Source organism: Diplotaxodon limnothrissa, linkage group LG7, assembly GCF_057381915.1.
Source record: "Diplotaxodon limnothrissa isolate DT_005_m linkage group LG7, D_limnothrissa_male_GT1.1, whole genome shotgun sequence".
Taxonomy (NCBI): domain Eukaryota; kingdom Metazoa; phylum Chordata; class Actinopteri; order Cichliformes; family Cichlidae; genus Diplotaxodon; species Diplotaxodon limnothrissa.
In genome coordinates this window covers 6677094-6821272 of record NC_140602.1, presented here as the reverse complement: position 1 = coordinate 6821272, position 144179 = coordinate 6677094, and the positions used below count along the sequence as shown (strand labels likewise).

Here is a 144179-nt window from a genome sequence, read left to right as displayed (position 1 = left end):
CTGGGGTCAACAGCGGAGGGACGTGGAGGACTTTTGCCGCAGCTGTGATGCATGTTCCTCACACAAAGGGCCACAGGACCAGTCCCGGGCTCAGCTTCAGCAGCAACCAGCAGGAGCCCCAATGGAGCGAGTAGCTGTGGACGTCATGGGCCCATTTCCTCGCACAGACAGAGGAAACCGCTATGTTCTTGTGACAATGGACTATTTTACCAAGTGGCCGGAAGCATACGCCATCCCAGATCAGGAGGCTGAGACTGTCGCTGATGTATTAGTGGAGGGGATGTTCAGCCGCTTTGGAACAGCAGAGACCCTCCACAGTGACCAGGGGCGTAACTTTGAGTCCAAGGTATTTGCTGCCATGTGTGGACGCCTTGGGATTAAGAAGACCCGCACCACCCCACTTCACCCCCAAAGCGATGGGCTGGTGGAAAGGTTTAACAGGACGCTGGCCCAGCAGCTAGCCATCCTTACCTCAGAACACCAACGGGACTGGGATTACCATCTTCCCCTTACCCTCATGGCCTACAGGTCGGCAGTACAGGACTCCACCCAATGTACGCCTGCCCCGCTCATGTTAGGGAGAGAGCTGAGAACTCCTGCAGAGTTGGCTTTTGGGAAGCCCCCGGACGCGCCAGAGGCACCACCGGGCCGGGACTACGCAAGGAAGCTGCAGGACCGGCTGGATTCTGCACATTCTTACGCCCGAGAGCAGCTGGCGAAGGCAGGCCTGCGCCAAAAGAGGAATTACGACATCACCACTAAGGGGAGGCACTTCCATGCTGGGGAGCTGGTGTGGGTCTACAGCCCAAAGAGGAAGAAGGGACGGTGTCCTAAACTGGATAGCAGCTGGGTGGGGCCTTGCAGCGTCCTAGAGCGAGTAGGGGAGGTTGTTTACAGGGTGCAGTTGCCTCCTAGGGGGAGGATAGTAGCGCTGCACAGAGACCGGATGGCCCCCTACAGAGGGCAGTCCCTCCCCTCCTTTCCAGAGGGACGTGTACAGAGTGTCCGTGACCCTGCTCAGAGGGACCCCCGACCGGGGCTGCGTTCCCCTCCCTCGGACTCTCCACCCCAAAGCCCCGAAGCTCCGCTTCCACCTCAGGGGCTCAGGAGGTCAAGGAGGGAACGTAGGCTACCACCCCGCCTCAGAGACTGTGTCGTTCCCTCAGGGACGAGGAACTTATTGCTGGGGGGGCAGTGTAACGATGGTTAAGTGTTATTGTACAGTGACATGTTGGTGATCTCTGCACACTGTTGTTGTTCCTTTAAGATTCATGTTTGGTTGTGGTACAGGAAGGGGAGGGGGGACCTGGTTGTTTTTGTGTGTGTGTGAGCCAGGCTGGAGAGAGGAGCTGTACGAGGGCGCTCTCCCCGGAGTTAGCAACCCGCTTGCTTATGTGCCGAATAAACGGACAAACTGAGACCCAACCGTCTGGTTCTTGTGAATGCTACAGTATTGTTTGCGGGCAAATACCACAGCCTTGGAAAAAAAGCTTGCATGTGAATTTTCAGTCAAACCTTTGGTCAAATACACCTAAAACAATGTCTAGAATGTGAAATGTTGGTATAATGGTGCTACTTGAAGCCTGAAAACGATCGCCCATAAAAAAAACGAGCAAACAGCAGTAGCAGACGTCCTGACTGGATTCTACGTTAGCATAGATCCCTCCAGAGTTTTGTGCACACGGTTTAGGTAAAAATGAAAAAGGTTGAGGTTTTACATTTAGTTCAGTATTACCTGTTGCCTGTGTCCTTGTCTTTTGGGAAAATACTTTACACAAGTAATGGCTCAAAGAGGATTCCTTTTTTTTTTTTTACTGTGCTGCAATTGTTTACTGGATTATTTGTGCCATTAATTAGTGTCAACTAATTTTTATTCGATCTCCGCACAGGATATGCTTGTGAAGATGGAATATGGGGGAGAGCAGAAGTGCATTGAAGTTCCACAAAGGGATGAATGAAGGACATGCATATTGTATTGAAGAAATAAGTGATGAGAATGCTGTTATTTGCATTTACCATGTCAGACCTTTTGATAAACAAAATTCTAATGAAAGTGAGAACATGTATACTGTTACATCTTTCAGAAAATGTTTTGAAATTGTGGTGCACAGTTCAGAATAAATGTTTTTCAAAAACCATTGCATCTTTTTAGTAAATGTTTATTTCCAAAAGAAATTTCTAGAAGTTCAGAACAGTAAAATTCCCGCTTTTTAGAATGAATTAGAAGATAACTCTTACGTAGTTCAACTAAAATACTCTTTGAGAGTTAATATATAAACTCTTAACACCAAGTGTTAAATTACCAACTCCAGACAGATTTGGTGTTTAACACTAAATCAGAGTTAACGTACCAACTCTCCAAAAAGAGTTAAATTAACACCCTCTGGTGTGGACCCATATAGACACTTTAATAGTGTTGAAATCAAATCCGACAGTGTTAATTTGGACATGCTGGATTTGCTGTGTATATTTGTGAATTCTTACTAAACCACATTTAAGACTCACATTGATGAAACTATTTGATTTTTAACAACAGAAACATAACATCTGTAAAAATGAATCACTTAACCCCCTGTGTCATTATAAAATGTAGAAGCTGCAATGCTTGCCTATTTGAAATGAAAGTTAATGTGTCCTTTTAACCACACCCCCACAAATGTGGCATCACTGGAAAGCCCAGGACATCCTCTTGGCAGTACATAAGGAATCAGATAAATTGCATAAGCAGTGTTTGATGTATAGTCCTACCACAGAGGAATAAAAATGAACTGCTGGGTCTCAGGAGGGTAAAGATATGTGCTTGCCCTTGGACCACATAAACACAGTAAACGATTTTAAAACTTACATCTGAGTCTCCTGAAATATTCTTTCTGCGCTGAGGGAATCTAACTTAAAAGAAACAAATTTCTCTATCATATATCAAATTCTATTTTCAAAGACTATAGCTACACTTACTGGAATACCGCATAATTAAAATTGTATAACCTGACACAAGGATGGCAGTCTGAAATAATGACTAAAATGAAATGCTGTATTTACAAACTCCTTATCAATCCACCAGCGTTAAATTCAATGCTTTCGTATTGGATTTTACACAATATATATCCTAATAACGATGCCATTAGGTTAAATGTTTAAAATTCTATGATGCATATGTGAATATGCAGGTGTAGCAGACCTTAACAATATGTGTGGTTGCAAATAAAATTATGGTCAAATAGCGGGACAGAAAATGTAAATAAAAATAAACATGCCACCAAAGATGAATCGTAGCTTGAACCACCTTTTCATGGGCCCCCCTAGAGAGATGTATGATGCAGCTGTTAAAAACTGAAGGAGAGTAGTAGTGTGTGGTTTTTTTTTATCCCTTTTCCTTCATTCCTCTTTTTTAATAGATTGCACCTGTATATTCTTTGAGCAAGTGTCCGGTTCGCCAAAGCATCTGTCATGTGTAGCACATCTCTATTAAATAGCTGCTGGACAATAAGAAGAATGTTGTACTAAGAAAGATGCTGGTACGTGCACATAATTAAACATGAGACCCATTGCCTTTAACAACAACCCAAATGCCCCTGTTCTTTACCAACAGAGGTGGGAGTGAGGTGAAATAATTGCCAACACGTGTAATATTAGAAAGCTGACTCTTCTCCAGACACTTATATCATGTTAGCATGTGTAGGGTGGTAATCACCCCACAGCAGAAATAGCAACTCATTACAAGAGTCATATGAGGGCACAAGGTCTCTGGAAACACACCCATTTGCTGTGCCCCCATAATCCTTAGCTCACCGTTGATGTTGGCAAGAAAGTATAACTCTGGCCTTAAATCATGCCCTCTACCCCTCAAAGTCTTTAATTAAGTCCTGATCATCCTGTCCTCCATCCCCAGTATAAGTGTGTTTAATTTCCTGCTGTCATATCACCTACCCTTTTGGATATATTATTAATCAAGCCTCTCCACTCCAGTGTGTTTCTAGGGGCTGGAAGTTTGCTGCTACAGGATGACTGCTGATTTCAGTCCAATCGGCTCAACCATTAAGGACAACTTAAACCCATAATTCCTCTAGATATTACTCTCAGGTTCAAATGTCAACATTTAGATAAGCGCCTGAGTGATTCGATGCCCCCTGTGGATGAGGGATGAACCCTTAAATGCCTATTGTCGTGCATCTGTGGTTTCATTAGTGGTGGTTTTAAAGTATTCCCAGTGCAGTGCAATACGAGAGAAAAAGATTGGCCAGCATGAGCATATCTTTAGTTCAGGTACCCAAAGCCCAAAAGGCATCTACAGTCCTCCCACTATTAGGTGGCTGTAACTCACGTGGTATAGCAGCGCATCTGATAATAAGAAGGTTGGTGGTTCGATCCCCATCTGCTCTAGTCTGCGTCCTAAATATCCTTGAGGTCAGGTACTAAATCCAAGTTGCTCTCCGATGCATCCATCGGAAGGTTAGATAGAAAGTACATAGACAAGAATACATGCGTGAATCAGGCAAGTTGTGTAAATCACTTTGAGTACTCAGGTAGAGTAGAAATAAGTACCAGTCCATTTGACATAACTGTTTAGATGATGAGTCAAGAGAAAACTAGAACAACCTGTTCTCTGAGGTCTTTTTCTTACATAAATTGCTGTGAGTGAATCCCAATGATTTTTTTCTTCTTTCTATTTTATTTCAACAACACTGCAAAAGTATCTTGTCTGGTCAGAGAACCAATCGAGTGTGGCAGCTGGCTACCCACTACAGTGACAAGCACAGAATGAAAAACACTCTAGACCATGACACATAGAGTTAGGTGCCACACGTCAACAAGTTGTCTTATCACTGCTCTGTGGACCATGAGCGCTTGAGTGAAATGGCCATAGATGCTCTCTACTGTGAGATGAGTGAAGGAGACTGTGTTGCTTCTGATCTAGCTGAGTGGCTGAATACTGAGGAACCGGGGCCAATGTAGAAATTCTGAGGTCAACATGCCCACCCAATTTTACAGTTGAGGTAAGTTCCCCGCCATAGATGCTGGTGACCAATGCAATGCCCCAAATAGGACATCATTTGAGTGGCACTCAAACCCACAGAATGTGGCGGAATGTGAGCAATGGAGTGGGGGTTTTTTCTTGCTTTGTTCTGCCCCACATAGCATTTTTTTTCTGTTATGAACAAGGCATTTTTTTCAGTCATCAAAGCAACATGACTTGACACAAGAATTCTACTGTAATGTCTCACGATGGCAGGTTCATTGATTTAAAAAAGGATAGAAAAAGGTGTGAATTTACAAACCCCAAAAGTATAAAATCTAGAAAGACATGAGACAGAACCTGGAATGGAAAACAAAGACATACAGTAACATTTATTTTTCTGCAATGTGTATGCTAGAATTACAAAGTTATTTTACAATGCCTTTTTAAAAAATGTTCTTGAAAATACCTTTATGATAAACCTTGCCAGTCCAGCTGTATTAAAAGACACTAGAGTGTATCATTTAGTGCCTAAGAACCTGACAGACGCTAATTTAGCGGTAGAAATTTGTGCCAAAAAATGGGAGTTTCTGACAATATATTTAATGAAAATTTTGACTGCACACAGAAAGGAATAAGTATTAAGGCTTCAGCCTTCTTTTTAATGTTATTATGCCTAATATTATTATTCTGGACTCAGAAGGTGCTTCCTGAGTGGAATTGAATTGCACTCTTATTATAATGAAATTATTGTCTAATATTAAAACATGTTGCTAGTATGACTCTTGGATTGAATTCGGCTGATTCATAATGAATTTCTTTAGTTAAAATGTAAGACCTCACTTTTTTCAGTATGTGGATATTATTTAGAATTGCAAATGTGATTCTTGCTCAAGTCTGCAAAACATGCATAAATTATTGGACTCTTGAACACACCTGCACATATTAATAGATTTCATTTTGCTCTTATTGACTCGAATTAAAGTGGAATTCTTGAGGATTTTTTATTTAAATAGATTTTTTTCCACATTCAATCACCAAATGAGGGTATCTACTGACACATTGGTAAATCCATATATTTACAGTACTACTGATTGTATGCCTGTTGCTATCAGCAACAGGAAACAGTCACAAAAATGAAATGAACCACACTGAGCTCTCGATCCAACACTGTGGTCACACCCTTCAGTTTGAAATCACAGATGAACAACTGCAACAATTTCTGTGGTATAACCAGACACAGGAATTCATTCATTCATTCATTCTTTTTTTTTTCTTTTTTTTTAAATATAGTTTAAGAGAAATGTAACATTATTTGTCTACAGTCCCAGCATCAAGTACTGACAGATCAAAGTGTTATGTAATCTAATGTTTTTTAGGCTTATTTGCCCACTATATTTATTGGCACTGATGGGCATGCTTCAGAAAATCAAAAATCAATAAAAATATTCTCGTGAAACGTCTGAATGTTATCTGTGCCTACTTTGGTGTAAATGTGAAAACATAAAATGTGCTCTTATTTAAAATATGCTCACAACATCCAGTATTGTGGAAAATAAAGTATGTGAAAAATTTAGTCTATGTACTTTGCTTAAGGTACTGTACGTCCATTTTTAACGGTTCATGCATATCGTTCAGAAGTTGTGTTCATAAACAGCATAAACTTTAACTTTAACCCACTCTAGAAAAGGTAGAAGAATTTCTACTGTCGCCAAGGAAGAAAGACAAGGAAGAAGCCCATGATCTCTTCCCACAGTGGGCACAACATCGTTTTCCAACTGAGAACAATGGATGCAGACTTACAGGTGCAAGCCTGGTATCGTTACTCAATGAAGCCAACAGAACCACGTCATCGGTGAAAAGCAGAGACAAGATCCCGGGAACAACGAACTCTCTAGCCTCCACCGTCCACCCTTATCCACTGGCTGCACCTTGAATTCTGTCTATAAATATTATGAGCAGGATCCATGACAAAGGGCAGCCCTGTCTGCCCAGTCTGACTTATTACTGGTAATGTGAACAAAGCTCTCACTTAAACAACTAAAGCTAAACACACACTAATAACACACAATTTACCTCATGCTATGCTCAGGACATGCTAGCATGTGACAGGAGGACCAAACAGTTGCTACTTTGCTGTCGAGCAAGGGTAACATTTTTCAAGTTTGTACAGCCAAAAGTTGGAAGTCACATCAGCAGATGGAATTTTCTTCACTCCCATGAGTGTCATTCCTGCTCAGAATGGGGTTTACAGCATAGCAGCCTCAGCTCTCCATTTTTGTGTGTATCCTGCAACATCTCCATGCTCTGATACCTTCAAGTCTTGGAAGATTCCCATCCAGATGATGAAGGCAATGAAGACTCTACTAGTCTTCTTCAAATTAACTCATAGAGTTCCCCTACCTCCCTTGAAATTGTATATTTTTATTTTATTCTAGGACCTGTGGAAAGCATCAACTGAATAAATCCATTTATTAAATCTGCATTTGGTGCAATTAGGCAATTTTGACACAAAATATTTGTATTTTTCAAAATCACTAATCAATGCAGAAAAATGACGGATGTCATTAGGAACTAAATGACTGACAAAGTCACAAAAAACTGGAATGATTAAAAGAAAACCTGTGAGATATGACACAAAAACATGCCTGTGGAATCTGCGTAGACCCCACTCAATAGAATGAGGGAGGTTTAAAATAGAAGCTATAGCAGTTTACCTTTTCAAGTTGTAGGCTAACTGTAAAAAGCTTTAGGTTGTTCTGTGGGTGTGGAATATCAGAATTACTTCTTACCAACTTGCCATCTTGTGTAAGGAAAATGGAAATGTTTCACCGCTTCAGGTCAGTGGTGGGGACTGTTCACACCCAGCCTCCGCTCAGTCAGCATTACTCTCCACACCTGACAGCTTGCAGGATCTGTGCCCTGAAAGTCCTGGCACATGCCTCACAAGTGCCCTTGTGGTTGACAGCAAAAGGAAAGGCCAGATAGAAATCACAGTGTATGGTGCCAGGCTTGCTTGCTCTATGGTTTACACAGTTTTGTAGTTCCAGCGTATTACCACGCACCCAGGGGTCAGTGTTTCCTTTGTTCTCGCTCTGGTCCCCAACCCCATGCCGCCCACTGAGGCTGCAGCTCTGTTAGTGGAAGCCAGTGTGACATCAACTGGTATTTTTTGCCCACCCCGAGGCGCTCCCAGGTCGCCCCGCAATCCTTCACATTCCTGCAGCTTTGACACTTTCTTATATAAAGGCAATACATCAAGGGGAAGAGAGTTTTTGTCCAATGAAAAGTTGGAAAGAGTGCAAACTGAAATAAACGACGGCGTGCGCCGTTAAGTGGATAGTGCTGATTTTTATGATTTTACATCAGTCATGTTTAATAGAGTCTAAAGCTTAATGTGCTAAACCCAACTTTGCTCTTTTTTCCAGTACATCTATATCAATGGAATATCTATAAGGGCAGTAGTTGTATATACATTTTATCTTTTACTGCAAAGTAAAAAAAGCAGATCTTGTATATCGACACCGTAGTATTCAAGTCTTAAAAGAAAGAAAATTTTGCCCCATTCATGAGATCGGGATTCCAGAAATGAACCAAAAACGAAATTGCTCAAAACTTGGAAATGCTTAACAGTGATTGAGCTGGCTGAAATGGGCTTTCACGGCACATTTGGTAATTTGCACACCTACCTGCTCTTCAGAGCAGTACAATTACAGAGTGTCTCGGGGGTCGTCAGTACCCCGGCTGCACCCAAGCTGCTTCCCTCTCCCAGTGTCCTGCTCGGCCACCGAGGTGCTAGCGTGAAATGGCTGTTAATTCCTTCTGCTATCTGTCCCACACAGAGCCTGTTTTAAGCCTTCATATGAATCTTCTGCCTGCTGAAAAATATAAGGAATAAGGAAATCAGAAAGTGAAAAAAAACACAGCATGCAACTAGAAATGAAAACATCAAGCAAGTATGAAATGCAAAATAGCATGACCCTTACATTTCCCCCCCATCAATGAGATTTAATGAGTATTTCACCTTCTGGCATTAACCATGGAGAAACAAATAGAATGAAAAATGACAATTCAGAAATAACTGAAAAAAGACAAGTAAGACTAAGAGAGAGCGTGTCAGTAATGCTGAGTGTTTGGCTTCTCTTACTTTGCATTTCACTGCAAGATTTCATCAGGTTCCTAGAGCTATGTCTTGTCAAGTTGTCAAGACTATATAGTGCGGGTATGTGTAGATTCTGTTATGAACATAGTTCAGTAAGAGCCACCTTGATCATAGGAAATCTGTCTTGAAACTTGTGACACTGAACATAACTTTGATGTTGCCAATATCAGAAGACGTTTCCACATTTTTTTTATATAACCAACCATTCCTGTGTGGCTTGCTGAAAAAGCTGTTTTAATCTGTCATTGCTGAATGACTAGTCCTCTGTAGTGGGAAGCCCAAGTGTGACATGTTGGCTCAAAACAACAGCATGCATATCAACACAGTGATATGATGGACATGGGCACCTGTCATAACATATTAGTCCACCTTTTAAAACTTTTCACTAGTCTCTCTGGTATTTTAGGTGCACATACTTTCCTTTCTGTAAAACTATGTGGTATTACACATTTTGTTCATCATTTTCTCACAACAAATATCTGATCGGCAAATAAATGTTTACTTTGCATACTGTATTTACAGGCTGCACACAAAAAAATGAACCTGTGGAAGAAATTCTGTATTTTTGAGCGTTTGCTTGTTATTCTGTTTTGGATTTCATTAGTATCTGTTGTTGTTAACTTCTTCCTTCCCTCTATTATTCTGATCAGCTATTACTTTCTGAGCATCAATCTAATTGTTAATATTGTCACAAGCTGCTCAGCTGGAAGTGAATGAAAACACCGTATCAAAATGAGCAAAGTAAAAATAGCCATTCCCTAGATGATGTTCCATAAAAGATGATTAGCAAGTTGATTGTATGAATAATTTATCCCAACGATGTGCACTATTTAAATGAAGTCAGTAATGGGGGAGAGTTAACTATGCTTCTTCTTCTTCTTTTATCTTCTGATGCTGCCACAACCACAAGGTCATAGGTCAAAATGCTTAAGCATCAATGGTTCCTTTTGGATTAGCTTGCAAAGTATGTTCAGCAGTGAATAAAAAATGAAAGAAATTGTTGAGAAAATGACAAAGGTGAAATAAAATTATATTCTTATAACTGTAATGGGTATCCATTTTCACACATTCTGCTCTCATTCAAATGCATTGCAGAATCAGCTTTGAACTGGACAATGATCACTATACCATGGGTAGGAATGTAAGAGCCTCTCTCCCATCACAGGCTCTGCTTTGAAAACTGCGTAGCAGCATAATTCAGCTACAGTGACTTGGACCCATTTGCTGTAGTCTGATAAAACTGCAGATTTTTATCCTTATGTAGAGCGTTATTTTTTTTCTATCACAGCTGATATTTTTTCCAAATGCTTCTTCGAGTTATGACAGGACTCTGTGGAGGATGACAAGAGACTTTGAATGATATGTCTGTCGCACTGATGACAACAGCAGATGAGGCCCACCATAACAGCCGTAGGGAAAATGATAATGCTTTGTTTCCCTCTACTGGTTACTGGTGCAACCACCATCTGGACTAGACAACAGGGTAAAATATTTGCATTTGTGCGCATGTGTATATTTAGCACCCTCCATGAGTGTGGATTTGTAGAGAAAGGTAAAGAAATGCTCGAATAGATGAAGAATAAAACAGAGGTTGAAAGTAGCTGGCAATGTTGAAAGAGGGACAGTGATAGCATCAAAGACTAAGAAATAAATGTAAATGTACTATCTAGCAGTTCATCTCTGCAGGTGACGGATGGTAGACACTTGCCTTAAATAGAGTTGTTAGCAGCGGAGCGTAAAGGCTCAGCGCAACGGATCAATTGTGACAGAAATCATCTGCTGTTAGGTCACATTATCCAGCAGCAGGTACGTGAAAAGAAAAAAACACAAGCGTACATTTCAGTCTTCTTGCTTCTTTTCCTTCGCACAATCCACTGTCAGCTTGTTTTCTCAAGGTAACACTGCAGTGAGGCTTTGAAAGCTTGCTATGAAGCCCCTGCAAAGCTGTCAAGTTCCATGGGATCGTTTTGATGTTAATTGATAGCTTGATAGAGACAGACTAAAAAAAGAGAATTCAGCTTCTTGCTGAGTATAGTAAGATGTAATTCCCCATCCCCTATTGTTTCCCTTGAAATTTCAGCTCATCCTGAGGAGAATGTCAGCATCTCAGCATGCACTGAGGTGAGATTTCACATAATTTTCAGATCTCAGTTGTTCTCTTGTTTGACTTGTTGCCAATGAGAGCATATAGGTCTCAGGGAAAAGGTGGTCTGCACTGTACAGGTTGCCCTTGAATGAGGTGTTTATGGGTGACCCCTTTTCTCTCTATTTTTTTCTTCACATCTCAGGAAACAGCGCATACATTCCCAACATAAACACACAGCCATGGTAATACAAACACACACACACAAAACCCACAGAACGTGATGTGCTGTTGCTGTAGTGGTGGTGTGAGGCCAAGGTCATGCAGTATCACTCGTTTATTCCCATAATCCCCTGTGTTGGATGGGTAAGAGGCTTGCTAATGGCTAGCACTCTCCGAAAGGGAAGTACTGCCTTAACATACACTCTAGAGACTCTCACAGCCCACAGCCCACCACCCTGTGTAAAGAGCACAGCACATGGTCTATACAATCCATCAACATGGCTAATTAGGCCCCAGTAAAATCCCTGAGAGAAGCATTATGACACGATGCAGAGGGGTGTGTAATAGCACCATTGTAGCAATCAAGACTCCAGTGAAAATATCTGGTTTGTTAAAATGTGTGATGAAATAGTATGGGTAACACTTGATCCCACAGAACTGCTAAAATAATGTAAATTTCAGTGGTTGGGGGAACTTTAAAGAGCGCCGCAGTCGTTTTGAAGTCAGCAGCATTCAGCTTGAGAAAGCTCACCAGTGGAGATGAACTGAATTTCACAAAGAAAGATGTATCAATAGGGAAAACGTTTTATTTTAACCACTGTTTTTGTCAACTTATAGCCACACATGCATTTCACAATAACACTCTCTGCATTTTGTGAGGAAAGTTTCATTTTATGGGAAAAGCAACAAGTTCTTCAAGTTGTATCACAAAACAACACATTTAACTGTCCACACTCTCAAAGACAACACAAAAGCATATTGTTTTCTGACATTGATCATCAAGATTAAGATATTAAACACATGTTATAAGCAGAGATGGGCACGCGTTACTGTAATCTGATTACTTTTTTCAAGTAATGAGTAAAGTAAGGGATTACTATTACAAAATCGGTAATTAGATTACCGTTACTTTTCCGTAGGAACGCTGCGTTACTGCATTACTAAAACCGTGATTTTTTTTGCGAGAATATCTTATGACAGTGACATAAGCGAGTGCGACGTTCCTGACAACAGCTGTGTGCAGATCAACAATGGATCATATATCAAGTGCGGGAGAGAGTATGAGCGTGCAGCGTTTAAAGCGTGGAAGTACTGACCTTACTTTGAGTTTGATTCCATAAGTGACAAAAACATTAGCGTCCGTTGTGCGTGGGAAGAAAACTTCTTTTTACACAAAAAAACCCTAAACAAGCTCGTGAGCAACGACGTAATGGGAAATTCACAGAGAAACTCGCGGATTCTTCCACTGACCGCTGCGGCACACCTGCACCAGGGTAAACCTCCGCCTAACCCACTCCTGCTTTACAGGTGAAAATAGAGCAACAGGACTGCTGAGTCTTTGATTTTATTTATTTTCTGCTGTGTTTTACTTGCATCTATTTGAAAGAGTGAGTGTAAACACAAAAAATATTTTATTTTATGTGCTGGAATGTGTAGAAAATAGGTTTAAATGTGAAACTAATTTATTCAAGTCAGAGAATGTTGCATGTAATTTAATTTTTGCTTGATGCATAAAGTTAAAAGATTAAAACTGATAAAACAATTTTTAAAAAAGAGACTTTTCCATTTGATTACATTTTGTATGATGGATTATGCAGAAAAAATAGAACTGGGCTGAAAGATCTATCGCTTTATCACCTATTCAGGTTGTAAATCGTGTTTTTAAAAAGTAACTAAGTAACTAAGTAATTAATTACTTTTGAAAATAAGTAATCAGTAAAGTAACGGGATTACTTTTGGGGGGAAGTAATCAGTAATTAGTTACTGATTACTTTTTTCAAGTAACTTGACCAACACTGGTTATAAGTGATACTTCGCAGGGGTGAAATGAAGTTCAAGTGAAAATTTCAAAAAAGAAATTTCTTCATGATAATATGGTTCACTGTAGTTATTTGTAGTAACAAACCACCAAAGATTCTGAGTTCCAGTTGTACCAGTAACTGAAATTCTTGCATTGTATTTACATAATAACACTATTTGTGTCTGTGCCTTGCATCCATACAGTCCATGGATTCACTTTGCTGACCAATCTAACAAGACTTAGTGCATAACTTTCTACTCCACCTTCTTGTTCAAACATGGCTCCCTCCGGATCCAAAATTATAAAGTAAGCCTTACCTGAAATGTTGAACTTGAGGCTTCAATTTGGGCAGTCCACCAGATCATTAATTCAAACCAACCATCGAAGGATGACATTAGATGTCAAAATGTTGCCCATTTTGGTTCCTGTTTAGCTCAGTGGGATGAGCAGGTGACCATATGCTGCAAGGCTGAAAATGGCTGACCTGCAGCCCTTTGCTGCATGTCTTCCCCTTTCTCTCTCTCTCTCTGCATTGTTTGTGCAATAAAAAAACATTTCAATGGCACACACTTGTCTACTTACAGAAAGACTGCCATTTTTAATTAAGATTGCCTGTTCTCTTGCAAAATTAGGACTTGAAAAAAAGCTTCGACCAAACAAACGATTATATCATTAAACAGTGGAAGGTTTAAATACAGCTAAGCCTCAAGCAATGTCCACACAGGGAACAATTCCATGGTTGTTCATTGCTTTGAAGCTTTGGTTACTTGCACACATTCCAGGGGCTAGTTGAATAGATAACCCTCTAACCGTCTAGATAAGACTATCAAATTTCAATCAACAGTATCCTGGACTCTCACTGGTAGCTGCTTAAATCAGTTGCCCTGAAGTTGAGAAAAGTTTATCTGAGCTCACGCCCACTTAGCATCACCGGACGTTCTTACACCAGTCGTCGCTCAAAGTTGCAGAATGCTACTGTCGTTGTATATGCCACATCACTGCAAAACACTTCCTGCATGGATGCAACTTAATTTTAAGCCATATATATATTTAAAAAAAAACAAACTTCCTAAACAAACACAAAATAAATAAATTCATATAAAATATATTAAGGATACCACATTAGTAAATCTCTGTGAAGTGCATGCTTTTTCTCCTGTCTGAGCATTACTATTACAGAAATTCTGCTTTTGTTATCTATACTAACTTATGCAATTTTACAGTGTTCTCCTAAAGAGCTTGTAATTTTAAAAACAACTGTCTCAGCAAAAAAAAAAAAAAGTCAGCGTCATTGAGGCAACGTGATTAACAGTTACTCATATCTTAGTTATTAACACTCTCGTCACTGTGTGCTTGTGGCACCTCATGTCCCAGATTTTGCTGCATTTTTGATAAAAGACATGAGCTTCATCAGCGAATGGATGTCCTTAAATTGAGGTGAGAGCGGAATTCGGGACTCTTAAATGGAATTGTCTCTCTGTTCCCTATTTCGATCCTTCAGATCAACAATCCTTCCACTAGGTAGGAGAGAGCAGGCAGGCAGCCGAGAAAATAGTTCAGATTAAAGCTAGGTAATGGCACATTTCTAGGCCCTTTGTGTGAGCTGTGCATGCAATTTAAGGCGCTGCCATACAGGAAGACTTAATATTTCATTGCGCACTAGGAGATGGGAATTGAGAGAAGAAAAAAAACGTATATGTCTCATTTTGCAATCTGATTCGTCTCAGCAAATCAGCCAGAGTCAATGTCATTCCATAATGAACTCTCCTCCAGTATTCCAAGCATTCTGCTGCCATGCAGCTGCCTGTATTTTTTTTTCAACCACTGAATGTGAAATGTGTTTTGAGCTGCAGCAAGGGGTAAGGGTCTCTACCTCGTTCTCTCTCCTTCTCTCTCTCTCTCTCTGCCTCTTGTCAGGTTATAGGTACCATTTTCCCTCTTTTCCTATCCTCTATTCCTTCTCTTCATCTGCCACCACCCAGAAAACCTGTTACTCCTCCCCCACACCACACCCTCTTCACCCGCACATCCGCCTCCACCCTGTGCAGGGTTAGAGCTGGAGATGAGGGAGGCAGTGGGAGGTTTTGATTGACTAAGATGCTGAGATGTAATCTTGTGCAAGCTGAAATGTGAAGTGTGCACTTCTGGTTGGGTGTGTGTGAGCAAGAGGGAAGGGGCTGGGCCGATGTGTGATCCTCGGTTTATTGCATCGCAAGCTCATTTGTTTGTATTTTATACCTCATTTTGGCTCAGACGAGCCGGCTCCACATTCTGACTGCGGGTGACCCAGTTTCACAGCACTATGCGACTCTCTCTCTCTAATAATATAACATACCTCTTTTAATACATTACTTTTGGTAAATACGCTGAACTGTGTGGATGTGATTTAATGCAATATACCTACAAACTAGTTTTACTGAGAGGAAAATACAAACTCTAGCTATTTCACTCTGATAGTTTCTCCTCTGTCCCCTCAGGCACAGCTATGCAGTACGTTAGCATGTTAGTGCAGTGCGTGACACCGCTCTGACAGCACTCTAAACATCAGAAGGGCTAAAGCTCATCTTGGCCGTCAGGGACATAAACATGGGGTACTTAAAATTAGAGATGGCTTGTTTATGGGTAAAGAGAGGCATATAAGGAAGATAAACTATGAGTAACATGACATAAACATAAACTTGTCCTATTTCAAAGCTAGGTACGCTCTTTTTTTAGACCTGCTACATGGTGTCAGCCGGAGTTAGCTAAAATTCCCTATCTGACTTTGTAGAAAACTGAGGCTATATGTAAAAGAGACCAGCGTGATTTATGCAAGTCAAGTAACAAGATGCTTCTCTAGTGTAAAAGGCAACTTTGTTGAGACAGAGACTTATGCACTGTGCAGAACTACACAATTCACTGTTGGGCTTTACAGTGTTTCTCTTCTGCAGCATTGTTCAGTGCCTCCTAGGAGGTCCTGAAGCTTCCCCTTCTTCCAAGGGGAACAGAACTAGTGTGCATGTGCTGTTCAAGTCCAGGTGCAGGGAGAGCAGGTGGACTAGGGCGGGACTGCCAGGGGACCACAATGGGCTCAGAGGCTTAGAAGGTCACAGTGGGAAGGGTGGCGCAGCTCAATCATCCCTCTACCCTAAGGGCGCCTTAGGGCTACACAGCTGTGAAAAGAGAGGAAATTCAGCCTATATACTGTACGTACAGCACACCACAATAAGTGTGCAGGGCACACCAATCCACAAGACACATATACCGCATACGTACAGCCATATAAAAAGAGAGCTCACACATATTTATAAACCAAGCAAAAATCCACACTGGACTCCCGTTTCTTCACATCCCTTGCTTTGTTCATTCCTCTCTTCATTCACAGATCATACATGGCCTTTGTACTCCCTCCCCCTTACCCTGTTTCGTTTCTCCCCCACTCCAAGTTCTTGCAGCAGTAGTGGGTAGTAGGTAGCCTGTGCCATCCATTATTCCCAGGCAGGAGTGCATTAAAGATTCATCTCTGCAGCTCAACCTCAAAGGAAAGACTATGACCCCTGGTATAGCTGCTGAATTATGGAGACCGCCAATAAAGTTGTTTGCCTTTGATCTCATTCTCAGCTTTCACTTTCCCAGGTGAACACATGGACACACACACCAAAGTGCTGTTATATACCCTATATTCCCTTTTTCCTCACTCTTGCCACTTCTTACACGTTTATTCTTCCCTCTTACAAACAAATTCCTCTAAATGATGTTTCATCTCTGTATTTCTTCTTGTCTGCCATTTTCATTTATAGTCAAATAAATATATGAAACCAAAGGAAGAGAAAGCACTGGATAATAATAAAAAAGACAACCCAAAAGAAAACTTCTAAGATGTTGATGAAGCAGTGATGTTACAGTACCTGTCTGCATACTCAAGGACTGTCTGGTACTGTACATTTCACCTCTGTCATTAGCCTCTCTCAGAGAAATGTTGCTTGCAGCACCCAGTGGCAATGGTAGAAACACATCTGCTCACACGTGCGTACTGTTTATATTTAATCGATGTTGAGTGAAGGGTCCTGTTCAAAATGGCTGTCATTTGTCAGGCATTAATAATTCAGTCACATAAGCACAAACACAGAGTGATGAATTTGGAGGAAAGCACACATTTCCACAACAGACTGTGCAAAATGCCCCTCACCCGAAGGGGAGTTTTCACACCCAAGTTTCTGTTTACTTCTTCTTTGGACAACTACTCTTGTTCACAGCACTTCAAATATGACAGAGTCAAGAACAGCTGACACTGAAGCAACTGCAGAGAGCCATGGATACAAAATGGTTATATCAACAACTTCATAAACACGGAAAGAGCCCTGAACTCATCAGCCATGACTGTGGTCAGAGGTCATTTTATTATGCGCTATTATTAAAAGGTGGCTGCACTGTTGAGCATATTGGTGCATTAGCTTTCCTGTGAATAGTTTAATCCGACTGTTGACTGTTTCTTTAATAAGAAATATTGGATGACAGGTGAAGGTGGGATGCTCGTGTGAGTGAGAAAGGGCGTCCCAGTGTCCCATCCTGGACTCAATAAATCTGAACTGAAGTTGGCATTAGTTGCAAGGAGAACACAAGGAAGATCAGAAACGGGGAAGAGTGTAGATACATTATTCCTACACTCATGTCTGTGCTTATGCACACTCTAGATTCCTTGTTGATCAATGAGGTGTGGCCATCCTTTAGTGCCATATTATAACACGGAGTGATAAAATGCTTTTCTCAGAGGTACAAGAAAAAAAAAATATAGGCATAATTTAAATTTTCCAAATCTTACACAGTAAAAAAAAGTATTTTACTGTGTATTTTACAGTTTTGTACTGGTCTTCTAGAATATCATTAAATTTACATAAATAGACTGTGATTTTACATTTAAAATGTAAATTAACGTAAAATCACTGTAAATGTAATAAAACATAATTTTCTTGTTTTTTAAATGTATTTGTCTGTACATATGCATATTTTGATTGTTAAAATACATTCATAAATGTATCATAATTTCACAAATATGTGTCCGTTATTTGAAAGATTGCACTGTTAAATTCAAATGTAATGCTATGGAAAAATATATAAAATGATTCTTATAAACTTTTTTACATCAAATAATTATTGTTATTATTGTTATTTAGGGCGGTCGTGGCTCAAGAGTTGGCAGTTCGCCTTGTAATCACAAAGTTGCCGGTTCAAGCCCCGGCTCGGACACTCGGTCGTTGTGTCCTTGGGCAAGACACTTCACCTACCACCTACTGGTGATGGCCAGAGGGGAATTATAAAGTGGAATTGTAAAGCGCTTTGATTGTGTTAAAAAGCGCTATATGAATGCAATCCATTATTATTTAAACCAACTGTTAACTGTATATTTCTGTACATTTAAGTATTATTATTCATATTGCTGCATTCATGGACCTTGTTTATAGGTAATTTCATTGTTTAATCACATTAAAATATTCCTAATGTAATGTTCTCATGTAAAATTAGGGCAACAAACTGTATTGTCATTACTGAAAATAACCGTATTTTCATGTGCAAGTTATTTTCTGTTATTTTATGCTATTATTTTGGCGCCCCAGCTGCCGGAATGTTACTTTTTTGTTACTTTTTTTTAGGATTTTTTTTTTTACGCTGTATATTAAGGTCTTAGTGGGTGATGACAGTGTATCAAACAACATTACATTTAAAAGCATTCGAAACACAGACACACACACACAGTGGATAACTGTCTGTGGAGTTTGTCGCCAGCCTTCTGAAAGGGGCACATTGAGGTGTTGCACCAGTGATTTGGAAGTGAAAGACTACATTCCTGACTTTAGAAGTGTTCTGAGTGGCAGCATCAATGGGCAGGTGTGTGTTTGACGACACTTGGTGCAGACAGAAGGCATTAGGCTTGCATGAAGGGAGCAACAAAGAGGGAGTAACACAGAAGGAATGTAGACAGGGACAAAGAAAGAACCCAAAGATATAGGAGAGGTGGAGGAAGATCTCAGAATGGGCGTCTATTGTCTTGTGTAGTCTGGAAGTGTAGTGGATGATGGGGTAGGTGCAGTTTTCTCTGTGGTGGGGTCGGGTGGGCTGTCCCGGGCTCTGTGGGGCCAGGCGGCGCTGCTGAACTGGGCCCTGGTCCAGATGGGCCTGGGCCCCCTTTCCCTGGCGTTGCCTACGGGGGTGCCTACTGGGGTCAGCTGGCGAGCTGGCCCCAGGGAGGGGTCATCTCAGGTCCTCCAAGGTATGGAGGCCTATCTCCCCCCACCACTTCCCCTACCAGTGGCAGATGCCCTCAGACATCAGTGCGTTGGTGGTTCCTTGGTGTCCGGGGATGGGCATCCAGGTACACACCGGCTCACTCATTGGTGGCTGCTTGTCGGGGCCTGGAGCCTGGGGCTTGCTCGGGCCACTTCGGGGGTGGGGTGCCCTCAGCCTCTCGGCCTGGGGCTCGGTCACTCTGGCACAGCTGGCTGCCGGCCGAGCTCACAGGCACGCCACTGCAAACCCCCCTGGCTTCTGCTCCGCGGCTGCTGAGTGACCCCTCATCTGGGGCTCTCGTCAGCTCTTTCTGGGACAGTGGCGCGGCTGCCCCTCTGTTGGTCTTCCTTGGTCTCTTGTGTTCTGAGGGCCTCTGGATGTCCGGAGTTTTGATCTCCTCCATACCTGCTTCATGCCCTGGAGGACGGGGCTGTGGCCCCCCACACCCTCTAGCAGATCATTACATGAAGGAACCTTTTAAAAACAAGCGCGTTCATGCTCACAGGTGTACACACGGGTGCTCACACACACAAACTACACCCTTTTTGGCTCCTACCTGAAAGCACACTGTGCGCTGTCGGACTTACGTGCTGCACAATAATGTTTAATATTTAGTATTTACAGTTATATTCCCATAGATCATCGTGATGTTGTTTATTATATTGTTCTCTTTTTCTTCTGCTTGTTTTCTCTTTTTTCTTTCTCAACAGGTGATCCAGGTGATTGATATATGTATTTTTTGTCTGCTTATTTTGTTGTTTTTTGTTTTTTGCCCCTTATCCCCGTCCCTCTTCTCCACTGTTTGTCTTTCCCTCTTTCTTTCTCCCCTTTCTTTTCCCCAGTCAAGTCTGTCCCATATTTAGCAAGTGAAAATAACGTCCAAAGACATGCAGCTTGTAGGGATAGGTTAATTGGATAATCCAAATTGCCACTAGGTGTGAATGTGAGTGTGAATGGTTGTCTGTCCCTATGTGTTAGCCCTGCGACAGACTGGCGACCTGTCCAGGGTGTACCCCGCCTTTCGCCCTATGACAGCTGGGATAGGCTCCAGCGGCCCCCGCGACCCTGAAAAGGATAAGCGGAAGCGAATGGATGGATGGATGGAAAATAAAATAAAATGAACAATAAAAGGTGAATCAAATAGACCAATACTGCAAGGCTGGGATGGTCCATTTGGTAAAGTAAATCTGTTGGGCATCTTTCTTCGCCTTTAGACAATAATTCTGATGGCAAAAGAGCCAAACGGGACAGGCAAAAAAAAAAAGAAAAAAAAAAAAAGAAAGAAAGAAAGAACCCAGAGGAAGTAATGCAAAGCAAAGTAATGTTGTTTCCGGGGAAAAAAAATAATAAAAAGATTAATGTTCCTAAAAGAAAGGTGACTTTCCAATGTCAATGAAATCCACCAGTTTTTGTTCTCTCTTTTTCGCATCATTGTTGATTTTTTTTTTTTTTTTTTTGGAAGGTCACGGATCTTGTTATAAAAAGAACACACAGATCTAACTTTTACAGTTGTACAATAGGCAACAGCATGAAGTCTGATATAGTCTGGCATAGAAGTGAATTATTTGCTTCATTTACTCCAAAGACTACCACAAAGGTAATGTGTTAAAATCACTCATCCTAAACTAACGCATATTACCTATAACAATGCAAACAAAAATGCATTTTTCTAGAACATATATGCAAGACCTAAAATACCATACTGATGAACGTTTTTGATGTCACATGTAAGTTATATTTCATTTGCAGCTAACTGTGCACCACCTTTATCTGAGCATTATACTATATCAACCATCCAAAGCACATCACGAATATAGTGCTGAAGGCATAGTGATTGAAAGCTGTGTGAAATAAAAAGGGAGTGTGACACCGCTTGAGCAGTCCCACATGACCCATTCACAATCGTCCACATTAGAAGACAATGGAAGTCTCAGAGAGAATACAATGTGATTCATCACACAGTCTTCAGTACCACAATGAGAAAGAGATGAAAGGTAATAAATCATTCTTGACTTATGTGACCCTTTTACATAATTCTATCCCTTCTAAGTTTGGCATTGCACAAAACTACTGCAAACCTAACATTACCTGTGGCAGAAGCCTCAGTTTAAGATAACTAACTCACACACAGTGCACATGAAACACACAACTAATTGCACATGCAATCCATGATAACATTATTGAAGGATCGATAACAGATGCATGGTGTGTTTTCATCATCTTACATCTGAGAATTTTTACGTGCTGTGAAAATATCATGCAGGAATCTTTTTTGCTTTCAGCTCTAGCAGGGTTATAACCATGGCTGATAATAGTCTGTTAAAAACTGTTGTTTGAATCAGCAGTTTACCTAGTGTAATTGGGATCACACCGAAGCAAAGGTAAATAGAGCTCGAAAGCTAGCCGAGCTGTGTTTAATGTTTCATATAAATGTACCCTTGGAATAGTTTACAAGATATCTGCACATGTCTTGATGGATTAAGATTTTACAATACGCTTTGCTTGCGTGCGTGAATGGAATCAAGGGAGCCGAAGCAGCAATGTCACTGTCAAGGTTACTTATTATTTTATAGAAGGCCATTCTTCCTACCCTCCCCCACTTCTGTTACCACCATGCACTACATACACTCTTTTTTTGTGTGTGACGCAAATGAATATGTTCACGCGTGTGCTCACACATACAGGTGTTATTATATATATATTAATGTCCATGTGCATGTGCACAGTGGGCTTGCATCTGTGTGAGCGCATGTGTGCTTGTGTTGTCAAGGCCTCCAGGAGATGCTCCTCCAGGGTGTCATTTTATCTCGCACCTGTTCCATCTCCTTCATAGTTCATTCTTTATACAGCCTCCTAATCTGCTGAGATGCTACTAAGCACACATATCGTATTGATTTCTGCAGGGTAAAGCTCTCTGATTGGTGCCTTTGATAGAACCATCACCATGGAAATTAGATAAGACAAGTGTTGCAGTATCGTCAGCTGAGCCGAACTCAGCCAGTCATCAACAGCCTGCTCTGTCTGTTTAATGACTATTGCAATGAATGCGGACACAGGCTTTGCAGAGAAAGAAGCCAGATCCCTGTCATTACATTGCCACTGCTAAAAGTCTCTGTTTTGTTAATATTCATATATATATAGGGTTTTGTTTGTTTGTTTTTTGTTTTAAATAGTAACATTATAAAGTATTTTTCTTCTTCTAGGGAATTAACAAGAAACAAACAAAATATCATGTCACTGCCTAACTGCACTCATTAATTTATGGAACCACATACCTGTGCTTATATGAGTTATTGTTCTTTCACTATTACATTGCATAGTATTCATAATGTATACTTCATAACTACAGCCCTCTCCTATTTTTCATTTTCTTAAACCAGATAACTTTGCACCATCACAAAGAAATAAGAACACAACATTATGGCACTGGCATTGCATTCAATAGAAATTAAACTAAGAGGTTGGTTGCAGAAAAAAAAGAAAATCCATGCAATATGCAAAAAAAGATGCTAGATTTAAATTATAAACACTCAAATAAAAAAACTGTTAAAATACAAAACAGCCATCTGCATATTAACACAATATATTGAACTGAGTTTAATGAGCTGTATCCAGCAGTGAATCAGCTGAGTGGAAATCAACTAGGGCATTCTTTGTCAGTAATTTTTTTTAAATTCCGGTGGCAGAGACATATGAAACTGAGCCTAAAAACAGACATGCTTTAATCACGAAGAACAGAAAAGATGAAAATGAAATTGAAGCAGGGATTCTTTAGTTTGTTTTGCTTTTCTTTTACTATAATTTATGTTAAATTGTGTTTCCTAAATGCAATCTGCAAACGTATAGAAAGACTGTATGCAAGCAAATATGGCCCTCACACAAAAGTCAGCAGCGCCATAAGAATGCTCCTCCCTTCAATGTTTCTGACACCAGAGCCTCAGCAGGACCTTCAAATAAATGAAACTGAACCAAATTACATCACTGAGTGAGCACTCATTTAAGCACAGAGGGAAACGCAGAAAGAAAAATGCTATGTGGTCTCTGGCTGTAAAGCGACAGAGAATGGCAGTTTGTCTGACAATGGAGAATGGCATTAAATACAGGACCACTCTGACAAAGTACAAATCAAATCAAATCACTTTTTATTGTCACATCACATGTGCAGGCACACTGGCACAGCACATGCGAGTGAAATTCTTGTGTGCGAGCCCCACAAGCAACAGAGATGTGCAAACACAACAACACAAACGAGCAAAATACAAGAATGGCCAACCTGAAACTAATAAATATATGTACAATATATAATAGTGTATGCATTTCTGGATGTGTATACTAAATATTTTCCTACGTGTGTGTGTGTGTGTGTGTGTGTGTGTGTGTGTGTGTGTGTGTGTGTGTGTGTGTGTGTGTGTGTGTGTGTGTATACACATTTTTACAAATTAAATAGTAAAAAAATAAAATAAAATAATAATAATAATAATAAAATATATAAAATATACAGAGTTGAATATGTGCAAAACAAGTGGCATTTATATACAGTGTGGAGTGCATAATGTTGAAGTTCCAGTAGTGAAGCTGAGGTGTCTATGACGTGTTCAGCAGTCTGATGGCCTGATGGAAAAAGCTGTCTCTCAGTCTGCTGGTACGGGACCGGATGCTGCAGAACCTCCTTCCTGATGGAAGCAGTCTGAACAGTTTATGGCTGGGGTGACTGGAGTCCTTGATGATCCTCCCCGCTTTCCTCAGGCACCGCTTCCTGTAGATGTCTTGGAGGGACGGAAGCTCACCTCCAATTATCCGTTCAGAGCACCGCACTACTCGCTGGAGAGCTTTGCAGTTGTAGGCGGTGCTGTTGCCATACCAGGTGGTGATGCATCCAGTGAGGATGCTCTCAATGGCACAGCGATAGAAGGTCCTGAGGATGCGGGGGCTCATGCCGAATCTTTTCAGTCTCCTGAGAAAGAAGAGGCGCTGCTGGGCCTTCTTCACTGTTTTGTTTGTGTGTACTGACCACGTAAGATCCTCAGCCAGGTGTACGCCAAGGAACCGGAAGCTGCTCACTCTCTCCACAGCAGCGCCGTTGATGGTGATGGGGGTGTGTACTTCTCTGCACCTCCGGAAGTCCACTATCAACTCCTTTGTCTTTGCGACGTTGAGGGTGAGATGGTTGTCTTGACACCAGTGGGTCAGGGCGCTGACCTCCTCCCTGTAAGCCGTCTCATCACCGTTGGTGATAAGACCCACCACTGTAGTGTCGTCCGCAAACTTCACAATGATGTTGGAGCTGTTAGTGGCTGTGCAGTCGTAGGTGTAGAGTGAGTACAGGAGAGGGCTCAGTACACACCCCTGTGGAGCACCAGTGTTCAGTGTGATGGGGGATGAGGTGATGCTGCCCAGTCTGACCACCTGGCGTCTGTCAGACAGGAAGCTAAGGATCCAGCTGCAGAGGGAGCTGCTCAGTCCTAGATCCTGCAGTTTCCTGTCCAGCTTCGAGGGAACGATGGTATTGAATGCTGAGCTGTAATCTACAAACAGCATTCTCACATACGTGTCTCTCTTCTCCAGGTGTGACAGGGCAGTGTGTAGTGTCAGGGCTATGGCATCATCAGTGGACCTGTTGTGGCGGTATGCAAACTGTAGAGGGTCCAGTGAGTCGGGTAGTGCAGAGCAGATGAAGTCCCTGACCAGCTTCTCGAAGCATTTGCTTACGATGGGGGTCAGGGCTACAGGTCGCCAGTCGTTCAATGAGGAGATGGTGGAGGATTTGGGTACAGGGACGATGGTGGCCATTTTGAAGCAGGCTGGGACTACAGACAGAGAGAGGGAAAGGTTGAAGATGTGCGTGAACACTCCAGCCAGCTGAGCCGCGCATGACCTGAGGACGCGGCCGGGAATCCCGTCCGGACCAGTAGCTTTGCGTGCGTTCACCTTCCTGAAGCACTTCCGCACATCCTCCTCAGACACAGTGTGCGCACTGACGTCATCCGCGGTGCGCACACTGTCCGGTCTCATGGTGTTCGCTGTGTCGAATCTAGCGTAGAATATGTTTAGATCCTCACACAGAGAGGCCGTGGTCTGCGGTGTGCTGGTTTTCCCTCTAAAGTCTGTGATCGTGTTTAGTCCCTGCCACATACTCCGAGGGTTGTCAAACTGTTGTTCCACCCTGTCCCTGTACTCACGTTTGGCTGCTTTGATCGTCTTCCGGAGTTGGTAATGTGCGTGTTTGTAGTCCGATGTGTTCGCGGAGGCAAAGGCGGTGTTCCGTGCCGCCAGTGCCGCGCGAACATCTCCGTTAATCCAGGGTTTTTGATTTGGGAAGGATTTGACTGTTCTGGATGGGACGACATCTTCCACGCATTTCCTGATAAATCCACAGACTGAGTCTGTGTATTCATCAATGTCTCTGGCGGCCACGTGAAACATTTCCCAGTCCGCGTGATCAAAACAGTCCCGCAGCGCAGACTCCGATTGGTCCGTCCAACAGTGCACCGCCCTCCGGGTTGGAGCTTCCTGTTTCAGCTTCTGCCTGTAGGCGGGCAGGAGCAGGATGGAGCAGTGATCTGATTGGCCGAATGGGGCGCGGGGGAGGGCTTTGTACGCATCCCGGAAAGAGGTGTAACAGTGGTCGAGTTGCCGGTTTCCACATGTGTTGAAAAGGATGTGTTGATGGAGTTTTGGTGAGACTTTCTTCAGGTTTCCCTTATTAAAGTCTCCGGCTGTGATAAACGCTGCCTCTGGGTGTGCGGTTTCCTCGCTGCTGATCGCGCTGTACAGTTCCCTGAGTGCACGGTCAGTGTCGGCTTGTGGGGGAATGTAAACGGCCGTAATAATCACTGCTGTAAATTCCCTCGGTAGCCAGAATGGCCGGCACTTAATCATCAGGTACTCCAGGTCCGGTGAGCAGAAGGATTTGACCGGGTGCACGTTCGCATAATCACACCAGCTGTTGTTGATCATGAAACACACACCACCGCCTCTGCTTTTCCCAGTAAGATCCTGTGACCTGTCCGCGCGGTGCACAGAGAACCCCGGCAGTTGTATTGCGGAGTCCGGTACTTTGTCCGATAGCCAGGTTTCTGTGAGGCAGATCACGCAGCAGTCCCGCATCTCTCGCTGGAATGAGATCCGTGCCCGAAGCTCGCACAGCTTGTTCTCCAGAGACTGCATATTAGCCAGTAATAAACTGGGTAACGGTGGTCTGTAAGTGCGCCGTCTCAGTCGAACCAGAACGCCAGATCTTCTCCCTCTGCGTCGGCGTTTGCGGCCTCCAGGGCCAGAGAACAAAGGCGTCTCAGGTGAGATGAATGGGGGGTCTGCAAACGGAGCGTCCGTGTTGCAAAACTTGAACTCCGGAAAGTTATAAGAAAGACCGTCTTTTATGTCCAGTAAGGTTTGTCGGTCGTACACAAGGAGACAAGTGCTGCTCGTGAAAAAATAAAGGAAAAGTAAAATTAAACACAGAAGAAAGCCGTTGCTTGGGGGAGCTCGCGACGAGGCTGCCATACTCGGCGCCATCTTGATCACAGAGTGAGCGGGAACAGCTTGCCTTGGCCGAGCTCATGAGAAAACATGGCTCCCTACAGAAAAACAACACTTTCAGCAGCAAAAAGGAAAAAAAAATACACAGCAGCACCAATGCTCTAAATTTCAGGCTGTCGAAATGTTACAGTTAGTCCGTTCACAAATACCTGCAGCTGCACAGTGTATGATGATACCTCCAGTCTTTTGGCTTGTGACTTTATGAACACTCATCAAGCAAGTTTATGTCTTCAGAGTGTTTTCTGAGATTTTTAATTGCAGTTTTTAACAACTTATAATGAAGCATGTCAATCGTATCATCAAAAACTTCCCCTAGGACATTTGCTTAACATGCATTAGCTGTTGACTCTGCAACTCATGCTTTTAGTCTATATGCAGACTCTCCAAAACTACTCCAGCATGAGGGTAGCCAAAACACTAGTGCTAAGGCTTAAAACTGCAAAGCTTAAGAATGATGACAGAGCCCAGATGATTGATCACTGATCATTCTCACATGCACAAGAGCCAACTCAAGTTGCAGCCTTTCCATTATTGAATTTCAATTAAAATAGAAAATTGATAGTTGATAGATTGATAGTCAAGGAGAATCTGTCACGGTTTGCGGGGCAAGCCGTGTGGATTTGTAGTGAGGATCCAAAAGGCGGCAGCTCTGGTGCAGGTGAGTGTTTATTTACAGCAGTGGGTACAAACAGCAACAGGGTGTGAACATGAAACCGAAACCTAAACTGGGTAAACTAACACACAAACCAGGAATGACGGTGCAGGGAGGTCCGGCTCCTCGGGCCCTCCAGCCGACGAGGCATGAGGCTGGTGTGGTTCTTCGGAACCACCAGCTGACGAGGCATGAGGCTGCTGGACGGGCTCCTCGGGCCCCCCAGCAGAAACAGGAGACAAAGGCCGGAGCGGTCCGTCGGACCCTCCAGCGGAGACACGAGACGAAGGCCGGAGCAGTCCCTCGGACCCTCCAGCGAAGATACGAGACGAAGGCTGGACGGGTCCCTTGGACCCTCCAGCAGAAGCCATCACAAAGCCAGCAGGCATGGAGTCCACTGGCAGACATGAAGGAAATGGGTGCTGTGCTGAGCACTGGCCCTGCTCAGACAGCACTGACACGGGGCACTTCCCAGGTGGCTGCTTAAACTCCAGGGGTCCAGAATCAGCTGAGGACTGGGACCTAGCCTCTGGGGGAGCCCTGGAGCGGCAAACAGTGCCAATGGCGGCTGAATCATGAAAAGCACCTTGAGTAGGACTTAGGCTTTCTCCCTGCACGGAGTGAACGGGTGGAGCCAGAGCTACTGGGGCCTGCGCTACAGGCGGCACTGGAGCTACTGGGGCCTGCGCTACAGGCGGCACTGGAGCTACTGGGGCCTGCGCTACAGGCGGCACTGGAGCTACTGGGGCCTGCGCTACAGGCGGCACTGGAGCTACTGGGGCCTGCGCTACAGGCGGCACTGGAGCTACTGGGGCCTGCGCTACAGGCGGCACTGGAGACCGAGCTGAGAGTGGCACTGGAGACCGAGCTGAGAGTGGCACTGGAGACCGAGCTGAGAGTGGCACTGGAGACTGAGCTGAGAGAAGGTGGGGTGTGTGCCGGAGAAAAGCCTGTATGGTCGGAGGAAGTGAATTTAGTAGCCATGGCAGGCCGGAAAAGAGCCGTTGTAGCCGACCTTCCACGGCGCGGCGAAGCTCGTGCGGAGGATTCTCCAGCCACAGCCCGAGGAGGATCTCCACATTGTAGCCGATGTCATCCTGGAGCTCCTCGGACGGATTGACTGCCGCTGGGTCCATGGTGGCTGGTTCGTTCTGTCACGGTTTGCGGGGCAAGCCGTGTGGATTTGTAGTGAGGATCCAAAAGGCGGCAGCTCTGGTGCAGGTGAGTGTTTATTTACAGCAGTGGGTACAAACAGCAACAGGGTGTGAACATGAAACCGAAACCTAAACTGGGTAAACTAACACACAAACCAGGAATGACGGTGCAGGGAGGTCCGGGGAAATACATGCAGGGAGGTCCGGGGAAATACATGCAGGGAGACCGAGGGGAAACAACACAGACGAACCAGCAACTACTATGACAGAAGACACAACTTAAATACACTCAGAGAACACAGGGGGATTACATACAGGTGGGGACACAGCTGGGAGTAATTAACATGACGAGACTAGGGAGGCAAACTGAAAACACTCACATAAGACACAGACCTTCACAATAAAACAGGAACTTACACATGAAAGGACACAAACTAAGAAACGCGGACTAGATACAGGAACACACGGGCAGAACAGAGTAAACACTAACCAGAGGAAGAACAGAACCAAAATCGCGAAGAGAAAACACAAAACGCTGGGTCAAAAGGACCCAGGATCATGACAGAATCACTAAAATACAAACTCCTGGTTCTATATAAGTAATCAGTTAACACCACAAACATGCACAAACATTAGTCAATATTTGCTTAACATTTCAAAAACACATTACCAAACCACATGTTGTCGATGTATACAAAGACGAAATAAAACGCAGCTGCTGTGCTGCATTGGCCTCTTCTTAATAGGAACATCACATCAAATGTCATGGAACATGTGGTTGTGTTTGGAGGCTTTCTTCTAAACCCCAGTGACCTGGATGTTATCCTGCACACAACTGGTAGGCTGCCCTTCAAGGAGCACATCAATGAGTAAATAAGTGGCTTCCCAGAAAACAAAACATAATCCCATGGTTTGATGCTGAAGAGGCTTGATTACTTTTGTTGCTCTGTGGATTCTTTATAAGAGTGGGGGCTGTGAGTCTTACCCCTGGAGACAAGAGGGACATCAGAAAGCACAGCGCCTGTCATGTTATATCCTTCCTCTCCATCCCCTTCTCCTGTCATCGTCAATTGAATCAGGGATAATGACTCTCACAGGGACCCCTAACAAGAAGGTGGTCATTACGCAGATATGATAGAGGAGCCACGAATACAGTCATCTGCACGATGGTTAACAACATGCTTCAACACTGCAGCTGAAAGAAAACACGACCAGCTACCAGCCGACTAATGGAGTGCATCATTTCATCACCCTTTCAACCCCTGCCGTGACTGTTACACATGATGGAGGAAGAAGATTTGTAAGGGGGAAAAATAATCATTTTTACAATCCTTACACAAGCCTCTTTAAAACATTTGCATTTATAATTTAATGGATAGGCGATGGCGATCAGGGGGCTGGCCGCGCGGAAGGCAGCGGCGGCGCCCAAGTGTCAGGCGCACCGGCCGAGGCTTGGAGGGCACAGGACCAGGCGACGCTGAAGCAGAGGCAGGACCAGGCGTAGCAGAAGCACAGGCTGGACCAGGCGTAACAGAAGCACAGGCTGGACCAGGCGTAACAGAAGCACAGGCAGAGGCTGGACCAGGCGTAACAGAAGCACAGGCAGAGGCTGGACCAGGCGTAACAGAAGCACAGGCAGAGGCTGGACCAGGCGTGGCAGAGGCAGCTGGACCAGGCGTAGCAGAAGCACAGGCAGAGGCAGCTGGACCAGGCGTAGCAGAAGCACAGGCAGAGGCAGCTGGACCAGGCGTAGCAGAAGCACAGGCGGATGCAGCTGGACCAGGCGTAGCAGAAGCAGAGGCCGCAGGACCAGGCGAGGATGAAGACTCTGATGAGGCCGGACCAGGCGAGGATGAAGACTCTGATGAGGCCGGACCAGACGAGGATGAAGACTCTGATGAGGCCGGACCAGACGAGGATGAAGACTCTGATGAGGCCGGACCAGACGAGGATGAAGACTCTGATGAAGCTGGACCAGGCGACGCCGAAGCGGCCGCAGGTGGCGGCTGGACAGGCTCCTCGGGCCCTCCAGCCGACGAGGCATGAGGCTGGTGTGGTTCTTCGGAACCACCAGCTGACGAGGCATGAGGCTGCTGGACGGGCTCCTCGGGCCCCCCAGCAGAAACAGGAGACAAAGGCCGGAGCGGTCCGTCGGACCCTCCAGCGGAGACACGAGACGAAGGCCGGAGCAGTCCCTCGGACCCTCCAGCGAAGATACGAGACGAAGGCTGGACGGGTCCCTTGGACCCTCCAGCAGAAGCCATCACAAAGCCAGCAGGCATGGAGTCCACTGGCAGACATGAAGGAAATGGGTGCTGTGCTGAGCACTGGCCCTGCTCAGACAGCACTGACACGGGGCACTTCCCAGGTGGCTGCTTAAACTCCAGGGGTCCAGAATCAGCTGAGGACTGGGACCTAGCCTCTGGGGGAGCCCTGGAGCGGCAAACAGTGCCAATGGCGGCTGAATCATGAAAAGCACCTTGAGTAGGACTTAGGCTTTCTCCCTGCACGGAGTGAACGGGTGGAGCCAGAGCTACTGGGGCCTGCGCTACAGGCGGCACTGGAGCTACTGGGGCCTGCGCTACAGGCGGCACTGGAGCTACTGGGGCCTGCGCTACAGGCGGCACTGGAGCTACTGGGGCCTGCGCTACAGGCGGCACTGGAGCTACTGGGGCCTGCGCTACAGGCGGCACTGGAGACCGAGCTGAGAGTGGCACTGGAGACCGAGCTGAGAGTGGCACTGGAGACCGAGCTGAGAGTGGCACTGGAGACTGAGCTGAGAGAAGGTGGGGTGTGTGCCGGAGAAAAGCCTGTATGGTCGGAGGAAGTGAATTTAGTAGCCATGGCAGGCCGGAAAAGAGCCGTTGTAGCCGACCTTCCACGGCGCGGCGAAGCTCGTGCGGAGGATTCTCCAGCCACAGCCCGAGGAGGATCTCCACATTGTAGCCGATGTCATCCTGGAGCTCCTCGGACGGATTGACTGCCGCTGGGTCCATGGTGGCTGGTTCGTTCTGTCACGGTTTGCGGGGCAAGCCGTGTGGATTTGTAGTGAGGATCCAAAAGGCGGCAGCTCTGGTGCAGGTGAGTGTTTATTTACAGCAGTGGGTACAAACAGCAACAGGGTGTGAACATGAAACCGAAACCTAAACTGGGTAAACTAACACACAAACCAGGAATGACGGTGCAGGGAGGTCCGGGGAAATACATGCAGGGAGGTCCGGGGAAATACATGCAGGGAGACCGAGGGGAAACAACACAGACGAACCAGCAACTACTATGACAGAAGACACAACTTAAATACACTCAGAGAACACAGGGGGATTACATACAGGTGGGGACACAGCTGGGAGTAATTAACATGACGAGACTAGGGAGGCAAACTGAAAACACTCACATAAGACACAGACCTTCACAATAAAACAGGAACTTACACATGAAAGGACACAAACTAAGAAACGCGGACTAGATACAGGAACACACGGGCAGAACAGAGTAAACACTAACCAGAGGAAGAACAGAACCAAAATCGCGAAGAGAAAACACAAAACGCTGGGTCAAAAGGACCCAGGATCATGACAGAATCACTAAAATACAAACTCCTGGTTCTATATAAGTAATCAGTTAACACCACAAACATGCACAAACATTAGTCAATATTTGCTTAACATTTCAAAAACACATTACCAAACCACATGTTGTCGATGTATACAAAGACGAAATAAAACGCAGCTGCTGTGCTGCATTGGCCTCTTCTTAATAGGAACATCACATCAAATGTCATGGAACATGTGGTTGTGTTTGGAGGCTTTCTTCTAAACCCCAGTGACCTGGATGTTATCCTGCACACAACTGGTAGGCTGCCCTTCAAGGAGCACATCAATGAGTAAATAAGTGGCTTCCCAGAAAACAAAACATAATCCCATGGTTTGATGCTGAAGAGGCTTGATTACTTTTGTTGCTCTGTGGATTCTTTATAAGAGTGGGGGCTGTGAGTCTTACCCCTGGAGACAAGAGGGACATCAGAAAGCACAGCGCCTGTCATGTTATATCCTTCCTCTCCATCCCCTTCTCCTGTCATCGTCAATTGAATCAGGGATAATGACTCTCACAGGGACCCCTAACAAGAAGGTGGTCATTACGCAGATATGATAGAGGAGCCACGAATACAGTCATCTGCACGATGGTTAACAACATGCTTCAACACTGCAGCTGAAAGAAAACACGACCAGCTACCAGCCGACTAATGGAGTGCATCATTTCATCACCCTTTCAACCCCTGCCGTGACTGTTACACATGATGGAGGAAGAAGATTTGTAAGGGGGAAAAATAATCATTTTTACAATCCTTACACAAGCCTCTTTAAAACATTTGCATTTATAATTTAATGGATAGGGTTTGTTCTCCTTTTTTATGATTTTGCCAGCTGCTTGAATGCTTAAATCTTGAATCCGGGGGTCAAGACATAAACAACAATAAAAAAGAAAGCAAGAAAACAAGAAAAGGCAACATATGCATAAAAGGATAAGAGGACCGCATCTGCTTATGACTTTCAGGATTTAGCAGATGGCTATTCTTCATTTCTGGATGTTAATGCTCAACCCACTTACTGCCACTGGAAAAAGCGTTTTCTGTTTCTTTTCCCCTGTGTTTTTTTTTCCACTTTTCTTTCTAAAAGGAAAGGACTGGCCATCTTTTCTCAACACCGAACAAAGCAAGCATCATTATTGGCCAGACTGTGAAAGCTGTGGCTCAACACAAGCCTAGTCTAAGTAAATTCCAGGGAAAGAAAATAGCTCAGTGGTTTGAGACTTCTCAGTTGTAGGGTTTGTATAGACTGAATCAATCAGTGGAGTTTTGGCTTCATTAGGGGTTTAATTTAATTTAATTTAATTTAATTTAATTTAATTTAATTTAATTTAATTTTTTAAGACCATTAAATCCAGTCAATGTGCTAATGATAACTTATAGAAATAGCCAAAGTTGGACAAATATGCAATGATGACAGAATACTGGCTTGCATGAAAAATGTACAGAGAATGCATCATTCTGACATTAATCCTGATTTATTGCCTTCATTTCTTAATGTCATAAAGTCTTTCTTTCATTACTTCTCTCTCATCATTCCTCATTCTTCTCTTCTCGTGCTCTCTTACAACTCAAAAAGTCCACATTCTGCTGTTCAAAAGTTGCAACATGTGCCACAGGCGAGGCTATGCCACTTACACTCAGGTTTATAGTCTTAGTTTTATTATGCACTCCCCCATAAGGCAGCCCTCAGAGACAATGACACCCTAGACACCTATTTAAAGAGCTTGGTGCACATGATGGAGCCTGGGCGGTGGCAGGTTGTCATCTGCAGGCCTTGTCTCTGTTTATGGGCTGTTAGAGCATTTGAACCGCAGGGTCATTCCTGCTGTGGAGGCACCATAACACTCCATAGGCAGACCACAAAATGAACAAAAATAAATCCTAATGAACCTTTTAAGCCTTCTTGTCCATCCGGAGGGTAGGATTGCCATGTGTAAAGAGATAATGCAAGGGGACAGGAGGAGAAGTGGTCTGCCAGCAGGGAGAATGAGAATGGGCAGAGCAGGCTGTCACTGCTTGGTAAAACTGGCGATCATCCTCTGACATGACAGAAGCTTAAGAGGTGATGGTATAATGGTGTACATAAAACAGGCAAATGCCTGTTTGTTTGTGTCAACATGACTGTATGAGTGGGAGTGCCTATTTCATGTCTAACTTATCTTAATCAGAGTTCTGACAGCAGTTAATGACCTACGAAACATTTTATATAGGTGCCATCAGTGTGAAGTTGGTTTGTTTCAATTGAGACTTCCTCTTGAACTCCACCTGTCAGCAGGACCCTTTGTAAAACTGCTTTTTCAAACCTCTTTGTGATCACCTCTCAGGCCTTAGAGCTTCACTTTTAGACAGATTTACTGCTTCAGTCTGTCTGTGTGTATTATTGAGAGAATGAAAAAGACTCTGCTGAGAATAAACAAAGCAACACATGTCATATGGGAATGAGGAAACACCACCAGCATGAGAATGAGGAAGGGAATGAGGAAGTTTTCTCGAACTGTTGATATAGTGGATATGATTTCGAGGAAGTCCTAACAGTGTTTTTATTGTTAGCATGTAGGAGGTTGCTGACGCTACCGGCCACTAAACCTGTATTTTGGAAATCTGCCTGTTTAAAGACTGAATATTTTTGCATCTATCACCTTTCAACTAGCCCTGGATATCCCCACCAACCTACTTGTAATCTAATTTCACTCTGCACACACAAGATACCTTATTTAGGATTCAAGCCAACAAAGCCGTCAGTGTTGGATTTCATGATTGATAATGTTATATGAAATATTATATTCATACTGAAAGGAAATTGTGTACTATATCTCTTTCTGCAACCTCGTTGTGATATTGGTGTAAAGAGCTCAAGTATTTGCATGACAACAAATAAAAATGATATAGTCTTAATCCATTAGGGTCCAAAGTGTCATTTTAAACTTGTCTTTTTTAGTACTTAAAATTCTGTCTATTTGTTGTTGTTTTTTTTTTACAAATAGAGAACTAGAGATTTCTTTTTTCTTTTAGGAAGAATTGATGGTATGTTTCTTTTTTCCATTGCACTAGAAGTTCACTGGCCACTGCAGACTGCATTTTTTTTAACTAAAAGATGGTATGGTACATTTTTGTATGACTGGATTCCAGAAAACTTTCATTCCTGTACTTCGAAGGCTGGTTTTGTATAAAGTTGTCAGGTTTTTCATCTGTAGGCGAAAGTTGTACCACCGCAAAGTTTGTGTTATCCCTGCTAACAGAAAAAAAATAATAAAAAATATATAACTATGTGTTTACATGATTATATATTTCATGAATATACTAGTCAAGTGTCATTAGTCTCTTCCATTCAATCTCATTTCATTGCCTTAGAGTTCATTTCATCATGTCTTTGATTTCAGATTTCAGACTGGAATAGTTACAGTTCTATGACTAAGCCTCGGCAGCACCCTTGCTACCATTATCTCCCTCCACCTTTGGTCCACTACCTCTATCAGAGAACATGTGGACAGGAGCTTGATGAAAAAGGGAACATAGGCAGGCTGAGGAGGGAGGCGATTTCTGCTGTCTCACCTTTCTCCTCATTTGACTCTGATTAGCTCCAATAATGTATCTCAGACTTTTCAGCTATTCTAAAATAGATTGGGGCTAAAAGGAAGCAAGCAAGTGGTGAAAAATGCACCCTGTCCCTCAGCTCTTCTAAACCATTAATCTTCCTCATGCTCTGTTATCTTGAGAAAGTGATTATGCTGACTTAATTGTATTTAAGGAGTTTCTCTCTACATTGGATATATTAAATGCTATATAAAAGAGGACTTGCCAAACTTTGGATTTGTAAATTACATGCATTTCTCTTGGGGAACTGCAAACCGGCGGAATTGAAAAATGCTGCAAAGCTGTTCTTGGATTTTTGGACTCCTTCTATAGTAAAGAGACAGTGTGTGGGTCATTCCAAGATAATAGGTGAATTCAAAGGAATGAGCCATGGGAGTTAACAAACTTTGGGGAGAAACATATACAGCCTAGGAGCTCATTACCTGTAATGAGTTTAGTGTGTGGATTACATTTTCCCCCTTAAATTCCCCATGTAACAACATTGTTAGTATTGAGCTTTGAGCCATTTGCAGCAGGATGCGTGCCAGATTTTTTTATGATCAGTCCAAACCATGAAAAGGAGCACCAGCCCTTCAAGGTTATGCAGCAATTTTCTTACACTACCCTAGCGGCTAACTATCCACTGCTTTCTACATCAGAATTGCAATTAAGCTTCGAAGGAAAGATGATTGGATAGTAAAGCACAAAGATGAAGCTTAATTTCCTTCAAAGAACATTGCAAGAGGAGTGCCCACACTACAAAGTCCAAAACTTCCACTTCCACCACACAGTGTTGAGATGGGTATGCTTCAATCATGAAGAGGGCTGAGATGAGGTACTTTTCAGGGTTTTGGTAGGCAACCTTTTCCCTAAGGGATCTTTTTCTAACTTTCAGGAATTGTAGGCTAGCACAATTAGAGGTACTGGTAAGGAATTTCTTAAGCTGTTTACACGTGACAGGGCCTAGCTACTCAGTTACTGTTTGTTTTTACACTGTCTAGGTCTATATTTGGCTGTCCCTTGATAAAGATGAGAGCCAGGAATGAAAGAGATTTTACATTTCTTCATGTTGACATACAGAATGAAATCTCGGGTGCCCAAATGCATTACTAGATATCTCAAGTGTTCTGGAATACTAAAAACCATCTTCCACTTATCTTCTTCTGGAATTTTTAAGGAAGGGGTTTTAAAGCATGGCTTCTTGAGGAGATGTAAAAGTACAGTTAATTAGTGATGATGGGTACTTGTTCTTTACCATAATGTTGTCGGGGCCTCTGAAGTTGATGAACAGTCAGAGGGTCTTGGACAGATAATCCCTGCAGCCAGAGAGTCTTTGACATATTTTTCATGGCCACCTGTTCATGTTTGGAAAGGCTTTAGAGGCAGCTGCCAGGGAGGAGTGTGTCAGACAGAAGGACTATGGGGAGAAGCACAGTTCTTGAAAGGTACACCATAAAGAACAGGGTGCTAATCCCCAGACTTGCACTTGACTGAGCACAGATTGAGGCATAGCAGACTAAAGACAAAAGTGGCTACAACAATTTCAACAAAGAACCAAACTGTTAGGACAGTTTGTTTAACCCTTGTATGGTGTTCGGGTCTGTGAGACCCGTTTTCAGTTTTTCTCAAAAGAAAAATTAAACAATTAATAATTTTTTCAACCTGAAATTCATTGGCTTTGGCTTATTTTCTGTGAAGAACATAAATCCGAACTAATTTTCAATGACCTCATACTGTACCTCCCCCCACGCATTTACATTACATACAAGGTGTTCGGGTCCACTGGACCCAGGCCTAATAAAAGTGTTGAAAGTGTAGGTCCTGTGTTCCCACACTCTGTCTTCCTCCTTTCTGGTGCTGCTGATGGTGTTTTCTTCCCCTCCTGCTCCCGCACAAAGTTGCAACATTGTTGAAAATTCAACTATCAACACCGTCTGCTCTTACATTCCTGCACATTTTACCCTGATTCTTGAGGGATCCAAATTTTATTTTCTCATACCCTGTCCCACCTGCAAATTAGGGGCATAATACTATAAATAAGACTTTGCCAGTGTGGTTCTTTATCACAACTGATCAAGATGGCAAAAGATTATCTGCTGCGAGGGCCATCCAATTGATTTTGGAAGAGAGAGGAGCTTTGGATGATGATGTTGACAAAAAGGTTTCAGAATATTTCACATTTCTGAAAATTCAGAGTCTGACAGTGACTTTGAAGAAGACGATGAGGTTGAGCACCATCTAGTAACAAAACAAAGATGAGTACCCCATCAGCAGCCAGCTCCAGGACCAGAACAAGCCCACCAGACAACAAGTGAAGAAATATGGATGCCAATAACTGGTGAAACTGAATGGTCTTCTTGCCCAAGAAACCAGCCACCCTGCAGAGCTGTTACTGTGATAAGCCAGGGCCAACACGGCTGGCAGTTACTCATGTGCAGGACATCAAGTCTTCATTTGAGCTTTTCATCCCAGATTCCATCCAGAAAATTATTCTGGATTTCAGTAATCTAGAAGGAAGGTGTGTTTTTGGAGAGAGGTGGAAGGAGATCTAAGAACCCCAAAGGCCTACTTTGGGGTTCTTATCCTTGCAGGAGTTTTGAGGTCCAAAGGGGAATCCACAGAATCCCCGTGAGATGCAGAAACCGGCAAGAACTTTTCCGTGCATCAATGTCTCTGGAAAACTTCCACAAAATTTCCAGGATTATCCGATTTGATAACCAAGACGACAGACCAGCTCGACGGCAGAGAGACAAGCTAGCTGCCATCAGGACAGTGTGGGATAAGTGTGTGCACCACCTCCCCCTGTCTTACAAACCTGGGCCTAATGTCACCATTGATGAGCAGCTGATCCCATTTAGTTGTGAAACATATTGCTTCACGTGTAAATGTGTTGTGTCTTTCCACTCACTCCACTTGATTATAACTGATTAATTTTTTTATAACATTTAAAAAAAAACAAAAAAAAAAACGAGAAGCACATTAATTCATAAATGTGATCTAACAAAGGTAAAGGGAAAAAATTAACCATGTTTGCTGTTCATATGGCTTGTAATTGGGATGAAGTAAACATCTGATGAATAATTTAACAAAAAATTGTTTGATAGTGTTAATTTGGAAAGCCAAAACTCTGGCGGGTCCACCAGACCCATGAACACTGGCTGAGTAACAAAAATATGAACACCACACAAGGGTTAATGCCACAGTTGACCAAGGAATATGGCAATAAAAGGTGACTGCACAATAAAGAAACTTTATTTCTCAGGTGCAGTGCTGGAGGTTATTCTAACATGGACACACCCAGATTTGATTACACTAAGATGGCTCACATGAGTGAAAGTTTTCATAAGTCGTCCAATTCTTTAACTACAACAGTATCCAAAAGGATCAGAGCTGCACCCTGGGCTCTCTCAACCACCTTTCTAAACAACAGAGGATGCATGTGGGTTTACAGCCAGTGGGAAGGTTGCTTGATTCATCACTATCCAACAATCCCACTCTTTTTAGGAGGTCACCTGTTGTGGTGGGCTGCACCAATGAACTAAACTCAATTCTGCCCTCGACAACATTCTCACTTGATTCAGCAGAGGCAGGGGTAGCTGAGCAGGAAGCCACAACTGTTTTTCACCTCTCTTCTCCCCCCAAAATATTTACCCATGAAGATGGTTTGCAACGTGTTGGCTGGCAGACATAGTTGGAACACCCATAATATTAATGAACATGATATTTTTATTTTACACAAATGATACAAATGATTTAAAAATGGTACTCAATACGTACAATTAGGTCTGACAAAATTATTCTCAATTCTTATTATTGTAATAGGACCAGAGAATTATGGTACAGATACAAGGTAGTGCATGTTTCTATGAAAAAAATCACAATTTTATCTTATTTAATTTAATATGAGGCTTGTTTTTGTTTTTGTTTTTTTGTTTGTTTGTTTGTTTGTTTTTATTTATTTCTCTGTTGTGCCATTAGCAAGTCAGTTGTACAAATTTCACAAAGTTAATTTTGATCACTAACTATAATAAAGAAATGAATCAGCTCCTGGATTGTTATACAGTACTATGTATGAAACTACCTAAAACATTATTGATTATGACACAACACACTGATTAATAGTAGCTATTAATGAAGGTAAATTATATGTAAGCATCAATCAAGTGCATGCTACCCATATACAACTTATTCATACAAAAACCCATGCACAATATTATCAAGGAAATAACTAATTAACACACAATGGACCTATAGTATATAAGAGCCTCAATAAGAAAAGATCTGTGTATGTGTAACCATGGAAAACTCAAACAATATGTTGAATGTTAATAATGTTAACAAAAGTAAATAACTGTGAAATTGCGTGCCACTGTCTATATGAAATTGTCACAAAGGAATGAAGACTCACAAAGGGCATAGTGTACAAAACACATGCAACACACACAATGTCCAGCAGATACCCGGTGGTCATCAAACATTGTCTCTTTCCTTCAGCTCAGGCAGAAGCTTGTGACATGTTCATTAAGCAGCAGGGATCCCATTACTGCACTCAACAGCCACGCTGTCACAATGCTCATACCTAATTAGTTACACATGCAGCCTCAGGAAAGTGTTGCTCTCCTCCCCTCACTCACTCATTTCTTTCTATACAATTCCTCACATCCTCTTTCTTTCCCCCCGTTTGATCACTCTGCAGGTGGCATAGTGTGCCACTTTTAGACTGTCAAAGTTGCTCAGAAAAGCTTTCAAATTACAGTTTAAATTTCCCTGCTGAGAACCTATTAACTTTATAATAGAGACCGCAAGAGAGAGACAGAGGGGGAGAATAAGATTCAAATAAAGTTAAAGGTAAGAATAAGAGGGTCGCTGACTTTAGTCACTGTTAAAATTCAAATCCAAATCTTCTTCTAACACTAAATGTTGCTGATTTAGGGGTAAAGGTTTGCAAAATAGCACCCCTTTTTTGGGTTGTTTCCTTGTTTGTTTCTTTGTTTGCATTTGAAACTAGATCGCCGTGGAGCATACTGAAACCCGCGAAGCAGCAGGGACTGGAAATGTTTATGTCTGCAAAATGAGTCCTAGTGCCGTATGCAGCCACCATCCCATCTCTGCTAAGTGATCCGTAATGAACATAATGAAATATAGCACTGCTACACGTATCAGATATAAAACTCAATAAATACAGATGACACTATTCTGGTGGAAATATTTATACTTTTAGCATTTATACTTTTTCATAAAGCACTATTCTGACATTACTGAAGAATCAAGCTATAAGGTACATCATAATTTAGTAAAATTACTTGTTTAGTGAGTGTCTTGGTCAAGAAAACCTATCAACATGTGTTGACCTTTCCCAACTATTTGATAACACATGCTTGCTGAGGTTTTCCAGAGTGGGCATTATGGTTCAAACCTCAGGCTCAAATATAGTCAGTCGTGTGGTCTTCTGTAACTGATCATTGATGTAATTCTATTCAGTCCTTCCACGTAGGAAACCTGTACCTTCTAGAACAGTATTTTTATTAGAAGTGGACAAAGATGAGATGCATGCTACATAATAACTACAACTGCTATATCCATAAGTCTCCCCAAACCCCTACTAATTACAATCTAATTACCCCTATTAATCAGACAGTTCATGTGCTTATATCTTTTCTACTGTTGCCCCCTTTTCACCCCCTATTTTTACTCAATTAATCTGTTAAGCAAAAGCTCTATATTAAAATATTTTTTGTAAAAGTAATTTTTATGTGGAGCTATGAAGAATGATTTGATATATTATGTTTGATTTTACTGAAAAACCAATGGGTTTAGTACTCTATATCTTGAATTAAACTGCCTCACTGTAAAATGAAAGAATAAAATACTTGGGAGAGAACAAGTAAATGTTAGCCTAAAGTAGATATAGACTCTTTGGCAAAATTATAAGGTACATTACAATCAAGTTCCAGAGCTTTTTCATAAATTTTAATTTTACAAATCTTATATTAAGGTCCTAGTGGGTAATGGCAGTGTACTAGGCAGCATTTAGAAGTATTTCAAACACACACACAAACTTGTCCAAGATATATCTTTGAATCAACTATGATAACAAATGCATTTAACCATTCATACTAATGCTGCTGTAGAAAAGTATTGACAAGGGCATAAGGACTACAACAGTTAAAAATGATGAAGATGGCTTGGCAGATACCAGTGCATACTTGCTTTCCATTTCTGGTAAAATTAATTGTTACGTGTCTGCAGGCTGCATGTTTTCTTTCCCTTTCCTTTTGTTTGCCATTTCCTCAGGTACACAGACTGCAGGCTGGTGTCAATTTGAGGATCTCCAGCTAATCAGAGAAAGGAGGCTTTGATTGGTTAAACCAGGAGTGCACGCCTTGATAAGGAGACTCACCTGTGGCTGGGGGTGGCTTTCTCTTCCTTGCTTAGAGTTATTTGGCACATGTGCTCTGGTGTATTTCTTTTGTTTGAAGGTTGTGGTAGGAGTAAATAGGACTAGGGTAAGTCTGGGGACCCCATACACTTACTCACGTGGAGTCCTTTCTGTTAGAAACACTAGGTAAGTAGGTTGGTGCCACCCATGTAATTTTGAGCTTGTTTGAGTTGAGGATCAGGGTCTTTTCCCCTTTTTTGTTTTTCTAGGGTAAGAGCTCAGCTAAGTTTTGGTTTTGTCTTTTAGGTGTTAATTTTGGCACAACCTGTCCCTTTCTCCCCCACATGTGTTGTATGAATTTGGGTAATTGTTTTTGTGAGAAAACTGCCATTAAACTTGTTTTTCTTTATTACACTTGTACTGAGTTTCTGGAGTTGTTGTGTTACCCCCTCCTGCTCTCGAGGAGGCGTAACACAAGTGGGAGCTTATCTGGGATCTATTTTCCGGAGCTGTAGACAATTCTGATGTTTGGTACAATGTTGCTGCCTTGTATTTAATTATGGATTTCGACTTACAAGATTTCATTCATGCTCGGAGTTCTGAGAAGTTTGAGTTATGTTGTAAAGATGACTTGTTGAGTCTTGTGGCACACTTTGATAATCCAGTAAAGAAATATAGTGTGGAAAAAAAAAATTAATAGTATTTTACAACTATTAGTTGAGTTGAAAATCTTGACGGGCTCTGATGTTTGTGATGATAACATTCCTTCTGTTGAGCAAGGTGTCAAACCTTTGAAGGAGGATGTTGGTGCTACAGCAACTCTCCCAAAAGTCCAGGTGGAGCCTAAGGAACCTCCCACTCTACCTCGTTTATATCCTGTGTCCCTAGACTTCAGTGGGTCAAACGGAAATGCTAGACTTAAGATGCGTCTAGCTCGCCTTCGGCTGGAGGCGCAGGAAAGGGAGCAAGCACGTAAGGCCAAGTTTGACCTCAAACTTCAGATACGTCAGCTGGAAATTGAAGCTGAGAAGGAGGTAAAGTTAAAACAGCTAGAGGTGGAAGCTATGAGGCTTACAAAGCCAGTCTTCACCCAGCTCACCGGTTACTTCATGTTCTTCACATTTATCTGGCAACACCTGCAGGTTTAATGTGAGCAAAAATATTGCTTTGGTGCCAACATTTAGAGAGACAGAAGTTGATTCCTACTTTAATGCTTTTGAAAGGATTGCAACAGCACTGGAATGGCCAAAAGAAATGTGGGCTGTGCTACTGCAATGAAAGCTGGTTGGCAAAGAACAGAATGTTGTGTCATCGCTCTCTCTATCGAAAATAGAATGAAATACAATGTACTGAAAGAGTCCATCTTTCGTGCTTATGAGCTTGTACCTGAGGCCTACCGACAAAAGTTCAGGAATCACAAGAAGTCTAATGGTCAAACATATGTAGAGTTTGCACGTGAGAAGGCAGTTCTTTTTGACAAGTGGTGCACAGCAAGTGAAGTGAGAGACTTTGAAGCTCTTCCTCAGTTAATCCTGTTGGAAGATTTTAAGAATCTGTTATCAGAGAAGCTTGTAATGTTTTTAAATATGTGTTTGCATCATCCCCTCGTTCAGATAAAGTTTTGATCACACGCTCACCAAAGCCTGATCTTGGTCAGCCTGAAGTCAAAGCAAGCAACCATTTCTTTCCCGTGAGGTACGTGAATGCTTCTATTGCCATAAAAAGGTCATGTCATTGCTGATTGCCTTGCACTAAAAAATAAGACTACACCGCCGCAGCCCAAGGGCATGGGTTTGATTTAAAAACATGTTGCCTCCCAGAACCCAAACATCTCAGTGAAATAGATCCCTGTTTTAAACCTTTTATCACACAGGGTTGTGTTTCTTTAACAGGTGCTACTGTTGACAACCAGTCTGTAACAATACTGAGAAACACGGATGGTTCGCAGTCTATCATTCGAGAGGGTATTTTGCCTTTGTTGAGTCATCCTGTCAGTCAAGTGTTGTGGTCCAGGGTATTGGAATGACTTTTGTGTCTGCACCTTTGCACAATGTTCATATCACTTCCTCTGTTTTCAGTGGAGTTGGAAAGGTCTCTGTCCTCCCCTCGCTGCCCATAAAAGGAGTTTATTTTATCCTCGGAAATGATTTGGCTGGTGGAAATGTGCTGCCTGTGCCTGGATTAGCCTGAAACAAGCTTCAAAGTTAAACAGCAAGAGTTTGCCAGCATTTTTCCTGCTTGTGTGGTAACTAGATCTCAATCCAAGAAGAATGACTGATTTGTCTGACTCTTTCTTCATTATGAAAGAAGCACCTGATAGTGTTAGACCAGAAGCTAAACTTAATGATGAGTCTAGAAAGATGTTTTCTCTTCCTAATGCAGACATTACACTGCCCGCTTCTAGAGAAGAATTTATTGTTGCACAGCATTAAGATGACTTTCTTCTGAAATGCCGTTCTTCTGTACTTACTCAGGAGAAAGTTAAGGTAAAGAAGGTGGCGTACATTGTTGATGAGGGCCGCCTCCTACATCGCTGGGCTGGTGGAAACTTGGATGACTGGCATACAGTTTATCAAGTTGTTGTGCGAAACGTTTTCCGCTAGCAAGTTCTAGCATTAGCACATGATAACCCACTTTCCAGACACCTTGGCATAAATAAAACATAAGGTCCTCAAACCTTTTTTTGGGCCAGGATTCAAGTCTGATGTTATACATTACTGTCGTACCTTCCATGTTTGCCAAATTGTGGGCAAGCGAAATCAAATTAATCCACCTGCACCCAATGTTCCCTCTAATTTTTTTTATGTGTCTGAGCGAACACAAACTCCCTGAGCGATCCCGTGGACCACTGTGCAACATTAGACGTGTGCACTGTGGTCACGCCAGCGTCGACTCCATCCAAGTTACATGGTTTATTAAAATAATCAAATTACAGCATTTACATTTATGTTAGACTACCGTTAGCCAAGGTGTTTTTTTTTTTAAATAAACATTTCAAACTATTTACAGAACAATCAGCTGTTCTGCGTCAAATTTGATGCCTCACAAATTATTTGTGCCACTCTAAAAATAATTTCTGTCCACTATGAGATAAAGGAGAACAACAGCCTGATACCTGCAGGCCTGACAACAGGAGATGTGTCACTCCTGTAACACCTGTAACATTCAGCACTCGCCTCATTGTTCTGACACACACAACAAAGCTATTGACTACACTACACACTAACTACACAAGATTTGAGCTGAACGTTGCAAATCTCTCACATCTCAAAACACCACCGTCACTCCTAAAACTTCTTCCCGTTTCTTAACAACTAAATGCCATGTTTTGATTGGTCGACATGGTACATTTTTCGACCAATAGGAAAGGGTGGGGTGTTTTGGTTTCGTCTTTGCTTACAGGTGGAGAGTGCTTTCGAGCATTTTCCTTATAAAACGCCATTTTTACCGTTTCTTCCCACAGTAAATATAAACAGCTGTAGTATTCAGGAAGAAAACCAAACATTGCGTATTTTTTCTATCATAACTCTGGTTTTACGTGGCCGATCAACACAATTTAAAAGCTGGTATAAAGTCCACACTTTTTCCGTCAATTGTTCCGTCTGTCCTGCTCACATCTCCAATGGTTGTACACGTTGTCATTAACGTGGCTTCACTCCACATCAGCCACGCCGCTTTGCTAGCTAAAACACCGGCACATATTTACTTTAATTTCAATTCAGGTTAGGATTCTTTTTGTGTGCGCAACACAGATTTTCTCTGCGCAGAGACCGTGCCAACAGTGCGCAATTTTGCACGTGCGCAGCTTAGAGGGAACGTTGCCTGCACCCCTGTCGCCAATTCCAGTGATGGGTGAACCATTTAGCAGAGTTACTGTTGACTGTGTAGGACCTTTACCAAAATCAAAGTCAGGGCACCAATACATTCTAACAATGATGTGGGCTTCTACTAGGTTTCCCGAAGCAGTACCCCTGCAAAGGATCACTGCCCCTGTCATCAGTAAAGCTCTGGTAGGGTTCTTCTCAGTGTTTGGTCTTCCAAAGGTAGTCCAAACTGATCAGGGAACCAACTTTAAGTCTAGGACCTTTGCTCAGGCATTAAAAGCATTAGGAGTGGAGCACATTACGTCAAGCTCCTACCATCCTGAAAGTCAGGGAGCACTTGGAAGATTTCACCAGACATTCAAGTCCATGCTCCGCAAATACTGGGATGAGGGTATCCCATTCTTAGAATCAGGGTCTTTTCCCCTTTTTTTTTTTTTTGTTTTTCTAGGGTAAGAGCTCAGCTAAGTTTTGGTTTTGTCTTTTAGGTGTTTATTTTGGCACAACCTAACTGTCCCTTTCTCCCCCACATTTGTTGTATGAATTTAGGTTATTGTTTTTGTGAGAAAACTGCCATTAAACTTGTTTTTCTTTATTACACTTGTACCGAGTTTCTGGAGTTGTTGCGGTACCCCCTCCTGCTCTTGAGGAAGTGTAACATTCATTTTTTAGGTGAATGTTTCTCTTTACTCTTTGTCTGTTGCAACTTTCTGACTGCCACAGCCTCCCTCTGGTATGCATCATCCTCTGCTACAGCATCTTTGGCCAACCCGTTTTGTATTTCTTCCTAAGTTTGATTCTGGTTCCACATCTTCAAGAGATTTGTGGCACATCCGTTCCACCCTCATTTTTGAATGCTTATTTTCTCTGACCTGAGTCTTTCACACACTCAGGTCAGCTTGACTACAGTAGACTCTAATCTGACAATGATCTGTTTGCTGAGATCAATCTCTAGCATGAAATCTCATGGTAAGTGCATTTTCTATCCTGTCTATGTTTGGTTCATGAGCATTTGTTACACACAACCTTACTGCATTGGTCGAGTCATCACCTTGTGGCATTCTTATCGTACATTAACCTGCGCTCTCACTACTCTGCTTTATTTTTAGTGCAGATCGGTTGCACGAATATAAACCCAGAGAGTGCAGAGCATGGTCGTCGGCAACTGCGGTCTTGGTCTCTCTCCTCTTCCTTCATCTGCATCAGTACCAGCTTTAACTTTCTATTGCTTTTAAAGCTTTATTTATTAAGTATATTTTAGAGTTACTGGCAGTCCTGTTTTCAATTTTGTTTCTATTAGTTTACCAAACTAGTTTATTGAGAAGCCTGAGTCCAACAGCCCATTGCATGATTGGTTTATGGTCTCCTGTCTCTTTTGTCTGTATTAGGCAGGAATCCCGTCTGTTTGTGCTTCTGTTTATCCTTTGTAACTTAGTAACTGTATTTTCATTATTAAAAGCTTAGTGAGTGGCAGCAGTGTTGTGGTATCTTATATGTTAAGTTCTTTTGAGCCACGAAGTTAGAGACTGTAACAGTGTTCTATTTCTGTTATTCCAGTGTTGCTTGTATTTTCTTCCAGGTACAGTTTGTTTGCTGGCAGCAGCAGGTTCCTGTAGAGCACACACACTGTTTTGAAATTGTTCCAATGAGAGTGTTATACGTTCCATATCTGTGCGTATACAAAGGTCCACTTGGGGCTGAGTGATAAACCTTCATTATCAGAAGGTGTTTGCAAGGCTTTTTTTTTTTTTTTTTTTTTTTTTTTATGCCCATGTATCCTCCAATTTGTTGTACCATGCAGACTTGTCTGCTGAGACACTACCTTAAAAAGGCACCAACTGTGCATGCTTCCTCTAATTCTTCAAATAGACTGAAGGTAGTATAATAAGAACATAAGGCTACCCTACCTGCTCCCAGGAAGCCTGCAGATTGCCAAGCCTAACTCTGTCTGACACATTTTTCACCAACACTGTCACCTGGCAGGAGAACAACACCTTTCACTGTAGGATTTTTCAGTTATTTACTCTAATTTCATGTACGGAATATATTCTTTGTCTGCAGAAAATATGTGAAAATCTTTTAAAAAAATGTATATTTTAAACATGGAGTTTAAACAGTAAAGCGGAAAATTAGTGGATTATTTACACCTCATGCAGTTGTAGGCATTTACAACACAGGAATGTTGTATATGGAGACCATTTATATCTTTAACCCTCTCCAGGCAGACGTTGCAGATTTGCAACAGTTAAGAACTAACAACCTTATTACCCCACATACATATTTTATGAGTTGTTGTTTTTTTTTTTGTTTGTTTTTTTTTTTACTCAGAAGTACCACTGCAGGACTTGGTTGTGCATTAGCAACAAAGAACTTAATTTGGGCCTGAGAGAGTTAATATCTGACTAGAGGTTGCAGTTCAATCTGTCCACTGGATTGCTTTGTGGATGATATGGAACTGGTTGTGAATGACCAATTCCAGCCAGGTGGGAGGTTTGGATTAGTCAGCATGCCAGACTTGAAATATAGAACAAACCAACCTCAGTAGCTGCCTGGTGGACATAGATTATATGAGAACATAATGTCAGAAGTGACTTATATTCACATTTGATGAACTCATTCTCTTTCCAGGATTTCTGATCTTTCTTCAGTGATCCCCTGCCTTCCTCTTGGAGATACAGAAAAAGCCTAATTGCCTTCCTATTGGAAGCACGAAAAAAACAGGATTGTAGCTACTTCCAGGGAAATAAAGATGGAAAGTAGCACCCAGGTGCTGCTAATCAAATACACTTGATTAACTGATCACTGGAAAGTGTGATTACCTCTATAAGCACAGAGGTTTGGGCAGTTTCCTGTTCTGGAGCATTCAAGTGTGAGTTAACACAAAGCCACAGCTTTCCCAGGAGTGAACGTCACAGCTAATTCTCCCGCAAGGTCAGACTGTGCTCAGAGAAATCACAAAAACTTCGAGAGTTACATGTCAAACGCTACAGGCCTCAGTTACATTCATGACAGTACAATAAGAAAACTGAACAGGTTTGGTTGGACTGCTTGTTTGGCATGACCAAGTTTGCCAAGAAAAAGTTTCTTCTTTCTAAAATCAATCTCAGCATGAGATTGCAAAATTGCATCTGAACTAAACACAAGACTTCTAGAAAAATGTCCTTTGAACAGTCAAGACCAATGGAGATCTTTGGCCATATTGCTGCACCACATTTAAAAACAAAAGCAAAAAGCAAACAAACACTGCATATCAACATAAGCACCTCGTACCAACTGTTGAGCACAGCAGTGGAGGACAGATGATTTGGGCTTCTTTGGCAGCCACAGGATCTGGGCGCCTTGCAGTTATTGATGATGAACTCCTCTGTAAGTGAAAAGTGAGGCCATCTGTCCAACATCTGATACTAGGCCCAAAATGGGTGATACAACAGCACAATGATCCAAAGCTTGTAGGCACATCTAGGACAGAAAGGCTGAAAGAAAAGAATCAAAGTGCTGTGGCAAAACATTCAGAAATCTGTGTATAAATGAATGACCACAAATCTCAATAAACTGAAGTATTATCAAGAAAAGTGACTCAAAATTCCTCCACAATGACATGAGAGACTAATAAAGCGCTGCAGACAATGATTACTTAAAATTATTGGTTCTAAATGCAGTTCCAATGCTACTGAATCATGGGGTGTATTTAGTTTTTCACAGGACACTGAACATTTTGTTTTTCACATGACTGTCAGCTACTGTATATGGCTCATATTTAGCCTTTATGGTTGTCTCGGGTAGTTGGACGGCACTCAGCAAGCTCCCGTACAAAGTCCTAAAGAAATAGTTAAGGCCGAAACTGAGGCTATGTTGTCACGTCATGTACAGCTGTGTTGTTTTGCCTGAACTTCAGTTTGAAGAATGCAAGTGGAAAGCAGACTGGATGTTTTCTTTCCACCTTATCCATCACAGCAACTAGTGGCTGTTGTCTTTTGTTGCTGAACCAGCCAGTTTGTCTCTGAACCTCTTCACTCACTGACTTTATCATTATCCCCAGAAAATCATTAGTTACACATGTTGGTGATAAGAATTGAACATATGTATATTTGTCATCTATTCAGAAGGAGTGAAGGGAACCTCTTTCAGACACTTTCTTTATCGTGGTGTTTTAGCCCACTTAACTTGTAATGCGTACCTGAGTATTGTTCCCGACCACATACAGTTCAGCCATCTTATGATGGTTGCTTTCAGCAGCATGACCTTTCACAAAGCTCAAATCATCTCAAACTGGTTCCTTGAACATGAAAATGAGTTTTTTGTTCTCAAATGGCTTCCAGATCTTAACCTAACAGCAATTTTTAGATGTGGTGCAATACAGTTTTATAGATTATGTCACTGTTTAGTTAAAGGTTACTTAGCCTATTGTGTTGTACATATTCAGGAAATCAACATGAACAATACATGAACATTCATTCTGTGTCATATTTCCAACCACCTAATAAATGGTCCCATATCCACTGTCCTGTATGTTACATTTTGCTTTCTACCAGTTCCTGACAGGAATATTTAGCTCTTTAGCTGCTAAATGGAACTTTGTTTGCTCCAGCGTTTTGCATCTCTAGGTTGTGTGCCTTTTGAGGCAGAGCGTGCAGTAATCAAATCAAATCAAATCAAATCACTTTTTATTGTCACATCACATGTGCAGGCACACTGGCACAGCACATGCGAGTGAAATTCTTGTGTGCGAGCCCCACAAGCAACAGAGATGTGCAAACACAACAACACAAACGAGCAAAATACAAGAATGGCCAACCTGAAACTAATAAATATATGTACAATATATAATAGTGTATGCATTTCTGGATGTGTATACTAAATATTTTCCTACGTGTGTGTGTGTGTGTGTGTGTGTGTGTGTGTGTGTGTGTGTGTGTGTGTGTGTGTGTGTGTTACTATTTAATTTTTACAAATTAAATAGTAAAAAAATAAAATAAAATAATAATAATAATAATAATAATAATAAAATATATAAAATATACAGAGTTGAATATGTGCAAAACAAGTGGCATTTATATACAGTGTGGAGTGCATAATGCAATGGTTTTTTCTTCTGGTTTCTTTTTTGGAAAACTGCATTTTGAAATGACACAGATGAAGCCTAGCAGAAGGAACCTTTTAAGTAGGAAAGTGTAAAAACAAAATGCTTATTTTGATACAGCTCAGGGGAAATGCAGAGTCTGGTAACAATAATCATTAGTTTTGTCCCTGTGCACAGCTCTTTTCAGTTGAATACATTATTAAAGACTAAGAAGATCAGCTATAAAACTTGTGCCAATTTAAATCATTTCAAACTTATAATAGTGATCATGCTGTACTGCAGTCCTGCTGGTTAAATGCTGGACTCTACATGATCATTTTGCAGCTTTCATCGTCCCATTTTAAATGACAGGCTGCTTCACTGATGTGTTGCACCTCTGGTCAGAAAAGCAGACAATGATGCCCAAAAAGGACGGTTCTGATAGATGAACTCAGAGATCCATTTATTGATAGAAAAAATGTTATGTTAAAGCAAGCTGGCCGTGCACCGTTTTAAGTCTTCACTGCCCTCCCTGCATGGTCTTTCTTCTCTTTGTTCCTCATGTATGTAACAAAGCTAATAATTTATGTAGGTTATTCTACCTCCCTCTGTAGACACTGTAGTCAGTAATTGTTAGGAAGCATGTTCCACCTACACTTTCTCATATCACATTTGTATTCAGCACTCATTCAATAAGCATGATTTCAGAGCTCTCTTGCACTACACGGGACAACAGTGTCACCTATGGGCTAATAATAGATCTGCACCCTATCAAGTCAAGTGCAGTTTTTACTCCTGGACAGTAAATGGGTGAAAAAGTGGGGGGTTTTGTGTGTTTTTTAACATATACTCACTCTTGCTCCTCGTATATATTACCTGCAAGATGGACAGAACCTGTGTTCTCAGCGCGCTGACATTAATGAGGCCGGGCAGATGTCAAACAAACAGACACGGTGGAGTTCAAAAGAACATGAAAGAAAACTGATTCTGAATAATTCATTTTTCTGTTGCACTTCTCATTACTGTAATTACACAGCCATTGTTCTTTGACAGGGAGGAAATGTAAAATTACAATTTAGGCAGTGAAATTGTCATTTGTAGCAATAATTGACACTAATAAAATGATTTTTCCTTCTTTCCCCATGGAACATATGCTAATCAAAATGTGAAGTATTAAAGATGACACTAACAGGCGTGATAAGCAGTTAATGAAAGATGGGAGGCAAGTGGGACAGTAATAGACATACTCCAGCTAATAAGTTCCTGTTCATTAGAGCATGCAACTGTACCCTCCTCCTGTCTTGTCTGTTTCTTCTGACTGACAGTTCTGACAGCCTTTCCTGTCAAAGGGAAACTTTTGACCGCATGCTCAGATAAAACGTTAATAATTCACAGCAGCACTAAGCAAGTTATAAGCCTCTTTATAAATGGATCAGTAGTGTACTATTATTGGAGGATGACATAAGCCTCTACTTGACTCTACTTAAAAATAGATGACACTGTCTATAATGCCAGCATTTTGATGACATTTTCTTGAGTCTGGGAGGATGTCTTCGCTGCGTCTTGCAATGTTGGTGGGCTGACTCACACAGAGTGGAGCAGAGATGACAGGCTTTGATCTCTCCCCCTCTGTTTCTCCAGCTTTTTTCTGTTCCCCCAGTGGACTTTTACACATGTCGACCCGCAACCACCCTGAAAAAGCAGAATGAAGATCCATGAAATGAGATGACAAATACTAGGCTCTCCTTGTGACACGGCAAATGAAAAGCCTGATGGAGAGAGAACAAAAAAGAAGGCGGTGCGAGGCAGCCTAAACAGCGGACTGTAATGAGAAGTGTGTGACTTCTGTTCACTGCTGATGGCCATATTAATCTTACTGCAATAAAATCTGGTCAGGCATTCACAACGGGAGGACACCAAATGCAGCTAAGGCCCCAAATTGCACCCTGGAGGCATGTTACCCTTTAAAAAGAGGATAGGAAAGTTCTGCAAAAAATCCAGAAAATAGCACCTGTGTTACAAGTAGGCGGTAGACGGGCTGCCGGGAGGGCTGGAGGCAAGTTATCTGTAACCCATGCAGCTAGGGTGGTGTCGGAGGGCTGCGGGGAGATCAGGAGTGGTGATTTTTGCCATTAGGACATGCAGATGAGGGGAACTCTCAGAGATAATCATGCTTACACTGAATTCCCTCATTACCTCTGAAGCTCAGCCATGGGCAAGAGTCCAAGTCACACAAAAATACGCATACTGCACGCGCTCAGAGAGCGAGAGCTCCCAGAGTGAGCATAGTATGAACACAGGCAGTATGTTGATCATAAGGATCTAGGAAATTAGGCTATTAAAGTCAGCCTGTTGGGATAACACAATGTTCGGTGTAATAGTGCAATGCATGTTTTATTCTTGAAAATATTGAATATTAAGACTCTGAAGGGATTTTATATGATTACATGCTCAATAGATCAATGTTACGTAAAAGCAAATTAATTTGTTCAGCGTCACCTATTGTTTCCCTCCACATGACTCTGCTGAAGAAGCTCTGAGAAATCCCTGACATCCCTGGCTTTCACTTCTCTCTGCTTCAGCCTATTATACAGTTCAACCCTGCTCAAAGTCACTTCAATTATCAGCATGATACTGTGAGTGCCTCTGGTCCCAAGAGGTATTGTAACAGTACAATGCTATAGATCCGATTTAGATCTCAGATCAAAGATGTTACAATTTGCCCAAACTCTAATTGGCGTCAAGTAAAAATAGACTTTTTGAACTTCCTCTGATCTTTGTCAGTATGGGCCAACAGCAGATATAAATGGTGACAACGTTCAGTAAAAATGGTTTTTGTTGCTTTTGTTTTTTTTGACACACTAACTTGTGCACGTATGCTGTTTGAACAGTACAGTTGTCTTTTTGGAAATACCTGCTCCGCTCATGTTTGATGTCAAGTGGAAAAAATAGCTAAACAGGACAAACATGTTTTGAGGAATTTGAAAACACCAAACAGATCCACTGCCATACATTCTCCTAGTGTACAAGGGCTCATTCAATTAGACACAAGATTTTACGCTTTCCATCTAACAGTATTTCACATTTTTAGTTAAGTCTTGTTTGACACATTTTTCAAAAGGAAATTTTGTAAATGTTGCAACAGGGAAATACATAATACCTGCCGGGAGCATACTGGCAAATAATTCACATAAATTAAAGAGGCTCACTGTTGTCACAGTGCTGTGATACTGACTGGAATTTTTGGGAAACATACCGGAACTAATTGGCATTTGTCACTCTTTACTCAGACACCTGTGGATCCCTGCATGTTGTTAGCTAGTATGTTTACTAGACGATCAAAGTTGGATGTGATTGCAACATGGTGAAGCCCCGCATTGCTCTGAGTCAGTCTGAAACAAGCTCACCCTAATAGTGATCATCACTCAGAGACAAATTTAATATGCAAATTCAAAGGTGAAAGAGGCCACAGTGTAAAATTATAGACATTTATAAACGTCTAACCCCCATAACCCCATTTTATTACAGTCTTTTCAGGCACACAGTTACTAATGTTTCTTTGTCAGTTCCAGCAACTTTAAAAGAGTAAAAGGAACACATTCTCTCAGGCCCTCCTACCAAACTGTCAGCACCTCGTTCATCATGATGAAATAAAGCAAGCAACTGTTTTCCTGCATAATAGTACAGAGGGAAGTTTCTCTAAGGTTAAACACTATTTTAAGAAACCACATGAACTTTGAGGATTTAAACTTTGTGGTCTATTGTATGTGTATCTGTGTATATGTTTCCTCATAAGTGTAAGCTAAACTGCGTGAGTGAGCTTGCGTTTGTGTGCTTGACTCCGTGAGAGGAAATGCTGCCAACAGAGATAATAAAAAGTTTTGTCAGGTGTGTGTGTGGATCTGTTTTATGTTTCTGTGTGTGGGTGTGCATTATGCAAATACCTATCTGGTATGAGCATGAACAGGTAGCCAATTGGAGTGGGATAAGGAAGTTAACAGGATAAAAAACCCATTGTGGTGGGGCAGCACCTGCAGTTTCTACATGCTTCTGTTAATTCTAAGCTTTCGTTAGCAAAAGGACTCACCTTATCTGACTTTACACTCTAGTAAACTACGGTGTCGGAATCTCAGGAGACTGCTGAAAGCGGATCTTCGCGAGACCTCTAACAGGTCTGGTCAGACTCCATTCTACTGCTCTGGTAGGCTGTCACACTGGTTCTGGATAATCAGCACTAATGACTGGTTGCAGTATAATTAACCCGAAGGCTCAAAGTGTACTAAGTGTACAAAATCCTAATAAGAATTCTCAATATGCTTTAATATGCTGATGTTTTACCTTGTTTTAGTCAGGTTGGCTGTGCATGTGGTATTTTCATTTCACAGTTTGTCTCTTGTTACTGTAATTTTTAGCTATGCATTGGCTACATTATTTGTTTCAGTCATACAGGACATCGTCAATTTTAAAGACACTGAAAGCTGTATTGTGTAATTCACAAAACTTAAACTTTAAGAGGTTCCTCTTTGAAGTTAACTTAAATAAAAATTAAATGCAAAATTAAGAATAAAGACAAATAAGATTTTTAAAAGTCCACCAAGTTACTTTCAGTTATGTTTCAGTGCTACCACAAGGCTTTAGCTCTGACTTAAAGGGAAAGCAGCCAGTCTTGTCAAGAGCAGACAAAATGTTCATGTTAACTTATTCTTCAACTGCTGCTTGTGTCCTTGCATCATGACATATCCAGTGCAATGATTGTTCTCTGTGACTTGGCCGACAGCATATTGATTCATGACTGTGACTTGAATTGCTGCGTGCGCGTTGTATTGACAGAAACAACTTTCTGTTGCAGAAACTACTCTCTTGTTAAGATACGTGCTTGGCACTCGTAGTACTCATAGATTGAAGATAAACACATAAGAGATTTGGGCTGATTGGCAGCTGATGAGATGTTCTGCTTTGATTTGACGAATGTATACCTTATCTTCTGTAGAAATCGAATTCATAAATCTTGGCTTTTGTTTGCTATAAAACTGTTTTGCTAGGTCTTTAAAGTGATAAATTTCTCTAACTGTATGCAGATGTGTTATACTGGCGACTCAGTGTTTACTGAAGAAATGTGTGACATGGCTTGGAGCTATTTTGTTTATAACCTACCATAAAACTGCAGCCAAGTTTTTCTATGGAACGGTCAGAGTACTGTGTATTACACTGTTTAATGTGTAGCCATTTAAAACGGGTATCTCATCTGCTAGCCTTTCATAGTTTCATTATCATGTAGTAAGTCAGAAAAATTTAGAATAACAGCACTCACACCTAAGCAGCTCTTCTTGTCATTTTGGGCAGATACAGATTTAAAGAAGATTTTAAGAAAAATAATAAATGATCGTCCCAAAACTTTACATATACAGACAACACTTTATTTCTTTTAACAACAGCAGTATTAGCTGGACGTTTGGATTTCTATGTCTGCCTTATGTTCTGAGCATTCAAGGGGAATTTCAGTGCAACAGTAACAGAAAACCAGATGCTGGCATTGGACCATCGAAGATATGACTAAGCTATTGTGCACATGCAACACTTGTGCTACCAAAACAGTGGAGTCACACTGACTTTATTTACATGGAATGCAAATATACTTGTGGTTACATTTGAAACATGTCTTTATTTATTTTTTATATGTGAACAGCTCACCCTTCAAAAGTAACTGCACCTGTGAATAACGAATCCTCAGTGAGTCGATATTACGCTAATAAACATCAACTCAATGGCGACATAAGCTGCTGTACTTTAAGTGCATCTAATGATTAAGCGGAGTGTACCTTTCTGTTAGTCTTCTGCTACTTTACTTCTTCAAGGATGATGCTACAAGCAAACCAAAAATATGATTACACCACTGAAGAACAAATAAAATTCATGTTTTAAGCTGGGTAAAAACAAATAGATTAGACCTTGATTAAAATACAAAACCCAACAGACCCTTTCTTCATAACGAGTACACAACATGCCCAACCTGCCACCTGTGCTGACACGGAATAAGTTTGTGACCACACTTTGATGGTAACAAACAATCAGACCTGTGTTTGATTTTTTTTGCTGAAATTCTGACACCTGTGGTTACCACAATAACAGCAAGAAGAATGTAAAAATAAGGGAAAACATTTCCAGAGCAGCTACTTTCCAGATGGCAGTTAGCTCGAATACACTGAATACTGCTACATCAGATATGTGAAGCAGCAGCTGCAGCATTTGCTGTCTGCATTATTAGCACGTTACTTTAGCTTTGATGCAATGTAAAGAGGACAGCGTCTGTGCTGACATCCTGTGAATCTGTTGTGCGTAAATAAAGTAGATTCAGTCATGCATGAGATGTATACATAATCTTTTAATATGGAATGTCATCATCGAGGTCAAAAGCTCAATTTTCTTTACCTTTATCTATGCGAGTATGTGTGCATACATGAGTGACAGATTATTTTTGACTCTGTCTATACAGTAAAGTACTACCCTCCTGCCTCAGCCCCTGGGCCATGGTACATCTGAGCATAGAAGTAGCAGTATGAGTGTAACTACATCCACAACCCTCGACAGCCAGGTGACCAGTGCCTGGGGCCCTGCTAACCCCTATCCTGATGGTGAGGATTATTGCACACACTGACACAATCAGAATGAGGCCTACTGTATTTTTATTCCTACTCTTATATTCTGAAGACTCCAGTTCACTCAATGGTTACAAAGCTGCAATTCTAAATGTAAATAATTCAACAATTAGCAGCTAATGTATTGTTCACCTGGAGAGCCCAGAGCTCTGAAACACAAGGCGTGAATTAGACATACCCAGCTGAGAAATAGTGTTACAGTAAATGAATTTGCTATTTAATTGTTGACAAATACCTTTGCTTGTGGGAGTCATGCTTCCCTCATCAGATACACCTTTACAATGAAACTAAATGAAGTCACTGTTAAGTCTAAGAAAAGAGCAATTATGTCTGTGCCTGCAGGTTCATTGGTGATGGCTGGTTACACGAGCCGTCTGTGGCCTCATGAGTCCCAGCCTCAGTTCTGGAGTAAGTACCAAGTGTGGGAATGGCTGCAGCAAATTATGGACATGCACCAAATTGATGCCTCCAGCATCCCATTCCAAAACTTTGACATCGATGGCCATCAGCTTTGCAGCCTAAGCTACCAGGACTTCATCCGTGCAGCTGGCAGCGTGGGACCCATTCTCTTCCACAGCATCACAGAGCTCAAGTGGAGCGGTACGTCTAAAAACTCTGGGAGAGAGGTTTAAGGGGCAGCAAAGGAAGATGATTAGTGCCAATAAAAAAGAAGCTGGGTGATCCGAGTTGTGTCTGGAACGAGGTCTTGATGATGAGTTGTTGAGAACGGATCGCAGAGCTGGTCAGGGGGTCGCACAGCATGCTGCTGTAGAGGGGCAAAGGATTGCTTAGAGCCAAGGAGATGATGGATTTGTTGTTTGCTCTTGCTAGAATGGGTTTCCTAACAAAGCACAGAGGGGGTGTGAAGCTGAGAAACAAGCTGAGAATTGGATCGTCCATTGTTTTTTAATTAGAGCTTTTAAACAAAGTCAAAAGGTTTTTCTTTTTTCTTTGCCTTTTTTGTTTCTTAGGCCTAATACTTCATTTTTTGGCTTATGCCTGTTGCAACTGTATGTATAGCATGTGGCTAAATAAGAAAAGAAAATAATACAAATTTATGTAAATTACACAAGCAGACTATATTTTATCTAGCAAATAAAGCCAATACCTTTTCAAGAGTAGCACCAATAGATCTTGCACAACAGGTTTAACCCTGAGGTTAAAAAGAATTTCGAAGTAAACTGAACCAAGAGAACAGTTCTGCTATTGTTGTAACCAACTGTAAGAAACCTGCTCAGTTTCTTGAGATAAGGTGTCACATTTTAATACATCAAATATTGTTCTCACACTGATTGTGATCACAGGGTGTTATTGCTATATGAGTTTGAAGTCATTGGTGGTTATTGGAATTTAGAATACATTTCTGATGTTACTACTTTTTTTGATCAAAAAAGGTGTGTCGGTGCTTCACTGTTGCTTTTCCCATTTCTACTGAGACAGCCGGGAAATGGGAGAGAGGAGTGCAGAAAGTAATTTGTTGACCAATCCCTCAATACCAGCCATTTTGAAAATAGTGAATGTACTGACTTAAATATTAATTTGCAATTTATGCTTATATTTATATTATATAACAAATTTCCCACGTGTGGGACTAATAAAGGTTATCTTATCTTATCTTATCTTATTTCATTTATTTTTCCGTCTTTATCTCTGCACAGGCCAGTACCACGTGGATATAGGGCAAATGGAAAGCAAACCTGAATGTAAGAGTCCTTCACACAAAATGTTAGCCAAAAACACAAACATCAGCATTATAATGAATACATTTTCCTGTTCATTGTACTCATTGTGTTATTGCCCTAATTAAGCCTGCCTCCTACCTATTTCTTTCACAGTAGACTTCTCTTGTCCATTTCCAGATGTCAGCTATCCACCTGGAGGTACTGCTGTGATATTTCTGCTATTGTCTATTCAAGTTTTATTCATCGCAGACAAAAAATATTGACCTGACTTCTTTTTTATTTAGAAATCTATGACCCCTCGGTTCACCCCCTTGCACCTGTTGCCTCTCCCAGGGCTCCTAGTCCAGGTGAAGATTTATTTGTACTATATAGAGAGCAACAAACTGTGTAACTGAAAATTATGTTTCACAATGAATCATCTCTTTCCCAGACATCAAACGATCTTTCACCCGTCCACATCCAGTCAAAAAACACAGTAAGTAATAGAAAAAATCTTTTTAAACTAATGCCTTTTATGTAATTTTGATGTTTATTAAACAACCACTATCTACTCTTTTGTTGTTTTTACCAAAGACCCAAGGGGGACCCATTTGTGGGAGTTTATCAGGGACATTCTACTGAATCCAGAGCGAAACCCAGGACTGATCAAGTGGGAGGATCGGACAGAGGGTATTTTTCGTTTCCTGAAGTCAGAGGCAGTGGCACAATTATGGGGCAAGAAGAAAAATAACAGCAGCATGACTTACGAGAAACTAAGCCGTGCAATGAGGTACAACCCCTCACAGCTCTCTTACATTATTTATTAAAATATAAACCTTATGTTTGCATACCATGAACACACAATCACGATTAAGACGTTGGGATGTTGTTTTTCTCAGATTGGTGCTGTCAGCAACAGAAAACAATAACTTTTGTTTGAATGACCATAAATAAAGATGAAAACGTGTACTTTGTGCTTCTATTTGATGCATTAATTCATCTCTTTGTGTAACTGATGTTGCACCTGTTTTGACTCTTACCTTAACGACAGGTTGTTTTCTTTTTAGTACCTCTTTGTTCTGTTAGTTGATTTGATGAAAGAATGACACAATACTGTAGACTGCTGAATTCTAAATAGGTTATGGAGAATATTAAATGCGTAAATAGGTGTGAACAAACTGGTGTAGGAGTTATTTTTTTAAATTAATGGGGTGCAAGAATTTAAACTCTGTCTGAAATGCAAGCACAAAGCTAAAGTAGCACAAGCGAGTATATGTATGAAGTTGCCAGTCTTTTTCTAAACAGAAAGTTAAGAACAAGTAACCTGTAAACTGTGATGTGATAGAACCTGAATTGTCAGTAAGTTTCCTGGCATTTCCAGCAAATGGCAGATAAGAACGCAAAGAATCTTTTGCATTTCAACTGTCAGTTGAAATGCAAAAGTCATCAGAAAGTACTGCGGATTATTTTGAACTGACTGGGGGAAAGTGGAGTGAAACACAAACAGCAGTAAAACTTTACTTAATTCAGTCAATCCAACTAAGTGAAATATGCAAGACTTTTTTTATACATGTGTTTTTCATAATCTAAAATTACTTGATTTGTCCGTTCTGTCTTACAGATATTACTACAAAAGAGAAATCCTAGAACGAGTAGATGGCCGCAGGCTGGTTTATAAGTTTGGAAGAAATGCAAGAGGGTGGAGAGAGTCGGACAAGTGACGGTTTCATTAATTTATGTTTTATTTGGTGTTGTGTGCTTAATGCTTTATTATAGTTTGCATTGACTGTTTTTGATGATGTCTAAACTGTTTTTCTTCCTGTTTTTTTTTTATTTCAATTTATAACTATGTTGTGATACTGCACTGAAATATTCTTTACTGTGCCTTAATAGCAGTCAAACCTTAAAATCTTGCTTTAAAAAGATGAAAAAATTATAATAACCAATTTTTTAAAGAGTTTTCAGATGTTTCTTTTCAAACAGATACTTTTTCCAAGTACCAAAAGAGCACATGTCGATAACACATTCAAAATACATGTGGCAAAGAAATGTATGTAGCGTGTTTTGACACTGATACTGTGAAGTGTACTTACAAAAGGATGATTGTTCACTGCTTAAAAACCAACCAACCAAAAAAAAAAAAAAAAAACAATAGTAAGAAAATAATAAGACCAAAGCACAGCACTGAATACATAAACTAGTGATGAACTAGAAATATTTACAATGTGACAATATGGTTTGTACTATTTCATACTTTACATCCATTGAACTGTCCAGAAAGTGTGTAAATGTTTGTTGATATTACAAATAAAGCTTGTAACTGTTTTTATTTTATAAAACTCTTTATTTTCATGAATTCCATGTGTAAGATCTGAATGTAAATTAAGAAACTGAAATCCATCCATCCATTTTTTTTTAACTGCTTATTCAGTTCAGGGTGTCAGGGACTGGAGCCGGTCCCAGCTGTCATTAGGCGAGAGCAGATACTCTGGACAATCACACTAGCATTCACACCTACGGCCAATTTAGAATCACCAGCAAACGAGCATGTCTTTGGGAAGCCAGAGTGAACCTGCAAACTGCAGCTATTCTTGCCCAAACTTGAACAATATTGATGAGCTACAGAGTGCTGTTTAGATCCACAAGTGAAAGCCTTGTTCCCACTAAATCTGTTACAAGCTTGACTCTGAAAAGCCATGCACTTAAAGATAGTTACTGCTTTATCATGACAGTGTGAAATGCCACACAGTTAATTGTTTGCCACTGTGTGCTGTAGCTGCCAAGCTGGTTCCTGCAGGCAGCAGACAAATGAGAGGGCCTTGATGGCCAGCAAGATAAAGGCAGTGCCAGTAAAAGACTGCCTTCTTTGACTTGCATTTGCAAGCAAATCCATTGCTAATCTTCAAATTTGATTTATCTGGCTTATGCAAGCCTTCTTTACATATTGATGACTGACACCACGTTCAGTCGTTATCTTTTGCACTTTCGCACTGCGCCGCATTGCATTGTTTTCAGTTTAGTCACTATTCTGTCTCATACGTATGCATCATAAGGCAATAATTGCATGTTGTACACTGAAAGACAAAACATGGCCTGTTCTTAAAGCATAATTGTCAATAGGTTGTGATCAGAACTGATGGAATGCATGAAAGCTAAACAGAACACTCCTTATTGGTGAAAAAACATATCTGAGTAGAGGCGTTTCAAGGATGGGTGAATGAATTAATGTAAAGTGGTACAAACAGAATCTTCCTGATTGGACTGAAATAATAGCTAGTGATTGTCCGATTGTTGTATTACATGAAGTAATGTAATTCAAACTGAAGTGTTTATTCATCAAATCCCATTGTTTCTTTTCAGAGCTATTATCAACAAATCACACTCTATAGTTTCTCTGGAGCTGATCTTGTTACGATCCATACATACATTTGAAATGTATACAAAATCAAACCTAGTTGTATTTAAGGCTCGATGTATATAAAGTTAGATTGTACATGATCCTTAAATAGTAAAAGAAAAATGGAAAATGTCAACTATGGTTAAAAAAAAAAAGTCTAAAATCAAGTGTCAAAATCAGTTAACATAATTTTTCTAAAAGCAGCTTTGTGTCGTAGCATCCGTTGTGAACTTCCTAAAATTTACTTCTAACAAATAAGACACATAATTAAAGAAGAAAGAAATGATAATGAAATTAATCTGTGCTGTTTATGTGACAAGAAAATTTCAAAATTAACTAACAAAACTAATGCTTTGGATACTCATGGCGAAAAGTCCAACTGTCAAGCAAACACCAAGGCAGATATTGAATTGTGTATTATGTAACCATTACTGCATTTGCCCATGATACCATACCAGTGAGTGGTTTAAGGCAAACTAAGGCTCATTGCACATGAACGCTGATATACTGTATTACAAAGAGATGAATCGAGAAATTAATGAATGTAATGACCAGAAGCACAGGAATACATCAACAGCTCACATTTAGCCTTAGTTTGACTTTGTAATAATATTAAGCATATTATATCACTGCTGTGAGCTGTGATAAGACAAAACTTTGATGTGAGTCACTGAAGATGATTGAGCAGTTATGCAAATGTTAGACTCACGTAACCTCTGCAAACATGAGCATGATTTTCCTAACAGACCACTGCCCAGTGATCACAAATCATAGCTTTACATACTTCTGATACTGTGACACGAATAGTGCTGTATGTGACCGAAATGGCTCCCAGAAGCAAGCTGCACGTATGACAAGACAGCATATCTGACGAATTCAAGAGAGCACCGTTAAACCAGCGTGACATGTATTTACAGGACTTGATTCTAAGTTATCGAGTGCTGGTAACGAAAGCATTCATGCAAACATGCACCCAAACCGGTTGTAACAGATCTGGGAAGGAAGAAAAAATACATTTGCACCTGAGGAGATATTTAATCCATGTGCCTCACTTTAGCACTTTGAATTCTTGTGAGTTTTTTGTTTTTTTACAGACATGCTATTATAATAAGAACAGTCCAGACAATTGTCTAGGAAGATGACAACAAACTCTACGTGGGGTAGAATTATCTAGTGGCCTCCTTGTTCTGATTTATTAGACAATGGCTGCCTTTGTTTGGCCAAAAAGCATATGCAATACCTCCCCACGAGTACCTTTATCTCTTATAGTTACAAAATGATTTTCTGATTTGAATAAACCAAGCAAAGGGTATTTTATTATTTAAAAAGGGAGAGCATTAATTCAATCAGATAGATGCAAGAGAAAGAACAGGGAAGTGATAAAAGATAGCCTAAGCATGGGCATGAAGACAGCAAGATGTGATTTTATGTCTGCATCCCATGCCAATAAGTGGGGCTATTGTGTTCTCTCAGTGGATACACTGGCTCAGCTTATCTGGGGCCCTTATCATTTTTGTCTCATACTCAAATGGACCTGTGAGGCGTCCAATCCAACACTGAGTTGGACAGATTAGTGCTCTGTTACTGATGCAGCTTTGCTTTTTGGGGTTATGGGGAGGTCAATCTAGCATTTTATTACCCATTACAAAATGACACACTAGATCATAGTCTTATGATAGGTAAGGAAAGTAGCATTTAAAGTACTTGTGAAGAACGAAGAAAGTATTTTGGTTTTTCTTCTGCATTTGCATTAAACAAAAAATAATTCAGAAATGACCTTTGTTCATATTTTTTGCTGTAACCAAAAACATGAGGAAGTATTCATGAAAATGCACAAATTATTTGTTTCCAGTATGTTACGGAGCCAATTTCCTTTGAAGATTTTGGAGTTCCCATTACTGTTGATTTCCTTGTCTGCATTTGACAATTACTAAAGCTGTAATTTCCTTGTTTCAACCCAAAAATAATAATAATAATAATAATAATAATAATCATCAGGTAGAATGTCAGTGTCAAGTGTACAATTTTTGCATAAAAGGTGAAAACAAAGTTCAAAAATAATTTGAACATCAAAATATTAAAAGCATATAAACCAGCTCTACCACTGCTGCAAACCCAAAGCAGCTAAATAAGAGTGTCCATCTTTACATTTCATTTAAAAATCAAATTAAAATAAAGACTGCAGGATCAACTGTCCACACTGGTATTTTCTTTTTTCCCCAGAATACTCATGATACTGTCTTGGACACAGTTCGTTATCAGCAGCACAACTGAGATTGATGACAGATGACAATAAAGTTCCGGATAGATCTGACAGTTACTCATTTTCTGGGCTTGTTTTCTTTTTAGACAGGTTTCATTTTACAAAAATCTATTGTTTTCAAAAAGTTAGTTTCGTAAACTCTGGTGTAATCATAAATGTTTCCATTCAGTCAAAACTGTGAAATAAATATACTAAACAGATCAATCCTAGGCTATATAATATTTGTGCAACAGTTTTTTTTTTTGTTTTTTTTTTTAAATGCAATTTGCTGGACCAGGCTGAAGCTGGACACGGCGAAGCCGAAGCTGGACCAGGCGACGGCAAAGCTGAAAACTGAGCAGGTAGCAGAGCTGACAGAGCTAGAGACTGAGCTAATGACTGAAGTAGAGGTTGTAGTAATGGTGGACAACAAGGTAACTGATCCAATTCTCCTGAGCTTCCTGAACACAAGGAAAAAGGCTGGACGGGCTCACTAGCAGAACCTCAGCTGGCCTGGGAGCAGGGACAGGAGTCATGGATGCAGGCTCAGAAAAACAGTCTTTTGAGGTGTCACATGAACAGTTTCAGTGGATATCAACACAAAAAACCCACACACCATGGTGAGCTGATTCAAACATGAATGGCCGTGGAAGACAAAACTTAACTTGATCCATTAGCTCTGAGGCAGTAAGTCCAAGTAGTTTAGCCAGTTTAAATATGGTGGATGGCACCTTGTTATCTGTAACGTTCTCACCAGTCACATCATACACATCCTTAGATAGTTCACTAGGGACAGATACAGAAACTAGGGAGTCCCTTAAAACATTGTACTGTTCTGAGACGATGGTGTCACTTGTGCTCACCTCCGGGGCTTTCTCAATTGTAGCAAAAACAAAGTTCTTAGAGTCTACAGGCAAGTAGTCCATAAAACCTGGGTTGGCCATTGCTATCCGAGCTGGTTGGGCCCAAATGGAGTCCTTCTCTTCCTCCTGCTTCCCTGCACAGGAAATAATCCAGAGTCCTCGAAGTTGCGTGACACGAATTTTAAATTCAACAAAGTTACTGAAGTAAATGTCTGCTGGGTCCAACATGGTCAGGTTGTTCTGTTACAGTCTGGCAGAAGCAGACTGTATGTATTGTGAAGAGTGGACCCAAAATGCAGACACCAAGGAACTTGGATCAAAACTTGAGTATTAACAAAAAGCGAGCCGTTTAATGAGGCTGGCAGAAAAGGTACAAATAAAGGGCAAGGCAAACAGAAATAAAACTAACATTAACCTAAACTGGGAGAACTAAACAAACAACATGGAAAAACCTGGACATGAAACCTAGAAACATGGCATGGAGAACATGGCGTGAACAACAGACGACCTGACAAGGAATGACTGAAGACACACGGACTAAATACACACAGGAGGATAATGAGGGAAACGGAAACACATGGGGAAACAGCTGACACACATGAACATAACCAAGTCACAAGGGGAGAGTAAAACTAAAAACATTGAACATAGGAACACAGGACCACTTCAAAATAAAACAGGAAACATAATGAGACGCAGACATGACAACCTGAACTTGACAACGTAAGACACAGACATGAAACACATGAAGGGCAAGGGAGACTTAACAGGGGTTGGAAGACTGTAACGTCGGGTTGCGTTTAGTGGTTGAGAGGAGGCGGCAAAACACCTAGCAGGGTAGCCAAAAGAATACACACTCACGCTGGCGTTGGGGATTCCACAGTGTGTTCTTTAATATACCTTCTCTTCATCAACCATATAAGCCCGGTTGAACGGCTGCAGCTTAACAAACATAGCGCACAGTGTTCGTACAACCCATAACGTTGCAAACAAAGGTGTCTGGAGAGGTAAAACATAAAATCCGTCCCTCCTCATGTACTAGCGTGCAAGCACATGTCCACACCATCACAGAGAGAGAGAGCAGAGAGACCAGTGGCACACACTGATGACACCATCAACCCTCGACTTGGGTGTCTTAAAGGGACACCACACCATAGTGGCTGTTACAAGACACAAGGGGAATCTAATAACAAATTAAATAGAAAAACTAATGAGCTTAACCATATACTATAAACATCAAAATAAACTAAAACTCAAAACACTGGGTCATAAGACCCAGGATCGTGACATACAGTCCTTCAAGTACCTCTGTGTCCACAACCCCTCAGATCTGACATGGTCTGCCCACATTCAGGTCCAGTACAAAAAGGCTAGGCAGCGCCTGTACCACCTACGACAACTGAGGAAGTTCAGGGTCTCTCCAGAGATCCTCAGGACTTTCTATATAGGCGCTGTGGAGAGCATCCTCACACAGAACATCATGTCCTGGTATGCGAACAGCTGTGTCAAGGACAAAAAACAAACATTCCCATATCATGCCTGATCCTTCTGACTTCTTTGCAGCACAACTTTAACACCACACTCACACAATGTACATGCCCAAATTTTAAAATTGTAAATTTCCAGATTGTTTTATTCTATTTAACTTGTATGTAATTCACTCACTTATTGCACGTAATGTCCTCTTTGTATATATCTACCTACTTTACTTACTTCCGTGGAGCATATCAGGTTTCACTGCGTGTTATACTTTACGGAGCCCCCCAGGGGACATGGGAAAAAAAAAAAAATTAGGGAGGAAAAAAAAAAATTAGGGAGGAAAAAAAAAAAATTAGGGAGAAAAAAAAAATTAAGACGGACTTTTGCGAGATCTCCAACCAATGCGGCAGCTACTTAGTTGTAATATTACTCTTTCTGGGTCACAAAATACACTTTTAAGATATTTTGAGGCGTGAATGTAGTTGTGTAAACGTCAGATACCTGCTCGGTTTACAAGACATCACATATTTGCAAAAGAGCTCCGACGTTTTTGGAGATCTGACACCCACTAGCTCGAAGCTAACGGGAGGTCGAGACCTACTACAGCCGGGAGGAACACCGCTTTCCCGGCACATCGTGCCTCGACCTCCCGGTCGGCTTCGAGCTGGCGGCCACTAGCTCGAAGCTAACGGGAAGTCGAGACCTACTACAGCCGGGAGGAACACCGCTTTCCCGGCACATCGTGCCTCGACCTCCCGGTCGGCTTCGAGCTGGCGGCCACTAGCTCGAAGCTAACGGGAAGTCGAGACCTACTACAGCCGGGAGGAACACCGCTTTCCCGGCACATCGTGCCTCGACCTCCCGGTCGGCTTCGAGCTGGCGGCCTCCGAAGAATGCGGCTAAAACTTTTGCGAGATCTCGCAATACTTTTGCGAGATCTCGCAATACTTTTGCGAGCGCTCGCAATACTTTTGCGAGATCTCGCAAAAGTCCGTCTTAATTTTTTTTTTTTCCTCCGTAATTTTTTTTTTTCCTCCGTAATTTTTTTTTCTCCCATGTCCCCTGGGGGGCTCCGTAATACTTGTATAACTATCTGTGTGACAAAAAAAGGGATCTCGAATCTTGAATAAGCAGAATAAAAATGGATAAAGACACATTTTGAATTATATGTCTTTATGTATCTTTGAATGTATGTTGGTAATATGTGTGCAATTTACAATGCATTCATTACAAACATTCTTGTCTAAAAGTCTCTGAGTTACAGAGAGAAATACATAACCAACAGCACACTCTTCAATAATGACAACACTTGCTTTTATAGATAAATTAATAAATGGTTTTGTTGTGGTAACGGGAAAGAATTTGTTCTTCTCAAAGTCTGGCTCTGCGTACATATCTCTTCTCTTCGATATAGTACGAACAACAACAGCAGTTCAGCACGAGCATCGACCCTTTTCATCCTTTAACAAAGTACCTTCACAGCAGAGGGCAGTAGTTCACTGAGTCTATTTAAAAGCGACAGAACTACATTTTAAAGGCACTTGAAGGACCAATGTAGGTAAGACTCTTGTTGCCTGATCGTTAATGTCTACACGAGCTTATAATACATTTATCACCGGGGTAAACTTTTTTTTTCATTAGTCCAGTGTTTGCGTTTAAAGATTTTTCTGTGCTTCATGTTTTTCTTTTAAAAATACGGATTTTATGGCAGAAAACGGCTCTGTCCTTCTTCACCCCACCCCCTCCTTTTTTGTCGTCAGGCATCTGTATGGACACGTCTTGCCGACGGAGGACGATAACATGGCGGCCTCCTTGCGTTTGGGTCGTCAGGGAATGTTATTTGGCCTCAGACTGAATAATTTTAATAAATGTTTAAGGTCGACACACCAATGGCAAGACCAAGTCAGACACTTCTTTCAGTCGCCATGGGTACTCGGTAAGTGTTGACAGTTTACCAGGTAAATGGCTGTTGCCCTTTCTGTGCTGACAATCGCTGGCATTTGCAATCGTCACTACCCTTTAATGGTGCAACGTTACTTTGCTCTCGTTTTGTCAGGGCATGACAAATAGTAGGAGTGTTGGTAAATCAGAGGGTTGGCATGAGTGTTAAGCGAAAAATGTAATGGTTATTTTTTGCAGTTAACGGTATGGAAAGCTGCTAATGCCGCTTTCTAAATCACTTGGATTATCTTGCATGTCTCCAACCAGTCTGGTTTCTCTCCCTGTAAACGAACTTGCGTCATCAAAGCTGTCACATTTGTAGCAGAATCATTAAATGTTAAAAAAAAAAAAGAGTATTAGCTCCAAAAAGTGCTAACACTGAAGCGGCAAGGAGGAGAAAGAGTGATAGTAGATGAGTTTAAACACGTAGGTCAAACAACAAAAGCAATGAACAGTGTATAAGAGAGGTGAAGAGTGTGGGCAGGGTGGAGTTGAGTGTCAGATGTGATAGTAGAAAGAGTGAAAGGCAAGGTTTACATGATGGCAGCCAGACCTGCTGTGATTTAAGGTCTGGAGACAGTGACACTGACTAAAAGACAGGAAGCAGATTTGGAGATGCTAAGATTTCCATTGGGAGTGCAAAGAATGGACAAGATTAACACTCAGTATATCAGAGCCCAGATTGAGCGCTTTAAGTTAAAGAGGCGAGACTGAGAGGGTTTGGATATGTTCAAAGAAAGAATCATGGATATGTTCGGCAAAAGGTCTTGAATATGGAGCTGCTTGGCAGGAGGAAAAGAGGAAAGACCACAGAGGATGTAGTGAAGGAGAAGATGCAGACGGTTGGTGTGACAAAAGAGGGCTCCAAAAAGTTCCAAGAGTGTAAATGCGGTGTATCAGAACTAGGGCTGCACGATTAATCGTTAGAAAATCGCGATCTCGATTCATACTTATGTGCGATCTCATTTCCAAATGACAACGATTTAAAAAAAAAATAAAAATAAAAAAAATAAGACGACGACGATTGTACCGCATTTTGATCCGGGACGTACTCTGCATGAAAACAAGCGCTCACTCTTCCTGCTCAACAAATGACAAGGGCGGAGCCTTATACCACGTGATACAGAAGCCGTGCTGTGTGATGCTAAAATTAGCAGGGAAAAAACAACTGAGAGCACGTCAGGGATGACGAGAAAGTGACAGGAGAAAATCCGTTCCGGTCAACCACCCAAACACCAATGACGGGAACCTTATACAGCGCTTTCCTATACACATGGAACTCAAAGAAATTACGGAGGCTATCACTTATCACCTGACCAAAGATATGGCTCCCATCAACACTGTGCAAAACGAGGGATTTAGGAAAATGATCAACACCCTAGACAAACGCTACACAGTGCCGTCCTGCAACTATTTTTCTATTGTTGCACTACCTGCTCTATCCGGTTGTTCAGTGATGACGCGACGAATCCTACTTCCGGGCCTAAAGTAGTCTGCGTTTAATATGGCTTTTGTGTTGTTAACATGTTTAATGTTATGTATTTTCTTCTATTTGATCTCAAAAAGCTCCTAAAACAGTCAGTGATCACTGTTGACCTCCCTCGGCTTTTATTACCGCTAATCATTTATTTAAGCTCAGTTTTTAAAACCTTAGGGTGTAACTACAGCCCAGCCCATGCAGCAGTATATGAATGACTAACCTCGTATTGTGGATGGATTATCTCAGTTGTTCTCCTGGCTGAAGTTTGGTCCTTTTACAGCATCCTGCCATGCGATTACATTTGTTCCTGACCACCGAGAACACTCACATTAACTTTTATCGAGTGGAAAAAAAGTTAGCTTGTTTATATTATGCTAACGTAGCTGTGTCGCTAGCGGTCACGCAGCACATCATTATATACCAGCTAGCCCAACTTCAGTAACCCTACAAACGTTACTGCTGTTTAGTTTTCTGTCCTCATTTATACTGGAAGTGATAACAGAGCTGTACGTTTTAATTTGTTTCCAAAACCCCGCAGTCAGGACATGCTATATTGTATTTAGATAGAAGCTAGCGAGCTAACTCCCTGCTAACTTCTAACTCCGTTAAATGTCATAAATTCCGTTTTCATGGATGCCTGGATGTTAAACTCAATTGTTACACCTGGTAGAGCAGAACGCTGATCATTTTATTAAAGATGAAAGACTTTAGACAGTTTTTCAACTCTCAGTAATGCCACAGTGATCGTTTGATATATGGACCTGCAGCGGAGTTTAGACCCAGACACGGCTAGTGACGTCAGACTGAACAACCGGATACACGCAGTGTCGAGCAACGGTGGAGACGGAATTTCAAGCAGTACAACATTTTGCGGCAACAACAAAACGTGAGACATTTCTTGTTTTTATGTTTATTTATTGTTTTTATGTTCAGTCTCAACTGTTACGAAGTCGATGTGCAGTTAATAAGTGCAATAAATATTTATACTGGAAAAGAAAATCGTGAGAGAATCGTGATCTCAATTCTAAGCCAAAAAATCGTGATTCTCATTTTATGCAAAATCGTGCAGCCCTAATCAGAACTTTATTTAAAGGGATCTTATTGAGAAACCTTAAACTAGCTCCTCCAGGATGATGGCGCTTTAGGGCACTGGTACTTCACTATTTGCAGATTTGAAGAGATGCACTGAAGCTGTTCTGGTGGAACTTGTTGTGCCCATGATATGCCCATATGCCCATGATTCCTGCGCTTATTTTTTTTTTTTTTCCGTTGTGACATGTAAACATGTCAGTAATTAAAATAAAATGTTCAGTCCCAAATCCAGTGTGAGTATATGAATTTGAAAAGTTACACAGATGTCATTCTTTGTCAATGAATCTCATTCAGAAATAAAACTGCCCAGTAAATGTTTTGGGACTTTAAGCATGAAGAAGATAAAATGTAAACAGACAGATTTTCTGTTTTTGAGTACTGAAACAACACGCATGCCATATAAATACACAACTCTTCCTTACACATCTCTGAAGGTTGATTCTGTTCATCTGGACGTCCCGATGAATAGAATCAACCTTTGGAGATTTACTTACCGTACCTGGATAATTGAGCGTGCATCAAGCTCTTCCTTACACACTGAATATGTCTGTGAAGGTTCTCAGGACAAGACTCAGCAGTCCATCTGCATCTTAAGGATAAAGGATACTCTTTCGAGGATGCCAATGTTCACATTTTGGACAGAGAGGACAGATGGTTTGAAAGAGGAGTGAAAGAAGCCATCTATGTCCACTGTGAGCGACCATCTTTGAACAGAGGCGGTGGTTTACGACACCAACTCTCTGCCATCTATAATCCAGTTTTGAGATCCCTTCCCAGACGCCTTAACGCCCACTCTCATCCAGGGCCATCTGACCTCAGGAATTCGCATGATAAGGTGGGGCCAGGTTTCACAATGAACACACCCGAAACTCTGGCTGATTGGGACCCACACCCAGTTTCACACCTTGGCTCAGGCAATTAGAGGATCATCAGGGGGTCCTTTTGTCCCTCTGTGGGGGGAAACTCCCACTAGGCTTATATGTGGGACTCTCCACCATTTGACCTTAGAACTGAAGAAGCTTCTCGGATGAGAGGTGAAACGTCTTCAAGTAACTTAAAGAAGTCCAGACGCTTTTCTTTGCAAGCTCCTTTGACTTACACACTGAAGTTTTGCACCACTGCTGAACATACAGCAGGTGGCAGCAGCACACAGTTTGGCCAGAGACCATGCAACATGAAACAAAGGCCATGTTACAATAAATAAAAACTAACACACCAAGAATTTGAATAATTGAATCCCCAAATTATTTACATTTTTCATTTCTCTTTTAAATTAAATGTATATAGATTTATAGTTATATAACTGACTACCTTGGCTGCCTGATTTTTATTATGTAAGATTAATTTAAAGTGTGGCGTCAAATGGAAGGGGCTTTTTTTTTTTTTTTTTTTTTTTTTTTTTCTTTTACCTGTTTGGGTTAATGTTGTTTACTGCTAACAGAAACTTTTTTAAAATATGTATCATGCATTAAAAAATTCTATTATAAATGACTGTAATATGTGTGTTGTTCAGTAAACATAAAGAATGTGTAAAACAAAGGGCTATTCATTTTAAGTTGTACCGTGTTTGAGCTCTAAACCTTATTTTTGTTGCTTTCAGCTTTACTACCATATGTAGTAAAGCTGTTATCTTGGATTTATGTTTTCTTCTGGCAGCCTGAAGCTCTAGTGTGAACTCTGGCCTTCTGTGTGATTACAGATGGTGACAGTTGGGGACCACAATGATACAAATGCCTTTGCATCTTCTGGTGTGGTGTCATCCAGGAGCACAGTTGTATAAGTGACATGGCAACATTTTCATGGTACCGCTGTCTCTTGTGCTCTGCTGCAAGTTGAACATACGGACCCCCAAGGGCTTTATTCGAACTATTCAGTGCTACTTCTGAGCATGTTACTTGATGCATTTTGACATTCAAATATTTTAGATGAAATTGCAAAACCTTACTGGAAGGGCTAATTTTTTTCCTATTCTGAAAGAAAGGGGGGGTTTTTGTTTTAAATTTAAACCTAATGAAACCCTTGACATTATGTGCCGTCGAAAATCATATGTTATTTTCTTTCTCTCCTCTAGGCGTCAGTCCACTCAAAGTGCAGATGCCCGCACTCTCTCCTACCATGGAAGAGGGAAACATAGTCAAATGGCTGAAGAAGGAAGGTAAAGAAAGCACGTTGACAGAAGACTTTATTAGAAAATTTAACAGACACTCATCACACATTTGTACTGAGCTTCTTTGTCAGATTTTAAACCTCTTTGCGTTTTAATATGTTATCCAAAGGGATAGATGCTTCACTTTTCTTGTACTTGTAATATCCTCCCCTGTAGTGCTCAGTTGGTTTCCAGTTCTTAAAGTAACAGAGAGAGGCCTGAGAAATGGGTCACCTGAGGGCCTCTGGTGGCTAATTGGCTCAAGGACCATGGCAGTCATTATCAGTCACTGTTTAGCAACTCTGCATAGCCAGGATCCTTAGTCGCACACTCATTTATCAAGAGGCCAGATGCTGAATTCTGATTGGCTTCTCTGCTGTGTTGCTATGTGCTGTGACTTGAGGTTAGATTTGAGTTTGTTTGTGTGTGAGTGAGTGAGAAAGGTGGGGAAAAAACAGATGAATTATTTGAGAAAAATATATCTACACTACTACTTTCTTGCTTTTTAAAAATGAGTTTATGGGAGACTGATTAAAAGCACTCAATTTGCATAAGATAATATGTTCAATTAATCAACTGCTGCTTGAACTGGTATTTGAACAGGATCCACCTGAAAGGGTCAAATTAATCCTTTATCATTTTTTTTTTCAGCAAAACATTGAAACAGTAGTGAGAAGATTCAATTTAGGGGAATTTATTTTTACAGGTATTCTTAAGTGAGCCACAACATTAAAACCGTGTCTACTATATTGTTTACAGTAGTGTGCAGAAATAACAGTGATGTAGACGTCTCCAAAAACTCTATATGAGGTGTGCTATATTTGTACAATTCTAACAAGCTTGAAAGTCAATATTTGGATTTTGAAGGATTCAAAGCCAGCCATTCAAAACAGTGCTAACCAGTGCAGCACCATGCTACACTAAACCTATATAAATTTGAGAAATTGGATAAGCTGGATTTGTGTACTTTGTTGCCTCTGCATCACTGACAGTCCTGGTTGTTGTTAATAGATTTTAAGCTTATCTTTCTATATACCATTGTAGCCAGTGAAAAGGTTTAAATTTCGGTGGACTTGGCATAGATGTTTGCTTGATTAGATAGCTCAACTAATTAGATTTTGATGATTGAGGATCACACTCACTCTGTTCATAACTCCTAGAATAAAGTCCCAATTATGACAGTACACAGTGTTTAAGAGGGTAAATGATTAGGCGATTACATTTATATTTAAAAGGTCACATTGACTATGACATCATAATGTCCTGAAAAAAACATGCTGAAACTTGAATGGTGGTAGATGAATTCTTCAGCAAGGCACAAGGCTAGTTTTGTCATCATGTCCATTGCACTCGAGTAGAGCAAAGGTGAAAATGTCCAGGGTCACCTTTTTTAATCTTTATTTCTACACATTGCACCTCACCCCAGGGGTCATGTGGTGTTAAAACCTCATACCAATCCAATCTGCATTAACTCTCAGGGGCTTCCAAAATCAATACTCCCTCTGCTCTTCCAACCTTTCCCCCATTTCTTTCCACCTTAACCTACCCTGTTTTGTTTTTGTTTGTTTTTTTTCTTCCTACACCTCATCCTACCTGTAATAAATCCTATACATTTAGAAAATTATTTGCAATTTTGCAAAATATTTTTTTAGGCATCCTGTTTTCAAAATTTGCTACATTGCCATATTATCTATCATCTCACAGCTGATTAAAATGTGACCAGATATCAAATTTGGGTAACCCTTTTTCAGGCCCCAGCCTTTAGGAAACCATAGCGCAACACAAAAATGAACTACGTTTTATAAACCTTATCTGTTCCTACCACTTCCTGTTATCACACAGCCAATAAGAAGATTCACTCAGTTTCCAAAGAACTGACAACAACAATTTATTTCTGTCTTGACTGAAATACCATTTAAGTTGCAAAAAATTTGAATTTCTTAAGTATCTGAGCATTACAGAACCAGTGGTTCCTAATTGCTATCCTACTTTGCAAATCAGATGATAATGTATTCCAGCTCTTTCATGAAGTGGACTAGTGAGAACCTACTGGGATAGCCAACGATCTTGCCTTCTATCAGACTTGCTGCATTTTCAGATCTCACATTCTTTCCCATGAAACATTGATTGGTTCTTTTATTTGATATGTAAGCTGGAGGATAAACTTTTTTTGCATAACCTTTTTGTTCTTTCAGTGGAATTCCTTCATCTTTATGCAACAAATTTGTTCTCTTTGTGTATAAAGTGCGATTCAAAGTGCTACTGATGATTGTGACTCATGCATTCATGATAGAATGAATAAGCTGCACTTCCACAAAGGTCCGAAACACTCCCAGAAAATATAAAATTTGGTGTTGAAATACCAAACAAGTATTTATTTTAATTTATTATCTGAAAGTTCTCAGATGTGTTTGTTTACATCTTCAGGTGAGGCAGTTGCAGCAGGTGATGCCCTTTGCGAGATTGAGACTGACAAGGCTGTGGTTACCATGGAATCTAATGATGACGGCGTCTTGGCGAAGATATTGGTGAGTGAGCAAAAACACACATGGTGCTGTTCTGACAGAGATTAATAGAAATGTGAATTTATTTACAAAGAGCAGGCATCCTTGGGCCTTGGGTACTTTTTTCTTAGATAAGTTATTAAGTGGAAGGTCTGAGGATGTGTTTAGATGTGTGTGCAGTTCTTAATGTTATGTTACGGAATCATTTAAATAACGCAGGATATCATCATCTTTCAAGGCTCCTTCATTGATTTTGCTAATTGGCTGTGCTTGTTAAATAGCTTCCTCTTTCCAGTGACAGCAAAGCTTTGACAAGGTGACTGAGAACCTTCACAGACACTTTACTGACAAATATTTCTTTCTTTCCATCCCCCAAGTCTGGTAGCTGTATGAATTTTTAATAGGCTGTCAAAGACCAAGCAATCAGTTGTCTTTCATCAGTACTACACCACATGTTTTTTTTTCTCTAAGAATGATGAAAATATTTTATCTCTATTGCTTTATTAATACATATTTGTGATTTAATGAATTTGTGCAAGGGGAATCTGAGGTAATTTCCTTATAATTTCAGCAAGATTTGCCTTAATTTAAAAAAAAAAAAAAAAAAAATTAGGAATAGTGGTTGGGTATTTTCTGTGTATGTTCCTGTAAATGCACAAAAGCCAAAATATTCTTTCATGTCATAAAGAGTGCCTTATGTAATTATTATACAACATGTTCTCTGGCTATGTAATTTTGGACATGCTCAAGTTGTAATGACGCCTGGGAGCAAGAGGGTTCAATTAGGCAATGTATTTGAAACCACAACAAAAACAAATATGCCGCCAGTTCTCGCAAGCAGATGTACTCACAAATATATACACAGATATAAGATAAGATAAGATAAGATAACCTTTATTAGTCCCACACGTGGGAAATTTGTTTTGTCACAGCAGGAAGTGGACAGTGCAAAAGTTATGAGGCAAAAATTAGAATACAATAAGAATAAATACAGTACACAGCTGTACAGAATAGAATACAATAAAATACTATATATAGTAGAATAAAATAAAATAAATATACAATAAGATAAAAATAGAATACAAATACAAATACTATATACAACTGAGTAAAAATACAACGATGACAGAAAGGATTATTGCACTTAGTATTATTGCATATGTATGGATGTGTGTGCTTGATCAGTTAAAGTCTTTATTATGGAGTCTGACAGCAGTGGGGAGGAAAGACCTGCGAAGTCCCGCACCGTGGGTGCCGCAGTCTCCCACTGAAGGAGCTGCTCAGTGCTGTCACAGTCTGCTGCATGGGGTGGGAGATGTTGTCCATCAGGGATGACAGCTTAGCCGCCGTTCTCCTGTCACTCACCACCTCCACTGGGTCCAAAGGGCATCCTAGAACAGAGCTGGCCCTTCGGATCACCCTGTTCAGTCTCTTCCTGTCCCCAGCAGAGATGCTGCCGCCCCAGCAGACCACGCCATATACTGACAATTCAGAGTATACGATACACTAATTTTTTTTAGTTAGAAATATATTTATGTTTTCATTTGGTTGCACTTTTTCACATTCACTTACTCCATCCTTGTCTTAGCCACTGTGGGGATGAAGTAGTTTCCATAGCAACCATCGAAGAATTGGGGGTAGGGGCTTTAGCTGGAGGAGAATGATGGTCTGCATTAGATAAGCCCCCAAGCTTTCGTTCTCTCGGTCTGTGACAAAGAACATGTGTATTGGAAAAACCAGCAGACTTTGGCGCCATTTCAGAGTTTTGTGTTTTGGTCTTAAAGTGCCAAAACAATATGGCACTTTGTCAGGGTCAGAGTGCATTAACACCTTAGAAGTGTAATTGTGGCTCTCCAAACACACAGTGGGTTTCTAATATATAGACTACAATAATTACCTGCAGCTGGTGCAATCCTGTACAGACTAAAGCAGACATGAAACTTGTGCACCACAGGGTTTATTTATGGGGGTCAAGTACTGCTATGGCACACTACCAATTTCCAGCCATCAGTCATGGATCCTGCTCGTGTTATGATATTGAACACTAGCACCGTGGATTACTGCATCTTATTAAGCGCTTACTGCTTTGCTCTACCCTGACCCTCGCACTTCAATCCTAAACTTAGTCAAGCGTACAATGACCCATCGACTCGTGAACTAACAAATATTTTTGAAGATAAATTCATGTTGGTCCCCTGTGTTCAGCAAATTGAAATAAAAGAGGCCTTGTCTAGAAATTAATTAAAAGGTGACAGATGGTATTTAAAAGTTGATTAGTTGGTGATTAAGACCAAAAGTAAATTGCAGGAAAGATTTAGAGGAAGATTCATGAATCAATGAATTGATAAGGATGTCCAAACATTCTGCAGCGCTAACCTGTCAAGTTTGTCATTTATCACCCCTCCACATGTGTGATTTTATGTGAAAGAGCTTAAATTCGACTGTCAGTCTGTTTGATAAGTCAAAGATATAACTGCCATCCTCTTTTTACATTATCTATCATGCTCTATTGATCAGGAGCAAACCTTGCCTTACTAACTAAACAAAACTGTCTCATTTTCTCTGTTATTTTTGTGTTCCTTTTCCAAGTAAACTGCTCATACACTGTATAATCAGAGGGTCCTTCTGAGCTTTGTGTTCATCTTCTTCTGTACACTGTGTATGCCAGTATAGACTATAACAATTTAAAAACAGACCTGAAATGGTTGTTATCAGGTAACGTATGTAAAACGTTGTACAGGTATAGCATCTAACAACTGTTATTTCGAGATTATTGTCAATAAGCTGTTGAAAGTCTCAAAGGGCTTGTATTGTTGTATAAAAATATTATGTTGAACGTTAAGCCTCATAAATGGTCTGGTTTTGTAATATCTTTAGCCGTGCTGAAGGTTTCATGAGAGGTCTCTTAAGGGCTCTATGTAAAATTTATACCTTCTTTCACTGGGCAGTAAGAATAGTGAGTGTCTGCAAAATCCTAAATTGCTGCACCATTGTAAGCTGTAGACATTATTGCCACGTGCTTCACTTTTTTCGCAGATAGCCTACTTTGTTTTTTACACAGGTGCCATGCAAAAGAGAAGTAACTAAAACGAAGAAAAATAGCCTGGATAATAAAACTTGATTTGTGATATTGGGGATAAAACGTATACATGTGAGTGCACTCTCACAGCTGTGGGAAACCTCCCTGTGGCAATTATGCAATCTCTACTAGTAGAAACTGTCACAGTCGCATTAGATTCAAATGACTTACCTGACAGGCTCTTTAAGCTTCAAATAATGGTGCAGATTGCAATAAATTTTCCACCTGGGACGTATGAGTTATACAAAGTGATTTATTAAATATGGTTATTCCCAAATGTGGTCTGAAATAAAAAATATATGTATGCCTCCAAATATGTGTAATAGAAAAATTAGCCACAAAATAACTGTCCACGCCTGACCACTGCAACTTTCCATACCATTTCTTTAATAAGTCACAACAGCAGTATTTCTTTGATTGCAGAGATTTGTGGGTCATAAAGATGACATGAGGATATAAAAGCAGCAAAGATTTAGAATTTAACTTGCTTCCAGTGGAGATGGATTTTTTTCGGTTACCTTAACTTTATGTAGATGAGGTTAGAAACATAATTTGCACTTCCCATAGGTTTTGGTGTTCCGTAACTATTTGATGGCAGTGTTGAGTGCCACACCACCGCAGTGCACGAAGCACCTGTTTATGCAAATATCTATAATGCCTGCTGTGAACATGGCATGTGATTTTTACTTCAAAGATCCACTTAAGTGCTTTGGCAATGGTAGTATTTTATGTGTGTGCGTGCACATGATACACTGTAACACTTACTGATTATTAGCGCTTGAATGCGATCAGCAGTGCTGGTTGTGTGCTTCTGCATAATGTAAAATTGAAAGAAATATTAAGCAGCATTTACTATCACTTAAGAAATTATTTTTGTTGGTTGACATAGGGGAGTTGGTGGACTGGCTACAAAACAGCATTAACCAAGCCATAGCCAACTACCACAGAACTGTTGTACTAGACTGCAAATCTTGCTGGTGTGTTTCCTAGAACAGTTTCAATCTGTTACACACACAAGAATTTTGGGAGGGTTATCCAAATGAATGAATGAATGAATTTGTGTTTCTGTCTTGATACATTATGTTCTTTTATTTAGCCTACACATTGTAAGTTGTGTGTTTTTGTTTGCATGGAAAAATCCTTTTCATGATTGAAGATGAATATCAGTGGAAATTTGCAGAACAACATATTTATTGGAAAACCTCTTTACATATTACCTCATCTTTCACCTCCCACTGGCCAGCAAGGGCACTGTGGGGTCACTAAATATGAAGAATAAGTCATGCATAGGCTTAATGCACACTTATATAATGCCAAAAAAAATAAAATACATTTTTAACCTGTCATTTAAGGATTATGTTTTCCTTTAAAACTTTGTTTTAAATGAAACTTTAATGTTTTATCATACGGGGCAGATTAGTAGATGTGAGTTAATATTACTTTTTTTTGTTAATCCTACTTTGATTTTGCAAGCCTAAAGGAGAGGGGTGGATTATGTTTACAATGTTGGCATTATGATCATAGATTGCATTATTTAATTATTATAATTTTAAATTTTCTTTAATGACTATTTATTGTTCATCTTTCTTTTTTGCATTTGGTCAGATTTTTTTTATTTTTTTTTCCCTTAACTTACCCGTGGTTTTGTTGGATATTTAAGTACAACAACATGGGTAGTTCTTCATCCTCCTGATTGTCCTCCTTATCATATTGTGCTACATGTTTAGGGGCAGCTCAATAAGGACATATGGTTTGAAATGAGATCCAATGCAGTAGTTGAGCACACTATGTTAAGCTTTGGCCTTTCATTTAGACTGATCAATATGTGAGGAACAACACCTTACACAGGCGCGGGAGAGTAGGAAAAAGCTTGCTCTGGATTTGGATTACTTCATAAGAACATGGTAAATCAATGGTTGACAGCTTTGAAGAGCATAAGACACATCCTCGACGAATCTATTCCAGTAGATGTTGTTGTCACTGAGAAAGTGGCGTCATTTTCAAGGGATCCTCTAATAATTCCTGGCAGGTTCATCTGTTCAGTTACCACAGGTTAAGTGATGAATGTCACTTTCCCACTTTCACCTTCCCCTTTATCTATTTCAAAATAGCCCTTCACCTGTGTTCTAGCAGTCTCTGCTGTAATTATGAAATTATTGAGCCAATTTTATTAGTACACCTCCCTCTCTCTGCAGATGGAAGAGGGTAGTCGCAACATCCGCCTTGGCACTCTCATTGCTCTCATGGTGGAGGAAGGGCAGGACTGGAAACAAGTAGAGATCCCCTCTTCAGATGCTGCACCTCCATCTGAAGCTACACCTGCTACAAAAGCAGTTGCTACCTCGGTTGTGACCTCTTCTGCTCCCTCTCCATCTTCTGCACCAAAACCAGTCACATCAGGACAGTGAGTGTCACTTTCATGCTTTTGTTTTTTTGTTCGTTTGTTTTGCTTAATCAAATGACATCTGTCAAATATTTAGTTTAATAAATCTGATGTAGAGTCCATAGACCTTTATTCACTCTACAGAACAATCCTTTTTGACCCCTATTGGTTACATGACGAGTTTTTCCATGCGCTAAATGTGCTTACACAGTAGGCCATTGTGGTTTTTAGCACTCCAATTTGATCAAAAGTAGATAAAGAGATTCCGTAGCCTTAAGATACATAATGAATGAATGAATGAGGTTATCTTTTCTTGTTTAGAGCACATTGTGCTGGTCGGATTGGATTTTGCAGTATCTACCACCATGTAATATGCTGAATGAGATGATCTTTTTCTGTTCACATTTCAGAATGTCCCTATTTACAGAATAAATACTGTTGTAAAACGAAAAGGAACCACTCCCTGACAAACGGAACTTGTTTTGCAAACATTTTTTGCTGAGCACATTCTCATATTCAGATTTGAACTTTGGTAACATCACTGTGGCAGGGCCAAAAGGTTAAGCATGGATATATCTAGAGTGGAGATCTAGAGTGGAAAACAACATTGACAGTTAAAGACTTTTTTATGCATTATTTTTTTCAGTATAAATATTTTTAGATGTGAAGATTTTTTTTTTTTGATTTCACTAAAGTTATCGTGTACATTGTTGCACTAGTTAAGTCAACCATATAACTGACTGTGTCTATAGAGCCCAAACGGTATTATGTATTAGCTGATACATCAGTATTGGCCTTTACAAAATCTGATAAATGAACAAGTAAAAAGTAAAAAAAAAAAAATATGGGGAAAAACACAATTCAGTCGTCATATTACTGGTGATCTTCCATAGTTTATCCACCAGATGGGACTCTACAAATTCCCTGTTGGCAGCACACGTCTGTATGCAGAAACAGAACAACCAGCTCTTTTGAGCAGAGCGCGCTCAGGGACTCATGAATAACTGGACGTAATAAATGTTAGAGAAATTTCTTTATCTGTTCATGTTTTTGTGCTAGAAACGAAAAAACATTGACTGATATGTCAGAAGAAAGATGTTAAATTACACTAGTCTTTATAGTTAAGCAATGGAGTTCAGTGTCACCACATGGTATTGGGTAAGCTGTCCCATGTAAAACTCATTTGAAGTTTCTCTGCAACTACCTTGAAGCTACCAGATGAGGTCTTTAAAACTAAAAGTTTTGCCACTCTCTCGTTTTCTTTTCCAGGTTACGTCTGAGCCCAGCAGCACGACACATTCTGGACACTCATGGTTTGGATCCAAAACTGGCCACACCCACAGGCCCTAGAGGAATAATCACAAAGGAGTAAGTGCCTAAATGACACAAGTTGTTGTTTTTTTTTGTTTGTTTGTTTGTTTGTTTGTTTTTTCACTTAACTGGCTTAACTTTCTTTTGTCTTTTTCTTTTTTTTTGCAAGATATATCATGCTTAAGGCAAGCATATGGGATATATACCTTCCTATAATAATAAACATCTGTGCATCAGTTATGCTGGAGGTTGTAAAAAGTGCAAACAAGCTGTCAGGCTTATTTATGGTGGCAAATTTAAGACTTTTTTTTTTCTTATTTTTGTTGAAGGTCACATAATACCCTTATAGCTTATGTTTTAATCTTTGACTTACGGTTGTTTGAGTGTTTGCACACAAACCTTGAGATGGCCAATGATTATTATGTTTGCTAAAATCTCTATAGATTCAGATGCTAGACATAATCATATGCAGGTCAGTCTGAAAGGTCAAGAGTTTAAAGTAAAATTATCAGTCTCAGTTTTTGCATGCACTGTACTCTGTTTGTTTACACTGTTAGTGGTGTATCAGCTTAAAAAGGATTGTTTGGTATGGTAATCAGTCACCATAATATTGCAGAATCTCTAAAGGAAGGAGATGTTAGAAGAACAGGTCAATGTGGACAGTAATGTTGGAGAAATTTCTCTAACATGGTTTAAAGTATCAGGTATTTAAATCTTCATGCAACAGAAAGTGGCAAACAGACAAGGATCTAATGGCTACCTGCTGTCAGTGGGGACTTGATTGAATGCTCTCGTTACCCAACTAACACCCTGCTGAGGGATCTCATTAAGAAACTTCTGTTGCCATAGCAACCCAGTCTCTGGGACACACTGGTGACCATAGAAATACAGACCATATGCTTTCAAGGGTGTGTATGTGTTAGACAGTAAGGGAAGTATGCACGAAGTCTTTTAAACTAAATGCTGTAAAGAATGATTACTCCTAGAACTAGGGTGGGTTTTTCTTTTCTCATAAGATAAACCTTCTCATAATTTCACCACTGTGATTTACGTTAAATGTTTTCAACATGTCACCAATTTTATTAACAAGTGAGTTTAAGGCTGCAAGAAAGCCTAGAAAACCTGTTAGGCACTTGTTTTGTTTTAGCAATCCCGTTCTGTAGATGTACATCTTGATCGCAAACTAAAAATCATATGTAAATGTTTCTTAACAACAAACAAGCAAGTACGATATGCTGTTCTACACTAGGTACATTTAGATATGTATTTTTAATACAAATCTACATTAATTTTCTAGGTTATAAGCATAAACATGCTGGGTGTTTTGTGTGTCAACATTTCAAGGTTTTAAATTGTTCGATTAGTGATGCAGTTTTAATTGTATTTCATGTGGTTGCTCAGAGACCTCCTCTTTAAACCTTCAGCTGGGCTCCAGATTTGCTTGAATGCTTTAGCGGAATATTCACTTGATGAAACTTAAGCTGATCCTCAGAAAGGAAAGGCTGAGGCTGAAAACATATCAAAGGAAGAGGGACTCTTTTAATTAAAAATTAAAAGGCTAACCATCCCTCTGTTATTGAACAATGTGCTCTTCAAAGAGCAACCAGAAAATCAAAGCAAACAAGCAAAAAGCTACAAATACAAAGCTTTATTTCTAAGGCATTACCTAGCTGGTATCTACTAAAACTCTGCAGGCAAGGCTGTCACTGCCAGGGGTGATACAAAATATTGGTACAGAGGCATACTATGTTGTTTACTTAGTGATAATATCAGTAAAAGCTTGGGAGGCCCGGCCAGTTTGACTTACCAGACTTACAATTTCCCTACTCATTGTCGTGGGATTTACCAGCTAGAGGAAATGTTTAACAAGTGGTTTCTTTGCTTATGTTTTTAGCCCTTTACTTCCCATCAGTGACTTTTTTTGGTTGGAGCAGTATCACAGAAAGGCATATTCCAAGTATTTGGTATATATTTAGGAAATGAATAAATATTTAGGGAGACTAAAACCAAATGTTTTCATATCGCTTTGACATAAGCTTTGTACTTTCTTGAGTAAAAACAGACACAAATTCGCATTCAATTTCAGTGCTAGCCAGTTGTGGCGTAGAACGTAGAGCACGTTGTGTAACTGTCAGAAAGTCGGTGTGTTGGCAATATATTCTGCACGAGTTTCCCGTGATGTATCCATTAAAGCGTGAGTGTGTGAATGTTAGCTTAAAACGCACTTTTTAGAAAAACGTGATTGTGTGTGAACAGGTAATTGAGGCTTATAGTAAGAAAGCACTTTGAGTGCTGAAATAGATTAGAAAAGTACTGTGTAAGTACTGGTCAATAATCAAAAGCAGAGCTTTAAAACAGAAAGTGTAAAGGCAAATGCATTTTTTGCTCTTTTTCACCATTTTTATCACCATTGTCATTAACAACGATTGACTCGTCCAATGCTGTGACAGCTAATTAAAAACCAGCACCAGCTGTGTTTGCTATATTTTCACAACAGGAATATATTAACCCTGTGATAATCCAGGGGAGATATCATTTATGTTCATTTTGATTGCATTAGTGAAAAGGATAGCCAGTAATTCTGAAGCTTTCACATTGCTGTGCATTTGAAGTATCTTTAGTTTGGGAGGCCTATACTTTTAAATTTAACCCCTTTTTGATCTTGTTAACACCTAGATGTAAATCTACACCCTTTTTGTTACACCCTGAATTGTAAACAATATTCTAAACAATAATATTGTTAATAATATTGTTGTTTTATTTCTGAGTTTTGTAGTGGAAATGTGCTGTTTAATGTGTGCTTCTGCACTGATGTTATTTTTTAAAGCTGAAATCATTAAGAAAACGCTAGTCAGACTACACTACACTTATTTTTTGTAATACATCATTTTGATTCTCTCTGAATTTAAAAGCATTGATTTCTTTTTGTTTGTTTATTTTAAATTCATGATCCCTGCAGTGTGTTCAGACTTGTCTTTTCATGCGTGCATGTGAGTGCTGCTTCTGTGCCTTTTTAATATTCTGGTCACCTTCTCCTAGTCTTTCCACAGCTCCTTTTCCTTGGCTGTCAGTAATGATATAAATGGTTGGTCTGAAAAAGGCATGGCAGAAAGCCACATTTAAAAAAAAAAAAAAAAAAAAAAGAGGTATCTGCGGTGTCATCTTTTAGTGGCCCCTCCAGGTTGCTGTTGACTTGACTTGAATTTATTCAAGATCATAAAGGCTTTATTGATTCTTATATGGGACTTTCATAATACTTTGTGGTATTGAAATTGATAGCCCTCTGTAATCAATAAACACTCTCTGTCGTCCTTTGTGGTTAGCTGAGGGACTTGCAAACTGCCCCTTTCCCTCCACAAACACATACTTTTATAGGTAAGAGAAAGGGAGGAGTGAATGTGCCAGACGGAACAAATTGGCAGCTGTGGGGCTTTGGCTATTCCTAGCGCTATGCTAGGGGTGAGAGGCAGCTGGTCCAGACAAAAGACCCCTTACATATCCGATGAACTAGAACTAAAGAGCTAGAAACAAGTACACCTGATACATGCTCCTTCCAGCTCTTACTAGTAGGATCAAAATTATCCAGAGCGGTTTTCTTAGTACCTCCTCTCTTTTATTGCCTTTCTCTTCCCATTTTAGTTCTTAGCATAGCAGTCTTTAATATCTTCAATCACTTTCTCTACAACCTTTATGAAACTGTAGGCTGTTAGAGAAAAATGTCCATATCATGCTCAGTGATTGATGTAATTATAGAGTAAAGATTCTGTGTTTAAGGTAATATTATTACCTCAAGTTTCACAAGTTGTCCAATTTAATCGGCTGTCTTGATTGTCTGATATTGCCCACAAAAGCCTTGCAGAACAAACGTATTGAGACTTTTTTTTTCAGTTTGAAACAGAGCTGCAAGGCCTGTAAATTGGAGGGCTGCTGAAGGCATGTGGCAGGACCTATGGCCTGGAGACTAATGTGGAACCATTCAATTTTGACTAAAAGGCCCAAAACAGCAACTTGATTTAAAGCTATATTTACATTTTTTTCATCCTGCCTTTAAATGCCTTCAGTTATTACATGGATTTTATTGTTTGTCCTTTTCAGAATTAAGTTTTTATTAATTCTAGTTTCTCGTGCTGTTTGTTAACTTTTGTAAACCAGGCACTCTTGTCTAAGGAAATGCTATTTGAATAAATTGCTTTAGCTTTTGCTTGCTTTAGCACATTAGCCACATGTTGGAAATTTTCATTTCCTGGGTTACCATAGTGACAATTCCACATCCACATTTTACATCTGCTTGTTCAAATGACTCCTCGAGATAGCGTGATTGTAATCCTTAACTTTAAAGGGTGAACTATGAGCCTTAATGAAGGGACTGTGTTATTATGTTGTATCAAGTTGGTGCAGGATGACTTGCAAGTTGTATACAAACAGTTCTTTAATGTGAATGCAGTGTTACATCAAAATAATTAGTATACAGCATTTGATAGTGTTTTTTTCATGGTTAAAGTCTGGCTGTTCATGACTCACTATGCTAGAGGGAAGTCCACTTAGACCAAAGGTTTTGAATAAGCTTTCCTGCAGTTGGCACCGGATCCTACCCGTGCTGATGGTGTTTGTGACTAACGGATGATTCTCATGACTCCTTTTCTCCAGAAGAAACTGAATGTTACCTTTCCAAAAAGCTCACAAAAACAATAACCAGATGTCTCTTACTTTTAACTTTATTTCCTTTTTTTTTTTAACTTATATTTACTCAAGCATATTTTTATTTATTTATTTATTTTAAGTTGATGAGCCATACTGTGAGTTTATGGGAAAGAGTTGTTGAAGCTAGGCTAAGAGGAGAGGTGATGATCAGTGAGCAGCAGTATGGCTTCATACTTCCTTTAAAGAAGAAAGAGATAAGGCTGAGATGGTTTGGTCATGTTCAGAGGCAGGATAGTGTATATGTTGGACAAAAGGTGTTGAAAACGGTTCTTCCAACTCCAGAGGAGGTTCATGGATGTAGTGTTTTGTTTTGTTTTTTGTTTTTTTTTTTCTGGTTAAAGTCAGGCTGTCCATGACTCACTATGCTAGAGGGAAGTCCACTTAGACCAAAGGTTTTGAATAAGCTTTCCTGCAGTTGGCACCGGATCCTACCCGTGCTGATGGTGTTTGAGAATAACGGACGATTCTCATGACTCCTTTTCTCCAGAAGAAACTGAATGTTACCTTTCCAGAAATCTGACACAAACAAAAACCAGATGACTGTTACTTGTAGGGCAAATAGAACGATGTGGATGAATAATGCATTTTTATACTAACTTTAGTTATGTAAGTGTTGTTTCACACAGATGAAATTGTGTTAATAACAGTCAAGGCAGAGATAATGGCATTGGAGCACTTTTTCATGAAGAAGAAAATATTTTGATTTGTTTTTTACATAAAAAAATTAGGTCATTTGATAAATGAAAAAGAAAAGGGTTATTAGAAGTAATAAATGATGTCTGTTATCTCTTTAACAGGCTGGAACTGAAAATCAGGTGCAGTTCAACAAAGACTGAGTCAACTAAAGCTGAAAAATAATCATGTTTTTTTTTTTTTTTTTTTCTTCAAACGAAGCATGTTTTCATTGTCTATTTGGATTGTCATGTGGTGCAATCATAAATATTGATAATTTTATATAAAGTTTTATCCTGAGTAGTATTTGACAAACTTCTGACCCAGTCCAATGTGTTTATTGTGCCTAGTTTGAGGTGTCTGGTTTTCCCTGCATCCAAAACAGTTTTGCCACTCTTCCAGGTGGCCTCAGTGAATGGAAAATCACTAGGATTGCTGTTGAAGCTAGGCTAAGAGGAGCGGCAATGATCAGTGAGCAGTAGTATGGCTTCATACTTAGAAAGAAGAAAGAGATAAGGCTGAGATGGTTTGGTCATGTTCAGAGGCAGGATATTGTATTTGTTGGACAAAAAGGTGTTGAATATGGTGCTTCCAGCTTCAGTGGAGGTTCGTGGATGTAGTTTGGTTTTTTTTGTTTTTTTTTCTTCTAAAAGTGTCTTTCTCACATTTAATGTTAAAATGGTCCCTTTTTTTTCTTAACAGGGATGCACTGAATCTTCTGAAAGCATCTCCTGCTCCCAAAGCAGTGCCATCTGTGGTAGCCTCAACTCCTCCAAGTCCCATCTCTGCTCCAGCAGCCAGTCCTCTACCTCCAGGAAGCAGACCAAACATACCTCCATTGTCTGTACCGGGAAAACCAGGAGCACCGGTGATCACTCCTCACACATCCTCTCAAAAATACTCTTACATGGCGCAGTTTCTATTTCGGGTCGTACTAAGAAACTGCCAGATATCATTCAGTCATTTGGGGATTTGTCGCTTTTGGCTAAGAGGATGTAATGGGATTGTCTCATCTCAATCACTATTTCTGCATGGTTAACTTTTACATTGCTGCTGTAGATATTTATCAGTTTCATTTGGTATAGTTAGTGGTATCCCGTAAGGTATTGCCTGTTCATCTCAAAGATTGAGGATTCTTTTTAACCAGCCATTAACTATCAAGGCTGCCGTCAACATTTATTCATTTCATGGGTTTTTGGAGTCATTAGCAGACACAGCAGTGAAGATGTGTCCACCATATCAGTGTTGGCTCTCTCAAAATGTCTTTTTTTTTTTTTTTTATCCTTCACTGAATTATTTACCTCCCCTTCTTCCTCCTTCATATCTCCAGGGAACTTTCACTGAGGTTCCAGCTTCAAATGTCCGTCGTGTGATTGCTCAAAGGCTTACCCAGTCAAAGACCACCATCCCCCATTCATATGCATCCATCGACTGTGACATGGCTGCTGTCATGCAACTCCGCAAAGATCTGGCCAAAGGTAAAAACAATGAAATGAAAAAACTTGTCTTTTTATTAACACTGTTGTTGTCCTGCAAGTGGTATCTCCCTTAATGCATACTGACAGGTACATTTGTAAGACAGCTTATCTGTGAAGTTGTGGATTTCAGAAGATTAATGTGACGCTTCATTCAAGCATTCAGCTCGTAGTTCATGTCCGTTCCTGTGTTTCAAATCAATACACACATCTGTGTTCCACAGGGGTGGTGACATTTGTTTTATGGACAGGTAAATTATTGTACTTGGCAAATGATTTAGCCAATTGTGAAGTTTAAATGCCTATCCATGAAGCAGTACCCCACAAGCAAGACCTGCAGTATATCTATGGCTGCAATAGAGCCCTGTTCTCAGTATCACAGAGACAGTATGGCATCATAAAGAGAAGTAATTTAGACAAACTAAATCCAAAAAGGAATTGCAGTCAGTTTCTCTTGACAAAGGGCACAACTTGTAACTTTATTTCTGTTTGCTGTGCTTTTTGTTAAGCATCAACAGTATCACTATGTTTTGTGTACTTGCCACATTTTACTTACTCAGCATGATGAGTGTGCACATGCTGTATGGATTCTTAAGAGGGGATTTGTGGATGGCTGAAGTTGGATTCACAGGGCTGACTTCTACTGATGAGATCTAGGAAAGAGCCATGTCTACCAAAGCCATTTCTTAATTTTCTACAGCATAGTATTAATACTTAAACATGTTTAATCTGTTGTTGTGTACCATGTGATAAATGACAGTATTACTGAATTTTTAAAAAATGCTATTAAAGGCCTCTAAATACAAGTCAAATTTATTTATATAGCACATTTAAACCAATAGCCGTTGACCAAAGTGTTGTGCATTTCAAATAATCAAGTGACATTTAAGAACTGAAGTATAAAATGAGAAAACTTGAGTAAGAAATGACAAAATAAAGGTAGTCAGAACTGAAAGCCAAGGAATAAATGTGGGTTTAACAGTAAATGTAGGGGCAGTGAATACCACAGGGAAGATAGATTGTTACAATCTTATAATTTTTTTAAAAAAAATACACACTATACACATTGAATACTGTAAGTCTGATGCAATTCTAATATCAAATGAAGCATTGGTTGAAACTAGCAGTGTGGTCATTACTTCCTCAGCTTCACAACCTTCCCTAACAACGGTTATTGAGCAAACAGCTACTGCTTGTGAAACAGAATTTTGGGTGTGTAATTTGAAGGACAGTTTCCACCACAAACCATTCACTTTTGCACATAAAAAGAAAAATATCTATCCTTAATGGCTTGATTTTCTAAATGGATCCTGTGACTACTTCAGGACATTTTTTCATGTTGATTAAGTAAGAGTACTATGTCAGATTCCAATTTTAAAACACTTAGTTTAATGCTGTGTCACGTAATTGGCCTTATTTAGCTCAACTTTTCAGCACAGTCAAACAAACAGTAAATCTCTTTGGGTCCTGTCTCTGTGATAGAGGAAATGGGATGGCCATTCCAGACCTATTAGCAAGGTTGTGTGTGTACGGAGGGATTCTCTCACCGGTTGTTTTTGTGGACTCTCATTGTTCTCGACCAGTGCGATTTCACGGTTAGCTCATTAATCATACTGCTCACAGCATTCAGAACTGTCTGGTACTGCATTATTGGCCACTAGTAAAAGTTGGCTCTGATGCCAAGCCTGACTGCCCCAATGTGTGTTACACATCAAGCAGGGAATGAAGCAAATTCGCATCAGTGAGTTTGGCATAGAGGGGCCTCTTCTGATCAGCTGGAGTGAACAACAACAATATATTGCATTTTTCCCTATGCAATAGCATGTGTAATGTCATGCACTTGCAGTTTGTTTACATGGAAATTAATTCATTTAGAATTTCCCCTCTTTAACTGAATGTTTTTTGATAACTGAAACATTGCAGGTCTTGTACAAGATACTCGACTTTCACTGTGCCTTGGCATTTGGAACCATAGGTTTTTAGCTTATCCAGCTTTCCGCTTGGCTTAGATCTGATAATAATAAGCAGAGATTAGGTTATTCTCATAAATCCTCCTTTGTCCTTTCAGAACAGATTAAAGTGTCTGTTAATGACTTCATCATCAAGGCAGCAGCTGTTACACTCAGAGTAAGTACTCCTCATTTGTTGTCATTTGTTCCTTCAGTGTGTGTAATTGCTAAAGATGGGTCATCTGTTCATCTCTAACCCTGTATTTTTTAGAACATTGCAGTGTTATCCATAACTTTAATCTCTTCCAGTGCTCAATAAACCATTTGGACACATGTGTCTAAGATGTGATGTTAGATTTTAAGAATATGTGCAAGGCATAGGACGTTGTGGACGATGTGGCCCTCCTGGTAATGTAGTTATTCCAGCAACATTTCATAAGAATATAATGACTTACTTATTTTACACTCTAAAATACTATTTTATTATACTAATATAAAATATTGTGTCACATTATTGCCACTTCCCATCCTCATTTTCAAGTAAATTTCATGGCAAAGACACACACATCTACACACTTCCACTCGACACTCTCTCTCCCTTTCTCTCTCTGTCACACACACACACTCCCCCCACAAGAAGAATGTTGATTTATGTACCCAGTTTTGAATTTTTGTGTTCCAGATGATTGTTTTTTTTTTCTTACAGGTGCGCCAATTGGTGATAAATGCACTTCTGTTTGCACTCTATCCTTTTATTATGACTTCCTGTCGTGCCTTAGATGTTGTCATATTCTATGCCACATAATATGTAATAACTTTAATAACACGAATAGAAATGAAGAAATAAAAAGATGAACCCTCAACGAAAGGAACCTACAGAGAATTTATAGAGCTAATGTCTGTGCAGGTTCTCAGTCATCCAGGTCATTGTAGTCTAAGGAGCTTGGAAAGAAAAGCGTCTGGACTTCTTTAAGTTGCTTGAAGATGTTTCACCTCTCATCCGAGAAGCTTCTTCAGTTCTAAGAACAAATGGGTGAGAGTCCCAGATTTAAGCCCCATGGGAGTGTCACCCCAAGAGGGACAATGGACCCCCTTATGATCCTCTACCTAATTACACGAGCCGAAGTGTGAAAATGGTAGGTGTAGGTCACAATCAGCCAATGTTTTGGGTGAGCTCATTGTGAAACCTAGCCCCACCCTATCATATGATTTCCTGAGGTCAGATGACCCAGGATATGAGTGGGCGTTAAGGCATCTGGGAAGGGATCTCAACACTGGATTGTAGATTGCAGACAGTTGGTGTCTGCCATCTAAACACAAACCTAAACAGAAACTTAACAATGTACTGTATGCTGTACAGTGTAGCGAGGAATGCTCAGACCTCCATATTGGAGAGACCAAACAGCCACTTCATAAACGCTTGGCACAACATAGCAGAGCCACCTCCACGAGACAAGACTTGACTGTCCATCTGCATCTAAAGGACAAAGGTCACCCTTTCAAGGATGCCAATGTTCATATTTTGGACAGAGAAGACTGATGGTTTGAAAGAGGAGTGAAAGAGCCATCTATGTCCACTGTGAACGACCATCTTTGAACAGAGGCGGTGGCTTACGACACTTAACTGTCTGCCATCTATAATCCAGCTTTGAGATCCCTTCCCAGATGCCTTAACGCCCACTCACATCCTGGGCCATTTGACCTCAGGAAATCAGATGATAGGGTGGGGCCAGGTTTCACAATGAGCTCACCCAAAACATTGGCGGATAGTGACCTACACCCGTTTTCACACTTAGGCTCGTGTAATTGGGTAGAGGATCATTAGGGGGTCCATTGTCCCTCTTGGGGTGACACTCCCATGGGGCTTAAATCTGGGACTCTCACCCGTTTGATCTTAGAACTGAAGAAGCTTCTCGGATGAAAGGTGAAACATTTTCAAGTAACTTAAAGAAGTCTAGACGATTTTCTTTCCAAGCTCCTTAGATTATAGAGCTAATAAGATAAGATACCTTTATTAGTCCCACAAGGGGAAATCTTGAAAAAGCAAAATGTGTTTGGCACAATAGTGAATTCATATCTTAATTCTGATTGCAAAAGCTACCAAAGCAACACAGGCACTGTCACATTCACTGTGTTTTACTGTTGGTCTAATGTATTTGTGTACCTCTCAAATGTCAAGCTCATTTGCATTACCACTAATATTTTATTATAGGGGCTCCACTTCTGATGAGTATTTGTTAAAAACACTCAAAAGATTCCCAGTTTAGAGCAGGAGGAGATACAAATTCAGCCTCAGGGGATCACAAACTAATGGTCTTCTAGTGCCAGTCACAAGCCCAGATAAATTGGAGGGCTGCATCAAGAGTGAGAGTGTAAGTGAGTGTAAAATCTGTGCCAAATCAAATATGTGGATCCGTAGCAACCTCTGTAGAAATAAGGAAGCAGCTTAACACACCTCAACTGAAGAGAGCTTATCTCTTTTTGTCTTGATTTATCCCTGATAACATGAGGACATGAGGTGACCTTTGACTCCTGTTTCCTAGGAAATGCCAGAAGTGAATGTGACGTGGTCTGGTGATGGAGCCCGTGCACTTGATTCAGTGCATATTTCTATTGCTGTGGCGACAGACAAAGGTCTCATTACTCCAATCATCAAGGATGCTGCAAACAAAGGAGTCCAGGAGATCTCATCTAATGCTAAGGTAAAGAACTGGAAAATAAAAGAGTTGAAGGCAAAAAACAACTATGTGTAATCATTGTTCTGACATGCTATGAGTTAATGTGAGATTTAGACTTGACTGGACCCTAACAGATTCTGGCTGGAACTTAATTAATTCAGAGTAGCATCATTCAATCCTCATTTCCACTCCTTCAGGGAACAGAAGTTGTAGTAATAACATTGTGTTTCCTTGGAGTTGATTCACTCATCACAACAAATACATTATGGAGTATATGTACACGCCCTGTAGAGTAGCCACTGAACCAGTGTCAGAGCACCAGTAATAGATCTGAACAAGAGTGTGGTAATGACTTACTAGCTACAATACAAATATCATTCACAGAAACCTCCTTAAATAGGGCTCATGAGGTTGCCCTGGTGGACTATGCTGTCACTCCCTGAGGCAAAGGCAAACCTTTGGTGCTAGGTTCAGTGGAGGTTCAGTGGGGCAACCCCTGTTTAGACAGTCCTTTACCTCTAGCTGAATTAACATAGCAAATAAACAACTGGTCATATTCGGAGTGCTGTCAGTGAAGGTACGTAGCACACACACCAGACACAAGACAAGCTCCTCTATTCCTCATAGGGGGGAAGTGAGAAAACTGAGAATCTCAAAATCCATAGAGTGCAGTGCCACGTGCAGACGTTGTTTTCTCCATGTGGTGGTTAGTTCTGAAACAAAATCTGGGAACATGGGCAGATGGTTTTTGACCATTGTGTACTCTGGAGCTTGGAAAACCCCTTGAAAGATGATGTTTCCTGAACAGAATATTTCTTCTTTTCTTGCTTTGATAAAAATAAATAAATGCAAAGCAAAAAGTACTGCATGGAAAAGTCCAAATTAGCACTCTGGGCAACCTACGCACCAGCTCAGTGGTGGTGGCTAAAACAGTATTTGAAGTTAAGTTAGCATCAAGTCAGCAGATAGCAAAGCTAACTAACCAGATGAACCTGATATCTCCCAAGTGTTGTACAAAGTTAATCAACTGAAAAGGAGAAGCACTTTATATCTAATATAAAGGCCAGTAGATTTGGAATTTGATTTTTGATATCTGGAGAAGAGATCGATCAGATATGGTATATGAAGTAAAAATGGTCTTTTTTTTTTTGTTTCATTTTTTGCTTTCTCATAAACACCTGGGAACAATAATTTGTTTCCAAGGTTGCTCTGAAAATGTAAAGCACCAAAAAGATACTTAATGAAAAGAGCCACACACTTCTATCAAAGACGCATGCATCACAAATCGATGAATTATAAATGACTTTGAAATAGACGATGATAATAAAAAATATAATGTTTGACATGTAAAATTCCCTAAAGTTCAGAGCCTGTTTTTATGACTGTCTTATCTTTGTACACATTGATGTTGGATTCATCAGCTACCAGTCATAAAACCTGAAAATGCAAAACTCTTTCCATAATCAAGAAGTAGAGCTGACTTTTAGAACACTTATGGCTCTAATGACACAGTGTTGCTTGCACATTATCGACATCACAGCTCAGTGTCAGCACATGTAACCTTAGCTGTTGCAGTGACAGTGGTGGAAACCGTATTAGTATAATAGCATTTGTTCATGCAAGAGTGCTAATTTAAACTTGAGAGGGGTGAAAGTACGTTTGATTCACGGTGCATATCTGTGTATGCCAGTGATAGTCAGCAGGTGGTTGGATTTAGCAGTGGGTGTGTGATTAGGTTTTAGACATACTATTACTGTAACTGCCTAAACCCATGTGATCAGTTTTTGCAACAAATGTGATTGCTCAAGATCGGGTGCTTCTGTTTGTGTTGACTTTCACTTTGACTTTGACTACCAAAACCAGAGGTGAATATGTGTAAACAGTTGTGTACACAATACAATTTTACATTTTTCATCAACCTATTGAATACACATAGCTGCTTGCTTTGAAATATGTACATGTATTATTATATAGTTTGTCTCCACTGGCTGCCGTGGTGGTCCAGCTCAGACCAGAAGCGCTGCTATGTTTGTTAAACACTTTTGCATCACAAACAGTTCCTTTTTTATCTTTTGTTCCTTTTTGCGTTCCTTCCTTTTTCATTATATTGAAAAACAATTGTTTTCGTTTGTTTTTTTTCTTTAGAGAACTAAAATTAAAGTGGTCAAAGTGTTCTGTTCTTTCTAATTATATTGCTAATGATTTGTTGTGACTCCCAGAAGACAATGTATTACTTTTATAGTGATTGTCTTAACCTATTTTGATTATTTTAGTTCAAATAATGTAATATTTGTCAGTTGTTCAGATGCCAGATCAGAATGTTTCAGTACTAACATACTTGCATACACAACAGCTGCTTTAAAGCATGAGTAGTAACACTGCACACATGTCACTCCACCTAAGCCTTCAAAATGCTCTTTACCACCCACAGCTATTCAATTTATTTGTGCTGCTGCTTTGAGGTAAATGTGCATTTGCTGGTTTTCATAGGTCTCGAATTAAAATTAACACAATGTCTGAATAGAGCACTGCTGGCCGTTGATTTGATGCAGACGAACATGACTGTTTTTGCACTTAGGGCTCTTATCATAATTGTACCGACCATACTCTATTGTGTCTTGTGAGTCACTCTCAAGTTTCCGTGATGGTTATATCCCACCATTAACCTTTTAAGAACATTTCTATTCAAATAAGCCAATAACTTAGAAGAAGATAAGTTCAGTGCTACATTTTAACAATAAGCTCTTCATTATTTCAACACAGTCTGTGGTATAATGTGGAGCATGTACTTTTATAATGTTTTACTGCTTGATATCACCATCCTTCTTTGAGAAGGTTGAATGAGCCATGTGTTTGCACTAGAAACAATACCTTTTTCACGCTTTGTTTCTCAGTTACAGTGGGGCAAAAAAGTATTTAGTCAGCCACGGATTGTGCAAGTTCCCCCACTTAAAATGATGACAGAGGTCAGTAATTTGCACCAGAGGTACACTTCAACTGTGAGAGACAGAATGTGAAAAAAAAAATCCATGAATCCACATGGTAGGATTTGTAAAGAATTTATTCGTAAATTAGGGTGGAAAATAAGTATTTGGTCACCTCAAACAAGGAAAATCTCTGGCTCTCACAGACCTGTAACGTCCTCTGTAAGAAGCTTTTCTGTCCCCCACTCGTTACCTGTATGAATGGCACCTGTTTGAACTCATCATCTGTATAAAAGACACCTGTCCACAGCCTCAAACAGTCAGACTCCAAACTCCGCCATGGCCAAGACCAAAGAGCTTTCGAAGGACACCAGGAAAAGTATTGTAGACCTGCACCAGACTGGGAAGAGTGAATCTACAATAGGCAAGCAGCTTGGTGTGAAAAAATCAACTGTGGGAGCAATCATCAGAAAATGGAAGACATACAAGACCACTGATAATCTCCCTCGATCTGGGGCTCCACGCAAGATCTCATCCCGTGGGGTCAAAATGATCATGAGAACGGTGAGCAAAGATCCCAGAACCACACGGGGGGACCTGGTGAATGACCTGCAGAGAGCTGGGACCAAAGTAACAAAGGTCACCATCAGTAACACACTACAACGGCAGGGAATCAAATCCCGCAGTGCCAGACGTGTTCCGCTGCTGAAGCCAGTGCATGTCCAGGCCCGTCTGAAGTTTGCCAGAGAGCACATGGATGATACAGCAGAGGATTGGGAGAATGTCATGTGGTCAGATGAAACCAAAGTAGAACTTTTTGGTATAAACTCAACTCGTGGTGTTTGGAGGAAGAAGAATACTGAGTTGCATCCCAAGAACACCATACCTACTGTGAAGCATGGGGGTGGAAACATCATGCTATGGGGCTGTTTTTCTGCCAAGGGGACAGGACGACTGATCCGTGTTAAGGACAGAATGAATGGGGCCATGTATCGTGAGATTTTGAGCCAAAACCTCCTTCCATCAGTGAGAACTTTGAAGATGAAACGAGGCTGGGTCTTCCAACATGACAATGATCCACAACACACCGCCCGGGCAACAAAGGAGTGGCTCCGTAAGAAGCATTTGAAAGTCCTGGAGTGGCCTAGCCAGTCTCCAGACCTCAACCCCATAGAAAATCTGTGGCGGGAGTTGAAAGTCCGTGTTGCTCGGCGACAGCCCCAAAACATCACTGCTCTCGAGAAGATCTGCATGGAGGAATGGGCCAAAATACCAGCTACTGTGTGTGCAAACCTGGTAAAGACCTATAGTAAACGTTTGACCTCTGTTATTGCCAACAAAGGTTATGTTACAAAGTATTGAGTTGTATTTTTGTTATTGACCAAATACTTATTTTCCACCCTGATTTACGAATAAATTCTTTACAAATCCTACCATGTGGATTCATGGATTTTTTTTCACATTCTGTCTCTCACAGTGAAAGTGTACCTCTGGTGCAAATTACTGACCTCTGTCATCATTTTAGGTGGGGGAACTTGCACAATCGGTGGCTGACTAAATACTTTTTTGCCCCACTGTACATTGGGTTTTCTCCAAGCTTTTCAGACAGCATTCATGCTGTGAGAGAGCAAGGATTCGCATAACCTAGCTGAACTAATGTATTACCAGATGCCTCATCTGCAGTTCTGGGTGCTTTTCATTCCCGTTTCTTTAATTTACCCATGCACATTAGGATAGTAATTTATTTCTGTGAGGACCATGGTGAACATTTTAAAAGTGCAATTTCAGTTTTGAATTCCATTTGCGTTTCTTTATTCTGTCTTTTCGTTTTTTTCAATGTCAGACATTGATTTTAATATTATTTTCATTAGTTGTGTGGATGCCCTCAAGGGCATTGAGTTCCTGTTTCTCTTTATTCTTTATCCTTTATTCTTGTCGCTTCCGTACGTTTTTTGCACCTTAACTACTCCCTCAGTTTTCAGCCGATTTTCTCAGTTCAAACTCTAAACTGTTCTGCTCTTTCCGGCTATATCTTTTGGTGTTTATTGCTATTATACTATTTAAAATATTACACTTTTTTCCTTTAATTTGTCCCATTGAAATGAATGGAAAACTTCAGAAATTCTGCTAAAACTTTCTTGTTTTTGAAACTTAACTACATGCTCATACTTTCACATAGAAACACCATTCAAACTTTAAAACGTTCTCAAATGATTGGGCTATTCCTGTGTGTTTCAGCTTTTTCATATCTGTTACCGTTTTCATTTAATGCCTCTTTAAGTTTTCAGTTGCAGCTTTGTGATTTTTCACAAAATACATGCGTTGTTATGGTTGCTATGCAATTAACTCAGAGTGCTCGTCCGTTCTGAATTTTCTCTTCATGTCTGAACAACTTCTTGCTACTTGCTCAATTTCCACTCATCCCCCACAAATTATACATCAAAATGTAGGTATTTTTGCTGGCTTTAAGACAGTGTCACTATAATTATTGTGTGAGTTACGGTTTTTTCACAATTTGCCTCGAAGTGACACAAGGTCTCAAAACTCCCCATTCAAAGTCTATGGGGAGGTTGTGAAACTCAGAGCTGAAATACTGAAACTGAAGGCATTTTCAAATCGTCATTTCTCCTTAACGAAGCGAAGTTAAGACATGGGGCTTGTGCCAATTCATCTTCAGACAGTGCTGACACTCACGGTCTAAGCAGTTTTTACAGTCATCTTACCGTTGAGCCATAAATTACGTTTGTTTGAGGGGTGGAAATCTGTCCTCCTTTCATTTTTCAAACTCCGAAAATGAATCCGTTTCTTCTCTCGTCATATCTCCGCGACGGAGTTACAAAGAGCTATGAAAATCGCAGTCAAAGTAAACCAAAGTCCGCTGATTCACCCAGTACAAGAATTATGCTTCTATCCCACCTAGTTATTGAGTTACACGACGTTTTGTAACTCCAAAAAACGGCGTTTTTCGCCTCTTACCGCGATCTAATTCTGACTGCTCATCACCCTGTTTTCCAGGCGCCCCGGGCTCTTTCCCAGTGGCGCAGTTGGTAATGACACGGGTCTGGAGCCCAAAGGTCGTGGGTTCAATTCCACCTTGTCCACATGTTTTCTTCCACTACAAATTAATACACTATCACAGACCTGTAATTCATATTGATAATTTATTACAATTCGGCAACATTTTATGATTTTGGCAGCTTTTCGAATATGGATCTCAGATTCTTGTTAACGCTCCATGGCAGAAATACATACAAGTACACAGCCTGATGAAGCAGACAGAAGCAGTACCTCTGATTGGTGGACTGAAATTGAGCAGAACCAGGTTGTTCTGCCTCTTTTCACCAGAAAGTTCAGTGTTTTCTCGGCCTCTTCTGCTGTTTTTAATAAGAATTTTCAGCTTTTTCACCTTTTTTCAGGTATATGAGAACCAGTTTGGCTCAGTGAGATGAGTATGAGATGAAATTCTACTGATTTACCTCTTTTCTGCCAAATTGTCAAAGGAGCTTGCAAAGAAAAGCGTCTGGACTTCTTTAAGTTACTTGAAGACGTTTCACCTCTCATCCGAGAAGCTTCTTCAGTTCTAAGGTCAAATGGTGGAGAACTGAAGAACTGAAGAAGCTTCTCGGATGAGAGGTGAAACGTCTTCAAGCAACTTAAAGAAGTCCAGACGCTTTTCTTTGCAAGCTCCTTTGACTACGATGACCTGGATGACTGAGAACCTTCACAGACATATTTTTCTGCCAAATCTTCAAACATTTCACCTCTTATCAGCATAATTCTCAGCAGCTTCTGCTCTTTTCAGCAGAATTCTGCTCATTCACCTCTTTTCAGCAGAAATTCTGCTTATTCACCTCTGCTGCAAAAATTTTCAGCCTTTTCACCTCTTATCAGCATAAATCTCAGCTGTTTTAAGAAAAAAAACCTCCTTTGAGCAGAAATTCTGCTGATTCATCTCTTTTCAGCGCAACTTTCTGCTTCTTTACCTCTTTTCAGCAGAAATTCTGCTGATTCACTTCTTTTTTTGCAGAATTTTCAGCCTTTTCACCTCTTTTCATAACAATTCTCAGCAGCTTCTGCTCATTTTAGCAGAATTGTCAGTCTCTCCAATCTTTTTCAGCCGTTTTCAGCAAAAACCTCTTTTCAGCAGAATTCTGCTGATTGACCTCTTTTCTGCAAAATTTTCAGCCTTTTCACCTCTTATCAGCACAATTCTCAGCAGCTTCTGCTCATTTCATCAAAACTGTCAGTCTCTCCACCTCTTCTTTGTGAGAATGAGCTTGCCTTAGTGAGACAAGTGGCTACCTTGAGACCAAAAGGGCCAGGTTCGAATCCTGCTCAGGGCTACATTTTTTTTCCCACCACTTTTCAGCAAAAATTTCTCCGTCTTTACCCCTTTCAGTAGAATTTTTTGCTTTTCACCACTTTTCAGCAAAAAAATTCTGCTTCTTCACCTGTTTTCTGCAAAATTTTCAGTTTCTTCACCGCCAGACAACTTTTTGCAATTTTTTAACTTTTTCAGCTTTTTTCAGCAGACGTCTTACGCGTTAAGGCATCCACACAGCATTTTCGCAGGAAATGCAAATTTTTCTAGTTGCATTTGTGAGGAGCTGAACCTTATTAGGAAAACATTCTTTTCTGTATTTTGTGTTGCAGACTGTACAATAACTAACAGTTAATTAGTACTGCACATGCTTATGGTTTTATCTACATTTCCAAGTCTGTTGTGTATATCACACATGTATTCTGGCTATTGTGTATTTGATCTATTTTATACATCAAATGTATTTATTTCTTTAAGAATATCCATCTTGTGTTTTTATAGGCTCTGGCCCAGAAGGCTCGAGATGGGAAACTGCTTCCTGAGGAATACCAGGGAGGCTCATTTAGGTAAAGTCATTATTATAGTCAGTATTTTTACCAGGTTTTCCTTTTTATTTTTAGTACTGCTGTCTCAGTTAATTGCTATTCAATAGACTTTTTTGTAATGTGTCAAAAAGTGGTTCCTGTGATCTATTAATACTATTTCCCCAATGTTCCTTTGAAACTCAGTTATAAGAATAAGCCATTATACATTTCCGCATTTATGATTAAAATCTGGTTTCACAGTGAGCCAATATATTATGCATATTCTACATTTCGTGTGAGCCTGAGCTGAATGTGTTCTTGGGCGACAAAGACCATCAGTTACTGTTCATCAATTGCAGAAGTGTGAAGGAGGGGGGCTTTTTAACTCATTAGAATTAATGGTGTCATTTAGAAACAAATGGGGTTTCTGTGTCAGGCAGAAGCAATGGATTCCTACGGAGACCACTTTCTTCGTCCTCCTGAGGATATACATTATGTCTATATCCTTCACCTATTAGTTTTCCATTCCCCTGAACCAGAACTCCCATTAATGCAAACATCAGAAAGCCCTCAGGTCATTTTTGCACAATATTTAGGGGCAGTTCTTGAGCTGAATTTTGCTGTAGTAATCTTAACTGCTTAGCATTTTATTTTAGCAGCTGTCTATCAGATGTTGACAAAAAGTCATTCATTAAAAGTGATAATATTCTTTTTTCTTTTTTTTCTTTTTTTTTTTAACCTAAATAAATTTGTTTTATAGCCACTAATGCCTGCTTAGTTTTTATTTATCGTCTTGACCTTTTATTATCTTCAGCTAACTTTGACGTGCTAATATGCGTGCTATCTTTTTCTCTTTTTATCCCACAGTATATCTAACCTAGGGATGTTTGGAATCAGTGGCTTCAGTGCTGTGATTAACCCGCCTCAGGCATGTATCCTTGCTGTTGGGACGTCCAGGGCTGAACTGCACCTCTGTGAGGATGATCAGACCCTATGCACCAAGCAGCTGATGACAATTACGTTGTCCAGTGACGGGAGACTAGTGGACGACGAATTAGCATCACGGTTTCTTGATAAATTTCGAGCCAACCTAGAAAAACCACAACGCATGGCCCTGGTGTGAAAAAACAAACAGAGAGAGCTTTATAAAAGGCACTTTATAGATATAGGAAGAAACACCTACATGACAAAGCCTGGCTCATGGTTTTCACAGCCAGAGAGCTCTTAAACGGTTGGTTTCCAATTAAGGCTTACAGAGTTAGAATTGTACATAATTAAAAGTTCATTTTTTGGACTACTTCTGACTGATGATCAACCAGGCTTTGTGATGGAGGAGTTATGGGGACTCAGCTAGAGTGGAGGAACATTCTTGGTGCCAAATTACCAAGAAAAAGATTATTCTGCCACACTAGTGTTGTGTACATAAAGTGTTTCAAGTCCAGCTCAACTGCTGTTTCGCAGTCAAGTGTATCTGCTCGATGTCACTGTTGGTAAACATGCAAATAGTTCTCTCAAAACTTCACTATACATTTCTACAACAAAGCTATACATTACTGAACAATACAACTGGCAGTACAATTTCCATTTAGATTGCAAAACCCACGTAAAATGGTTTCTGTTACAAAATGTAAGAATCTAATTGATTTATTATTAATTTTCCTATTAATATGTTTTAACTTATTTAAAATCAACTACACTGGAGAACAAGTCCTTCAAATTCAGCTGTATACAAATCAAGGTTGCCAATAAAACACATTGTTCAGTCTTAAAATGTTTGTGTGTGTGTGTCATTAATGTTTTTTCCAGATTTTCAGAAAGTAGCAGATTCACAAACTGGATTACACAAGTGTGTGTTTCTGTATAATTAGAATCCAAAGAGATTACATAGTAATTATTTTTTAAAAGCCAATTAGGATAATTTGCTGGGTTGAGTGTACAGGTCAGGTTCTGATGGCAGATGCTTATCTTTGCTTTAAGCGTGGGAAGAACAGCTGTCTCTTTATATACTACCAGTAAGACAAAGCTTATCCTAAATATGCAAAAGCATATTCTAATATTTTTAAAGCAGGAGGAAAAAAGCTGTGGTTTCAAACATCCACTGTGGGTTAGATTTCCATTTTATCCACTATCAGCCTTGAAAGGGTTAAAAAAAAACCAAAAAAAACGGTTGCCTTGCACCTGTTCAGCTGAATTCAGATAGATTTTAAGTCTGAATGTAAATTACCCGAGGTGAGTTGTGGAATAGGCAGGTTGCAACGGTACCAAAGCAGACTTGATTTGATGTTGCTATGGCCAGGATTAAAGACAGAGGGGGGGGGAATTCAATTTTATTTATATAGCGACAAGGTGTAGGCTGCTGGGGGATTCCCAGCAGCCTACACCTATCGTGGCATAACTAATGGAGGATTCAGGAGAACAGTGAACACAAACTCTAATACCAGCCTTTCCTTTCTCATTTTTCCTTCACTGCAAGTCTTCCGGCCCTTTACAACCTTTTCCTAATAACAAGCAAGGACATTTCGTGCTATGGTTGCTGTGGCATCAGATTGAGAGGGAGACATAGACACAGAAAGGGGTACTTAGGAACAGGGGGTTGGTTGGCATAGCCCAACTGTTTTATCCACTATGCTCACCTCTGCACACACACTCCCTTTCATTAGTTACCAAGGCAACAGAAAATGCACTTAAGCACAAAGAGAGTATTAGATAAAGTGGTAGTTGTTAACATTTCTTGTTTCAGCATGTGGATATAAACTTTACTTTTCATCAACATTCTCACAGAGATGTACTAGTCGTGACAGTCAACATTAGAATAGAGTGGCCTATTGTTATTATTGTACATGTACCATAAAATTGTGGGTGCTCCACACCAACTGTGCAGGAAACATAAATAGTAAAACAACAGAAATAAATGACATGCAGGACTAATATACAAACACTATTGACTAATTTAGTTTTGTCAGTTACATTTAGGTTATTAGGGAACTGAATACTATATCACCACATCTGATAGTATTTCAGCCTCAGTCGAACCCATTCTTCATCTCCATTACTTTTTAATGTATGAATGATGATGAATATAAATAGTTTTGCATGTCGTCTGTGCTGATCTCACTGCTGAGTATTTATCACTATGCACAATTTACCCGTATGCTGAGAAGAGATGATGTGCCTTTACAGATCATTAAATATCAAGTCCAATGCAGCACAACTGATCCATAAAAAGCACCAGCATCTATACAAATATTTGTATAGAATGAATGCATTGATAAATTGGGCTATAATGTTATGATGTATCTTTTTATATGTGCCTCACTGTTACAGAACTGAATGTCAATGAGGGGAAATCTTGCTGTGTTCGGCCTTCATGCTATTGCAGATTGCGATCAGTTTGACAACTGCTGGATCTGTTAATTAAAGCAGCTGAACAACACACTTCGAGATATCAGCTCTGCAGCAAAACAGAGTCTGACATTTCCTTGGCTTTCTTTGCACAGTTTGACATTTAGTCCTCTGATAGCCACCCCGCCAATCTCTGCCCAACGATCTTATTATATGTAACAGCTGGATAAGGGAACTGCATTGACAGCAAGAATTAGATTTGTTCCCACTAAGGTTTTGCTGAACAGTTTTCAGGGTCTTGAAGATAATACAGGGGCTCAGGCATATGTGTAGGTCAGGCCAATGGACACACAGCATGGTACTGAGTGCTGGAGGCAGTTGCTATGGAGACCAAAGAGAACAAGTGTGCACCTCTTGGATGTCCTTCAGGCACTTGGTCCAAAAAACGTGTTGGTCCAAAAGCTGTAATGGCTGAATTCCATGTTTGAGGGTTTTCAGCTGCATATAATGAGGGATTGGGACCAGATCTTGTTTATATTAGAAAAAAAAGGCATAGGGGGAATTGCAGTCTCTTCAGTTTGAATCCCACCCTTTCCCCAAGCCATTCAATCCTGGAGATGTAGATTTCTTCATCAAGTCAAGAAATAGATAATTATTGGAAGTATAAATTAAGACTTTTTTTTTTATTTTTACCAGGAACCATGATTTAAAGCAAACCGTTAAGGTTACATCTTCTGTAATGCACTATTCTATTGCCTGCTTTATTCTGGTCATTTATATAGGGAGGGCCACATGCAGTGCAGATTTACATTGTACAAGCAGGCAGGCTAATCACCGCAGCTGGCAAGAGGGTTGCTCTCATCCACATTATCTCATGCTCAAGTTTGTTCAACCATTGTTGACAGGATTTCCTCTGGTCTCCCCATTTCCCCTTACGACCAGGGCTTCTTTATTCAATCCTCTTTTTAAATATGATACGTTTTGTTTGCTTAACCCAGCTGTAACACTACTACTGTATACTTCCCCTTCTTTTTTCTGAGTTATGCCACATTTAGAACTTGATGTCATTTCTTTCGAAAGGTGTAAGTTGCTGCTGAGCTTAAAGCATCCTGTTTGTTTCTTCTGAAAGGAAACACATGTAGCGTTCCTTGAAACCGAGAGATATCTGCAAACATTTCAAATGAGACTTACTGAGGCTTATCTTTATGCAAACTGAGGGTACAGGTGACACAGGACATTCCATTTGGCTTTACAGTATGCTGTGACACTCACTATCCAAACACGGTCTCTGCTGTCCCAGCACCCAAACAGAAGCAAGGCCCTTGCTTTGTTGTTGTTGCAAAGCCCAGCCTTTTGAAGCGGTCCAGTCATGGTCCCGTGATGCTGGGAGAGCTCACTCAGCTCGACACTCTGCAGTGTGAGGCAGAGCTCGGCCAGAGATACACAATGAGGACACAGTCCTAGCAACCTCCTAACTTTATTAAGTTTATTAGACAAAGGCAAAGAATAGTTGTTTTGGGGAGAATTGGGTAAAAACACAAACTTGCTATTTTTGTCACTCGCAGATAATTTGTACAAATATTCAACAGTTTCAAGGGGATAACTAAGAAAATACTAAATATATAAAAGCAATATTGATAAATGAGACCGACAGAACCTTAGTGTCAAAATAAGCTGTACAAAAATTGGTTCAACATATTACAAAGTGGTGGTACCAGGGATGAAGGGCCCTTTTGACTGCAGAATTGGCAAGTTATTGGCAAGTTGCTTTTTATTATTTGACAGAGTTCAGCTCCAGGCAACCAGGAGATGAGCTTCATCATGCTGAGACAACACACACAAATATAGAAAGAGTTCCTGTGGTCGTCATACTGTACAGCCTCACTACACCACATACTTTACATCACTCATATTCATCACATGTTTAGACTGTGAATGTTGAATGTTTGTCTCACTGCTCTGCACTTATTTGGACATCTTGCAGTCTCTTTTAGCTCAAATTCCAGTAACGGCTCTGGTCGAAAGGAAAAAGGCACGCTGCCTAAAAGGAATTCTAAGGAGTTGCCAATATGCAGCCTAAATTACCACAAGGATTCCCAAACACGGTGTCAGCGTATGTGTGTGATCTCATTTAGTTAACATCATGGGAAAGTTCCTTTTTTTATAATCAGTGACTCAGGAGTCTGATGTTTAATTAGGGATTTACTCATATATTGTATCCCCCAGTGTTCCTTTGTGTTCTTTGCTTTTCTTTTCACTGCCATACACCAGCAATAGCCACATGATAACCCTTGAAGGTTATCTGCAATTTGTTATTTTTCAAGCCATCATTGCAGCCTATGTGGTTATGAATAGGGTTTACAACCTAAATCACGGTTGAATGGGAAATATGACCCACTTAGTCATTAGCCCATTTTCATGTTCATACGAGCTCTTAAACACGATGGGTTCAACTAGGAAGAGCAAGTTTATTTTACTTGTATAAACTGACGGTGATTGAGAGTTTTGTGCATTCCATTGTGCTGGAGTGTTGACCAAGTTAGCCTCTCCTTGGCTCAGTCTAGCTTATATGGGACTGTGTATGTACAGCTGTTTAAGAGAGGCTTCAGCAGTCGTGGCAAATGTTACTCATTGACCCAACTATTCATTAAAGCAGTGGATCATCATTTCAGTTTAAATCATTGTTGTTTCTCCTGTGAGACTGGGGCAGACATTGTGCTGAGAAGGAAACATGCTAGACAGCTCTTGATCATTCTATACAAACATTTGGTCTTCAGAAGCTTGTTGTCATTGTTTCTCCTGTTCTTTTTCTTTCTTTCTTTCTTTCTTTTTTTGGGGGGGGGACCTTTTTCAGATTATTTGAGTGATGTTTCATTTTTTAAATGTCAGTATAGCCCATTTCCAGTCAAAGGTTAAGAGCAAGATATACTAATCACACTAGGAAAGGCAGGAAATGCATCTGTGTTATGAGGTGTAAAAAAAGGAAGTTGAAATAAATAGGGGTTTTTATGGTTTCTAGTATTGCAAACATGTTTACTTGCATTCTGTCTTGTAGGATAAACTGTCATGTCACTATGGCAACAGTAAAACAGGAAGTAAGCTATATTTGTGATGTAGGAGTGTGAATAACTCAGATACCTAGTTACATTTGTTTATTTTTTTTTTGCATAGATAAGCAGCAAAAACTTAATAACTTAATAATTTAATTTATATATATATATTCAAGGATGGGCTCAGTTCTCAGCTTTTCTCCATCAGATGTAGCAGTAGCATTGCTCAAAAATAAGTCCAACTGATGCTTCTCTTACATGCTAATCATATACAAATCATGAGATTATACCTATACAAATCATTTAATCCAAATCATGAGATGTCGTTTAGAGATTATAATTAAGACTTTGAAGCAGATATTTGTGTGTCCTTGGTGTATTCTGTGCTTTTGCATATGTTGGACACTTGACTCTAGGGATGGCAACATCCAGTTGGTTGATCACTCAGCTTAATTGCCAATTACAAAGATATTTCAAAACCTATTACATGAATGGCCATGAACTATGGGTTCAAAGCACAGGGTGATCGTGATAGTGATGTTTACTGTATGTTTTCTTTTGCACCTCAGTCTCCTTTTTCACTTAACTTGAACTATGGGACAATTCCGAATGGGGATCTCCCTACTCAGGCACGATGCTCACATTTTTGGTATGTCAGCCAACTCCTAGGAACTTCTTTAGTAATCTCTTAACTTTTGAGTTAATGCTGTCTCCAAGTCAGTATTTCAGATGAAACTTTAAATGGTTCTCGAATGCGAGAATAACTCACAGGTGCTTACAATGGACTGTGTTTTTTGTACAATGACGGTACGAATAATGAGCTGGTTAAGATGTAGAGTTTTATTTCAGGCACGTTGGAATGATTGGTGAGCATTTTACTCAGTACACCGTGCTGCTGTGCCAACTGTTGCTTACTTGCACCCTTACTAGAGCTGTTGACACTTAACCTTGGTGCAATGGTAACCTTACACTTCCTGTGTTGGACCGCTAAAGCATGTAAGGAGTTTCACATTGAAAAGCATATGTAAAAGAGTCTGCAAGTCAACTGTGAGGGAAATTGTGATTTAAATGAGTGGGAAAATGCTGAGATGTAAGATATAAAAGCTAAAGTAATAAAGTAATGCACTAATAACGGTTTTCAACTGAAGGGCCAGGTCACTTATTATTTGAATTCTGTTCCCATGACTACAGAGGTACTGGCCATGCTGAGCCATTAGACATACTTTATGGTTGATATGGAACTCCCGGGAACACAGACAGTCACTTGTGCTTTCTCACCGCACTGTTTACTTGAGATATTGCGCAATCACATGCAAAATCACAAGATGTGTCACTGGGGAGATTCCGGTAATCTGAGGTGGCTTTATCCATCATCCTGATGAAGTGAAATGTTAAACCTAAAGATAGATTTGAGACAGGTTTCTCATGATGGTAGTGAAACCTCTAGTTGTTGAGATAGCACCACACATTGTTCTGCGTTAACAGGCACCATTGCATGAAAAGTGAAAAGTTTCAAGGTGCTTTCTGTATGCAGATTTTTAATAAAGTTGTGTCTTGAACACATTTCCATTGATGGATCTGTATCTTTGAAGTGTTTGCAATGTTCAAGGCAGATGTCGGACACACACACAGAGAGATAAAGGTGCAGTAAGAAGTTGAAGCTGATGATGAGGTGTGTCTGTGAAATGGATTTGACCTCTTATAATTGGTCACGCAGGCAAAAAAAAAAAAATAGACATAGAGACAGAAAAAGTGCAAAGGAGCACAAGACAAAAAAGGAAGCAAAAAAATCTGATGACAATAGAGTGAGGATTAAAGAGAAAACAGATGGGCTCTTTTAAAACTGTCAAGAACATGAAAAGGGGAAGTTGGGGGGGGGGTGCTAGGAGACAAGGCAGCGGAGCGGTAGGGAAGCAGGGAGAGGATAAGCAGCCAGACAGAAGAAGAGATGACGTTCATCTTATTCATTGCAAACTGTAGAAACGGGAAGCAAGTGAGAGGAAGAGAGGGGGAGTCTGTGTGAGGTGGGGCAGCAGGGGGGTGGGGCAAGTGTGGGAGAGGCACAAGGGTGTGTGCTCAAATGAATCACTCTTCTATGTGGTGTGCCACTGGTCTCTCAGGCAGAGAATCGAAAAGTTGGGGTAAAATCTGAGTCAGCTCCACCAGCTACCAGACACTCACAGCAACTCTCCTCCACAGCACCAGGTTTCCTCTCTGTCTCTCTTTTCTGTTCTCTTACTCATTTGCTCTCTTTTACTCTGACACACACCCACACGCACAAACACACACACACACACACACACACACCAACCGTCACTCCTGGCTGAAAGAAGACGGGACCACAGGAGAACTGTTAAACACCTTTACTGCTACTCACCCAGCTCATCAGCAATCGCAATGCCCAGGATGTGGACGCTTATCTTGGGGGTCATGTTGGGATTACTGGCCTCCTCCAGGTCAGAAATTCAAGGTGAGGAGATTGTGCCTTTTCCCAGTGGATTTCGCTTTGTATGGGGATTTATTTTTCTTATTTTGCCTAAATTGTACCGGTCTCTCAGGCAGCAGGAATTTCTGAAAAGATTTTAACCAGACACTGTTATTACTCTGTGGAAAAAGACACCACTTAAAAGAAAGAGACTCTGCTCTGCTGCTTGTAGAATGCATGTGTAGATGCCGGCGAGACAGTGTGAGCAACACCAGCACAGACAGTCTGGCAGTCTGAGACTCCTGATAGACACAAAGGAGATAGGCGCTCTTGCTCACTCTCTGTTCGCACGCTGGCAAGTGAACCTTATCGCGGTTTTGGATGACCAGTTTAGCTTTAAAGTAGAAGCAGAAGGAGATTTTTTTTTCTTTGCTGCCACGCTTAATGCTACATCCTCTAACACAAAGGATGTAATCACCCTGGCAATGTCTCTCTGTCTGTCTCTTTTTTCTTTGTCTCTGTCACACATGCTATTTCTGTGTAAGGTTTTGATTGGATTTGTTGCTTGGAGCGGTATATCTCAGGAGGTGAAGCTGGTACAGAATCAAACAGGTCTGGGGCTTGTCTGGCTTATTCTCTCAGGAGCTGGTGGTGAGGTTGTTCATAGAGACTGCCTTTGGCACTGCACCAGAGAACAATCAACACCAAGCCATGAATTTGACCCGGATTTAAAGGCAAATATGAGTCTACCTACCTGAATCGCTCATGTATGTGAAGTCAAGTGCATGTAGGAAGGAGGAGGGGGGTGGATCCACTTTCCCCCATAGTGCTTCAACATGTGTTTGCCCCTCAAGACTCGTTGTGGATTGTGTAGCTGCGTGCATGTGTGTCTGCGTCTGTATCTCAGCGTCTGAGTGTCAGAGTAATTGGTGTCTGGAAACTTAAGTGTCCTGCAGTGATTACTACTCATCCTGATCCAGACAACATCTTTTTTGCCACAAGCACAGAAATGAGAGCAGGTCTTGTGGACCAGTGACCACCCCAGACATCCACAAGATATCTAGATAGTTTTAAAGATAGTTATTACGTGGCTTCAGGAAATGGTTCTGTGAAGATTTATAAGTAATATATCATATAAATAGTCCGTAGTAACGGCTGCAAATGCCCTAAAGGCTGTCATATAAATTTTTTACCCAGCAGTTCATGTAATTTATTTGATCAGTTTAAATTAATATATAACTGCATGGCCTTTTGCCAGGGATGCAGTAAGACCCATATTTAAATTGAATCAAATCTATTGCTACTTTCCAATAATTCATCCAGCGGTGAGAGTGTGTGAAATCTTTCATATGTGATCATTCGTAAATATCTATCAATAGGTAAAGATCGATAATTGATCCTAATGAAACAATAAGGCACTCAGTTAGAGAAACACTGTAGCCTTTGTTAAAGAGCAAGATCAGTCTCCATAATGTACATGGTCTTGGCCTAAAGTGGATTGTGGCTGAGTATTTGCCTCTTTGGATTAGAAACCCCTGCTGCCGTACTTGTGTTAGGTTTTGAGGTGAAGGATGGTCAAAGCTCCAGTGCAGGCACTCACAAAGAGGGCTTGTAATTTGTAGGCTCTGAGTACCACCAGACACGTGTCTCTTCCACCAATATAACCTCTGGTATGAATGAGTTTCCGTGTCCATGCATCATTACAGTTTGTTATAAGTTTTAGAGTTGCTCACCTTTTTTTTCCTGTTTTGCATGTTTCAACCTTCCTATTAGTATGTGACCTCTGCTCTTTGTCTTTCTTTTATGCATCAAAGTCTGTGTTACAAGCATGCTTTCTTAGAAAAAGTTCTGGTAATCTGTGGTTCAGCTGAAACTTGTACCACACAGGAAATGGAAATGTGAATAATACTCGAATCCGAGATTTTGAGAGATAAAGTAAGTTATGCCTTTGCAAAATTAGGAAATAAGGTTGATGTGATTCTTGTTTGCTGAGTGAAGCTAGGCTAACATTTCATTAAAACAAAAAGAATAACTGATGACAGTTATTTCTTGACTTTTAGAGGAAGCTAAATGAATTTCCCTGTTACATCATACAGTTTGTAAGCTAAGAAGTGACTTCCACTTACTTCCCATAATGTGAGACAAAGGTTGTTTTTTTTCAGGAGTAACAGAAAGCTCTTGAAAAAAAGCTCAAGTAAAACTCTTGAATGAAAAATAAAAATGTTGGTATTCATGAAAATGTGTTTAAAATTGATCTTTCCTCTTGTAAATGTATCAGTTTGATGGTTTATACCTTTGTCAGCCAATCAAAAGGACGTCTGCAAGAGATAATGTGGTACTTCCACTTTTTTAACTTTACTATTCAACTTTATTTATTTGTTTTTTTATTTAGATTTAAAGTTTAGAAAAAGGCTGTGAAAGGGTATGAAAGTACATCTGACAGAGTTGATAAATCTGATAAATATGGTATTTTTGTTGAGAAAAGGAAAATGAATTGGGTAGGTGGTGCAGGAAGCCTGGAGGTGGGAAAGGAAATGACAGTTTAGAGTGAAAGTCAGATAATAACAGTCCTTGTGACCTTGATGTGTTTGTGTGTGTGCATGCATACAGGCATATTTTCATAAGAGCTTGTGTTTCACCTGTCCCACTGGCCCATTGGACTTTTGGTGTGACGAATGGAGGGAAAGACACATCTGCTTACAGAGCAACTTCACTTTAGTGTGAGAATGTAGGATACTGGAGCATTGTGGGAGCTATGACCTGAAGGACCCTCTCTCACAAATAGCTGATGAATAAAATGAATGTTAATGTGGTTGTGGGACACGTGCAGCTGATTTTCTGTTCAAGCATTGAATTCCCACGTATAAATTAATATTTTTAGAAATGTTGTGAGTCATACTTTATGTGCAAGGTTTCATTACTTATCTCACTTAGGATCACAGGAGGCTGGAGCCTATCTCAGCTGTCACAGAGTGAGAGGAAAGGTAAACTCAGGACACACCGCCAGTGTGTCACGGGCCTGACAAAAGAAAACTACGGCCAGTATAGAATCACAAATCAACCTGTCGTGCACAAATTTGGACATGTACACTCCACACAGAAAGCCCCCAGCTAACCACAGTGTTCTTGTTGTGAAGTGCCAGCGCTAACCACTGCACGACTTTGCTGCTTCCCTTTTCAGTAAAGTGCACCTCAGAAAATGTGGATAAGAGAATAAAAATAAACACAACCCGTGTGTGTGTGTGTTCCTGTTTTCCATGGCGTGCCACGTGAAACCAAGAAGAAATTATCAGTGACTGTTCCTGCGCACGTGTGTCTGTGATGCGCTTGTCTGTTTGCGCACCTGTGCGCAGGGGGCAAATTGTACTTTATTGCTGCCCTAGAAAAGACAAGCAGAGAGTAATGAAAGAAAACAAGACAGAATGAGAGAGAGCAGGAAAAAAGTGAGGGTTGAGAGTCAGGCTTGTCAATTACTTCTACAGCAGCTGGAGGTTTTGGCAAGAAGCTGTGCTAAAGCTCTCTTTCTCTTAGGCTTTGTATCTACAGACTTCTCAGTCTCCTTGGTTTCAACTCCATTAGGTGACAATAGAGCCTTTGGGAGAGTCAGTGCCTTGGCACAACAGGTTTCTGGGCTGTATAAAAACACCCATGACTGTTCTCTCTGCATACTAATGATTACTTCTAAGATTCATGTCAGCCTCTTTTTCATCGCACAGAGCCATGCCCGCTTTGATCTCTCTGGGCAGGGCAGTTGTGTGTTTTTGCGAGAAACACAGTGTGGCAGCAAACGTTGAAGTTCTTTCAGGTGTGTGTGCATATGTGTGAAAGTGAGAGATAAAATAGTGGTGGCGGCGAGGGAGTTAGCGAGGGCAAAGATCAGAAATTGCTCTGCAATAAAAGTTGCACTGCCTTTTGTTTTTTGCCTAACTGCTTATAACAGCAGAGATCTCAACTTCCGTTTGTTGCTAGTGCTCTGTTTACTCATAACAGCCAGTGGAAAGTAGGTGGACCTATTTTTTAATCATATCCGGCGGTTTATAAGACTCCTGTCTTTATTTCAAGGAGATGAGCATGCTATCAAATTAAAAATAACATTTTTATATGCATCTCAATGTTTGGAATGGAGAAAAGGAAGATTACACTAAAGCAAAATTAATATTTGTCTTTTTGGTAACTCTTTACAGTACAGTTACATGAAAAATTGAATGATTAACATGTTCTCTTATCAAGCATGGCTTAGAATCAAGTTGTTTTAATGAAAATGATTTATGAGTTATATAACTTTATAGTTTAATGCTGGTTAATGTTTGCAGATATACTCCCTAATCATTGAACGTATTGACATTAGGCTACTTATGGGCAGTTTACTCCAAATGATTTGCAGATGCAGACATCACATTTTGCTTCACTGATAAAACATAAAATAGAATAGGAATCTGATTTATGATTATTGCTGCTACATTAAGCACTGCATCAAGTATTATGTTTGAGATGCTGTTAATCTGTGCACTCACGTCACTATGAAAGATAAAGCTTGATTGATTATTAATTTATTTCAATTAATAATCATCAAGATATGGTTGATGAGGTTTCACATGATGCTTTTCGATACATTTTGAAGAATTTATGTACCTTAAATATTTCCTGGTAGTATGTCTTTTTCTGTTTATATACTGCAATATAAGTCTCAGAAATCCTTACAATTATTCTTTACTGCCTCTAAATAAACAACTTCATTAATTTTTTCATAGCACAGCAGAGGTGTTCAACTCTAGGCCTCAAGGGACGCTGTCCAGCAGGTTTTAGATGTGTCCTTGATCCAACACAGTAATTTAAATGGCTAAATTGCTCTTCAACATGTCTTTAGGGTCTCCAGAGGCCTGGTAATGAACTAATCTTTGATTCAGATGTGCTGACCCAGGGTGAGATCTAAATCCTGCAGGACACCAGGCTTTGAGGCCTGGAGTTGGAAACCCCTGTACTACAGCTAAAATGTGATCTGGTTTATTTCATGTTGTATTGATTGCAGGAGAATTGTATTGCTGTATAAAGACATTTTTTAAAGTTGCATTTTGTGTTGCCAAAGAGTGTTTTGGGGTCTATCCAGAGTATTTTACTGATTTTCACTATAGAGAAGATTTTCTGGTTTGTCTGTTTTTACCTTTTTACTTTTTTACTCCAACTAACAAGGAAGGTGTGGTGTCATTTTTAGTTTTGTGGAACAGTTTCAACAAGTTTCTGATCAGCTAACTTTGGTTATTGCATATTTCTCCTCCAAGAGACCCATTTGCTCTGAAGGAAGGAACAAGGAGCAACAGTATGATCAGTTTTACGCTTTCACACTTGACTGCAGGAAGTTAAGATAGTAAATCATGTGCATCATTTTCCTGTGTGATGTGTGATTAAGGCATTGTGAAACCTACCATGGCAACAAATTTAAACAAGCAAGAAAATCTCCAGGTGCTTAAATTCTAAAATTGATTTTTTGCCAATACCAACGGTTACATTGTGTGTGTGCGTGTGTGTGTGTGTGTGTGTGTGTGTGTGTGTGTGTGTGTGTGTGTGTGTGTGTGTACACCGTGCACCTGTGGCTCTATGACAGGAGTAGCTATGTGTACACAAACTTCTGTTAGCTCATTGCTCATTTGCTAACCCTAGTTTGCATGTCAGCATCACAAAGTTTGCTTCATTTTGCTGTAGACTAACTTATATAAATTACCTCACATGACACAGAACACATAGTGTGTGGCACTCTGTGACACTTACTTTTTTGTGGATTCACTGTAAGGACATAAAGCATGTTTATGCCAAAAAAGTGTTCTTTTAACGAAGCGGTTACTTAATGATGTTTTTGTTTTGTTTTGTGTACTTTCCAGGCGTGGGAAGCATACATTGTGATGTGTGAACTCTTAAGCTAAAATCTATAGTTGTGGTTGTTTGTACTACCTTAGTCATGATAAGTATGTATTATATTATCATTATGATCAGTAGTGTAAGTATTGTTAGTCTTAGTAGTTTATTATTATTATCACTACATGTTGAATTGCGATTCTGTTTGATTTGCTGTAATTTTCTCCAAATCCCTTCACCCAAATAACAAGTCTTCTCTATGTGTTACTGCAAGTGGCCTGTGTAGTGAATAGAGATCAAACCAGTAAAACCGATTCAATTTTTTTTTCTGTTTCTCCCTGTAGTGACTGCCCGAACCTGCAGCATTGCTGGAGTTTTCCGGGCTGAAGGAAAGGAACGTCACTCTTTGGACTTTGACATGGCTAAAAAAGTGTGTGAGCAACAGACGAGCACCATTGCAACCCTAGAAGAAGTCCAGGAGGCCTATAATGCATCTATGCAAACCTGCAGGTGCATCAACAAGCATTTTTCTAAAAATGTGTATTTGTATTCACGATTACGAGCTAAATTGTTGTAACTGAAATTTATTTTCTTCCTTCTCGGATCCCCCCTTTTTGGGGATTTTTTTTTTTTCATTTTTGGTTTTGATTTTGCAATATAGACCCTAATTTAAATCATGTGATGCTTTTGGGTCCTCTTGTGTTTTTTGTGTGTGTCCCTTTAGCTAAAATGTGCACAAATAAAAGTTACCACTATTGACCATCACTGACCCTTCAGTTGAGGAAACCACCTTCCCATCAACTCTGTTAGTTGTGGGATGTGTTTTAGCATGATTTAATTTGATAGTTTGCATCCACCATTAACAAATGTACAATCATTTTAATATCAGAATATTACTAACAATATTATTGTATCTGTTTAGGAACGGCTGGATCAGCAATATGAGCATCGTCATCCTCAGACACAAGCGCCACGAAAATTGTTCACGGAACATGATTGGTTTAATTATAAATCCAAAAGTACAGCCTGATGAGAAATATGATGTCTACTGCTTTGATGAAAATGGTAACTTTACCAAAATGAATTAAGCTGTTACCCAGCTGCAGTCAAACAATAGCATACAAATTGTCTTGTAAATTTTCAGTCTAGATTTAATTGAACTTGGCTTTTTGGTGATGTTTTCAGCTGGATCAAAGCGGAACTGCACCAAAGAATTTGATTTGAAAAAAATCAAAAATCCACCAGGTAAGCAAAGTAAACCCATTCCCTCTCTCCTTGCTTTAATACATCTGGCATCCATAGTTTAATAAGGAGAGGTTATTTGCAAAAAGTGAACGTGAACATTTTTTATGATACAGAATTTAATTAAGAAATTTGGTGATTAGCCTCCGATGATCCATCACAGCAGAGCAGAATCCCATTGGTGAAAGGAATTAGGAGAGGAACCCTCAGAGTGTTGAAGCTGGTGGTGATGAAGATGAAAATGAGGTGGTGAGGTGTTGTTCTGAGTGACCAGGGTGAGGAGGAGATTGGGAGGAGGCGGGTTGCATTAATCAAAGTCTGAAAGGCAGAATGACAGAAGAGCACTGAGATTTAAAGCACGCCTATGGAATAAGGGTGGGATGTCACTCAAGTTCATATGTATGTAGACAAGTGAATACTTTTGACAATATAGTGTATAATGACCAAAGTCATATTAGTAATGATAATGGTGAAGGCTAAATCATTATTGCCTTGTATGATAATCTGTATCTGGAATGTACGATGAACTCAAGAACTATTTAATTAGGTACAACTGTTCACCTAGAAACAGATGGGCTACAGAAGCAGAAGAACACCCCATGTTCCACCCCTGATATTTTCTTGGCACTCTGGGTCCTTTGGTACCAATTGAATATTATTTAAACACCACAGGCTACCTGAGTGTTTTTGCTGCCCATGTCCATTCTTTTATGACCACAGTATACAGATCTTCTGATGCCTGTTTCCAGCAGGGTAATGTAGCATGTTGTTAATCATCTTAATCTGGTTCCTAAGCATGGCAACGAGGTCACCAGTCACCGGATCTCAGTCCAATAGAGCACTTTTGGGATGTAGTGAAACAGAACAATAGAATAGAATGCCTTTAATTGTCACAATACATTTTGGCATATATCATTAGCATCCAATCATTCACCAATTTTTCCACTTATCCAGTTAAAGGCACTAAGGAGCTTGAGACCATCCCAGCTCCTATAGAATGAGAGGCAGGATACATGTGTGAATGTGGGATATCATTAACATGAAAGATCATTTTGTAGCATTGCATAATTATTTGAAAAACTGTAAGCAAAGAAAATTGAAATCCTTGAAACAAAACGAATATTCTTCTTGCTTCTTGCTAAGTCACTTTAAGTTACTTTTGATGTCCATTAATAGTCAATATTATCAAAGTAATATAGTATATTATCAAATGTAAAAATTGTGTTTCGTTATAACCATTAAACCATGCATGAATCTTTCTTTTCTGATTCCTCCCTGCATCCTGAAAACCCAACATCAACCACAGTTAAAACGATGACAACTACACCTCAAGCTCTTGAAAATGAGACAGACACAACTCTCTCAACTTTTAATACTACAGAGGATTTATTTAAAGGTCCTGATGCAGAGACTACTGAAGAGACTGAGACCATCAGTATGAGTACATTTCCAGTCCAGTCCACTTCCAGTCCTGCAGAAATCGACAGTGGATCAGGGGGGGTGTCGAATGAGTTGGAACAGTTTACAACAGTTTCAACAACTAAGGAAATGCAAACTCCTCTTGGGGATGAGACAAATGACGAATATTCTTCCACAACAAAATGTAAGAAAAACATACAGCACAAAACTCAGAACAAAGAGATTTTTATATGAATGCAGTTCAGTTCAGGATTGAGATGTACTCTTCATGATTTTGATAATCTATACTGATAAAATATAATGACAGTATAATGCTTTGCCATAGTATACAAGGCCGATTTCTCCTAGAGACTGTACTGAACTCAGGTCATGTGTTATTTGCCCTACATTCTTCTATTTTTGTATATTCCAAAGATAGAATAATGAAAAATGATAATGTTTAATTTCAATAATGTCAAATTGTTTATAATTTTATAACTTAACATAGAAAAATACTGTCATAATGCACCATGATGACATCTCATGCAACAGGTCTGGGGATGGCTAAAGTAAGTTTTAGAACTTAGGATGCCCCCTTGTGTTAGTTTGAGTTGTACAATTTAATTTGCTGAAGGCACTGACACCTTAACTCAAATAAGTTTTATTAAAGGCCTAATAACAGTATTATAAGTGACACTTTGGGAGAGATAATGCAGAGGGGGAAGCAGCTTTATTGATATTTTTGCAGTTTGTAGTATCTAGTAATGCACACCAGTCTGGTCCACTCAGAGAGAAAAGGAAATTAAATGGGAATGGTAATATTTAAGATATATTTATTTTTGAGACATCTATATGCCAATAAATGGTTTATTTTAGGATGATATAAACTGAATATCTCTTGTTTTGTTGATATCAGCGCCCCCAAAAGATGGCAAAGGCCGCATGGCAGTTTCTACTGAAAAACCTAAGTCACCGAGCGGCAGTGACTCAAGTAAGCAAATTATTTCACATATACCATATAAAGAGTCATTGCAGCTATGTAATACTATGCAATCCTATTTACACTCTGGACTGACAGTAATTTTTACCCCTTTTAATCCTAACTTTTATGTCTCCTTCTAGATTGGATTGTTATTATTCTAGTGATTTTGGCAGTCATCATTATTATTCTTCTATGTGCAGCTGTCGCCAAGAGAAAAAGGTATGACTTGGATTACCATCATAATAGGACTGACAATTAAGACCTAGTAAAACACCCCTCTATATACAGTGAGGCATTGCAAAAACTGACATTAATTATATATGTATCTAAATGTGTTTTGGCAGCTTATGCGGCAAGACGCAAACCCTGATGATCACAAAAGACACAGGTGAAGGCAATGGAGCAGCAGCATCTGGCTCCCAGAACCAGGAAATGGTGACCCTCATGAGCAAGGAGAAGGTCCAGGAGAACGGCAACACAGAGGAGTTCACTGTCATCACTCTGGGAGAGTCGACAGATAAAGAGCAGCTGGCATGAGGGATGAGCGCATGAAGACGATAGTCAGTTAGAGGAGGAGTGTCAAAGTGAGGAGATGATCGAGACAGTAGATGGGTGGGGGCAGGGGCTCCAGTTTCAAGGGGATAAAATTGCTTTTGGTGGCAAGCACTGAAGGGTGTTACAGAGACTGTCTAGCTGAGGCTTGGCTTCAGTACTCCAGTGGGTCTGAAGCAGCTGATTCTAGGTAGGACCATGTCTTTTACGGGCAACATTTTGTCTGGTAGCACAGACTGAATGTTGCTCAGGGGTTGTAAATGTATTTTTTGTTAGTTTTCGCGTTTGTACATTTGTATGCTTTATTGATGATAAAGCCACAGGCGCAAGTGTTTATAGGGGGCATGAGGAGTGACAGCAAATTTAGATAATGTTCACCTCTTTTAGATAAGATGGATCCCAAAATTTGCAATTCAGCCTAAATGGAAAAGATGAAATCAGCAATGCGAACTGATTTATCTTCTTTAACTTACATCAACAATGTTAAGCCACCAGCCCCCCAAGTATTTAATTTATTTTCTTTGCTATTGTTAATGGCTTGTGTATATTTCAAACATTTCCTGAGAACTGAAAAGTTATTTTCCATGTTCAAGAAAACTGGGGATGTCACTACCTTAATTTATGCAGCTTTTTCTTGATCTCTGTATATAAAGTATGTATGTTGAAAATGATTTAGCAATAGCTCCATGTGTGTTTTTGTTTTGTTTTGTTTTTTTATAGTAAGGGTTTAGTACCTGTTTTAAGGAGGTTTCCAAGGGTCATTTAATTAGAAGCTATATCTAAAAAAAAAACACTGAGGATGCAATTATGAAACAATTGTGATTTTGCAATAGTCATAATTTAAGGCATCCAAAATTTATGCATCACTGAAGTCAGTTAAAATAATGTACATTTATACTGAGTTGCAAATATGAGGATACCTTGATGTTATCCTGAGGATAAGAAGAATCATAGTAAAGATGTAACCATACTATATACACAGTGTGTACATTCATTGGGGCTAAAGGACAGCACAAAAGAAACAATTTGACTCTATCTATAGCACATTAACCATTTCCAATGCCAAATTTGCCACACAAGTGACAGGTGCTTGTCTTTGTATACTGAACCAAATTGCACATAATAACATATGCTTGTACTGTATGTGAAAGGTTGTTTCAAGAGAAAAAGACTGCAACAATACTGTCTATGTGTTCCCAAGAGAGGGGTTTGTAATGATGACACTTATGTGCTTTGCTCAAGCCTGATGTGCCAGTTGCTCAAACATGTAAACCAAATGCTGCATTCTTTTCTACTGACCTTCTCAAAGCTAAAATATACATTGTTTCCTATCGAGATCAATTCCTGTCCGCCAACCTTTTTTTGAATTGTAAACTGATTTAGGTTTGTGAATTCCTCCTTTTTTCTCTAAAATGATTTGCTTTGAAGAGAAGTAGCAAATGTATTAGAGTAGCCAGCTTTATGACAGAATAACGCATGTCATTGAAATAATTTCTAAAGTCTTGAATTAAATAATAAATGTGTACATAAACAGATTTGCTGGAATGGGGTGTTCCCTCTGTAATTGCTGTTGCTTTTTGTGTAGTGACAAGGGGAGCAATCGATCGGTGTAGCCAGAAAGGAAATGCAAGTGGTTACACTGCGCTGCATAACAGGAAGAGAAGTTTCCATGGTACCAGCACTGTGACAAGAGAACATGTTTACACAGAAGTCAGAAAGAGAAAAAGACGGCCATTTTGAAAGGCAGAGAAGGATTCTTTCCTGGATTAAAATGCAAGCAGTGTAGTCACAATGACAACAGAGAAGTATTACTGTTTTTTTTTCCATGCATTTATTGCACAGTACACTGTCTAATTCACTGACACTGATGGATAATGGAGAAGCCCTTGAATCAGAATTAGTTTTAATAGTTAGCAAGGGGTGGTTCATCTATTTACAGTGTTGTATAAAGTATTTGCCCCATCCTGATTTCATTTTTTTTTTTTTGCATATTTGTTACACTTGCATGTTTTAGATCATAAAGAAAATGTTAATAACAGACAAAAATAGTTTGAGTAAATATTAAATGTCGTTTTTAAACAATGATTTCTTTTTTAAGGGGTAAAAAAAATATACTATTCAAACCTACCTGTACATGTAATATCTTTTTATTAGTCTAGGTTCAAATACTAGACAGAACAACTTGATTACTTTTTTCATATTTTATTTACCCAGCCAGCAAATAATTTTTTAGTGTCTTTTCCCATTAGAAATACTGATACAGGCCAATGAAAATTTCAGGCTTTTATCTTTATAGTCCTTGAAAAGTAAAATTTCACAGCAACTTGTTTTATGATTTTTATGCAAAGTAGAGAAGGTCGAGCAGAAAATGTTCTAAAAATTTGCTGATTGAGATGGAATAACCCATCTAGCAGTCTGGAATGTGTTACAAAGCAATTTCTAAGGCTCTGGGACTCCAGGGAACCCTGATTAGAGGCATTCTCCACAAATGGAGAAAACTTTAGTGAACCTTCCCAGGAGTGGCCAGCCTACCAGAATTCCTCCAAAACAGACAACTAATCCTGAAGGTCACAAAAGAATCCAGAACAACATCTAAAGAACTTACTTCTCTCAGTTAAGGTCAGCATTCATGAGTCAACTTTAAGAAAGGCAGTGGAAAAATGGCATCCGTGGGAGAGTTCAAAGGTGAAGATGTGAAAAAGTTTGCTAGTTATCACAAATACTTGATTGGAGTTTCATGTTGGTGGCACGAGTTTTTAGGTTATGGGGCAATTATTGATTATGCATAGGGCCAGGTAGGATAGTTTTTCCTCCTGAAGACATGAACTTATAATTTATAAATGGCATTTTATAGTTACTTGGGTTATCTTATATTTTATCTAATATCAAAACTTGTTTGATGATCTGAATCATGTAAATGTAACGAATATGCAAAAAGAAAAAACATTGAAAAGAGGGGAAAGTGTTCATCTTTTATATACAGTCTATGTTTATTTGTAGTAAACCATTTCTAGCCTTAATCAGGTGCATTCTCTTTTTTTTAATTCACCCAATATTTAAGAACAGAAAGAGGAATTGTGCCACATTCTGCAACACAAATGTCATATTTTATGTGTTTAATTCTCTATATTTCAACAAAAAAAAAAAGCCACAGAAATTTACTGTCACTCTATTTAATGGCCAATTTTCAAAAGCAATGACTTACTTATAAAGGAACATACAACATTTCTCTATGTAAAACCCAATATGGAACTAATGTCTATAAAGACTATTGGGATGTGGGACTGCCACCAATAATCTTCTGCCAATGATTTAGCTTTTCATTAGCTTTTATCACATTTATCTGTATTCAGCTGGAAGATAAAAACTGGCATAAATTGAAATCTTGGCTCCAGACATCAGCTAGTTATACTGGAAGCCCGACAGAATCACCAGTTGCCCAGAGGCTAATTCAGTAGGCTATCTGATGGATTCCCACATTAGCTTAGAAGCAATGACGCTTTGGAGTTTGTTCACAATGCATAATGGGGTCAACAAATCCGTTCCTTTTTTTTCTTTAGCAAGTTCACCACCTAAACAAAATGTGTACCGTTTGTTGCCTTAATGAAGATTAATACGATCAATATTAATAGCAAAATGGGATAGAGTAGCTTAAACAAGCAGTAAATACTTCACTGTCTGTTTTCTCCCTTACCTTCTTAATCAAAAATAATAAAAGATAAAATCTACTAGAAATGTTTATACAGTAATACTACACTAAAACAACTAGTTAATAAAAACTAAACACAATATAGCATACATGTATTTCTTTTTTGTGCAAAAATTGTTGTAAAACAAAGAAAGAAAGAAAGTCTCAAAACAGCTGCAATTTAGTTATCAATCAACATTTATTAGTTATATTTGTATATGTACACCAAAGGTACAACACTTATTGATATGTAGAAACAGATTTTTATGTATACCATAAACTGAGAAAAGAATTCATTTTTTTTTCTCAACAGTGAATTTCACCCACACATAACCTCTGCCTTTACATCAAGATAACAACAGCTTTACAAAGAGGGAAGGCCTAGAAAAGTAAATTCTTCAAAGCACATTGTAGGCAGGAGTGTAACAGGTTATCAGCTCAGTGTATGAGTTTCTTCAAAAAAACATTTCAGGAGAAAAGCACAGGCTTCAAGATATACTGGCTCTTTGCTGTGCCAATTATTTTCCATGTAGTCAGTACCATTTAGGTAAGCGATTCCAGGTGTTTGTGCGTGCATATCATTTCTGTGCAGAAAGTAAAAAGGCAAGTCAAGTGAAGGCAGCTTACTAAGTAGTATTCCTAAAAACATCCTAGACTGATGACATGACAGAGTTCAAATGTGTGAAGATGTGATTTATGGAAATGCTAACATGGAATCTAAATGATATAGATGTCCATGTCTTCAAATGCACCAGGTAAACAAACATGTCTGAGACTAAACCAGTTTTTTTCCTTTGTAAAGACAAAATGTGTTTAGATGAGTCACCTGAGGAATGTTGCTGTATCCTGTAACAGGCATTTGAATACAATTGAAGTTTGAGCTTTCTCTTATATCAACTCTTAGGCTATGTTTGATTCATCACTGTCCTACACACAGAGCAAATATGACCTTTTCCCCTGTTTTTGTGTCTTATCACTAACCTTTATAATAATAATTTCCCACCCAAATAACTCGTGTTGACCCCCTCATCAAACCAGAAACTTCCTCATGCCTATTTTTATCTCATCTCACTCTTTCTCAGTCTTTTTCTTTCTCTTCTTCATGCAAATAGAATTTTTTTTTTTTTTTTTTTTTTGCAGGATTACTATAATTTCCAGAGAATTCTGCATTGTCACTGAACAGAACAATTATATATTTATGTATGTACAATGAAAATGAATTCACACTGCTTATATCTTCATGGAGGAAACATTCAAAACACTTACATTAGATTAAAAAAAGATATTTATATGCTGGAATGTGACAGTTAATTAAAACAGCTAGTTAACAGGTATTAGAGAATAAAAAAGAACAAGCAATTTATGACATATTTTCCTCTCTATACATTTTGTCTAATCTAATTTTACTCGTGACATGGATTACATTTATAAATGTCACAGCAATGAAACTATATTTCTACGTACCATTTTGATACCCCCACATCCCCTGGAAAAAAAACCCCAAACAAACAAAAAGCATCTGTTACCTACAATATGTACACAAAGTGCAAGGAGGCACTTCAAAATATCATGCTTTTAAGATAGTGGTGCAAAAAATAATTATCATATTATTTTAATTCATGCTTCTAAAACCGTGAGTTTGAACATAATATTGGTCCAACACACAATCCCCATCGGTGACACTGTCGGCTACTCACTGTATATGTATATAAAGATATGTATGTGTATGTGTGTGTTTGTGTGTGTTGTGAAGATCATAAGAGGTTAGAGTGTCAGTGCTGTACTCACTCATAACAATTACAAATGTACTGACCTTCCGTGTGTTTGTTTGTTTACTTATTTTTGCATTTTTGTTACGTGTGCATTTGGAGAAAAGTGTGAAGATGGTGCATATATACATCAGTCTATGCAGTATGTTGAGCAGAACGCTGCACGCTCATCGTGATGTATAAAAGTAGACAAATGACAGAGCGCTGCACTAGATGTTGTGTTAAGTTTCCTACTGTTACTTTAATTGGCATTTGTTTGAATCGAACACCTTCAAGGCAAGGTCATTCAGCACGGATGAAAAGAAACAAGAGAGGAGAGAAGAATACAGTGCAAAGAAATCAAATTCACATTGACATCAGCTTCACCTCCCTCACACATGCACCCAGAAAACGATAACAGACAGCATTCCTGCTTTGTTTGTGTATTTGCCATATAGTGTTTTTAATCATTTAGTTCTATGAGATGATTATATGTGTATTACCTGATAACTGGAACATCCTGGCATATAACTGTGCGTGTCCGTTCTCATATTCTGGTTTCATCAACTACCTTCCCACTTTATGGATAAACAGCTGCAGCATTTAGGGTTTGTAGAAACAGTCTTGAGCTCTGGTGGCAAAAATATATTGTTTACCTTTTTAGATCTGGCTAAAACAAGAAGCTGGCAGGTGTTCCCAGAGAGGATCTGTCTCTGTTCGTGTAAGCCAAGAATCCATCTGACAGCCGAGCCGCTCTTCCTTCTCAATTTCTTTTTATAAACGTTTCTAGCTGTTCACCTTTTGTGCTATGCCAGTGTTTAGTAATAACTGTGCTTTCTAGTACACTGGTTCACAGGCTCACTCAGCCACTGGAATGTAGTTTGAAATAATAAACGTGTGCTCACTGTATTTTCATATATTATAGAATAACTTTCTTTCGACAAAGACTTTTGCTGTCATTTTTCATAGACAAAGCTTTTAAAGTTGTGCTCTTAAGAGGCCATTCTCAAGGAAACACTGGTCTTACAAACAAGTAAACATTTTAGGATTAAAATATGTTTCCCTGTAAGAGTAAACATGACAAGCCTGAGTATCTTTTGATCTCACTTATTTTAAAGTAGTTTCTTTTTTAAGTTGGAAAGATTATTGTCTGCACTCACATTCTGGCCCGATTTGTGCTTTAAAAAATATATATTTTCAATATATTTTATTCAATATTTTATGTAGGTATGCCATTTAGATTTACATTTAGTTTTAAACTATTGAAATGTCTTTTTCATTGGTATTAAAGAATTACTATTTTTGGTGAAAACCGATACTCTATACATTGTAATTTTAGGGCAACGCTTTAGATTTTGAGGTTTTATCTCTTGTTGTGCTATAAATGGATAGTTTAAGAAAATGGATGTCATGGTGACAGTTCAATTGACTTGGTCATGTTTTGACCTTAGCACTCTCTCTCTCTATCACACACACAAATTAGCTTTAAATATCACTGAATGCGTGACACAAAGAAAAAGATCCCCTTTCTACACAGTAGACAAAATAAAATAAAATAAAACCATTGGGTGCTTTGAGGCTCAGCATGTTTTTCCTGTTCACTATTGTTCTCACTGAACCCTTTATCAGTTTTCTGGTCCACAGGGATACTGAGTAATATTGGGTAACTATAATTGCAGTAAGAAGCACTTTAGAGACACTTTTGTTCTTAGATGAGAGGCTGGGATGAAAACAAAAAGCAGTGGCCGTGTGCACACATTGTGATAGTACTGACAGGGATGGAAAGAAGGGGATTTCATTACAAATTGCATTGCTGTCGTGAATAATGTTCCAACTCCCACTTGTCTTTGACACTATAATAACGTGTCACCTTTAAGAAACTTGTAAGACACTCAGTGCATCTCCGCTTCTTCGCTCCTCATACAAATAAGGGACCAGGATGTATTGCTAAGAATAGCTTATCTAACCATTGTTTTCCTCCCTTCCTTCACCCTCCAAGTCTTGAAGTATGTTGTGCAAGTGTCTGCTATACAGGACGTAACTGCGCTCTAACATGTGAGGTATGCCTATGTTATCATTTCACAATTAAGTGAATTAGTATCATATATATCAGTCAGATAGACAGTTAAAATTTTATAGGGACTAAATTTTTTTTAAAAAGAAAAGAAATGTAAGCTACATAAAAAAGAACAATTAGTAGTTCTGTTCATGTGATTTTTCATTCATTCTTGTATATCACCAGACAGGAAAGCTTGTGGAGCCCAGAAGCAGGGGATCTCTGTGCTGCCATTATTCATGTTTCCATGGTTCCTCCTCAACAAGCGTGCACTCCGCAGCAGAGCCATTAGTGGCTGAGGTTACCTGTAAGAAGTTAGCAGAAGATCTAAACAGTGGATCCAAGAAAAAAAGAAAATTCTGGTCAAAAGACCTTAGAATAACACCACATTCTTAAAGCTTATAATGCATCAGATCAACTACTGCATTGTTATATGATGTCTATAAACTAAAATGTTGTATACAACATTCTTATTTAAATTTGACTACTTTTAGCTATAGCGCTTTGTAGGGCTGTAGTCTCCAGAACAACTAGTTAACTGACCAAATAATTACTAGTTTTCTAATTGATGTTACTTTCATAAGGAGAATGTCGTTCCAATACTATTCCCTCATTTTTAATGGTTGGAGCAAAAACTTACAGTTAGGATCACTTTGGATAGAGACTTTGAAAAGAGTAGCTTTTTAACATTTGCTCAGCATTAGCTCTGTAATACCTGTCAAAAAGGTCGGCAGTGTGGATTCATTTTTATTAAGGCTAAATTTTTCACACATCTTTCATGTTAAATGCTTGAGACTATAAGTATGTGCATGTTAGAAATTGTAACTGGTATGTGCATTAAAGCAAAAGGTTTGGGACCAACATCTGCCAGTTGCAGTAAGACCAACAAAGCCAGACCATATTCACCAAGACCAAAGCAAATATGAATCTTTCACTTTCATCAATACAGTAGAATTATATTACAATCGGAGAGGTGTCAAACCTATTGGTCAGAGCATGTTGCTTGTTTGCATTTTTGTCCTGGGATCACCAGTTAATATGGTTTGTGTGGATGCACACTGGTATATGCTGGTTGACTGCAAATCTGTTGTTTTTATTTTAGTACAAAATGAAGAGTTTGGAATAATTTAAACAATGTTTTGTTTAATAACATTTTTGTTTATCTATAAATAATTTTGGCTAATAAGGCAAAATGCACTCAGTACAGTGGAGCTGATTTAGAAAGATTATTCTCCCCAAGACCAATGAATAGGTTTTAGGGTAGAACCAATTTCAGTTAATGGAGATTTTCTTTGGTTGACTACAGCCCTCTTTAGCACTTGAAACCTACAAAGACAGAATTGCTATTTTGCAATAAGGAACACTGGAACTGCAGGAAAACCACTGATGTCCATGCATGCTCGTGGTAGTCCTAACATGAGTTAGACAGTTTCTTTTAATGACCTGGGAATAGACCACAAATTTATGATGAAAACCAACTTAAGAGGCAGTAAAAAATAGACAAATGAATACATTTTAAATTCAGAATATACAAATAACACAAAAAAGGAAAGAACACTACCAAATGAATGCATAGTTACGTTTTAGCTATTCTGCAAGCATCTACGACGTTTCATTGGACTTGAAATGGGTTAGAAATGTATGTGAGGCAAAGCAGAACAGAAAACAGGGAAAAGTGGTGTGGAAGGTACTGGAAGCAGCAAGGTTTTGTTTAACATTCATATGTAAGTGTCCATTAATAAAGCAAGTCTGAGAAAGGAGGATATAACTTTTTGCCATGGGCAGATTGCTTGTGCAACAGATTACCAGCGTTGCTAGGTAACGCCCTTCATCCTTTAATAAATGAATAGGCTCATCAGTAGGCCTTTGCCGCCCGTCTGTGTGTGTCAGAGAACAAGCATTATGAACTTACATATAATATTCTAAAAGACTGGAATACATTCAGATATTGGATTTAAAATGTTTTACATTTCCGGAGCTCCTTCTCCCCTCTAGATTTCACAGAATATTTCTCACACTGGACAGAAATAGATGGTGTCAAAATGCAAAAAAAAAAAAAAAAAAAAAAAACCCTTGTAGGGAATGACTCACTGACAGTTTCGTAGTTGGTGTGTAGGGAACATATGAACTGCTAATTAGCTCTAGCACTTCATTTCTGTATCTTAAAATCCTACAGAAAATGGGAAACCTTTGGAAATGTTCCCATTTAACAGTTAAAATCTGCTGTATTCTAAGCAAAAGCAAAACACGCCATACTGGACAATAATTTGAACATAAGCAATATTTAAAATTATGTCAAAAGACATTTCTTTAAAGTGTTTATTAATACATGTATTCTGAAGTTTTGATAAAGGTGGCTGGTAAATAATTCCTCTGTGTCATAATGAGGATTATCCTGCTCTGCCTTTTGAACTGGAGCCGACCCCCAATTGGCTCCAGTAATCAGATTAGGCTAGCTGTTGAGGGAGAGAAATTTGATCCTTTATTCATATGTACCGATGCTGAATAATATTTTGACATAAACTATAATTTTTTGCTGTTGTTTTTCAACAGCAAAGCTGCTATTCCAGAGAAATGAACACATGCATACATCCAACTATTGTTCCATTGCTTCACTTCTGAAATAAAATAACAGCGGGTGTATTTACAATGATGTAAACAAAGACGCAATGCTTAAAACTCAAACAGATTCAAGCAAGGTGCAGGGTGAGCATGCAACACGAGAGAGGGTTATATACAGGTCTCTATGTTTGTAAGCATTAAATGTACCTTGCATTCATCTACTACAACAGAATTGTTAGCAGTGGCGCTAGCAGTTGTGGTATCGGTAGCGGTTAAGACGCACTGGTTGGAATTATTTTCGTGGTGGTTCTTCATGTCATCGTAATAAGACTGGGTCTTTGTCATCATTTCAATGTCGTCCGACTTTGCCGTGTGTGCATCCAGCTCATCCAGCTCTGCCTTCGACATGTGGTACACGATGCCTGCACCGTAGGAGTCACCCACCACGTTCACTGAGGTCCTGAATCGATCACTGATGAGACACAAATCAGCATGAAAGATGGCTTTGCATGCTAGTAAAGGGTTTGAAAAACCCTAATACAAAAGCAAAGGCAAAATTACCTTGTACAGTGTAACCACAATATAATTTTTTCTTTTATCAAACTCACAGCAGCCAGTCGACAGCAACCAGGAGACTGATATCTTGGGTTGGCAGGCCTACAGCAGTTAGGATCAGCAACATAGTCACCAGGCCAGCACTGGGAATACTGGCGGCCCCGACACTGGCCAAGGTGGCTGTCAGACTGGGTGAAGATATGGGAAAGCGGCACTCAATAACATTCTCCAAAACCACTTGCCTAACCTCATTCTTCACACCCTGATGCACTTCCCCAAACACCAATGAACATTACATCCTCTGCATCTCACAGTTAAAAGGAGGCACTCAGTTTCTGCTGTGCTTAGGCTGAGGCGCACCCGAGTAGGTTCTTCATCTTTATGAACAGAGGCTCACAGAGATGAAAGAGAGATTGGATATTTAATTTGAAGGTCCATGGATTTATATCCAATAAAAATGTCAGAGTCAATGTCATCTATGTGCAGATCACTGGATTATAAGAGTATTTTGGAAAGATTGTTGCGATGAAAACAGCGAGTGACTGGTAATTCTTGCTTAGCTTCCTCCTTAGCATGAGACAAGGGACTGGGGCATATGGCTGCTTCCTCTGGGTGCTTAATTTGCTGTACTCTAAATTTCTTTTCAGCTCACCACTAAATGCCACAACACTTCTGCTGAGTTTGTCTTTATTGTAATGATCTAACTGTGGGAGCTGCATTTATCTCAGTTTAAACAATTTAAACAGTGGGAACTGCAAGTCTTACTTTGGTGACTAAGAATAGCTTCAATGGAAGAACTGCACACATATGCAGCCATTCTGTAGGACTCCATTTCTAAAACCCATTCTTATATATATGTAAGCTAGGATGGGATGTTAAATATTAAGTGCAAAGCCATGTTTTTTCTGACCTGACAGTGATAATTTGACCAGGGTCAAGGTTGACACCGTTCATCTGGGCAATGAAAATGGCAGCCACAGCCTCATACAGAGCAGTTCCATCCATGTTGATGGTGGCACCGACTGGGAGCACAAAACGAGTGACTCTTTTGTCAATACCCAAATTCTCTTCCAGACAACGGAAGGTGACAGGTAGTGTACCAGCACTGGAAGGGAAAAGCAAAACAAGTTGGATTATAAATGTATAATAATTTGCACAAATATTAAGACAGCAATTCCTTTTCCATTCTGATGCTAACCTGGAGGCTGTCCCCAGAGCAGTAATCCAGGCCTGGAAGATGCCCAGGAAGAAGGTGAAGGGGTTTTTCCTGGTGATAACGAAGTAAATGCTGGGGAGGAAAATTGCTCCGTGGATAATGAGGCCAATGATCACTGTCACCATGTACATGCCCAGCTGCCTAGCCACGACCTCCAGATCCTTAATGGAAATGATCTTGCCACAAATCAAACAGGCAATACCAAAAGGAGAGTACCTGATGAGAAGAAAAAGTATATGTTTAATCATTTAGCAACATATTAAATTAGTTAACCCTCATAAAATCTTCCTATTACAAGCAAGCCTTTATCTTTTAAAGCATTACAGTTACTTGACAAATAACTTGGAATGAACAACAAACACATTAAATTAAGTCATTTCTGATTCAAATGACTTAAATGAGTTTTAAAATGAGTCAATGGGAATCTTGAGTGACACTAACCACATGATCATGATGACAAGTTTCATCACAATCTCATTGAGGATATTGAAGAATTCAATCATGAGCCTGGCCTTCTCTCCCATCTTGCCCATGCAGATGCCAAATGCAATAAAGAAACCAATCAGACCTGTGACAAAAAATCATAAATGTGTCACATTTTGAATGCCACCAGTGCTGAAGGGTGAGATGTGTCCAGCATCAGGGAATTCTTATAAGATGATAGGGTTTCCATTTAAAAACCAATAGGCCTGTCCAGATATTTGCAACATTCAAAACCGATTCCCAGGCATGACTCTAGAGTATGACTGGAATATCTGAAATACCTGAACATCTATTTTCCATGATATTAAATCAATATGGGGCCGAGGGAATTAATCTAAATGACTTTGATTATTCCCCGACTTGTTCTCTTTGCATTGTGGTTTCGATGGAAATGTCTCAACTGCAAAACATTCAGAACATTTCCATCAGGCAGCGATCTGTATTTCTGTGTATTGCGCTAGTTAGCAAATGCTGTGATGGTGATGGCTAAGCTGGCTAAGATGATGAATGTTCTCAACATGTATACATGTTCTGTTACCTGCTACCAGCTTAGCATTTGCATCTTAGCTTCATCATTGTCTTCATTTTAGCATGCTGATGTTAGCGCTTAGCACCATTCGTAATATTGCTTAATGTTACTAGGCCACATACTGCAGCTATATTACTGTGTTTTCAGTTGCAGTGAGTTTTACATACCCAAAACATTCATGCCACTTTTGAACTGCAGTGACTTTTTGATGATGTACTGAGGCTCCTTTGTAATGTTAGCCACTAGGCCCTCCATAGTGGTGGCATTGACATCCTCCTCAATAACCACCTCCACCTTCTTTGTGACTGTCTGAATCTGAAAGAAATTAAGCATTAAGCATAAATATTAATGAGCTAATGACATTTAAAATATTTTTCTTTAAGAATTCTTTTGTGGTATTAAAGGTAATGCACTGCAGTGGTTCTGAATCAGATCTCTCTAAAAGACTCCAGTTTGCTCGTGTAAATGGAGAGTCCTCTTCACACACTAAGGTTAACTATGGAGTTCCACAGGGTTCCATGCTAGGACCAATTCTGTTAACATTATACATGCTTCCCTTAGGCAGTATCATCAGAAGGCATTGGCAAACATTTTCACTACTATACAGATGATACTAAACTTTATCTGTCCATGAACATACACCATAACACACACCAGTTAGTTAAACTGCAGGTATGTCTTAAAGACATAGTGCTATCCAGAGTAAGCAAATTCTCACTCTGGATAGCATTACCTTGACCACCAATTCTTGGAATTGTTTTTTACCAGGATATTCAATGCATATATTAAACAATTATGTAGGACTTTTTTTTCCCACTTGAAGCATATCTCTAAAATTAGAAACATGTCTCAAAGTGATGTTGAAAAACTGTTCATTCATTTATTACTTCTAGGCTGGATTTGTTCGTTATTATTCGAATGTCCTAAAAAAGCCTTTAGTTGATTCAAAATGCTGCAACAAGAGTATTGACAGGGACTAGGAAGATATATAGCAACATATATATATATAGCAAGATATATCTTCTACACTGACTTATCTTCATTGGCTCTCTGTTAAATCTAGAATCAGATTTAATATCTTTCTTATAATGTACAAGGTCTTGGATAATCTTATCTTAATGACCTTATAGTACAATAACATCACATTAGAGCACTTTGCTCTAGACCGCGAGCCTACTAGTTGTTCCTTTAGTATTTGAAAGTAGAATGAGAGTTATAGTCTTCACCTTTCAGGCCCCTCTTCTGTGGAATCAGCTCTAAATTTGGATTTAGCAGATAGACACTTTTCTTCTTTTAAGATAAGGCTTAAAACTTCTCATTTTGATAAAGTATATTTTTAGGGCTGGATCAGGAGACCCTGAATCCTCTAGCTCTAGGCTGCTGGGGGATTCCCATGATGTGTTTCTTCTTCAATAACCTTTTTCACTCATTATATGTTTATACACCACTCTGCATTTAACCATTAGTAATTAATTAGTTATTAATCTCTGGCTCTCTTCCAACAGATGGCTGCCTCTCCCTGAGCCTGATTCTGCTTCTTCCTGTTAAAGGGTAGTTTTTTCTTCCCACTGTCCCCAAAGCACTTGCTCGAGGAGGGGTTGCTTGAATTTTCTATGTTTCCTTTCTATTATTGAAAGCTATTTACTTTACAATATAATAGCATTGGGGAAACTGTTGTTTTGATTTGGCATTATATAAATAAAATTTGTATTGTGTGTGCAATTGTTTTGGTTTATCAGGCATCAACCCCTGTAGTTCTCTGTTGGTAGCCTCTTCCGAACACTTTATGAATGTAAGCCTACACATGTCCCAATACACAAGTTTATTTTCTATGACTTTATGTAATATTCCCTAACAAGTGATGGGATGGCATTCATGTGTTCAGATATCTCACAAAGATTTTCAAACTGTGAATAAATCCTTTTAATCTGTTACCTGTTGGAAACAAGCCTGCACAAGATTCTCTGGGAAAAGGTTCCTGATCAGATCAAAGAAGGCATCCAGACTAGACACATCATCATTTTTCTCGCCCTCGCCAAGATTCTCCTTCAGTTTGGGGTTGCCAGGGTGGATGACTAACACCAGGATAACTCCCAGGATAGCAGCAATAATTGTGGTTGTCATGTAGTAGACCATAGCTCTGGTGCCCAGGCGACCGCTAGATTTGGCATCAAGACCGGCTAGACCTGCACCCAAAGCAAGCAAGATCATGTTTGCCTGTTAATTGCTAGGACGTATCCAATGGAAATGTTGACTCAATGCTGCAAGACATGAAGGCTGTGCTATGCAAAGACAATTAGTAGATTATATAAGGGTATTTTCTTATTGCATTATGACTTTTTCACCAAGTCTATTTTAGTGTATTAGAGCAGCAAAAGGTGTAAATCAAGAACTTAAAATTCCTAATATATTTGAGTGTGATAAATTACACTGCACCTGTGATTAAACTGGAGATAATGAGTGGCAGGATCAACATCTTCAGCATCCTCATTAGGATGTCTCCAGGAAAAGCAATCACCATGACAATGTCTGGGTGGATTGGGGAAGCAACACGAAGCAGCATCCCTGATACAGCCCCCAAGATCACACCTGAAGTGCAACAAGAAAAATAAAAAGGTGTAAAATCCCAAAATATGAAATTGTGTGAGAGAAACAACGTGAAATACAGAAACAAAGTGGCCAAGCCAAGCCAACTTTAAGTAAGTCAGATATTACATGCAAATAAACCATAACAAAATGCTATGATTTTAATCATTTGCTACTTGAAAATAGTATCAATTCAAACTATGAAATAAATAATTCTCAAATGATTTGTTGTCAAAGACATCGTATTAACATCTTAGTAACATCTTAGCTTCCAGCCTTATAATTTCAGTTGTTTGGTGAGAAGGGATCTGCTGGACACTTAGGGAGGGCAATGGGTTGTGAAGATAAAATGCAAACCTGCTGACAGTGAGCAAAGCTCGTGGAGGATTAAAATCAGATTCCTTTGAAGCAGAGAGGAGGAGCAGCATGTCCGACTCACTGGTGAAGCATCTGTCATCTCAGCAAACTCTTTTAAAATTTTTATTTTTTCAAAAGCTTCAATAAATGATGGATAAAAAGATATGTTTCACTCTAATCTCAGGCACAAATTTTGTCTCACTGAGATACTTGGATTATTTTCACATTATCTTTTTTGCGTGTGCAACCTTACCTTTCCTCTGATCTCCATTCTTTAATAGCCTGAATATTGTGACATTTGAAAGATCCTCTATTCTCAAACAAAATCGTTGTTGACCCTTAAAGCCACAATGTCTCTTCTAACCAACAGCTCTTTTCCTGCCACACACTGTTCCTGCCATTAAGTAAAGCTGACCTCTGTATGCTCCCACCCCCCACTCCCCTGCCTACCAGGCCTGGTGGTTGGCCTCTGTGTCTGTCTGTCTTAGGCAAGACAAAACTCCAACATCCTCCTGGGGCTGCACTTCCGCTGCCAAAGATAACACAGCCCAATATATTGTTTCATAACACAAACTGATCACAAGGCCTCCAGCGTTTTTTTTTTGTTTGTTTGTTTTTTAAACCTAAGTTGTCTTCAGCGCTTTAATCTATCCCCCAGTCTAACAGCATCCAGTGGATTCTGCACACCCGATGGTTTTGGATGGCACTTGATTTCCTGTGCTTTCCCTTTGGAGCAATTGCAAGTTCCCTTTCAAGGTTTCATCTGCCAAGTGACAGATGATCAATGATCATGCTGGCTCACTTGCTTTGTGAGCGTCCAGCCGGGTGCCATTGGATGTACACAGTACGCATGCTCACACAAGCCCACATCCATACAAGTGCAATGCAGTAACTGAATAAGTCAAATGTACACATATTTTTTAATTTACAGTTTAAAGAGTCCTGTAATTATAGACTGTATGACTGGGAGAGCCGACATAAAAACAAACCATCAGAAAGAACTACAGTTTAAACAAATCTAATTTAAGACCTTACATCTCTTCCTTTATTAAAAACTTTTTTTCTTTGGACCCTAATCAGCATGTGGTAAGATGACAGCACTTTTCATGCATCACCAGAGGCTGTTTTTATGTCCAGTACAGCACAGCTTTTGATAGCAACAGGTGGCACAGAATTGGGAAAGTTCAGAACACTCAGTCATCTTTCTGTCTGAGCACAGATGGCATCTCCTCCGCACATATAATTGAGCTAGCATAAGACTGAACTCAGTGGTAGTTAGTATCTGTGTTTAGCCCTCCTTACTTTTTATTAGGCTCTCGAGATAAAAAAAAACCAAAACCAAACATAATAATAATAATAATAAGTAATTGAAAGAAAGAAAAAACAGCGTGAGGGGGCTTACCAAGGACAGTGAGAGTGAGAAGAAGGTTCTTGAACATTTTGGAGCAGATTAGGGCACATTTCGACTGGGGCCTGGCCTCAATGGGCTCCAGGTGACTCTCGTGCATCCTCACCTCCACTTGTTTAGGCATACTGTTGGCACTGTGATATGAAGAAAGAACAAGTGATTTTTGTTAAAATCAAAGCCATCAAGTCAGACAATGTGAAAAGTACACACTTGACCACAGAACATTTTTGATGACCATGCTGTGGTGATCATGCTGTGGTCATATTCTGTCATGTGACAGTCACTGTGAGAAAGAAGACTGTTGATTCCACAACAACATACAGGAGCCTTTGAAAACTGTTTATAGCTCAAATCAAAACACTGTGTGATGAAAAATGTTTAGCATTCAAGCGTTGCCAAGCTGTCACTCGAACACTGTTTGTTCATGGTTAAGAGAGCATTCCAAAAGAAGCAAGCTGACTACAAGCTGCTGCTTCTGAAATCACAGTCCTTTGGGGTATCTCATCTCAGTTTACTGAAGGGTGATTGTGTAGCCCCAATTTTCTCAGAGCAGACTTTTGTTAGATTTTTGCAGAAACTATGAAACCTTTTTTCTGATAAAATAAAATAAATTGTGGAAAATGTTGGTAGACTTTTCAGGAATTGTTACAATGCACAGATTAAACAGAGCCTTAATTTTACAATGTTGTTGCACTGAAAAAAAAAGAGTACGAGACAAAAAATGCCTAACTATCAAATAATATATCTGTTTAGACTTGATCTTTCTATCTCTCAGTTATCATTTCAGTTTTCACATTCACAGGTAATGCTTTGAGAGCAGCTTTGTGTTGAATAAAACACAATTTTCCATAATGAGCAGCCCTGAGTAGCTTTCTGTAGTCCCACTGAGGTGTTAATGCATTTGTTTAATGAGAAGGGAGCCAGCTGTGTCTGTTATGTGACAGTTAGGTATGTGTAAGAAAAGAGAAAATAACAGGCACTATAGCTTTATGCTAATCCCTCAGCATCAAGTTAAAGAAAAAATATACACAATTAACTACCTTGGCTTGATATATCTTTTGTCTGCTTATGGACTTTGTTGCTATTCAATGAGCCCATTACAAATTCTGGTGTGATGGACAACCAAGAACAGAAAAAATGAAATAAAGTGACCCTCACCTTCCCCCTTGCCGTGGGGTTCACAGTCTAAAAAACACAAATGGAAGCTTCAGTGGTGAAGATTATGTTATTTGGAGATATTAATGATGATGTCAAGTATTTTTTTTCTTTCTTTGTCAAAGCTAAAGCTTTTACCAAATGCAACAGAGAGCTTGAATCAAGAGGTTGTTTTGGGAGAGGAACCTCACAGCCAGCCTTGTTATTATTATGATTTTTTAGGTTTTAGTTTTTTGTGTATGCATACAATTCCACATAAAACACACACTTTCTAAGTTACACGCACCTCCCCCATTGTGTGTGCATTGTGATGTTGAAAGACTATAACAAGACCACCTGGTCACCTTCCAGGCACACAGATGGATGATTCCTAGCTCCTCTTATTAATTTCTACGTGTGAAATACAGAAAATACACGCAAACAGCAGGCAAGTAGCAGCCACATTGCACTCTATTGTGGCGTGATTGCATACTTTAGATAAAAACTCGAGGAATTCATAAAACCCCAGAAATTAAAAAATTACCATTATATAAAAATCCTATTCCACGGGAGAGATGAGTGCTGCTAATTGAATGTCCCCCTTTTTCTCTCCCTGTCATTATTTTTAGCACTATGAGAGGAAGCAGGCGATACTCTGCCATAATCCTCTCATTAACACTTCTCTCACCAAGTCAGAGACAAATGAGAGAGCAGGTTTGTGTGACCCAGTGATGGATGAATGTGAAAAAATATAGCTAAGAGTTACAGCCACTGCAGCAGCTGCATTATTTATTATCAATTTGCACCAGGAGGAAATAGCAAGGTGTTTTTGTGTTATAGAGTCATTTTGTTGGCTGGAACATCCTTCTTGTTATTAACATTTCATGAGCTTCGAATTAATTACTGTGCCCTAACAAATAATTCTGAGAAGCTTCACACTTAAGTCCACAATCAGATGGGACTGGGCATCTTGTTTCAGGAAGTGTAAATGTTAAAAAGTTACTTTTGTTTCAGTATAATCAGATTTTACTAAATGTTCAGTACAAAACCATATTTCAGACCTTCAGACCTGTACAAGCCCACACACCCACAAACAGCTTCTTCCTCTCAGTCACTAATGGGATCATGTTGTAAACCGGTTAATCTTGGCTGAGAGCTTAGTCAGATTAATTGCATTACAGGACTGTAAAGCCATGAAGAGTTACTGGAGTTGTGAATAAAATGAAAACTATAAAACTATATTTTTTTCATTATATATAAAAACAAAACTTAAAAATCAATAAGTGGCTGGAGTAAAAAAAGAGAAAAAAAGTAAAAGGAGTAAATATTTATGATATGAATGGAAATACATAGTACTTACTTCATTTCTGGGGGAGTTGAGGTAAGTGCTATATACATTGACCAGGATCAAATCTCCAGTCTTTGGTATTTAAGAGGGAGTCGGCACAAGAAAGTGTTAGCAGGCGTGCAAGTGCTCCATCCAAATATGTTGCCTGATGTCAGCAGATAAGATCCCAGGTACAGCCGGTGGCTAAAAACACCTCTGCTCTGCTGACGGCAACCTGCTTTCAGCTGTCCACAAACTCCTCCGCAGCATCCAGAGAGGAGCGAGTCAACACAGTCCAGACGACAGACTTAGTCACAGACACAGCAACCTGAATGGCCCCATCCTGATGTCTGCTACATCCCCCACCGCCCACCCCCCCTCCACCACCACCACCTCCTACCCCTTGACTCCACTGCCACCAACACCCACGGCCAGCTACTCACGAATCTCACACGTGCACACATATCATACGCAGACGCACAGCCAACAAACCTAAAAGTAAATAAATAACTAAGAAGAAGAAATGGAAGGAGGAGCTAGTATCAGAGCCTATGTTTCAAATCCCCCAGGGTCCTTAACAGTCCCTAAACACTGTAATCCCCACAGAGAGCATGCTTCTAGACACATCCAAGTACCAGATGGATATGTGGTTCACCACATTATACACTGGTTAATCTATCTATCTATCTATCTATCTATCTATCTATCTATCTATCTATCTATCTATCTATCTATCTATCTTATTGACTATAGTCAATAAAACTCCAAACTGAACTCCAAAGCACAATTGACCTATGTGATTCATGTGAGGATGCTGTCACGCTGATTTCCCTCTAGTCTCCCAGCAGCATGAGACTTCACATGGCATTGAGCAGTATCACATTATTCTAATTAGGGAAATGTGTTGGAAAGCTATTTCCTCTTCAAACAAATGACCAGCTACACAACAAAAGCGAGAGGAATGCCATCTCTGTCTGTAAAGGTTGTGTCATGAGAAATCACTCATCCTAAATCCCTTAACATGTCATCCTCATTCAAAGGGCTCTCCCGCGAAAAGAGTGCAGTTTCGGGGTGAGAGCAAGGGGCTAGGACAGAGAAGAAGGGGTTACAAGGGGCAGTAAGAGGGACACTAGGGGAGAAGGGGGTACTGGGGTCGCACCATCACTTCTCAGCCAAAAGAGGGGCCTGTGAGGGGAAGGCCGAGGCAGCCATCCCCGCTTTTGGCTGGTACCATGTGAAGCTCTCTGCTTCCTCTCTCTTCCTTCTGAGGGGCTTTGTTTCACACGCAAACAGTGGCAGTGGCCCCAACTCGTCCGGCCAAGCGCTGCATCCAAACTGGCAGGAGCAAGAAAAGGAGGGGGGGGGGTTCAGATGAGAGGGGGTGCAAGGGTATAGCAAGAGGGGAGTGCAGTGGGCATGTCCAGAATGCCAGTTCTTTCAGGCCACTGATGTCATGCCTGTGCCCACCGTGGGAGAGCAGCGGAGGGACCAAGGCGCCCCTTTCTCTTGCCCCCCTCCACAGTCTCTTTTTCCAGGATGAATGAATCTTTCAGAAGCAGCAGCTCATTGTGTCCCATAATCGACGGCGATTATCCCAATTTTATGCAGCCTTCCCAGTGCAAGGAGGTTCCCTGAGCGCTGGCATTGAGGGCTGCTGCGATGCAGCAAGGACCACGAGGGGTTGTCCTGGCAACACTCTGTGGTTTAGAGAAGAGGATGAAGGGGAAGGAGGAAGCTCACAGCCACACACATACATAGCATACAAACACACTGCCTGCACAAACACCCTATAAAGAGAATGTATGGCTCAAAAGATTTAAGTTTTATCTTTATCTCCTAAAAGAAAATACAAATTCATGCATTCAAAAAAAATTTAAACAAACTTCATGAGGTGTTTTGTGCTGCTTCATAATTTTTGAGCTACTGCGGTAAGTGTGGACATATGGTGCCAGTCATAAAATATGTCTACCTAATAACTAAAGAAGTTTGCATTAGAGGCTGGTTGTGTGATTACTGGTCAAATTCAGGCTGTTATCATCCATGTGATAGCACAGACGGCCCATTATACACGTTTCCCACTGGTCTCTCGAGGAGCCCGATCCCCATTCTCTTGATTGGTGCATCACAATATGTTGTGATATAAAGGCAACTAGAGCAGGGCCAGGCTCCGGATATATCTGCCCCCTTTGGGCCTCACAGTCACTTGCATTACAGTGGGAAGAAATGAGCTCACACATACTGGCTGCCTAGGAGCTGTGACCACCACCAGCCCCTCAAAAGGAAGCTCTCAGCAAACACTCCAGGTTGTGCTGTGCATAAGAAGAGGGAGATAATTTCCAGGACTCTAAAGAAAGAGAGGCTTTATCACACTGCACCTCTAGATTATGCATCCCTACATGGTTGGGATTAATATGTTCAGGGACAGGTATCGATAGAGATGTCCACAGAGGGAAAAGTAATCAGTGGAAGTTCCAATAAAACAATACTGATGCAAAACTGCATGTGTTAAATATCAAATCCCAAATCACAACTGACACTGTGCTTTCCTTCCACAGTCAGTATGCTATTCTCCAACAAATAAACATTTTTAAAGATTATGTATTTTCTGCATAATATCTTTATACATCGTCTTTTTACATATTTGTGTGTCTCAGCTGTTTCTGAATGTTGTTTTCCAAAGCATGCTACACCTCTGACATTCCCATTTTAGTGTTGGTGATCCTAAATTTTCTCAATTCTGTTAATTTAAGAGAGTAGGTGTACAGTCACTCAGTGGGACACTTAAAAAGTTGTGTTAGGCCTATTCAAATTTAACCCTGCAGTGAGCTTATAGTCACAAGAAAGACACAAAGGTAAATGTATGTGAACATGAATAAAATATATTTATGCTGAAATTCATCAAAGTCACTAATCACTAACTGGAAAGCAGGTGACGTGTTCTAAAGGAAATTCTGAGGAA

General features: G+C 39.9%; 4 protein-coding genes across 6 annotated transcripts; 3 read left to right on the top strand and 1 right to left on the bottom strand.

The window, feature by feature from the left end:
- The first annotated feature begins 57808 nt into the window (after positions 1-57808).
- ehf (ets homologous factor) lies at positions 57809-61290 on the top strand. Of its 2 annotated transcripts, none has more exons than XM_085357286.1 (8): positions 57809-57884; positions 58251-58508; positions 59567-59611; positions 59747-59788; positions 59875-59937; positions 60021-60065; positions 60164-60359; positions 61191-61290. In XM_085357286.1, the coding sequence occupies exons 1-8, from the start codon at positions 57809-57811 to the stop codon at positions 61288-61290; spliced, it is 825 nt and encodes a 274-aa protein (XP_085213412.1). The 2 variants fall into 2 exon arrangements, with proteins under 2 accessions (XP_085213412.1, XP_085213411.1); XM_085357285.1 differs by having other exon boundaries at positions 59744-59788.
- An 8042-nt stretch (positions 61291-69332) lies between these two features.
- Positions 69333-104360, top strand: pdhx (pyruvate dehydrogenase complex component X). Its single transcript, XM_085357284.1, has 11 exons — positions 69333-69486; positions 74135-74218; positions 76637-76737; positions 81988-82196; positions 83445-83543; positions 89562-89727; positions 90190-90337; positions 92403-92461; positions 94827-94985; positions 102708-102772; positions 103598-104360. Exons 1-11 carry the CDS (start codon positions 69351-69353, stop codon positions 103851-103853), a joined length of 1482 nt encoding a protein of 493 aa, XP_085213410.1. The 5' UTR covers positions 69333-69350; the 3' UTR covers positions 103854-104360.
- Positions 104361-111243: 6883 nt separating this feature from the next.
- LOC146627663 (CD44 antigen-like) lies at positions 111244-121823 on the top strand. The gene is made up of 8 exons (XM_085357283.1): positions 111244-111592; positions 117742-117907; positions 118320-118462; positions 118583-118642; positions 119946-120242; positions 120954-121028; positions 121160-121238; positions 121364-121823. Exons 1-8 carry the CDS (start codon positions 111520-111522, stop codon positions 121554-121556), a joined length of 1086 nt encoding a protein of 361 aa, XP_085213409.1. The 5' UTR covers positions 111244-111519; the 3' UTR covers positions 121557-121823.
- Positions 121824-129296: 7473 nt separating this feature from the next.
- LOC146627662 (excitatory amino acid transporter 2-like) lies at positions 129297-141291 on the bottom strand. Of its 2 annotated transcripts, none has more exons than XM_085357281.1 (11): positions 141254-141291; positions 138754-138893; positions 136845-136997; positions 136344-136594; positions 134576-134723; positions 133838-133964; positions 133379-133612; positions 133091-133285; positions 132234-132368; positions 131833-132097; positions 129297-129368 (listed from the first exon to the last, which is right to left on the bottom strand). In XM_085357281.1, the coding sequence occupies exons 1-11, from the start codon at positions 141289-141291 to the stop codon at positions 129297-129299; spliced, it is 1758 nt and encodes a 585-aa protein (XP_085213407.1). The 2 variants fall into 2 exon arrangements, with proteins under 2 accessions (XP_085213407.1, XP_085213408.1); XM_085357282.1 differs by lacking the exon at positions 141254-141291 and having other exon boundaries at positions 131833-131872; positions 131909-132097; positions 138754-138883.
- Positions 141292-144179: the final 2888 nt, after the last annotated feature.

Excerpts from the sequence above, each read along its gene's own strand:
- ehf (XM_085357285.1), top strand. The coding sequence starts at position 57,809 with ATGAGTGTAACTACATCCACAACCCTCGACAGCCAGGTGACCAGTGCC. Across the intron at positions 59,612-59,743 it reads AATGGAAAGCAAACCTGAAT|TAGACTTCTCTTGTCCATTT; the intron begins GTAAGAGTCCTT and ends TTTCTTTCACAG. Across the intron at positions 59,789-59,874 it reads TGTCAGCTATCCACCTGGAG|AAATCTATGACCCCTCGGTT; the intron begins GTACTGCTGTGA and ends TTTTTTATTTAG.
- pdhx (XM_085357284.1), top strand. The coding sequence starts at position 69,351 with ATGGCGGCCTCCTTGCGTTTGGGTCGTCAGGGAATGTTATTTGGCCTC. Across the intron at positions 74,219-76,636 it reads CAAATGGCTGAAGAAGGAAG|GTGAGGCAGTTGCAGCAGGT; the intron begins GTAAAGAAAGCA and ends TTACATCTTCAG. Across the intron at positions 92,462-94,826 it reads CAGCAGCTGTTACACTCAGA|GAAATGCCAGAAGTGAATGT; the intron begins GTAAGTACTCCT and ends CCTGTTTCCTAG.
- LOC146627663 (XM_085357283.1), top strand. The coding sequence starts at position 111,520 with ATGCCCAGGATGTGGACGCTTATCTTGGGGGTCATGTTGGGATTACTG. Across the intron at positions 111,593-117,741 it reads CTCCAGGTCAGAAATTCAAG|TGACTGCCCGAACCTGCAGC; the intron begins GTGAGGAGATTG and ends TTCTCCCTGTAG. Across the intron at positions 118,643-119,945 it reads AAAAATCAAAAATCCACCAG|TTAAAACGATGACAACTACA; the intron begins GTAAGCAAAGTA and ends CATCAACCACAG.
- LOC146627662 (XM_085357281.1), bottom strand. The coding sequence starts at position 141,291 with ATGTATATAGCACTTACCTCAACTCCCCCAGAAATGAA. Across the intron at positions 136,595-136,844 it reads TATCTCCAGTTTAATCACAG|GTCTAGCCGGTCTTGATGCC; the intron begins GTGCAGTGTAAT and ends CTTTGGGTGCAG. Across the intron at positions 134,724-136,343 it reads TGCAGGCTTGTTTCCAACAG|ATTCAGACAGTCACAAAGAA; the intron begins GTAACAGATTAA and ends AATTTCTTTCAG.